Source organism: Sciurus vulgaris (assembly GCF_902686455.1).
Source record: "Sciurus vulgaris genome assembly, chromosome: X".
NCBI classification, from domain to species: Eukaryota; Metazoa; Chordata; class Mammalia; order Rodentia; family Sciuridae; genus Sciurus; species Sciurus vulgaris.
This window is the reverse complement of record NC_136471.1, coordinates 102,985,042-103,126,091: the sequence shown is the minus strand read 5'-3', so window position 1 is coordinate 103,126,091 and position 141,050 is coordinate 102,985,042. Positions and strand designations below refer to the sequence as shown.

Below are 141,050 nucleotides of genomic sequence, written 5' to 3'. Positions count from 1 at the left end.
TTGTTTTTGTTTTTGTTTTTTTGTGCCAGGGATTGAACCCAGGGGCACTCAACCATTGAGTCACATCCCCACCCTGTTCTGTATTTTATTTAGAGACAGGGTCTCACTGAGTTGCTTAGGGCCTCGCTAAATTGCTGAGGCTGGCCTTGAACTTTGGATCCTCCTGCCTCGGCCTCCAGAGCCACTGGGATTACAGGGGTACGCCACCACACCCCGCATTCAGGACAGTAAACTCTGAGAAGCTTACCAAAGTCTCTTCAAGGTTTTAATGGCATGAACTGCAACTGTTTAACAACGGACTCTGCAGGAAAAAAACAAGAATAAAAGCCTGTTTGTAGTGTTGGCTGATTTCTATGGTGTAGACCCTCTTGCTGGCCAGGCATGGTGGCGCACGCCTGTCATCCCAGCAGCTCGGGACGCTGAGGCAGGAGGATCGTGAGTCCAAAGCCAGCCTCGGCAAAAGTGAGGCCCTAAGCAACTCAGTGAGACCCTGTCTTTAAAGAGAATCTAAAAAATGGATGGAGATGTGGCTCAGTGGTTAAGTGCCCCTGGGTTCAATCCCTGGTACCAAAGAAAAAGAAGAAGCATTCCTGCTGGCCAGATTTCAAGCTACCAGCTTCATGGCACCCGTACCAACTGCAGAGAGGGGAAGAGATGGGTGGAATCAGTTGTCTTCAGTTCACAGGCGCCAGGAGCCCAGGCAGCCACCTTCTGAAATTAGCCTGGAACCAATACCTTGGCAAACACGTGGGAGGCACTGTGGGAACGGGCGCCTGGGCTGTCGGGTGACGTCCCTCTGCCTTGGACGTGTTGACTCCGAGGGGTAGTAACATGCCTTGATCCTCCCTGGCATCCGTTCCAACGAGAAGCAGCCACGGAACCACTGGAACTTCCAGCGAAGTCTCAGCAATTTCCCCCACTTTCGGGAACATTCTGGCTTCTCTCTCCTTGCTTTCAAAGGACCCAAACAGTAGCCACCAGGGAGAATAGACTCTACACTCTAGAAACTTAATTGTGATTTCGTTGCAAAGCCCAGACCTTCTTCCCCGCTAAAAATGAACAGTGGAATGACAGACAGAGAAATCACTGAGGTGGAAAAATTGATTTGCAATATCCACAGCAATGTCCTTACCAGCACCTGGATGAGCCCCGTGCTTCTGCCAGAGACTGGATGTTTCTAGAACAGTGTGCACTTTTACTCTGACCAGTTTGCAATGCCAGCCACAAAAGCTACGTGGCAGCTTGTGATACCAACACCCACCCCATCCCGCTGCTCCCTCTCACTGAGGACCTGGTGACAGCATTACTGGGCCCTTCTTCCCTCTGGATCTCATTCTGTGCCGTAAGCAGATGGGTTCCGCACCCTCTGGCATCAGGCCATGGGGGATGAACCCTTAAAATTTTTTTTGGTACCAGGGATTGAACCCAGGGTTGCTTAACCACTGAGCCACATCCCCATCCTTTTTTTTTTTTTTTTTTTTTTTTGTATTTTTCATTTTGAGACAGGGTCTTGCTAGATTGCTTAGGGTCTCGCTAAATTGCTGAGGCTGGCCTTCAACTTGTGATCCTCCAACCCCAGCCTCCTACACTGGGATTATAGGCATGCACTAACATGCCCAGCTTCATTTTTTATTGTGAGACATGGTCTTTGTAGGTTGCTGAGGAGCTCACTAAGTGAATGAGGCTAGCCTTCAACTTGGGATCCTCCTGCCTCAGCCTCCTCAGTCCCTGGGATTACAGGCATGCGCCCCCACACTGAAATTGCACCCTAACCTTTGCGCTCGTGCTGCATGCACTATGGCAGACATGGATTTCCAGCAAATGTTCACTCCAGCTCCCTGCTCCAGCCCCTCCATGGGACAGAGCAGCAAGAGGTACCGGTCAGCCAGGTGACGGTTTGATCAGTGGAACAAGAAGCATGTGCTGGGCTGGGGAGGTAGCTCAGTCGGTAGAGTGCTCGCTCTCGCAAGCGCAAGGCCCTGGGTTCGATCCCCAGCACCGTGGGGGAAAAAAAAAAAAAAGAAGCATGTGCTACCCAATGGTATTGCAGGCAATGGTGTATGCATGCATGACAGTGCTCCCAAGAGAGCAGAACGGACGTGAAAACTTCCAACTGCCCGGTGACACAGTGGCTGTCATGGTGCAATGCTCTACTCCTGTTGGTGGTGATGCTGGTGTAAACGAACCTGCTATGCTGTTGGCATATAAAATTATAGCACTAGCTATCCCAGTGGCTCCGGAGGCTGAGGCAGGAGGATCGTGAGTTCAAAGCCAGCCTCAGCAACTTAGCGAGGCCCTAAGCGACTCGGCAAGACCCTGTCTCTAAATAAAATATAAAAAGGGCTGGGGATGTGGCTCAGTGGTTAAGCACCCCTGGGTTCAATCCCTGGTACAAAAAAAAAAAAAAAAAAAAAGGTCCCATCAAGTGACTGACCTATGGAAGTGGGTGTAAGTACTCCCAGTGATGCTCACGTAATGAGGGACTTGCTAAGAATGCAGGTGTCAGAACATATTCCCGTCGTTAGGTCACACCCGTCGTTAGGTCACACATGATGGCAAGATCGAAAGTCACCTGGGGAGAGGTTTTAGATGCATGCGCCTACTTCATGTGTCCTGCTGCCATCCGCCCAGAGGGGACCCTGGAATGAGAGGTGGGCGGAGCTGAGCTGAGTCAGTGCTCCCAGCGACAAAGGGATTCAGTGGCCATTTGTCATGCTGGGTTGGAAGGTAGTTATTACATACACGCATGCTATGTTGAAATACAGAGTTTCTACCAACTTGTATCTACAGAATACTTGGCTTCTCACCAAGAGAATGTCAGAGACCCTCCTGCCAATCACCTCCCAAGTAAGCACCCAAATACTTAAAGGATGGATTCGTCCCCTTGGCCACCAGTTCCACACAGGCATGCCCATCTAAGTTAGCAACGGCACTTGGTTTCTTCTTTGTCTCTAAAAAGTAGACGATATACTAGACTGTCCACAGTTACACGTGGGCACACAAGAACATACACAGGATAACATTTAAAAACTCAAGTAAGCCAGGCATGGTGGCGCATGCCTATAATCCCAGCGACTCTGGAGGCTGAGGCAGGAGGATCGCAAGTTGGAGGCTAGCCTCAGCCATTTAGCAAGGCCCTAGGCAACTTAGCAAGATCCTGTCTCAAAATAAAAAATAATAATAAAGTAAAATAAAAAGGCTAGGGGTGTGGCTCAGTGGTTGAACACCCCTGGGTTCACACCCAGACAAAAGAAGAAAAAAAAAGAAAGCCCAAGTGAATGATACACAGCAATGGGTCCCGATGTGATCGCAGAAGGTTTAAGGGGCACAGTGCAGAGCAGACCAGTTAGGAAGACAGTAAACCCAGCCAGCTCACGGGGCTTTCAATGTCAAAAGACTATTCTGTGGGCAGAAGCACCATTAGCAATTTTCAAGCAGGACAAAGCAGGCTTCATATATTTTGGATGAGTCCAGGGTAAGATGTAAAATTTTGAAGGTGGAACAGACCTGGAAGTCAGGAAACTAGATGACAGTCTGAGATGATGAGGTCCAAACACAAGGTTAGAGACAATAGAAAAATACAGGAAGCTACACTTCAAAAATCACAATCGTTATAAAAAACCTTCTAGACTGGGTGTGGTGACGCACACCTATGATTCTACCGGCTGGGGAGGCCGAGGAAGGAGGATCACAAGTTCAAGGCCAGCCTCAGCAACTTAGTAGGGCTGGGGATGTAACTGTCATAAAGCACTTGCCTAACATGTGTGAGGCCCTTGGTTTAATCCGCAGTACTGGAAAAAAAATTATTTTAAATGTGGCAAGTAACAGAAATCCTGACAAATAATGTCTCAGAGGAGGAAGAAGTTCTTTTTGTCATGTAATGAGAGTCCAGAAGAACCTGTAGAATCCAGTGCTCATATATCTGCTCAAGTTAGTAAGGACCCGTCCGTCTCCTATCTTCCCCCTCCATCATTCACAGCATGTGATTTTCATACTTATGGTCCCAAAATGGCTGCTGCACCTCCAGACATAACATTCACATTCCAGGCAGGAAGAAGGATTCAAGGTTTTGCCTTATTTGGGAAGGAAAACTCTTCCCAAAGATTCTGCTTACCTCTCATTGAGCAGCATTGAGTCACAAGGCCACCACTAGCTCTAAAGGAATCCAGGAACTTGAAAATTTCACTATCTATTCTCTAAGATAAGAGAAAGAGAAGGTAGAAGGGAATTTGAATAGGTGTGAGTGAGACTAACTAGAGTATTTGCTTGATCCCAGCATCTCTTATCTCCTGATCCAGGGCTCTCCGTAGTTTACATTGTGACAAGACCGACTGCAGGGGAAGAGAGAGGAGAGGGGATCACACATTAATCTAGGACAGAGCCAGAGAAAATGGCCACCTCTTCCTCAGATTTTTTTTTTTTTTTTTTTTGGTACCAGGGATTGAACCCAGGGGCACTTAACCACGGAGCCACATCTCCAGCCCTTTCTATATTTTATTTAGAGACAGGGTCTCACTGAGTTGCTTAGGGCCTCGCTAAATTGCTGAGGCTGGCCTCGAACCCTCAATCCTCCTGCCTCAGCCTCCCAAGCCGCTGGGATTATAAGCGTGCACCCACCATGCCCAGCTCTTTCTTAGATATTGATAAGGCATCAGGAAAGACTTGGGGCATTACAAACTAGTCAAAAGAAGGGAGACAAAGTGTTAACAATATGTGGTAGGGAAGAGGAAAGGAAGCAATGTAATTCACGCCACAAAATACTAACAAAGACCAGCCACTAGCCCCAGCCCGGGGAAGTGTCTATAAAGTAGAATAGAAAAGATCACATTAAGGGAATGGATAGGAATCAAGAAAATGTCCTTGGAAAGAGGGCAAGAAAACAAAACAGAAAAGCAAAGAATAGAAGTTAATCTTGGGAAGACAGCGGAGGGAAGGGCATGAGAGCCAAGCGTGAAGTCCTGAAGAGGTTCCAAAAGCCAGGATGAAGATAGACCGCGCCGCTAAACTCACTTCCGGGCGGGTCCTTTGGAAAGATGCAAAGGCACCAGAAGAAGAAAAGTGAAATGATGAAGCTCCTTGGTCACGCACGACGGCCGAAGAAGAAAGCTGGGTTCCTATCTTGGTTCCATACTGCCTGGATTGAACTTCTGCAAACTTATCTGGGGATGGTGACCTCTGTATTTTCCTGAAGAGGCAAATAAATCATGATCCTGTCACCTGCAAGTGACAGAAAACCCAGGCCAAAGGGACTTAAACAAAGAAAGGAAATTTATTGGTACAGGGAACTGAAACACCCAGGGACGGGCTGGTTTCAGGTTCAGCTGGATCCAGGAGCACAAGCAATGAAGATACCATCACCTGGCTCTGCTCCGTCTTTGTTGGTTTCATCCTCAAGCTGCCAATCAGCCCGGGGTTATAGCCTATCTTTGTAGCAATTCCAGTAGAAGGTGTGAGTCTCTCTTCTCCACTAGCAACAGCAAGTTCTGAAATTTTTCTGGGATTTCTGAACCAAACACCATGGCCAGTGGCAGGTGAAGCAGCAGGTTCGAAGACTCCACTCATCCCACTTTTTCATCCAGAAGAGGGAATCAGTCCCCTCCCCACAAAGCACAGGGACTGAGGGTCAGAGAGCAGTGGCTCCCCCAAAGGGTGGGGTCTGCATCTAGAACAGGGGCCAAACGTTGGCAAAGCCAACAGGCAAAGCCAAAACTGTCTATCACAGTGTTTCTAAGGAGCGGCCAAAAGAGCCACAAATACACACACCTCCCAATCAATCAAAAGCTGCCTTTTGCAAGCATCCAGCTACACCCAGGCTTGGGGATCACAACCCTAGCTCCTTCCAGCCAGATGTGGGAGCTGAAAGGCGCTGGAAGCCCGCCCCTTCCTCAACTCCCCAAGGCGCAAGGCCCAGAGCCGGAGGGGTGCAGACCCGCGTCAGCCAGCAGAAGCGCGCTGTCGCTTCCACCTGCAGCCTCCCCGGGAGTGGTTTACAGAGGACTAAACAGAGCACTGGATAGTGTCGCCAGAAAGGGAAAGAGGGTCTGGCCAGTCCACTGAGAGCTCAGTGATGAATTTCTTTGGGGAACAGAACTCCTCTCGGACTGACGCTGAACAAGGCACGCCATGGCCAGGACCCCTCCAGCCTGGGTCAGGGTCAGGGGTTAGGGATGAAGCATTTTTCCATGAAAGATAAATCTGGGTGGAGGAGGGCAGGGCCAGGGCCAAAGGACCCCCTCAGGGACATCGCAAAACACACACCAAAGAGCAAATTGTCCCAAGGGGCTCAGAGACACCACACCTTCTTCTGGATGCCAACAGCCCTGGCACCTTATCAGCCTGCGACTCTGACCTGGCCCCACAAAGAGCTGCTTCTGGCTGGCTCCCCAAGGAAGCCACGTGTGTCCCTGTTTTCAGCAGAAGGGAAAATACAGTCCCTCACCTGGCTTCTCTTTGATCTTTCCCGTCCTGGCTACCATCCAGAAACTTGGGGACACACTTAGGAAGTGCACCTGGGCAACGGACCCCACGTCGGGGAGGCAGGTTTTCAGGGAGACGTGTTGTAACGCTTTCCATGAGAGTCCACTTTTTCCTCTTGTCTTTTCCTTTTCTTTCTTTTTTTTTTTCTCGTCTTTTCTCACAGGGAACACCAAAATGCCGGGACCCTAAGGAATTTGAAAGGATTATCATGATGACTTAAGCAGGAGTTTTCTGAAACTCCCAGGCGAGTGGGAAAGCGAGGAAAAGCGAATGAACCTTCTAAAGTCATAACCCTGCAGAGATTGGCCAGATAAGTGTGGGGCCTGAGCAAACACACAAACCGGGCCCAGCCACTCTCTCCTTAACTCTTTCAAAGCCTGGGAAACACACTTGAAGGCCTGCCACTGTCCCTCTGGACCCTGGGACTCTATAATTTACCAAGCCAAGCCTTCATGCCTTAAATAAAAGTTCATGAACCAATTCTTTGTTCATTTGCTTTTTACCTCTCCTGCCGGGTCCTCCGAGGAGATACAGCTTCGTCCTTGGCAAGCGATCTCATTTGATCAGGCAGAAAGCTGTCCCCTCGGGAGGCGACTTTCCCCAGGGATTAGGGTGGGCTTCCGAGCACCCAAGCCGGCAGTCAGTCTGTACTTCAGCCTCTCAGGAGGGTCCAGCCGGGCCTTGGTCCCTTCTCTCTGCTGCTGTCCAAAAAGCCTCCTAACTGGTGGTCACAAGAAGCATCCATGCTGCGGGGCCCCTGGCAGCAGAACCAGATGGAAGGCTTGGCCTGGTGGCCAATCTGGTCTGATCACCCAGCAGGGCATCCCATGATGCCCCCAGGGTCTGAGGAGCACCCAAGACACCTCAAGGCACCTACACCACCAGGAGCTTCGGCTGGACAAAGAACTGCAGGAGACAGACCTCTCTGTCTCCAGATATGGCCACCGGACAGGACTGAGGGGAGGGGTGGCTGCTGGGCGGCCCCAGTGTGCTGTACAGGGCAGGGAGCCCCAGGTCAAGGCAGAAGGGCCCCGAATCTCTGCTTTCAATCTCCCCTAGAGTTTGCAAAGGGAAAAAAAAAAAAAAAAAAAAAAAATCCATAAAGAGCCCGGGCCTGGGTCTGGGGGACTCTGGCTGTCTCAAGGGACAGGTTTTACCTGTCACTGAGGGCAGACCCAACCCTACAGGCTTGTGCAAATGAAGGAAAATGGGTAAGAAGAGACAACTTAAAAAAAAAAAAAAAAAAAGTTAGGTGGCTTTGAATTCTACAATGCAGGACAGCACCAGGACAGGAAGGGGTAGTCCGTTCTCCAGGAATTCACAACCCCTGTGGGCCTCGCCAATCCTGGACCCAGGTAAGGCCAAAGTGGGGTGGGGTCTTCATCTGTCCCTCCGCGGGCTTTCTTGGAAGGGGCCCACCCAAAGCCAGCCCTCCACCGCCCCAGACGGCACCCCGGCCTCCTTCCTACCCCGAAAGGGCTGCCAGGGGCCTCTGCCTGGAACCCCACAGCCCACCCCGCCCCCACGCCATTTCCAGTCGTCTGGGCGAGGGGGGGTCACTGTCGTTCAAGTAATTTCTCTGCGAACACAAGATGGCAGCCTTAAATAAATGCAACCCTGCGCAGCTTTTAATCTTACACATCATTAAATTCCTAATTTACACATTATGTTTTCGTGGGCCAACCCATAACTCATTAGTGCTGAACTCACGAGGTATAAAGACCAACGCACGACGGGCGCCGGGCGCCGTCACCTGCCTGGGTTAACAGCCGCCGCGGGGGCAGGGAGGCAGGCGGAGCGCGGCCCCGGGTGCCTGGCCCGGTGTCGCTCGCTGCACCCGCGGAGCTGCCGCGGGCCAAGTGCCGGGGCGGGTTCGATCCTCCGCTCCCGGGTCTCGCGGGCGCGCGCGCGCACGCCCCGCACACGCCCTGCACACGCACACGCGGGTGGCCGCAGACATCTTCCTGTGGCAGGCTTTCAAACGAGCCGCGAAAGCCAGAAACTACACGGGTTACAAACTTCGGAGTCCCTGGCCGGGCCCGGGCCTCGTCCCCACCTTCGGAGCCAGGAGCCCACCAAAGGGCAAAGCGCACACGCCCAGGGCGCTGGGCGATCCGGGCCGCAGAGACTGCCCCCCGAGTCCGGTCTCCCTTCTAGCCCCAGGACCTGCCGTGGGGTCCAGGGCCAACCCAAGCGCGCAGGCTTTGGGGCCCTTCCAGGCCGGAGATGGGGTGGAAGGTCACGAAGGCCACCAGACACTCCAAGCTGGCCATCGCGGCCCCTCAACGCCACTCTCCAGGGAAGGGAGCGGCAGGGTCACCCGGGCGCAGCGGACAGCCTCAGGCCCCCCGCCAAGGCGCACCCTAAAGAAGAGCAAGGTGCACGCCTGTCATCCCAGCGGCGCGGGAGGCTGAAGCAGGAGGGTCGCGAGGTCAAAGGCAGCCTCAGCAACTGAGCGAAGCCCTAAACAACTCAGCGGGACTCTGTCTCTGAATAAAATATTAAAATGCTGGGGAGGTGGCTCAGGGAATAGGCACCCTGGGTTGTTCAGTCCCCGATGCCGAGAAAGAAAAAAGAAAGAAAAAGAAAATAAAAAATAAAAAAGAAGTGGAGACTGCTGGGCTGCTGCCTTAACGGGCCTGCGGCTAAGCAAGTGGCCCGCGCGCAGGAGGAAGGCCCCAGGCGGGAGCGCGGGGGACAGCTGTCCAGGCGGCGAACGCCACGGCTGGCCTCGCCCTCCGCCGCGCCGGCTAGGCCCACGAGGTGCACGGCGCCTTCTCCGCCGAAAGCCAGCTCCGCGCCGCCGGCGGAGTGGGAGGGAGGAGGCTGGGCGAGCGCCCCGCCCTCGCCGCCCGCGGTCACAGGGGCAATTACACTCCTCGCTGCAGACGGTTACCAGCTCGCCCGCGCATCCCGCTCCCGCTCCCCTCCCCTCCTCCGCCCAACTGCCAGCTCCATCTTAGCGAGGGCGCGGGGACCCTCGCTGCGCAGCCCCCGGGATCGCCCTGAAGCACATCCCACGAGCCCCACAGCCTTGGCAGCCACTTTCCCAGTCGCGAAAGGGCGGCAGGACCCTCCACCGCGCGCTGCCAGACCCCAGCAGCCGTGCTGCGCCCTGCAACCCTGCCCCCAGCCAACGCAGCCGGCTTCGCCGTCCCAGCCCCAGGCGTGCTGTTTTCCGGGTCTCTCCCGCGACCCCCCCCCCCCCCTTCTGGCGTGCCTTCCTGTTCTCAACTGGACGCCTAGATCTCTTCCCTGAAACCTTGACTCTGCCAGGCGGCTTCTGCTGCAAGTCAACAGTCCTCCTCCCTCCCCCTGTGGTTTATGCTACTCCGGAAGGTGTCTTAGAAACTGTGAAGGGAAACTCGGGCTTTGGATTAAGGGCTTCATCTTCAACTAGTTGCGTGATTTGTGGCAAGTTTCTTAACTCAGTTTCTTTATCTGCAAAATGGAGCAAACGATGCCCACAGAAGTGTGGCCGCTTGGTTTAAGGAGATATATGTACGAATCTGTGACATGCTTGGCACAGTGTCCTGATGCTTGGCAGCATGATCACCACGTGGCCTGAACACTGTAGCGACAGGAAGGAGAGATGGCCTCCCCCCCAACCCCGCAACAGGAGTACACCCTGCAGAGTTCTGGGACCTATCTCACAAAACCAGGTGATCTCAAGCAACAGGACAGGCCTGAAGGGAGGACAGAGGGCAGCCCACCCAGCCTCACGCCTTTGCAAACGAATAGGACTCTGTCTAGGCTTCCGGCCATTCCAACGCCAGGTCTGAAACTCCTAAGGTTTAAACCCGGTGTGATGTCAAAGTAAAGGCAGCGTCTCTTAAGGGGTGAGGACGACTCGTCCCAGGAAGGAAAGGGAACAGGGTTAGGAATGTAGCTCAGTGGTGGAGCCTTGCCTAGCACGCCCAAGGCCCTGGTTCCATCACCAGAACAGAAAGAAAGACTCGTCTCTAGGAAGAGGCATCCGGGAGAGGAACATTCAGGGCTTCTGGTAGACCAGTGACAAAAAGCAGTCGGACTCAAAAGAAGCCTCCCCAGAAATTGGGCCACCGTGGGAGCTGTGCGAGACAGACTTCCCATCTGGGAAGGGCTGCCTATGGGTAATTGGGTTTGCTCGAGTTGCCTCTATAATTAATAAGTGATTTGACTTGGAGATTGGAAATAGTCATTGAAAGGAAGCCGCCGGCGTAGGGGTATGAGGCCCGGGAGCCTCCCTCCGAAATGGAATGACCACGGAGGAGGACGGTTTAAAGAACACGACGAAAGTGATAATATTGGCATCTAACCTTCTAGTGTTTGAGTAATTCGTTGCTTAGCTACTTTGGATAGGCCATTATTTTGCAAACTGGAAACATTTGCAAGCGGTGATATTTTGCTCCTGCCTGACGCAGGGGCTGCAAACCTACCCCGGCTCTGCTGAACTCTTCGAAATATATATGCATAAATTGTTCCTAATGAGACCATCTGTTTTTTATGGCCCCTCTGGAAGCAGGAGGAACCCGAAGACTGCTCTGTCTTGCAGAAATCTGTGGCCAGGCAGGCCTGGGAAATAAATAGGGGAGATTAGAACAGTGTGCGTGATTTAACAATACGCAGGCAGCGGTCCGTGGTCGAGAGGTGTGCTTGGCTTCCCAGAGGTGCGGGTCATTTGGGGTGACTCCAGTCGGTGGGCCTCCTAAAAGGCCCAAGGGCTGTGCTGGGGCTTCAAAGCACACAGGAACCTCGCTATTTCCATATCTGGAACATCGCCAGAGCCACGCAAAGCCCTGAGCTTGCCTCTTGCCCCAGGGGCCCTGGACATGTCCCCAGCTGTGGGTGGCCTCAGGCATCGCCCACTGGCCAGAGCCTCCCCCTACGAAGGTGAAAGGAGCCGGCCTGAGCCTCAGAAGCTGACAACGGGCCTCACTCGACTCCACGCCCGGATCGGAGCCCAGCGCTCACCCGGGCCTGGTCCCAAAGGCTGAGCTTTCAATGCCTCGCGCGTCTGGCAGGCCCAGTGGCCGGGCCTGAGCCCGCGCCCAGGGTGGCAGGGCAAACACTTTTTACATTACCGGGTGGCTGTTAATTGGGGCAGTGCAAAAGACGCCGCGCCTACCCCTCTGCGGCGGGGGAGGGGGCGTCAGGAGTGGCCAGTGGGGTCTGCTTAATAATAGAGGGGCTGCCCTGGGGAGCCTCGGGTATCGGTAACCCCCATGATTAATTCATAACTCTCCACTGCGCCTGGCACCGTCTCGGGTCTTTAATCGGTTCTGAATGTCAGCGAGGCTTCCCCGACAGCCTGAGCGCTGCCTTTTGAATGTGTTGAAAGTCGCTGCGCGCACACCAGGAGACAAAGTTGCCATCTGCTCCGGGGACCACGGCAACTGGGCGCTGGGAGGGGCCTTCCTCCCGCTGCTCCTGCTGCCCAGAGCGGCCTCCTCTTCTCGGCCTGCCCCAAAGCCGACACTGTCCCCCGAAACGCCTCCCGCCCCGACCCGGGGGCATGCACGGTAGAAACTCCAGCTTGCTGCGAAGCGGAGCTCCGTGCCGGGGCGCGCAGGGAGCTTCGCGGTCACCCAGACCCAGGCCTATGCTAATGAGATTATAAGCTCGGGTTGTTTGTGTGCGCGGACGCGGGGGGGGGGGGCGCAGATAGAGTGCGGAGACGGGAATGACTTAGAGGGGGGAGGGGGAAGCCCCGGGAGAACAAAGCTCCTGGCCGTCGGCCTCCAAAGAGTCGCAGAAGTGACCGCCGCTGCCAGTACGCAGGAGGAAGCGGGGGTGACGGGCCGGGGGTGGGGGGAGGCCAGGCCTTTGAGAGAAAGCCGAAGGGGCACGGGGGTGGGGAAAGCCTCAACCCGGAGCTAAGCATTTGGCCTTCGGGCTTTTTTTTTTTTTTTTTAAGGAACTGGATCTCGGGGCGGGGGGCACCGCACCCCGGAATGGTAGACAGACTCCACTCGCCTTTCCCGGAGGAACCCTGTCCTTTTCCCCCTCCCCCGTCCCAGCCTGCAGAATTGTGCGCTGAGCGACCTCTTGGCTCCCTATCGGGAGGAGGACAGAGCGGCAGGGGGCGGCCGGGGGTCTCCCTGCCTCCGGCCTGCGCTTCCGCACCCCGGGGCTGGGTGCGTCGCCTCTCTCGGCAGCGCCTTGCCACCAGACTGTAATTCCACACTCCCGCGAGCGCTGGGGCTGCGGAACGGTTTGAGAGTTGGAACCGCAGCCGATGAGCACGCGGGGAGGTGAGATCGGGTAGGAAATAGCCAAAACTTTTGAGTTTTGTGCTGGCCCACCACCCCCACACACCCACACACACATAATTTACCCTCCCTCTTCCCAGCCGCCACCTCCCCCACCCTCTCGATTCTTCAGGATTTGCAGCCAGTGCTGTCATATGGTTTTGTTTCTGAGCTGCTGCTTTTTTTCAGACACGAAAATTGGACACGTGGAGAATTAGCCCGGCTGGAGAAGCGCTGGATGCAGACTCGAACAATGGTTTCCAGCCCCGAGGCTGGCGGGGCACCTTCCCCACCCAAGCCCCGAAGGGCAGCTGCCTCTGTGTACTGTGGCCGCACCCCTTGACTTGCCTCCTCCCCGAGCCCTTTCCCCAGAAGCAAACCCCCTTAGAGCTGTCGCTCTAAGGTCACTGTGCCTTGGGTCTCCAGAGACTTCCAAGTAAAGAGCTTGCAGTTTTTCCAGGGGAAGGGCCTGTCTCGAAGATGCCACCCCAAGCTCCAGGCACTGTCCTTCAGCAATTCCGCCCTTCTTAGGCTGTACTTCCTCAAGCTGCGTGGGGCCTCCCCCGTCCCCCATCCGATGAGGGTCTCCAGGTGGCAGCTCCTCTTCTGAGTAGCTTCCTCTAGCCCGTCTTCTCACACTGCAGCCCCAACCTCCCCCCAAGCCTCCGAGCCCCCTCCCCCCAGCCCGGTAGTTCCCCCAGGCCGTTTCTCTAGCTCAGAACGGCCTGCGCGTCTTGCTGGGGCACACACGCACACCGCCACCGAAGCTCCCTCGCCTCCCCGAGCTGGTTTCCTTTTCCAGGCTCCCTTCGAGCTGCTGGGGCTGTGGCAACGCCTGCGGCTCCCTGTGCAGCTCTGGGTCTCCCTGCAGCGCTGCGGGCTGTGAATCTGCCTTCCCTTCCCTTCCCTTCCTGCAAAGGTCAAGCTGCCTCCTCTCCAATGGCCACACTTCAGTTCCGGCCTGCAGAGCTCACACGCTGCAGCCTGAATAAGGGAATGGAGTGAGCTTGCATGTGAGGGGGAAGTCACCCCCAAGCCCCGGGCGGGGACCAAGGGGTGTGGGGTTCAGGGAGGGAAACACTGCAAACCCCAGACAGTTCAGGATTGGCTGCCAGAGACTCAAGAGGAGACAAAACCAGGAAACGCTGCTGGAGCTGAAGCCTTTCTCCCTCACGGGCTATCCTAGGGGCAGGCCAGGAGCTAGGCCTCGGATCTTGGTGGCATTGTGTCCCGGGCAGTTCCTAGAGTACTTGCAACTTGGGGAGGGCCACAGTTCATCTCAAGCAGGGATCAGAAGCAAACTAACAACTCAGGCGTGCAATTCATCAGCCACTTGATATCAAGTCAGCTGCAGCCCCATCAAAGAGGGACCCCCAGAGAGATCTTTGTGCCACCCCAGCCCCAGAGACGACTGGGCAGAACGATGTGGAGAAAAATGAGAGGAAACGCCATTAAACTTGCTTCCTCTATAGAGCCACTACCCCCAGTCTTCTCTGAACTGTCCCTAAAAAGTCAGGAGAGAGAACTCATTAACTTTTGTTTGGTTTAACACTGCCAGCTTCAAGTCAACCATAGGCCCCCGAAGGTTTTGTAAAATATTTAATCTAGCTGAGACAATTTCCTGCAGTCCCTAACCGGACCACCCCACTTACTGAGCTGCTGCCAAAAAGCAGAGGCCTTCCAGCAGCCTGCCTGGCTGCTGGTGAGCTCCACAGGAGGAGCCACCCCAGGACCCTGCGCAGAACCCAGAGAGGTCCAGACCTGGGGAACCCTGGAGGAGCCAACCAGTGGGGAAGCAGCCCGGGAAGTGGAAGTAAAGACCCTTTTCGCACTAAACTGATGGTTGTCCCTGTGACCTTCTGGGGCCCTCATCCTCTGAACTCTGTAACCTACTCTGGGCTCTGGGATGGTGTCTCACCTCCCTCCAGGTGTGCAAGAGTAGGCTCTATGGGGGGGGGGGGTGTTGGCCAGCTGTGTGTCCCTGGCGCCCTCCTGTTGGGTTCCATTCTCTGTTTTCGTCGACTTAATCTTACTAGAGAATCCGGCCAGCGGGCGTGGAATCCTTCGACTCCGCTGAGCCTCAACCCCTTCCAAACGTGAGGCTCACGGGGAGAACGCTCTGCCCAGTTTCCATTCCCGCCTCCAGAAGAACGAGCCGAAAACATGTGTACTGTAAATAAAGCCTGTCTAAATACAGCACTCGGGTAAAGGCTGCCGAGAAAACACTCGGCACCGCTCTGCTCCGAGTGAGTCAGCTTCCCAGCCCCGGCCCCCGGGGAACAATGGGGACCTTCTGTCGAGCCCCGACGACCCCCAGGCCCGTCTAGGTGGCGGGGGCGCCGGCACCCTGGGACCTTCGGCCCCGAGGTTTCGGTGGGGGCGGGGGGGCGCTCCCGGCGGCAGAAGTGGGGGTCCAGCCCCAGGATCAGCGCCGCCCGGAGTCCCTCTGCCCGCAGCTGCAGCCGCGGGGCGGAGGGTTAAACAAACACCAGGCGGAGACGCGAGCCTGCGGGGCTGCGGCCGGCCCCGCGCGGGGAAGGGAGGGGACCGGGCGCAGGCCTCGGGGCCTCCCGACGGGAAGACGCCCCCTCCGCACCTCGGGCGCCCACTCTCGCCCACCCGATGGGACGCCTCTCCTCCGCGGCCTCTACGGGCTCAGCGGAAGGCCCGTAGCAGCTGCCAGAGTCGCCTTCCTCCTTCGACTGTCCCCATAGGCCCGTCCACGTGCACTCGCCCCCCACACCCACACACGTGAGTGTGCTGGCGACTCCAGGAAGCCTGGCCTCGGGCTGCCAGTGTGGGCACCCGTACTGAGCGAAGCGGCGCCTCTTTGGTAGAGGGCACAGCGGTGGGGCTTGTGGTGGCCTCCGGCGCTACGTCTTCTGTCGCGACCTCTGAGTTTCCTTGGGAAACTGCACACCCCGGCGAGTGGGGCCACGTGGAGACCCGAGGTTCTGTGCCCACTGGTGCCGGCCTCTGCTCTGGCGTGGGCCGGCGGTTTCCCCGCGCCCGATGACCTTGAGGGTCAGGGATCCACCCGACAGGCCCGCGGTTTCCGGAGCCGCGCAGCCAGCCCTTCCTCTCGGCCTCTCCCGCTGAGGCCTCCCCCAGCCGCCGAGCCTCGTCGCGCTCGCCCAGCTGGCTCCCCGCCCGGAAAGGGGGCGCAGGGGCGAAAGCACCCAGGGCCTCACCCACGCCCTGAGCACACGCGCCCTGCCGAGAGGCCGGGCCGGCGCCCGAGCACCCGAAACTGCCGAATGGTCGCGGGGCAGGTTGGGGGTGAGGCTCTGGGAAGCGGGCTTGAGCAGAAGAGGAGGAAAACAAGTGAAACGGGAGGGGCGGGCTGGGGTGACGGCTCATAAATCACCCCGCCCCACCCTCGGGCCTCGCGCACAGGCGCCCGAGCCCCGCGGGGGAGAGGAGGGTCACTCGGCCACTCCTGGCCGACCTCTGAGCTCTCCCGAAGCCGCCGCCCCACCCTGGACTCAGGCCGCGCTAGGACCAGCTCCCGGCCCAGATCGTAAACCGCCCGCCGGATTCGGCGGGAAGCCGCCCTTGGACGCAGCGCGCATCCGCCCAAGGGGAAGTTTATTTATAGCTTGTAAACGTAAAGGAAACCAGACCGCGCTAGCTCGCCGAGCCCGGGCTCCGGCGCTCCCCACCTGCCCACCAGGAGGGCGCAGCAGGGGCAGGGGCCGGCCCGGCTCTCCTCCCCACGTCGCTCGGCACCCAGGGGAGAACGGGGTGCCCAGACGTTGGCAAGCCTTCATTTCCTCCCGATGTGCCCGTGCGGTGCCGTGAACGCCAGAGAGGGCGGAGGCCAGGGCTCGGGCACCGCGTGGTGAAGGTGGGGGCGACCGAGTTGGCCCACTTGGCACGCAGCCGCGGGCAGGCCAGGCAGCGTGGCGCGGGATTCCGCGCATCCCGCTCCAGGCCGGGGAAGTCCTGGAGTGCCAGAGAGCTGGGGAGGGGGCGCTCCGGGAGCCTCTCGTTGGAAAGCGGGATGCTCTCCCCGTTTCTCCTGCGCACGTGTCCTCGGCAGAGCAGGCAAGGGCTGCGTGCCTGGAGCTGTGATCCGCGGGTGACAGCGGCTGAGATCGCGCCCTCTCCGCTCCCCACCCCCGCCGTCGCCGCCTCCCCCAGGGAGCTCCAGGCTCCGGGGCGCGCTAGGGGCAGGCCCGAGGAGCCAGAGGCACGGAAAAGTGCCAGGGAGGAGATCAGGAAAAGAAGACATTCAAAAAGCCCAGCCGCCGAGCTGAAAAAGACGCCGGCAGCCCCCCTCCCCCGGCCACCCTCGGCACGGGCGGCCCCTCCCAGTCCCAGCGGAGCGCACCCACCCCCTGCCTGGGTCGGGGCGAATTCCTCTGTGTGGCCGTGTGCGCGCGCGCGCGCCCGAGCCCGACCGCCGGGAGGGCAGTTGCGAAACGGGCTGTTGGCTGCAGCGCGGCATAATGGAGGTGGCTGGAACAATGCGCGCTTTGTGCGCGCGGGGAGTTGTTTTCCACCCGCCTCGCCCCCCTCGCTGGGGCCGTATGGCACTTTAATCCCCGCCACGGCTCGGCACAAATGCACTTGTGTCCTGCGGGTCACCGGGGGCCGCGCGACCGGAGCCGCCCTGAGCCCTCCCCCGCGGACCCCATCGCCGGCCGCTCCATCTTCCTTCCTGCGCACCCCCCGCCACCACCTCGATTCCCGGCGTGGGCCGGTGAGCCGGCTTGGAAGCTTCCGGACCCGCCGGCCACTTTTATTTTCCGCGAAGACAGCCCCTCCCCCCTCCGCGCGCGCGCGCGCGCGCGCGCGCACACACACACACACACACACACACACACACACACACACACACACGCGGAGCGCAGGCCCCACACTCGCCGCCCTCCCTCGCCTCGCCTCGGTCCGCCCGCCCCCGCCCCGCGCTCTGGACTCCTGCGAACAATAGTAAATGTCAACAGATTCCGCGCGGCGAGTGTCTGACTCGGCCGAGATAAGGGTGCGCGGTTGGCCCTGCGCTCCGCGACGCCGCGGGGGGAGCCCACCCTGACCCCAGCTGGAAAGAACCGGCTGTGATGAAACCCAGGCCTGGGAGTGGAGGGCAGGAGGGGAGAGCACCAGCCCCAGCCCGGGGGGAGCCTCGTCGGGCCACCAGGCCTTGCCCCGCCCCCACCCCGCTGAACCCGGCGCTAATGGGGGGCCGATGGGCACCGGGAAAGCGCCGGGTAGACGTGGCGCTTGGGCCTGCTTTCAGCTCACGTCTCCGATCCCCAGCGGAGGCCGGAAAAACGCTGATCCGGGTGAAGACGCGAGCAGTTTTCGACCTACTGGGAGCCAGCACCTGAAAGACGCCAAGGACTCGAGTGCTGGTCTCCGGAAACGCACCAAAATACTGTTGGAAGCGCGCACACACTCGCGGGTCCTTCTCGGTTGTCCGCAACCCACCACCCAACCGAATTCGAATTCGCAAATTGATTCCCACGCGTTCGTATTAATGGGTTGTTCCTCTTAAATTGTTGCCAACTTTGCTAATGGATTATTATTTAAATGATTTCTTTTTCATAAAGTACGTGTTGTTTTATAGATGCGTATTTACTTAAAGAAATCAACTGCATCTATTAACATATTAAAGAGCGAATAAAGCATCAGGGCCGGTGTAATGTACTGTTCAGCCTTACTTTGGGTGCTGCGAAGATAGGAGAATCTTATTTGTTTAATAATAAGTCACTCATGAATATGCAAATGACATCGGTGCAGTACCTCACTTCTGTCACTATTAATGAGTTGCAAATTAATGTGACAACAAAAGGAAAATCTATTTAGTGGAGGAACTCCGGTTCCTACCTGGGGAGATCACAAGCAGGCCTGAAACTTGGGTCCCAGGGAAGGAGAGGACGAGGCTGGACACCTCTTCATCCGGCCTCTTCCTGGATGAAGTCCCTCTTCTTGGGACTCAGGGGCCTGCTTTGTCAGGAGCCCCTTAAAATTCCTGCTCCAGGCCAAAGAAAGGCATCTCCAGGGTAATTAGGGCCAAGTGTGATTAATGGAAATCAGCCCACAGTTTGAAGTAAAGCAATTGGCGAAGCACATTTTTGGGGGGTCTCCTCCCTCCCCTGGTTTAAAGATTCCCCAAAGCCTTTTTGGCCTCTGTTGCTTTGGACAAGGTTTAGGACTGTAAATAGCAAGTTAGGCCTCACAGGCCTGATCACAGGAATTAAGACAGCACCCTACGCACTTGCGTTTTACGAGGTGACTTTGCTGATGGGAGATTTAAGAGCAGATCAGCTCATTTTCCTGCCAACCTACTTCCCAGAGATTACAGACCGAAGTCTGCTTGTCTTCCATTTGAGCTTTCACTCTTTGCTGGCCTACGCAGCTGAGCCTGTTTTGAGTTCATTGGTGGATGCTGAAGAGAGTGTCTTTAATTCAGTTAAGTTTGGAAACATCACTGAGAAAAAAATAACTAAGCTGCCCAGGGCCAGGGACTCATAATTGAGGTGTCTGGGTAGTATTTCCAGAGCTGTTTGACCAGGGAATCTTCAGGGAGCATGCAAATCTTCTCTATCTCATGGTTAATGGTTACATGGCTTTATACATATGTAAAAGTTCGTCAGGCCTCGCTCTACCCCAGCTAAGTCATACCTTGTTTGGGTGACCTATAACTGCATACAGCTACCCCAAAGCTTACTGGAATAAAACAACAATCATCATTTATTTTTGCCAAGAAGCTGCAATCTGCAGCAGTCAGGGCCAGGGGAGGACAACTCACCTCTGTTCCGTGCTCTGTCACATGCAGGGCTGGCAAGTCAGCCCTGGCTGTGTTTCTCCTCCACGTGGGCCTCTCCACAGGGTGGCTTGGGCTTCCTCATAGCAGGATGGCTGGAAGCCAAGAGAGAGGAAACAGAAGCTGCCAGTTACTTAAGGCCTAAGCCCGGAAGCAGATTTTGGTGGGTCACCTCTTCCCAGCTTAAAGATTCCCCCAAACCTTTCAGCCTCTTGCTTTGGACAGGGTTTAGGTCTATAAATACCAAGGTAGGCCTCGTGGACCTGATCACCTGTATGAAGATAGTACTCTCTGCGCCTTAGGACAGTGTGACTTTGCCATGATCTACTGGTCAAGCAGTCACAGAGGCCAGACATAGACCTCTCCTTCCCACTTCTCAAATGGGAACCGTGTCAGGGCTTTGGCGGTTCTGCTTTGAAAACTACTGTATGTGTAATTTTAGAGGAAAATAGAATATATGACTTCATTTTAAGCCTCATGTCCTACCCCTACCCTTTTCTTTTTTCAGAGTGCTGGGGATTGAGCCCAAGAAGAGGCACATGCCAAAGAAGCACTCTACCACCGAGCTACCCCCAAGCCCGCAAGTCCAATTTTAATTCCTTTTACCTTAAAATTGCAAATCTAAGCTGTGCACGATGGCACACACCCGTAATCCCAGCCGCTCTGGAGGCTGAGGCAGGAGGATTGCGAGTTCAAGGCCAGCCTCAGCAATTTAGTGAGGCCCTAAGCAACTCAGTGAGACCCTCTCTGTAAATAATAATAATAATAATAAAAAAAAAGGGCTGGGATGTGGCTCAGTGATTAAGCACCCCTGGGTTCTTAAGCATCCCCAGTACCAAAAAAATTGTTTTAAAAATCACAAGTCTGAAGTCTATTACCAATTTTAAGTTGGACTCAGAAGAGTAACCTGTCAGATTCTTTAATACGCTCAAGTTTTCATATACACTAGGAATTAAATCACTTACGGATTGTTCCTGAACCTAACACCATAATACCACTACAGTATATTTGATTCATTTCTTCTTCACCATCTTCGATTCTCAATCTTCCCAAGGTCAAAAGGACACCCTCTGACGAACACATTTTGCCATGTCAAGGGAGTTAAAGTTTCTTGATCTAAGAAAAAATTTAAGGCTTTGGAATAAGCCCAGGACGGGAACATCTCTACACTGACAGTACGGCTCTGTAAGTGTAGGTAGCCATGTGAATACCCCTGTCTCTGAGGGACCCCCCCCCCCACACTGCATCCATTTGCAAATTAATTTCAACATTCCTGATGTATAAATATGTCTGTTCTTGGCATTCTCCTTTATTGGGGGTGGGGGTGCAGGGATTGAACCCAGGGGTGCTTAACCATAAGCCACACCCCCAGCCCTTCTTATATTTTATTTAGAGACAGGGTCTCATTGAGTTGCTAAGGGCCTTGCTAAGTGGCTGAGGCTGGCTTTGAACTCGCGATTCTCCTGCCTCAGGGTCCCAAGCGGCTGGGATGACAGGCGTGCACCACCACTCCTTTGAATCACTTGTAATATCTTCACCATCCCCTTGTTTAATTAATGCAGGCAGTGAAACTTATTTTTTTCTTGTTGGGGTACTGGGGGTTGAACCCCGAGCCTCGGGCATACTAGGCAAACACTGCCACTGAGCTCCGTCCCGATTTTGCCTTCTCTTGGAAATTAGCCTTTAACACTGGTCAACAGCTCATCCTTCTGAGTGGATCGTATCTGTGGCCAGCTAGCAATTGGAAACCAGGAAGCAGGATACAGGACCTGCAGATGTCTAGGAGGAATTCACTTACGCCCCAAACCAACCAGCATAGCCTTTTAATCCTGTTTATTCTTTGTCTATTTTGTTTTTGTTTTTCTAGGGTCACTGGGATTGAATCACCCAGAGCCTCTTGCATGCAAAGCACGCTCTACCACTGAGCTACCCCCACCATCCTGATCCTATTTATAATTGCTATGACAACGGAAGATCCAAGGCCATACCCTTCAGGTGGAATTTTTTTTTCTCAATCTCAAGTTCCCAGTTCAAGGTAAATCCTCACCTGATTCTTTTTTTTTTTTTTTTTTTTTTTTTTTTGCAATGCTGGGGATTGAACCCAGGGCCTTGTGCTTGCAAGGCAAGCACTCTACCCACTGAGCTACATGCCCAGCCCACCTGATTCATTTGTAACTTCCTCTGCTTCAGCTCTGTCATCGATGGGAGGAAAGGAAAATGTGTAGCTGCCATTCATGTTGCTGAAACACTTGATTGGATTCAATTAACCTATTTACCGCCTGTGGTGGTTTTAAAATATGTCCACAAATTCTTTGATTCTCCTCCCTTCAAAAGGTGGAGCTTAATTTTCCTCCCCTGAGTTGTGGACTGTAATTAGTGACTTGCTTCTAATGAATAGAATGTGACAGAAGTGACTGTATGCGACATCCAGTATTAGGATATAACAGGCGCTATGGCTTCCTCTTTGCTCTCTGGGGGAATCCAGCTGCCAGGTCATAGGGACATTTAAGCAGCCCATGGAATAAACCATGTGTGGAAGAACTGAGGCCTCCTGCCCACAGCCTTGTGAGGGAGCCATCTTGGAAGCAACCTCAGTCGAGCCTTCAAATGACTCCAGCCCCAGCTGACATCTTGACAGCAATCTCATAAGAGACGCCGAACCAGACCTGTTCAGCTAAACTCTCCCCAAATTCCTGACCGCAGGAACTCTGAGATAATAAATGTTTGCTTTTTCAAGCCATTGAGTTGTGGGGTGATTTGTGACGCAACAGTAGACAAATAATTCACAAGTCAATCTTGCGTTGGGACACAGCTTTAAGCCATCCTAACAACACTAAACACGGTTCTGCTTTGCTCGGGAGGTAGATGTCCCTCTTTCACCCTCCAACGCAAGACATTCACCTATTTACTCCCAATCTTGAAAACTATTTTCTGAGAGTCCCAGGGAATAACCTAAATCACATTACAGAGAGTGAGAGAAAAGAGGGAACATATATAGCAAAATAAAGTTTCCGGCATAAAAGTGATAATAAACTAGCAGAAGCAGTAAAACAGTTTTAAATAGTTCTTTTGATCACTTTGCAGTTGAAAGTCGGATCTTTGTAAGAATTCATTAGCATTTTAACTTACAGAGAGGAACCATTCTTGAGGGTAGAGTTAAAACGAAACAAAACACACAGTCATACCCTGTAAGAAGCCACCAAAAGTGTGAAAAGAAAAACCAGGATGATTAAGTTGTAGAGGAGTGAATCTCCTATAGGTATGCCCCGAAGTGCTACTTAGAGATAAAACAACTTCCTTTCTATCTGCACTGGTATTTTTTCGGCAACTGAAATGATAAAACATTTGAAGCATGACCTAAATGACTCAGGTTGCTTCCTGTCCCAAAAGCAGGGACATTAGAGGGTAGCTAAGACTCTCCTTCATTAGAGTAGGAGGTCCATCCCATATTCCTACTCCTTTCTAGGTGCTTACATGGGACATAGGAAAGTGTGTGTGTGTGCGTGTTCGTTCCCACATTCTCCACTAATAATTTGAGTAAATGTATAATTAAAATGCAATTAATTGATTTTTTAAAAAAGTATAAGCAATAAAAAAACAAGCCGGGTGTGGGCGCGCACGCTGCAATCCCAGCAGCTCGGGAGGCTGAGGCAGGAGGATCGTGAGTTCCAAGCCAGCCTCAGCAACTTATTAGCAAGACCCATCTGAAAATAAAAAATAAATAAATAAAAAGGGCTGGGGATGGGGCTCAATGGTTAAGTGCCCCTGGGTTCAATCCCTGGTACCAACAATTAAAAATAAAAGAATAAACATAAAAACCAGAACTGGAGAATTTGTTTTTCTTGTGGTACTGCGGATGGAACCCGGGCCTTGTGCATGCTAGGCAAGGCTCCACCACTGAGCTGTATCTCCAGCCTCAGGGAGAATTTAGCTACTAGAAAATGAGGAGATAATATGAAGGCCATAGGAGGAATAATTTTTTCCCTAGCAATTTGTGAACATTCAATATTCATTCATTTGAACAATATTTATCGAGGCCAGGTGCAGTGGCGCATTCCTATAATCTCAGCCACTTGGGAGTTTGAGGCAGGAGGATTGCCAATTTGAGGTGAACTCCGGCAACTTGGGGAGACCCTAAAATAAAAGGGTCTGGGGTGTAGCTCAGTGGTAGAGCACCGCTGGATTCTGTTCCCAGTACGACACACACAGGAATTGTTGAGTAGCTATTATAAACTAGAAGACAATGATCCAAAAACATGTAAGACAAAACCCATTGTTAAAGACACTCCTAGTCTGGTAGAAGGAGACTGGGGCATAAATAGCAGTGACATGCAATAGAGTGTCATAACAGCTTCAATAAAAGTCTTTGTAGGTTACTAGGTATCTAGGCAACTGAGATTGTATATACATGTTCACCAGAAAGCATGGTTGACAACAGCGCTATGGTAATGGCCTCAGCAGGGCACGGTGGCGCATGCCCGTAATCCCAGCAGCTGGGAGGCTGAGGCAGGAGGATGGAAAGTTTGAGGCCAGCCTCTGCAGCTAAGTGAGACCCTAAGCAACTTGGTGAGACCCTGTGTCTAAATAAAATATAAAAAGGGCTAGGGATGTGGCTCAATGGTTAAGTGCCCCTGGGTTCAATCTTTGGCACCAAAAAAGTCAATAAAACAAAACCAGGCCAAACTGACTTATGCAGTTAGAAGTCAAGATAAGTTACCCTTCTGGGGGGGAAGGGGCATAATGATGGGAGGTGGCCCAAAGGGGCACCTCTGGGAGACAGGGAATGTTCTATTCCTTAATCTGGGTGCTGCTTATGTACAGAGGCGACAAGTCTCTTCCATTTATGAGAAATCACTGAGCCGTGTGACTTACACTTGCGCTTTCTGTACGTGAGCAGTACATCAATAAAACGTGTTAAAACACACACACACACACACACACCACACGCACACACACACATCCCACAGAAGTCCTCCCTTGGGAACGGTGGGTGGACCAATGAGGAGCGACAGGGCAGGGCAGGGGATTTCAGGAGAACTTCCTGGAAGAGGCGCTGCAGGTGTGGCATTCACAGGGAGGTCCAGTCCAGCCTCGGCATGAGGAGGGGACATGTGCAGGCATGGGAAGCAGCCCCGGCCCTGGAGCCCGGAGCCGGGAAAGTGGGTCTGATTGCTGGCACGCTTTGATCAGAGAAGCTCCGTGGCTCCTGGCTCACCCGTGTCTCTTGGGAGCAGGATCTGCAGAGGGCGGATGACATTTGGGTTCTAGGACCTCGCTCGGACAGCCAGCCCAGCGGTGGGTGCCGGCGACAAGCAGGATAGAAGGCTGAGAGGACCTTCCAAAATATGGTCCAAGCGGGGCCGGGCCGGGGTGCGCTGGGAGGAGGGGAATCTAAGAGACAGGAAGAGGAGCTCCAGGGACTGCGCGAACCCCGGAGCAAGGCGGGGGATGAAAGGACAGGTATTTTTAAAGCTTCCGGTTACACGTATAAAAATACAGTCTGTTCAGCTTTCTATAGAGACAGCTTCCCTGAATTCTTAAGGAGGCCAGAATTGGTCATCAAAGGGATGCCCCGATTTCTCTCTAAAATAGGGCTTCTTAACTTGGCATCCGCACATGGAATTCAGGGGACTTGTGATCTTGGATGGCGGGCGCTTCTCCTTTTTCTGTTCATTAACCTTGAATTGGCTGGGCGCCAGGGGCGCACCGCTGTCATCCCAGCAGCTCAGGAGGCTGAGGCAGGAGGATCACGAGTTCAAAGCCAGCCTCAGCAACTTAGCGAGGCCCTAAGCAACTCAGTGAGACCCTGCCTCTAAATAAAATATACAAAAGGGCTGGGGAGGTGGCTCAGGGGTTATGAGCCCCCAGGTTCAATCCCCAGCACCAAAAAAAAAAATCTTGAATTTCAATTTAACATTTCCTTTGGTCATCCGTGTACAAAACAATTACCACAGTGTTAGCAGCCCCTGCGACTTCAGCACCAATCAAAGTCACAGATATTTTCATATCAGATTACAATTGATTCAGGTATCTCAATATATTGATTGCACTCATTGCTAACTCAAAATTATGATATTTGTTAGGCCTGTTGCTGGATCTTATTATTTAATTCAAAATTAAATACTCTTTCTACATTCATTAATGTTAGTTATCTATACTGTGTAACAAATTACCCCCCAAATTTAATGGTTAAAACAGCAATGATCATAACAATAACAATCATTTATTTTGCTTTTTTGGTGGGGGGCTACTGGGGATTGAACTCAGGGGCAATTTACCACTGACTCACATCCCCAGCCCTTTTTATTTTTTATTTAGAGACAAGGTCTCACTAACTTGCTTAGGACCTCTCTAAGTTGCTGAGGCTGGCCTCAAATTTTCAATCCTCCTGCCTCAGCCTCCCAGGCTGCTAGGATTACAGGCATGCGCCACAACGCCGGGCATTTCTTTTGCTCTTGAATCTGCATTTTGAACAGAGGATGGCAGAATGTTTTATCTCTTTCTGCTCCAGGGAAAGTCAGAAGTCTCAGGTGGGATGACCCAAGTGACTGGTGGCTTCTTGGGCATCCCTGCCTCTCTGACCCGACCTCTACCTCCGTGCCCCACACCCCCTCTTGCAGTGCTAGGAATTGAACCCAGGCCCTCATGGAGGGGTTCCTAGGCAGGTGTTCCACCACTCAGCTACACCCCCAGTTTATTTTATTTTGAGGTGGGTTCTCACTAGGTAGCCGAGGTTGGCCTCCAAGTTGCCATTCTCCTACCTCAGCCTCCTGAATCGTGGGGATCATAAGCATGCGCCGCTATACCTGGCCACAGCTGAGCTTCTTACATGATAGCTCACAGTCCCCAAAAGAGTGTCACAGTGTGCAGGGTGGAATCTGGCAGACTTCCTCTGCACTAGCTTTTGAAGTTCCAGAATGTTGCTTCTGCTATGTTCTCTTGGTCAAACAAATCTCTTACTAAGGTCAATCCTACACGTAAGAGGAAGGGTCGTAAACCCCACCTCTCGGTGGGGGAAGTGTCACAGATTTGTGGTCACTGAGCATGGTGGTGTAATCCCAGCGACTGGGAGGAGACTGAGGCAGGAGGATCGCAAGTTTGAGGCCAGCCTCAGCAATTTGGCAAGACCCTGTCTCAATGTATTTGTTTATTTCTGAAGTACTGGGGTTGGAACTCAGGGTCTCACATATGCCAAGAAGTGCTTACCCCTGAGCTATACCTCCAGCCTGCTGGATACTCGCTCTCAAAATAATAAATTTTAAAAAGAACTGGAGCCATAGCTTTGTGGCAGAGGGCTTGCCTAGCATGTGTGAAATCCTGGGTTCTATCCCTAGCATGGAAAAAAAACAAAAACGAATTTTCGCCCACAATGGCTATATCACATGGGTTTTTAGTATTTTCATAACCATATTTCAATACACAGAGTGAATCTCCATTATCCAAAATAGTTGGGGCCAGAAGTGTTTCAGATTTTGGATGTTTTGGATGTTGGAATTTGTACACATGCATAATGAGATCTCTTGCAGAAGAAACCCACGTCTAAAGACAAAATTCACTTTTCATAGGGAACTCTTCTGCACACAGCCTGAACATAAATGTGTGTGATACTTTTTAGTCTGCCTGTATTTTGACTGCAGCCTTTCACATGAGGTCAAGTGTAGAATTTCCCACTTCTGGCATGACGTCAGTTTTCAAACAGTTTCGAATTTTGGAGCATTTCAGATTTCAAATTTTTGGATTAGGGATGGTCAACCTCTAATGGATTACCTTTGTAATCTTATTATTGTATTGGGGTTTTTGTCTTCTTTCTTTTTGTACCTGGGATTCAACCCAGGGGGGTTTAACCACAGAGCCACATCCCCTGCCCACCCCCCTTTTTTAAATTGAGGCAGGGTCATACCAAGTTGCGTAGGGCCTCGTTAAATTGCTGAGGCTGGCCTCAAACTTGACATCCTCCTACCTTAGCCTCCAGAGTTGCTGGGATTACAGGCATGCGCCACTGCACCCGGCACATTCTATGCATTTTAAAACATAATTCTTAGAAGGGCTCATAAGCTTTATCAGACAGGCCAAAGAGTCCATGATGGAGAATCTCTGCTCCAAAATGTCCCTCTCATTATAAGCATTCTCTTGTCCACTCCCGGTAGCCTTAGCCCTACAGCGGTGGCGGTATAGCGGTGGAGTCCCATGGTGTTTGAATTCCCTAGGGGCCCTCTCTGCATGTCTCAAGCAGCTGACGAAATTCAGAATTTGCTTTGCCCCGGGGCCTGTCCGCCTCACTCCTGAACAGCACAGTGCTAAGGCAGGGGCTTGGGTCCTCCGGCATATAGTGACCTTTGCCTGCTACACCATCATTCACAAACATCTGTGACTTTGGCAGGGTCACAGAATTTTCCAGAGCCCTAGAAGTTAAGCTATGTTTGAGGTAGTACTGTGACTTGGCCATATTTTCCTTACTTTTAATAATAATAATAGTAATAATAACAACAACAATAATAGAATCAACACCCTCCAATGAGAGAGAAGTAGTGCATGTCTAGGATTTTGATTTTTTTATTTTTATTTTTATTTTTGGTAGAGGAGCACCCAAAAAGAGCCAGGGGTACTTACCACTGAGCCACATCCCCAGCCCTTTTTATATTTTATTGAGAGACAGGGGCTCGCTGAGTTGCTTAGGGCCTTGATAAGTTGCCGAGGCTGGTCCTCAACTTGCCATCCTCCTGCCTCAGCCTCCCAAGCCGCTGGGATTACAAATCTGGGCCACTGAGCAAAAGTGGATTTTTCATTCTTATTTGTTATTCATTTATTTGGTGCTAGAGATTGCACCCTTGATTATTTTATTTTATTTTATTTTTAGTTGCAGATGAACACGATACTTTTATGTATTTTACATGGTGCTGAGGATAGAGCCCAGTGCCTCACGCATACAAGGCAAGCGCTCTGCCACTGAGCTACACCCGCAGCCCTAGTTTATGTTTTTTATTTATTTATTTTTTTCTGATACAGAGGATTGAACCCAGGGGTGTCCTATCACGGAGCCACATCCCCAGCCCCTTTTATTTTTTATTTAGAGGCCGGGTCTCGCTACATTGCTTAGAGCCTTGCTACATTGCGGAGGCTGGCTTGGAACTTGGCGATCCTCCTGCCTCAGCCTCCCATGTCGCTGGGGTCTAAGACATGCATCACCCAGGCTCTGGATTGTTTTCAAACCAAACAATACAATCCAAGAAAATCTTTTTTTTTTTTTTTTTTTTTTCTTGCTTTCAAGAAATGATCTGTCTGCTTTACAGATTGCCCAATTAAAATGATAGGAAACAGGGACAGGAAAAAACCCAGGGGACATGGGGCCAGGCAGGAAAGATGTCAGTGTGAGGGAGAGTGGCCCAGAACAGCTGTAGAAGGGAAATGGAACTTTCTAGGCGTTGATGAGCTGGGAAGTGTAACATAGGCTTCTTCGGGGTTTATTTTGTTGTTTTCTTGGATTTTCCCCCCGATGGGGTTCTGTGTTGTCCAGGCTGGCTTCCAACTCCTGGCTCAAGCGATCCTCCCATCTCAGCCTCTAAATAGCCGGAGCAGCATAAGGTTTCTAAGGTCAAAGTCACGGCTGCCCGAATTCTGAAATTCTGCAGGGCTTCTTATTTCCCGAAAGAGGCTGGATAGTTTCATTAACTCGGAAACAAATAAACAAACAGAATAAAGCAGCGGCCTTTCTGCTCTGGGCCTCCGGGAGGGAACAGTGGCTTCGTTGTGGTGGCACATGGAACCCCGGCCTTCCCTGAGCCCAGCCTGGTACAAGTGCTGAGAGAACACAAAGAAAACTCTCTTCAGCTTCCAAGATCTTGCAATTTAGTGACAGACAATACAAATTCCTCCAGGTAGGTTGCCTGGGATACAAATTGGCCAGTGTATAGTGACCCAGGCCGAAGACATGGGATTGCTTTCCTCCTTGAAACTGGTAATTAAGGAACCCAGGCCAAGGCTCTCTACACCCTTGCTGGGGAGCCATTGTGTGCAGACGACTGAGGAGACCTTGGTCCTTATCTTCAGGGAACTTAGGACACCCAGGGCGGAAATGTAGTGCGCCTGTCAGGGAAAGAAATGAGCTGAGACCCAGTTTCTTCTGCCCAGGATTGAACCCAGGGCTGCTTAACCACTGAGCCACACCCCCAGCCCTTTTTTGTATTTTATTTCTAGACAGGGTCTTGCTGAGTTGCTGAGGCTGGACTTGAACTTGAGATCCTCCTGCCTCAGCCTCCCAGCCGCTGGGATCACAGGCCTGTGCCACCGTGCTGCTGTTTTTACTTCTTGCAAAAGAGCTAAAAGAGGCAGGTTTGGGGGCGAAGCCACAGCTCTGGGGGAGGGAAGATTTGGAAAGATTCCCACAGAATTGGTGGCAGGCGCCTGACAGAGGTCATTCCAATGGGGCGTGTGGAAGCTTTGGCAGGAGGGAGAGAGGGTGGGGGAGCTGGGTTACCTGAAGACCTCACAGCAGGGCCCAGGTTGGTCTCCGTTTCTGCTCCGCTGACGCTTCAACCTGGGAGCGGAAGAGGAAGGCAGTTCTGAGGATGGTTTGGCCAAAAACACAAGGAAGGGCTCTGGAAGGGAGGGGACAAGTGGAACAGGTGACTTGCAAGAAGTGGAAGGACACCTGATTGGGGACTTCAGATAACAGGGTATCTTGTCATACAGGCCACAGTCAGGGAGAGGCTGGAGTTGAAAATGTCAGAGTGGGTGGAGACAAGGCCTAGTATGTGGAAAATGGCAATCTTCCAGAAAGTTCTGCTCAGAACAGAACATCTCTCCCCACCCACATCCACGCCCTCTTAAGGTAAGGCCACGCCCACACACACCATCCTCCCAGCCATATCCCCTCTGCCTGCCCTTGGACACACCTTTTCTTTTCCAGGTGCCAAGGCCTTGCAGTCTGACTTTAAGTTAGGGACACACAGTGAGCAAGAATCAGGCTAATCAGTAAAAGTAAGCCCAGTGAAAGTCTAGAAGCAAAGTCAAGAGGTCAGGACAAGTTGGTGGAGACTGGTGGAGAGGAGAGGGTTTGTACAGGGCAGGGGCAGAGGCCAAGGGAAGTGACAAGAAGGGAGGAATTTAAGGGAAAGCAGAAGTTTCTAGAAGTCCTGGTTGTTGTACCAGATCCCCAGAAGTCTAGGAGCCTAATGTGAGGCAATGTTTTAGTCAAGACAGTGAGAGCTTTGGAGGTCTTGTGAGATTTGGGGCCTAACCATATGTCTGACCCTCCTGATGAGCCACCATGAAAGGTGTCAGGGGGTGACTGGGGATAGGATCCAGGACTCAGGAGATTGACATCCTTTTTTTTCCTTTTCCTTTTCTTTTTTTTTTTTCTTTTTTTTTTTTTGGTGCCAGGGATTGAACCCGGGGGTGCTTAAGCACTGAGCCACATCCCCAGCCCTTGTTATATTTTATTTAGAGACAGGGTCTGGGTCTGGCTTTGAACTTTCTATCCTCCTGCCTCAGCCTCCTGAGCCAGCTGGGCTTATAGGGGTGCAGCACAGCACCTGGCTGACATTCTCGTTATACACGAGAAGGGGGATCCTACAGTGAGCCATTTGTCCCGAGAATGTTCCTCATGGGAGGTTTGCTGATTGCATCCCCCAGGGTGATGCTTAATAGAGTTCTCTGACTCCTACTCCGTCGTAAGCTGGTATAGAAAATGAAAGACTTGATTGGATCTGGATTTTAGTTTTCTTTGGAGCAAGACTACGCCATAGAAGTTATGTTCCACCAAGAACTTGCTTCTCAGCCAGGTGCAGTGGTGCACGCTTGTAATCCCAGCAACTTGGGAGGCTGAGGCAGGAGGATCACAATTGAGGCCGGCCTCAGCACAGTCCTGTCTCTAAATAAAAAAAAATGAAAGGGGCTGGGGATGTAATTCAGTGATTAAGAGCCCCTGGATTCAATCCCCGGTACAGAAAGAAGAAAGAAAGTAAAAAAAGAAAGGAAGGAAGGAAGAAAGGAAGGAAGGAAGGAAGGAAGGAAGGAAGGAAGGAAGGAAGGGAGGAGGGGAAGTTGCTTCCAAAGATGTTCATGGCTTTTAAAATTTTTTTTTAATTTTTAAATTTTATTTGTTCTAATGACAATAGAATGCATTTATACATTTTGATAGGTCATATCCTATCGATGCTCTCTACTCCTAGTTCATAAGGAGCTGCCAAATGGTGATATTCTTCCCCTTCTCCATATATCACCTAGGGTAGATCTGTGAAGTAAAATATCCCCTCATCAACTTTTCCCTTTGATTGGTTATCCCAAAGAAAGGAAGATAAATGCTTGATTTTCTTCTTTTTATTAACCAGTCTTCAAAATGATGATTTTGCTCCCAGGTATCCTGCAAATGTGCAAATGGACTCATGCACTTGCACTTGTGTGTTCTCTCTCTCTCTCTCTCTCTCTCTCTCTCTCTCTCTCTCTCTCTAATCATGACCTGTGAAATTGAACACAAGTAACGTGTTTCAGTTCCCCATCGTAGTTATGCTTATCTTGAACTTTTATTTATTTATTTTTTTCATATGGAGTCTTCCTAAGTTGCTGAGGCTGGCCTCCAACTTGCAGTCCTCCTGCCTCAGCCTCCCAAGGGGCTGGGATCACAGGCACGTGCCACTTGCCATTCTTCAGTTATTCCTATTGATGTTTAAATTATTCTATCCTTAGCCAGTGGAAACCCCGTCAAGTTGGCTTCTGGGTTTTAACATAACCCCAAGGCAAACTTTGAAAGGTCCCTTGTTTTCTAGTATAAAGTGTTCCAGGTTTAGTTTATACTTTTCAGTTCAGTTCTTTAAAAGGCACTGGTTCCTTTCAGTGGAAAAGGACATTCACAGACAACAATGTTGTTCCACCAGGACTTCTTTCTTTTTTTCTCTTTCTTTCTTGGTACGGGGGATTGAACCCAGGGGCACTTAACCACTGAGCCACATCCCTAGCCTTTTTATATTTAATTACAGACAGGGTCTCAGTGAGTTGCTTATGGCCTTGATTAATTCCTGAGGCTGGCTTTGAACTCGCCATCCTCCTGCCTCAGCCTCCCGAGTCGCTGGGATTACAGGCGTGCGCCACCATGCTGGGCTTGAATCTCTTATTAAGGATTTTTGTGAGGGGGAAAAACTCTCCACCACTTGACACCAGAGTTTGTAATCTGGTGGTCCTTGCTCCAAGTCTAGTTTGGAGATGGTCCTGTCACGAAACAATGAGAGTTCACAGAAAAATCCAGATTACACCAAAGTAATTTTAAAATAAGCCAGGTGTGGCCATACACGCCCGTAATCCCAGCTACTCAGAAGGCTGAGGCAGGAAGATCGAAAGTTCAAGGCCAGCCTGGGCAACTTAACGTGACCCTGTTTCAAAATAATTTTTTTAAATTTAAATCTTCTCTAGTTGTAGATGGACACATCCCTTTATTTATTTATTTATTTATTTTCATGTGGTGCAGAGAATTGAACCCAGGGCCTCACATGTGCTAGGCAAGGACCCGACCACTGAGCCACAACCCCAGCCCCGCAAAATAAAAATTTTAAAAAGGCCAGGGTATGTAATTTCATGGTAAAGCACTTGCTTAGCTTGGTATGTGTGAGGCTCTGGGTTCAATCTCCAGTGCCCGGGGAAAATTTTTTTTAATCAAACAAATTAAAAGAAGAAAAAATATTGCAAGAAAAAAAAATTGTAAATCACTGGCTTCTCTTCTGATAAAGCTGAAGATCTACAGCGCCATTGCCGTAAGATGGACCTAGGTAAGTGTCATACCCAACCTACTTATTTCCACTGCTTTGCCGTGTCCTAAAGGCATTTCAGTTGAGTCCCTGGGTTTCTATACACTGCAGGTTTCCCTTTGTAAGGATTCTGAGCGCATGGGGTGGGGGCAGGGTAAGGGAGTATGCCAGGCTTTTACAAAGGGACCTGCCCACTCGCCAACGTGGCCCATGACAAGTAGGGTCTAATCGTTGCTTCTTGAATATAGTCTGGTCTTAGTTACTGGCTTCTAACAGAAGAAAATGACATGTGTGACATTCATCTGTTACGTCAGAAAAGGAAACAGAGCTTCTGAGTGGCCCCCATCTCCTCTGGGGATGCTCACCCTTGTAACCAAAGTGCCAAGGAGGGAAGAGACCTGGGCCTCCTGCACAGCGAAGGTTCCAGCTAGCAAACAGTTCCAGCTGGGATTCTGGCTCACAACCAGCTTGTATCACTACTCACAGGACCGAAGGAGCTTCCAGAAGATTCCAGCCCCAGTCCGTGTGGCACACCAGCTGACTCCAGTGGAGCATAGGTGAACTATCCCAAGGAAGACCTGCGCAAATGGAGATTCATGAGCAAACTACATGTTCTTGCTTTGAGACATGAAGTTCCTTTTAAAAATCTTTATTGAGATATAATTTTCATGCCATAAAATTCACTCATTTAAAATGTACAATTAAATGGCATTAGGATAGTCACAGAGTTGTGCAACCATCGCCACGATTTGAGAACATTTTCATCACACCCCCCCGCAGCCCCAGAAAAGGGCCCAGGATCTCCATTACTGCTACCCTCTCCCCAGTCCCTGGAAATCACTACTGAACTTCCTGTCTGTGTGGATTTGCTTATTCTGGATATTTCTTTTTCTTTTTCTTTTCTTTTCTTTTCTTTTCTTTTCTTTTCTTTTCTTTTCTTTTCTTCCCTCCCTCCCTCCCTCCCTTCCTTCCTTCCTTTCTTTCTTCCTTCCTTCCTTCCTTCCTTCCTTCCTTTTCTCTCTTTCTCTCTCTCTCTCTCTCTCTCTCTCTCTCTCTCTCTCTCTCTCTCTCTCTCTCTCTCTCTCTTTTGGTACAGGGAATTGAACCCAGGAGTTCTTAATCAGACAGCTACATCCCCAGCCCTTTTTTGTATTTTATTTAGAGACAAGGTCTCACTGAGTTGCTTAAAGTGTTACTGAGATTGACCTCCAATTTGCGATCCTCCTGCCTCAGCCTCCCAAGCCGCTGGGATTACAGGCGTGTGCACTACGCTCCCGACTACCTAAATTCTTATCTCTAGAAATGCCCAAGCCAAGGGCAGTGGCTCCTTCCAGTTATCTCACGGGGGCTGAGGAAGAAGGGTCACAAGTTCGAGGCCAGCCTCTGCAATTTGGCAAAACCCTATCTTGGGATAAAATAAAAAGGGCTGGGGATGTAGCTCAGTGGTAGAGCACCCCTGGGTTCAATCCCCAGGACCAAAACATAGAAAAGAAGAAGAAACCCACATTGCACCTGCATTAAGCAGCCGTCTTTTGGCCACAGGGTGACGGTTGCTCCTTTATGGACAACTGAAATCAAGTGGCAGAAGAGAACGAGGAGGTGAACTGTGAAAGGCTTCTGGCCAACCCTGTTTCCAGAATCCCTGAGCTGGGACCCAGCTCAGTTAGGCGTGGGGTTGTAGAGGCAGGTGTTAACACTGGGCTAGTCAGACAGCCTCTTCTTGGCCTTCTAAACCTGGAAGCCATTCTCCCACCCGCTAGCAAGGGAAGGAAGCAGTCAGAGAAGGAATAATTGCCAACTGTTATCACTTTCCTTCTAGAATCCTACACACAGGATGTGTTTGGAGACCAAAGACTCTGTTTACTTCTGTTATTTTAAGTACCACACAAGCTTCAGTCAAAGAAACTTCTGACTCCAAAGTTCACACCCTTGGCATTTCCCACTTTCTCTTCCTTTCTCTTTCTCTCTCTCCTTCCTGTATCCTTCCCTCCTTCTTTCCCTCCCTTCCCCTCCTCCCTTTCCAGCCCATTTCCTCCTGCTGCTTCTGCGAACTCTCCTCAGGCCTCTGCTCGCCCACCCAGAGGTGACTACTAGTCCAAACAACGGTATTTATTTACTTTTATGTGGTGCTGAGAATCGAACCTAGTACCTCACGTGTGCCAGGCAAGCGCTCCACCACTGAGCCACAGACCCAGCCCTCGACTACTGTTCTGGATTTGGAATGGCTCTTTCCTTTATTAACTAGTTAGAACCCCATTAAGTATAGCATGTTTCGTTTTTGGGGGGTACCGGGGTTTGAACCCAGGACTCTTAACAACTGAGCCACATCCCCAGCCCTTTTTGTATTTTATTTAGAGACAGGGTCTTGCAGAGTTGCTTAGGGCCTCCCTAAATTGCTGAGGCTGGCTTCAAACTTGTGATCCTCCTGCATCAACCTCCAGGGTTTCTGGGATAACAGGCGGGCGCCACCGCACCTGGCTATAACATGGTATTTTGCCAATTTTTAAACTTTATATGTGTGTCCCATTATACATATTCTTCTGCAATTTGCCCTCTATTTTTGGTGGATCCTATGCTTTGGCATTTATCTGTGTTCGTTGGTGCAAGTGGAGTACATATCCCATTGTCGATCTCCATGTTCTGTTCAAAAGTCACCTCCCCAGCATATCCTTCCCTGATCTGACCACCTAGCTAAAACATCTTTTTCTTTCTTTCTTTCTCTCCCTCTTCCTCCTCTCCTTTCTTTCTTCCATTCGTTCCTTCCTTTTTTCTTTCCTTTTCCTTGAGACAAGGACTTGGTGTGTTGTTCAGGCTGCTTTTTGAACTCCTGGGTTCAAGCCCTTCTCCTGCCTCAGCTTCCTGAGCAGATGGGACTACAAGTGCGTGACACGGTGCCTGCTCCCTCCCTCATTCCATTTTTATTTTATTTTTTCAGCCCTGGGGGTTGAACCCAGGGGTGCTCTGTCATGGAGAAGCCACATTCCCAGTCCTTTTCATTTTTTATTTAAAGACAGGGTCTCACTGAATTGCTTAGGGCCTCGCTAAGTTGCTGAGGCTGGCTTTGAACTCGCATCCTCCTGCCTCAGCCTCCCGAGCTGCTGGGATTACAGGCCTGTGCCACAGGGCTGCCAGCCCTTTTTATTTTGAGACAGACTCTTGCTAGGTTGCCAAGGCTGGTCTCAAACTTGAGATTATCCTGTCCCAAATGAGACCTGTCTCATAAACTGAAAGATTTTAAGAAGGGCTGGGAACGTAGTGCAGTGTAGCAGAGAACTCCTGGTTCAATCCCTAGTACAGAAAGAAAGGAGGGAAGGGCAGAAGGGAGGAAGGGAGGGAGGAAGAAAGAAAGAAAGAAATCCTTAACTTTGTCTTCATTAAGATCTCTGGGGCTGGAGGTAGCATGCTTGCCTAGCACGTGTGAGACCCTGGGTTCCATCCTCAGCCCCCATTAAACAAATAAAAGAAAAGTATTATGTCCACCTACAACCAAAATGTATATCTGTATCTATCTATCTCTATATAAAATTTGTGTATATATAAAAGGGCTCTGGAAGGAGGGTGACCTCAGAGTGAGGAAAAGCAACCCTTCCACCAAAACCAGACCCAAGTCCAAGTCTGAGATGGTGAATCGTTGATCACTTGGTTGCAGGGCCACCCATGAGGTCAGAGGCCACATGATCCAAAAGCCCCACCTCTGGACATGGTTGAATCGGAGAATGAGCCGTCAACACAGGACCCTTTGCGGGGAACATTCCAGACCGAACCCACAACAAATCTTTACCACTGCAGATCTCAGATAGAAGTGACCATCTTTTCTCCCTTGATTTATTCCTATGTTTCTTTGGTACTGGGGATTGAACTGAGTGTGCTTAACCACGGAGCCACATCCCTAGCCCTTTTTATATATATCTTATTTAGAAACCTTTACCCCTGAGCTATATTCCCAGTCTTTTTATTTTAATTTGTTTATTCATTGGTACCAGGGATTGAACCCAGCGGTGCTTAACCACTGAGCCACATCCCAGTTCTTTTTTTATGTATTTTCTTTAAAGACAGAGTGTCACTAAGTTGCTCAGGGCCTCACTAAGTTGCTGAAGCTGGCCTCAAACTTGCCATCCTCCTGCCTCAGCCTCCTGAGCAGCTGGGATTACAGGTGCATGCCACCATGCCCGGCTGCATTTATTATTTTGAAAAATCCCAAACATATAGAAAAGTTGCCAGAATGGTTCAAGTTACACTTTGCTTAGATCCCTCCATTATTATTTTGCCATGGTTTGTTATCTATGTGTATACTTCTTTTGCTAAGTAAAATTGACCTCTTGTGGACGTCAATTACAGATACCACGATAATTCAGTCCTAAACACCCCAGCATCCATGTCCAAGGATAAGAACATTCTCTCACATGACTATGATGCCCTTCTCAGTCCTAAGAAAATTAACATTTATTCAATAATACCCTCTGATTCAAAGTCTTTATTTGAATTTCTACTATAGTTGCCTGGGGCAGAGGAGGTGTTGACTGTCAAGCTTTAGGAAGAGGGACCCCTGGACTGTGAGGGAGGTTTCTCTGGAGCCCAGGGTTTGCACATGTTAGGCTAGAGCTCTACCACTAAGTCACATCCCCAGCCCTTTTTGAGACAGAGTCCCTGTTAGTTGCTGAGGCTGGCCTCAAACTTGTGATCCTCCTGCCCTAGCCTCCCTAGTAGCTGAGATTACAAGTGTAAACCACAGCATGTGGCTTATGGGGAGAATTTTCCTTTCTTTTTTCTTTTTTCCATTTTCTAATGGAAATGTTAGATTCTTCACTGGGGGGGATGGTTCCATGAGTGTAGAATCACCAAAGCTGAGAACTAGACACCTGGTGTCTTTCATTATATATATATTATATCTCAATAATATTGATTCTTTAAAAGTGTTCCTAGTAGTCCTAAAGTGGCTTCTGGGTATTTCCTTCCACCCCTAATCTAGGATTCTATCATGGTTCATGTATCACATTTGGTTGTCCTGTCTCTTCAATCATCTCTGATCTAGAACATTCCCTCTTCCTTAATTTTTCTTCTTCAATTTTTTGGTTGTGGGTACTGGGGATTAAACCTACGGGTGCTTAACCACTGAGCTACACCCCCAGCTCCTTTTATTATTATTATTTTTTTAATTTTAAGATAGGGTCTTGCTCAATTGCTTGGGGTCTCCCTAAACTGCTAAGGTTAGCCTCAAACTTGAGATCCTCCTGCCTCAGCCTCCCAAGCCACATATTACAGGCATGCGCCACCGAGCCCAGAATGACATTAATTTTTTAAAAATAGTTTTAGTTGTAGATTGACACAATACATTGATTTTACTTATTTTTATGTGGTGCTGAGGATTTAACCCAGTGCCTCACGCATGCTACGTAAGTGCTCTACTACTGAGCTACAACCCCTGCCCCCATATTGATTTTTGAAAAAGGGAAGAGTCAAGCTCGTTATCTTACAGAATGTCCCACGTTCTGGGTTTATCTGTTTTCTCATGCCTGGATTTGGGTCACATATTTTTTACAAGCCTGCTGCAGAGAGATGCTGGGTCCCTCTTATTTGTCACTTTGGGAGGCATGTGGAGCCTGTCTGTCCCACTACTGGCCAGGTGTGCCTTCTGTGATTCTTGCTACAGACTCCAGGTCAGCTGTTCAAGTGGTCCCTCATTCTTATCTGTGGAGAATGGTATTTAGAAACCAAAAACGTGTTGTTAAATGTGCTCATTGCTACTGGGCTGTCAGTGTTTCTTATGCCCTTTTATTGAACAGAACTGGGAAATGCACATTTTGTTGGCTTAAATCTTAATTTGACAATTCATAGCCAACATCTTAAGGTACTTTCTCCCTTCCCTACATTTTAATATGGTTAGCATGTCCCTCTCACACATTGGTTCCCATTATATTTAGCATTTGTTCTACCTTACAATGTATAAAACAGATTTCAAAATTATAATACAAGAAGCCAGGTTTGGTAGTATGCTTGTAATGCCAGTGACTTGGGAGGCTGAGGCAGGAGGATCAGAAATTCGAGGCCAGCTTCAGCAACTTAGTGAGAGCTTATCTCTAAATTAAAAAAAAAAAATTAAGGAAATTATCATACAAATACTATCACAAGAGACCTATTGAGTGAAGTTCAAGATATTGTGCCCTTATTTTGTCTTGAGAATTTATTCCATGGAGGATTTATACTGGAATACTATGCTCAAAAATCAAAGACCCAACATTGGTTTTCTCTGATATGTGGATGCTGATTCACAATAAGCCGGGGGGGGGGGGGGATAGGGAAGAATAGGGTTACTTTAGATTAGGCAGAGGGAGTGAAGGGAGGGGAAGGGGTATGGGGGAAGGAAGGACAGTAGAGTGAAACAGACATAACTACCTCATGTACATGTATGACTGCATGACCAATGTGATCCTGCAATATGTACAGTCAGAAAAATGAGAGATTACCTCCATTTATGAATGATCTATTAAAATGTATAAATGCATTCTACTGTCATGTACAAACTAATTAGAACAAATAAAATTTAAAAATTTAAAACTTACTTAGGCTAATTCTTTGTGTGGCCATGTTTATCCATGTTATGAACTTTCATTTGTTCCTTTCTTATTTATATTCAAATTCGGTATTTGCCTTTATTCATCTATATTTAAAAATGTGTAGTCATTTACGTGGTTCAGAAGTAGAAACCGTATAAAGAAGCATACGTAGAGAAGTCTGAGGGCTGGGCTGGGGTCAGGGGCAGTGTACCGGGTCCCATCCTCAGGATGGTGACAAATCAAAACAAACAAACAAAAGCGCCCCAAACCCACAACTCTGGTTTTCAGGAATGCGCAAATCGCCTGAGACGGGGCCTCATTATATTGCCCAGGTTGGTGCTACACTCCTGGGCTTAGGGGATCCTCTGGCCTCAGCCTCCCCAGTAGCTAGAACTACAGTGTAGCGCTGTGCAAGGTTCTAGTTTATTTCACAGTCTGGAAATGAAACCCAGGCTGTCCCATATGCTAGACAAGCACCCTACCACTGAACTACACCCTAGCTTTTTCACTTTTTTTTTGGTACCAGGGATTGAACCCAGGGGTGCTTAACCACTGATTCACATCCCCAGCCTTTTTATTTTTAATTTTGACGTGGAGCTTGTTACGTTGCTTAGGGCCTCCCTAAGTTGCTGAGGCTGGCCTCAAACTCCCGATCCTCCTGCCTCAGCCTCCAGTGCCACTGGGATTACAGGCGTGCATTACCATGCCCAGCATCTTTTCATTCTCAAATGAAGCTACTAGAAAAATTTTAATTCCACGTGTGGCTGACATTGTATTTCTGTTGGACAGCACTGCTATTAAGGCTTGATCAGTTTCAAGGTCAAGTTTTTGGTCATTCCATCGAGTCTTCTTGACTGGAATACTTCGTAAAGACAAACATTTCTTTTCATATAGGAAAGGCAGGACCAATGCAATTTTGCCTTTATTTCGGTTTCAAGAGGTGAGGTAGGGGCTGGGGAGGTAGCTCAGTTGGTAGAGTGCTAGCCTTATAAGCACAAGGCCCTGGGTTCAATCCTTGGCACCCCCCCCCCAAAAAAAAAAGAGGTGAGGTGCTCCCATATATTCTCCAAAGGGGCTCAAGGAGTCTGCTATTTTGTGTACCATTCTGACCTCATGGAATTAAACATACATGTTTATAGTCACTGCCATTATCCACATTGATTTGCCCAGTGACCTATATTGCCCCAGTGGGTTTTTCAAAGTTGACTACCAAGATTTTTGACTACGATCCCACTGGTTTATTGTACATACCTACACTTCCATTTCTCCTCTGACCCAAAGTAGAATCAACCAATTCCCAGGGATCTGCTGGTTTTAGTGGGAAAGGGGATTTAGAAGCCACAGTCTGGGAAGGAGTGGTGCTCATTTCTATCAGTCGCTGCTTTTAGGCTTTTTCAGAGCAAACAAACTTTTCTAAGAAAAAGTGTATCACAGGTGGGCACGGGGGTGCACTCCTATAATCCCAGGGGCTGGGGAGGCTGAGGCAGGAGGATCACAAGTTCAAAGCCAGTCTCAGCAACTTAGTGAGGCCCTGAGCAACTCAGTGACACCCTGTCTCTAAATAACATATAACAAGGACTGGGGATGTGGCACAGGGGTTAAGTGCCCCTGGGTTCAATCCCCAGTACCAAAAAAAAAAAAGAAAGAAAAGAAACCAGAAAAGAAAAAATGTCTATCACAAATTCAGTATTTTTCTTTTTCTTTCTTTTTTTGGTGTTTGTGTGGTGCTGGGGATGGAACCTAGGGCCTCATACATGCTGGGCAAGTATTCTACCACCGAGCTACACCCCCAGGCCTCATAATATTTCTAATTTCAACTAGAAGACACCATAATTTTTGACCTTATCAATCCTGCATTTTCGTCTCTTCTCTCCCATGTTGAAAATTCCAGTTGTCAGTACCAACATTTCTTTTTTTTTTTTTTCAGTGCTGGGGATCAAACCCAGGGCCTTGTGCTTCCAAGGCAAGTACTCTACCAACTGAGCTATCTCCCCAGCCCCAGTGCCTACATTTCTTTATGCTTTATCTCACAACAGGACAGACTCAGAATAACAATATCGACACCACCATCAGGGACAGGATTACTGAAAAGACTTTAAAATGTTTTATACTTCTTTCTGTCCTTAGGGTTAATCCACAAGGGATTATATAATCGATTTATGTTTGTTAAAGTCACTTAAAATAGCCTTCTCTTTGTGATTGTGCTACCAACTGGATACATACATTTATTCTTATTTTGCTTTATTTTAATTAATTAATTAATTGTTTTGTACTGGAGGCTGAACCCAGGGGCACTTAAGCACTGAGCTACACCCCCAGCCCATTTTATATTTAGAAACAAATTCTTGCTTAGTTGCTCAGGGCCTCACCAAGTTGCTGAGGTTGATGTTGAACTTGGGATCCTCCGGCCTCAGCCTCCCCAGTTGCTGGGATTCCAGGCATGAAGCACCTTGCCTGGCTATCACATGGTATTTTGCCCTTGTTATTGTATTTTTTTGTGTGTGGGACTCAGGATTGATCCCAGAGTCTCACTCGTGCTAGGCAGGTACTCTATCACTGAGCTACAGACCTAGCCCATTTTGCTTTTTGACTTTTGGAATTGCTTCTGATTTATAATTACGTAAACGCTAAAGTCAAATCTATGCTCCGGGAACATTCAGAGAAACAGAGCTTCCATCGCTGTCCCTTCTTCCCCAGGAGTGACAGCTTTTTGAAAGTCTTTGCTAACACTGTCATTTTTTTGAAGTACAGCAGACAGGTGTAGATGCTTTAACTTAAAGTGCATCTTTCTTTCTTTTTTTTTTTTTTCACTTAATGATAATATGCTGCAGATCACTGTACAGCAATTTAGAGGCCTAAACCCTCAATTCTTTTCACAGTTGCACAGAACCCTCCTTGATAATTCAACCAGTGCTATTACAACTATTAGACCAATTTTGACAAAACAGGAAAACAAGGCTGAGAGGGTAAGCAGTTTGTCCAAGTTCACACAGATGGGAAGCATGTTAATTAGATTTGATTTGGCTGGAGTAGGAGAAAAAACACAAAAGAAGAGTGGTTTCAATATAGTCCTTTATTTTTCTAGAACAGAAAAGGCAGGCAGGGTGGATACAGTGGCTCTGGCTCAGGGACCTGGTGTTCGTCACATTTCTTGTTCTGGAGAGTTTGATGCCGTAACTTCATGGCCCAAGGTGGATGCTTCAGCTGGAGCCATCACAACAGCTTTCTAGACAGGAGAGAGAACAAGACAAAGGGTGTATCCTTGACCTTCGGGAACTCCTGCAGAAATTGAAAGGACCCTTCTCTCTAGCCCTGGGGAGCTCCCTTGCACCCTCGTTGTTGAACTCCATGGGAATATTTATACAGATCGGGATGGGGAGTTCCTTTGTACCCAAAGGGGGGTCCTCCACACAGAGGGCATGCTCTGCTCTGTACCTCTTCTGCTTTGGGTTCTGCTATGCTAGCCTTCGCCCCCACACCCATGGTGAGCTCCCTTCCGCCCAGGGTGAGGTGTACGCCGTGGGTCAACTTTCCCGCATGGCTTCACGACAGAGCACTTTAACATCTCAAGTGATCTCAGCCAAGTGCCACCCCAAGATCTGGTCCGTATCTGTGACCCCTGTACTCCCATGAAGAGCCCTTCCTGCTACCCCCAGACTTTGCTCGGCCTGATGATTTCGTCTAAGGACCCACTGGTTCTTCCGCAGTCGTGTTTCTGAGCACCGCGCAGGTTCGGGTAGCAAGTGTCCCACGGCGCGGCACAGCCTGGGCGCCGCCTCTACTGAGAGCTCATGCTCGCCCATGCCCCAAGCCTGGGCTCCCAGCTGTCCTCTGGGCTTAACAGAATGGCATCCATCCAAGATGGAAAGCCCAGTGGCCTAGAGATTCTTCTTCCTTTGCCTCCAGCTGAATGCCACAGAGTTTTTACTAGTTTACCAACTTTACCCCCTACAGCCCCTTGTTGCCCCTAGTTAGTTCAGGCTCACCGGGTCCTCTTTGGCTTCGGTCTTTTCTGCAGGTTTGCTTTGCTGGTCTGGGTATCTGGTTTGGGAGGTGGTTTCCTAGGAAATAAAAAAAATCCAGCCAACTATTAACAGTGGTTGACTGCGGTGGGGGAAGGGCGCTTGCATTTTCTTTCTTTTCTTTTCTCCTTTTGGACAGGATACCTTTATTTATTTTTATTTGTTTAGTTTTATGTGGTGCTGAGCTCACGTGCTAGGCAAGTGAGCTACCACTGAGTCACAGCCCCAGCCCTGCATTTTCTTTATACAATGAAAGTGTGTTGCATGAATCTTCAGAAAAACGAATAAATCCAAAAAGTCTTATTTGCTCTTCCTTTGTCTTGTGTTCAGCGGACATTCTAAATTTCATTTGGTACCATGTCTTCCAAAAAATGTGTGTGGGGGGGGAGGGGGTCTGTCTTTCTCCAGGGAGTTATCTGACCACCCTGGACTTATCCCCAACCATAGCTCACATTTCTTTGCTTGCAGGGTCACTGCACCTGCTGTCCCCTTCGTGGCCGTCCCCCTCTCCCCATATTCTTCGAGACTCCACTCATACAGTGTGCCCATGGGCTCTTCTGTGACCCAGCTGCTGTCCCATTCTGCCTCGGAGGTCTCTGGGTCCCGAGCAGGATGGGAAAGCATTTAGGACATTTGGAACACAAATGTGACATGACCACTCAGAGGTTTATTAGGCTTTAGGAGGGGCTAATAGAACCAGTCAAGGAAATCTCTGGAATCCTAGTGCTCAAGAATCTACTAAGGCAGAGTCGCCACCACTGCAACCAGTACATCTTACCACCCACAACGCCGAAGGCCACATGGAGAACACTGGTGTCGTCATCAGCAGGCAGGTCTCCCCACCCAGGGCTTCCCGCTAAATGCATAACCCAGCCCCAACCTGGCAGCCACTGACACAGGAGGCCTCCACATCATGCAGGGGACTCTCCCAAGAGGGCGCACACTTGGGAACCTAGCTGCAAGGGAACAGAGTAGTTTCAGCCTTCAGGCCTGAGTGACCAAGGACAGGTGTGGGGATGAAATAAAGTGCCAGCTGACAGGACCCGAAGCAGACAGTTCAGGAAGAAAAGGAAGAGCAGCAGAGTGGAAGGTGTGGGGGCGTCACTATCAGGCCAGGCAAGCGACAGGCCACAGAACAAAAGGAAGCCCGAGGGGAACTGACCCGCAACTATGGCGGCTCAGGAGAAAGCGCCCCGAGGATTGAGGGCTGGCTGCTGGTTCAGTCGGCTTTTTTGCTGCTGGGACGACGAGAACAATTTTAGGAAGGAAGTTTAGTTGGGGGCTCACAGTTTCAGAGGTCTCAGTCCATAGAAGGCTGGCTCCATTCCTCGGGGCTCAAGGTGAGGCGGAACATCATGGCGGAAGAGTGTGACAGAGGGAAGCAGCTCACATGGTGGTCAGGAGGCCGAGACGCCACTCTCCAGATGCAAATATACACCCCAATTCCCACCTCCTCCAGCCACACCCACCACACCAGTCAAGACTCGGTTAATCCCATCAGGGGCCAACCCACTGATCGGATTAAGGCTCTCGCAGCCCAATCATTTCACCTCTGAATGCTCTTGCATTGTCTCACATGTGAGCTTTTAGGGGGCATGATGGCCATGATATGGGACTGCTGCAGGTCAAGGTCAAATGTAATGCAAAAGCCTGCCAGGGCATCCAAGGAGATGAATGGGGAAGAGAAGAACCAAAGACAAAGATTTATGTTCAAGAACTGGGTTCCTGAAACAGGACTCCATATTTGGAGGGTAATTCCTCTGAAATCTTCCAGTCCACTTTTTTGTATTTTATTTAGAGACAGGGTCTCAGGGTCTCAGCTGAGGCTGGCTTTGAACTTGTGATCCTCCTGCCTCAGCCTCCCGAGCCACTAGGATTACAGGCATGTGCAGCTTCCATTTTGGTTTATAGACTGTAAGTTATTGATGGGGACACGATCATCAACCCCCTTTTTGAAAAAAGTAGTGACAATAATAACCCTTTAGCAATACACAGGACACAGGTACTGCCATTTTCTCCTTTCCTCAACAGTTTTATTGCCTTTTAAGAAAATTTTTGTAAAATATAAATACAAAGGCAGAGAATTTACTTACAAAGTTAAAACACAGATTTCAAACATAAACACACAATTCAGAAAATTTTAGTTTTATATACATCTTCAAGCAACCTCAACATATTATGTTAGTTTTCAATATTTTACAGAGTACAGAAAAAAATAGCTCAAAGTCTTCTTTAAATAAGAGCATAAAATGTTTAAACATATAAACAATCCGGTTTGATGCGTGAAAACTAATTTCACAGCTTTTAAATTAGGATATAAAAGTTTCTTACAATTAGTTGTCGTGTGTGGATATGGTTTGAATTTATATTACACACTACTGGATTACATCCAATAGCATTTACCTGGCCCGAGCAGGTACTCTGTAAACAAAACATAAAGGTACAATATCACCAAGTGCCTTCACCAAATTCGCGCCTGCAAACCAACCACACGTGACACGGTTACCGCCTCTGTCACCAGAGTTCTGTGTGAAATTAAGTCAAAGTGTGGAGTTCCTTTTCGTTTGTTTTGTTTTGTTTTGTTTTGTTTCTCCTTAAAAAAAGAACAGAAAACAAACAAATGTTCCAAGTAAAAACAGACATATCTCAAAGCACGGAAAAGTAAAGAAAACATTATAACAACTTCGTAAAAACCGACTGAAAAGATTAAAAAGAAAAGAACGGATTTTCTAAGTCCTTCTGCCTGGTAATTTCTCTTATATAAAGAAGAGATATTTTCATATGTAATAGCGTCCTTTCTTTACAGAAATAGCCGTACTATGACACATATGCACAAGGTTAACACTATGCACACTGTACACGGGTGCCCGCCGGCTCACCAGTAGTCTTCTGACACCATGTCGCTGGGGTGCAGCCACTCCACGGACGAGCCCAGCAGCGCCTGGAGCTCGCTGGTGAACTCCACCAGATCTAACAGCTCCTTGCTTTCGGGGTTGAAGGCTTCCAGGTCTTTGGAGCAAGAGAACAAGAGGCTTGCAGAAACCTGCCGGTAAAACTCTGCCTCTGCAAGGGTGACGATTTCCACGTTGGGAAAATTGCAGCGGAATATGCGGGAGGACATTTTCAATTTCTTGAGCACATCGGAGAGCAGTAGCCAGTTTCGTGGCCTAGGCGAGAGAGAGACCAGCGGCGTGAGAAAGCACTCCCGGCTATTAACTGCGACAACCCGCTTCTTGCCACCACACCTACTCTGACCACCGTCCCTGTCTAAGGCGAAGGACAGTATCTGCTTCTAGTGGGAGAATCTCCGGACTCCTCTGGGTTAGGAAAGAGAACATCTAGCTAGGTGTGCTGGAGCACACCTGTAGTCCCAGTAACTGGGGAGGCTGGGGCAGGAGGATCGCAAGTTTGAGGCCAGACTTAGCAACTCAGGGAGACCCTGTGTCTACGTAAAATATAAAAAAGGGCTGGGTATGTGGCTCAGTGGTTAAGTGCTCCTGGGTTCAACCCCCAGTATGGGCGGGGGCAACCATGAAAAGAAACATCTACTAGAGAGGACCATTTAAAGAAGCCCGGGGCCTCCACTGCGGAGGGATATTAACAGGGCGAGCCCTGCTCACAGCTCCAAGGCATGCTACTGGGGGCAGCCAGCCTGCGTCCCAACCTCTTTGACCTCGCCTCTCCCCAGACCCTCAGCAACAGCGCGTGATGAACATGGAAGGCCTGTTCTCCTTTCCTGTGTTCCACTACCTATCCCTCAATCTTTCTGGAGTGACACTTTTAAGAAGCTGTTCCGTTCCTTATGTGCACCCCGCCACACTTTACGATTTGTCACTGTTTGTAATGGCATACATGTTTATAGCTTCTGAGGAGGACATTACTCATTAGTCACCTTCGTTAACACCTAGGCAGAGCAGTCTCTTGACACGTACACCCCAAGGGACCGGCTGCCAGGGTGTGGTGCTCTGATCGCAGGGGCAAGACTGGATCTAACCAAATCTGAGGATCAAGATCCCAAGTGTCATGTATAATGACCGTCCTGTTCTTAGGTGAGGAGGTAGTAGTCAGTGTAGTTCATCACACCTCAAATGCCCAGGAAGGCCCTACGGTGGCCTGTTGGAGTCCAAACGAGGTGGTGCCTACTAAGAACCCCTTTCCAAAGTGTTTAGTAACTTAAGTATCCAAAATGCTGACTCTTCCATGATAGTCTAGCCACTGACTACAGTGCCCCTTTGGTCTCCTGAGGGTGGCTTGGACCTTCTTCAGGTGACAGCCGTCGACATACTACACTGTCCCTTGCCCTGATCACTCTGAGCACAATGAAGCTGACGTGCACCCTTTCTGGGAGAGGTCTACTGCGTTATTTGAGGTTCATGGCCATTTGAGAATTCACCCACCCACCCCTGCCTGCTTAAAGGGGGCTTCCTAACTCCCGCCAGCCCACGGGTAGCCCCACACGATGGCCGCACGCTCACCCCTGAGCAACGGACACTTGGATGTTGTAACACGGCAAGAGCGGGCTTTCAGAAAACTCGAATTCAAACACATCGCTGTACGAATCTCCCTCATCATCCTGGTCTTCCGGACCCGGAGGGTTTGCTAGAACATCATATCCACTTTCATCATCTGGTTCTGATGTGCGACAAAGAAGAGACCGGGGACATTGGTCAGCTGGAACAGGGGGGCTGGAGAACAGGACTCTTTCCCAGCCGGGTCCTGCTCCCCGGCTGCCCTTGCCCACAGGCCACACGAGCACAAAGCTGCTTACCACACACAGAGCTGCCGTAGAACTCCCAAGTGCCACTGGAGTCGTCATCACTGCGACCCTGGAGGTCATTTAAATAATCTGCAGAGAACGGGGAAAAAACAAGACAAAACACACGGGTGAGAACAGCATGCTGACCGTGGCGGGGCGGGCTGCATGTCGGCTCCTGTCTTCCCCTTTCGTCACCGAGACGGTAATCCGCAGCCCTGTTCTCCGTGGTTTCTGACCGAAATCTGTTCACCTGTCTCCCCAAGGCACAGACCACCCTGGCCCCCGAGACCAGACCGAGGCTGGTGAGGCAAGATGCGTTCCAGCCTCCCTACCCCCAAATAGAGCAGCCTTTCCTGCGTGGATCCTTTCTTTGATACGCAGAGCAACCCAAGGTAAATAAGGGTGGGTCACCAGGGAGAGGGAGTTGTGGCGTTCCTTGGCACTAAGTGTCTGACACGGAATTTAACTGCAGGTGCCTGGTGATGCCCGGGGCTTAGAACGTGGGTTATCCTAAGACCACACACCACAAACGATCCAAGTAACTTCACTCACACTCGTGATGTAAACCCCAAGAGCCAAACTTCAGTGAAAAATGCACTTGAAGAAAATGCAAATAGCTTTAGGAAATATTTTAGAACCTTAAGGCAAAGAGATCAATGGCTTTCACTAGCATACGGTGACCTCACACCAAAGACCCAACGCCCAGCTGTTTGTCATAAAAGCTTTAAAACCCCAGCCTTTGAGGGGTCCGCCTAGTCACATCCAAATCTCAAAGTAGCTTGTTACCATCGAACTTGCGACAGCCCCCCTCCCCACCACCCAATTTTTCTTTGCTATCTTAGTGCTGGGGATGGAACCCAGGGCCTCGCCTGTGTTAGGCAAGAGCTGTACCACTAAGCGACACCCGCGGCCCCCAGGCTAACTTTTGGATAAGAACAGTGCTTGGACTTTGTCATACCTGTTAAAAACTTTTCCATAAGTTCGCTGTGGGTCATTTTCATGATGGTTCTACCTGAGTATGTGGCCAGAGTAGGGTCAGCACCATAGGAAAGAAGCAATCGCACAATTTCCAAGTGATCGTTCTCCACGGCATCGTGCAGAGGCCTGGGAAGAGAGGCGCTGCGTCAGACGGTGCGCTTGACGTTCCTCCCCTGCACTCTCATTTAGCAACCGCAAACCCAGGAGGTGGGTAACGTCATTGCTACTACACAGACAGGGAAACCGAGGCACAGGGACTGGCCCAAGGTCAGGCAAGTGATGACTGTTATTTTGACATTTGACCCCAGGGCAGGTGAAGGGACTTCTTCAGGCCTCATTCTCAAATGCAAATCGACCAGATTCCTAGGCCTTCTCAATGAACTGAAGCAGCAATCAACCATGCAGAGGTAACTTACTGGGATTAAAAAATAAATCTGATCACTATGGAGGCCAAAGCAGTGAGCAATCACTACAGCATTCCGTGGGGGAGGGGAGGGGACCCACGTTCAGTGCAAAGACTGGCGACGAATGGAGGCTGTCCTGAAAGTCTGGCCCAGGGTTTGTTTTGGTGCTGGTAGGTCCTGCGGAACCAGCGGAGGGAGGGCCAGTCGGTCCTCTGTGCTCGTAGCGCTTTGGGCTCGCAGATATTTTTAAGTAGTGACTTCACAGAGGGTGATGAACAGCCCAGGGTCTTCAGAGGCAACACCCGTGACCATTCGCACACATCTTGCCACTTCCAGAGGCTTTGGTCCACGGGAGGACTGCGGGCCAGGCAGGGACTGGGAGATTTAATTCAAACTGGCCAGAAAGGCCTGTGGGATTCAATTCTAGAATGCGATTCACTCTCTGTCCTTCTTTCCCGAGTTTCCACATACCCCGAGAGCTGCTGCCCAGGCCCCGCTAGGCCAGGGTGAGGGCAGGACATATGACTGACCTGGTTCCATCCTGGGCACTGCAGTTGACATCAGCGCCATATTCGAGGAGGTGTCGGACGATGTTGAGCCACCCCCGAGCACAAGCTTCGTGCAAGGCACAGTAGCCTGCGTTGTCACGATGATTCACATCGCAAATCTTGTTCTCCAGGCAGTATAAGACCACTTCCTGTGGGGAGGGGGCGGAAGACACCCCGGGTCACCACACAGTGACCTCGCGGGGAGACTTCTTTGCAGTATTCTAAGACATACACCCTGGGGCCCCAGAACCCACTGTGGCTTGGACACTCAGTCCCGGGATGGTGTCAGCTAGGACTGTGCAGGCCAGTGACATTGAGACCTGGCTCTGAGCCAATGATGCTTCAACTTCTTCAGTCTCCATTTCCTCCTCTGAAGGAGCCCACCCCAGGGCGGGTGAGGGGGTGTAGGGAGAGGCATAAAAATCCTCAGCGCAAGCGAGGCCTGGGTTTCTAGAGCCGTGCACATCACCCCCCCCCCTTTTTTTCTTAAACAAAGCATTAACAAGTACAAAGGCACTCTCGTTTCTCACATCACAATAGGCAGGAGCAGAGGACACAAGTCTACATAAAAAGTGGGACGAGCTGGGTGAGGTGGCACACACCTGTAATCCCAGTGGCTTGGGAGGCTGAGGCAAGAGGATCATAGGTTAGAGGTCAGCCTCAGCAATTTAGGGAGACTCCCCCTCAAAATAAACAAACAAAAACCAACAATAACAAAACAAACCCCCAAACCCAGGATGACGGAGGCAGAAAACCACCCCGCAACACAAGAGGTTAGCCAGGGCAGAGAGGCCTGTTTATAGGTTCAATACACGGCAGAGCGCGTGCCTAGCAAGCTCAAAGCCTTGGGTTCCATCCCTAGGACCATGAAAACCAGAACAAATTAAAACAAACCAGATAAAACAAGGAAAGAAATGACATCAAGGCTTCGCATAGCCCCACCCTCTGTGGTCCTTCACTCCCCACCCCACTCGGGGCTGAATCAATACAGTATTTTCTTATTTACTTAAGCTAATGACAGGAATCTGATGGGCCACGTACTGCAACCTCCACATTTCAAGAATGAAATAAAACGAGCCTACCCTTCCCCCTTTGCAGAACGTGTTCTGTGTCAACAGTTGCATGAGAGTCACTGGTATTAATCTTACTTCTTTGGCGTGTTAAAAAATTAATATGAACCGCTCCCAGTAAGCCGAGCGGTAATTTATGCAATGCTTTATTACCTTGATTAAGAAAGTTTTCAAACACACAGAACAGTATCTGCTACCAGAAAACAGGTTTCACTATTTCTCAACGCGGTCATGCCCGGCAGAGAGCTGACAGGGTCTGGGGGGGCGGGGAGGCTGTGCACCGGGTGGCCTGACAGTCCGGGGGGGGGGGGGGCGGGACAGATGCACGGGTCCCAGCGGGCCTCTCTGTGGAAACTCTTAGGAAACTCATGTGTTAGACCTGCGACAGGGCTCCTCCGGGCCACCCAGAGACCAGGAAAACCTTTTATGCCCTTTTCTAAGATAAGTCAGTCAAAGGCGAGTTGCTTGCTTGGGTGCTAAGCAGAATGTTCCAGAACACCTCCCCCCAGGAAGCTAAGGCTGCACGCACACTGGTAAACTTGGCCATCTGTGCCCTGTTGCTTCAGGTCACCGCAACAGCTCCCTTCCAAAACAAGAGGAGGAAGAGAGAAGGCATGCCCACGGAAGCGTTTCTTCCCTCACGTCCTAACCTGCCAGAAAGCCCACAATCCTCTGGGCTCCCAGGCCACCTGCCCTCAGTGCTGGTATCCAGGATACCGCATGAAGCCGCTGCTCTTTTAGCAGGCCCTCACTAGCCGGCCTTGAGTGGATGACTGCAAGCTAATGAGTTGTGTGCCCCAGCCAGGGAGAGGCCCTGTCAGGTGACTCTGGGATCAGCTCTGAGCGCCACCGACTGCTGTGCGCAGATCAATTTACGTGGATCCCGGCGGCCTGCCTGGTGTCCTCTCAAGCCAAGGTTTATTTGCTCTGACAATTACGGCCTTCACCTGGAAACCTTCGTCGCTACCAGGGCTGAGAGGTGGGAACCCAGAAGAGAAAGAACACGGAGGCGGAAGGGCAAGCCGACTCCCTGGGGGAAGGCAAGAACGGCCTGTCCCCACTGCTGACCACAGCATGGCTCACCTCCCCACAGGAGTGTGCCCTGTGTCCCCACAGTGACCTCGGGGTTATCAGGAAGGGGTGGGGGAGGGTTCTCACGCAACACTCGGGGAAACTGAGGTTAAGTTCAAGTTCAATGGACATGCAGTACCACTAGATCTGTCACCCAGGCCTCTGGGTACCTGGTCTGCTGCGGAGATTCAAAAGGCCCAGTCAAGGGCCCAGGATAGAGGGCCGGGGTCCAGCTGTGACCAGCATCCCTCGAACCCCCGCTGGTGGGGGCAAGAGGGCTAACGGCCCATTTCTAGCTGACCTCTTAAAGATGGCGACTGCTGTCACCAACAGGAAGAATGGCGGAGACGCGGGACAAGGATGCCCACCCACCACATTTCTTGGCTTCCTTTCTACGCTAGCAACAGGAATGCTGGAAGGGCAGCCCTCCCGTTCCCAAACAAAATCAAAATGTTTTTGTTGGACAATTCTGTTAAGCAGCTACGAGCCGAATGCCATTAACCGCAAAATGTAACCATAAAGGCCATAAACCCGACATTGTTAATTAATTAAATGCCTCATTAACTTTTTTAAAAACATGATTTATTCAATTCATAGAAAATTTAACCATCACCACTAAATGCACAAGCAAGTGGTTACACAGGGGCATTTTAGCCCCAGAACCAGGCCTCCTTAGCAGGAGGGAGAGGTCCCAGGGTGTCCGGTGAGACAGATCGGCAGGGAGCGGATGTTTCTAGAGAGCCAGGCGAATGGGTGAGCTAGTCGGGCAACCTTGAGACTCCTCAGATATCTTCAGGCAAAGTGGCGAACAATAAGACTTCTGGGAAACCTCTGCCAAAGCTCCGGATTCCAAAGGCACCTCACCCTTGAAAAGATTCATTTAAATTGCCCATCATCCCAACATTTTCAATTCTGCCTCACAAATCCCAGCAAGTTGGGACTCCCCAGAAAAGCTTTATCTAGTACTTAAAACAATCAAGCAAAGAAAGGTGACCGGTGACATTTGCATACTCCAATTTACATTTGAAGCGGGCGGGGAGTTGTCCTCATGCAAACATTCCCAAGGCCATCATTAGCCTCAAACCCAGTCACTGTCCCTAGAGGACACAGAAGAGGTGAAACTGGTAGAAATGAAGCCAAGATCAAAGGTCAGGCCAGGACCCCCCCCCCCCCCCCCCGCCTTTCATTGCTTGCTGGAAGTGTAAGTCACAGTCAGCGATGGGTGGCTTTGCTCCCTAGAGGGAATGCCCGCCACCTGCCCTGTTCTCCAAGGTGCTGCTGCTCTCAGCTTGTGGGTAACCGACTGGCTGCCACTGGAATTTAATCCACAAGTAACTGAACTAATTACCTAGTCCTTCCAGAGAGAGTTCTTGCCAAGATAATCCAGACATTCCAAAAGAGACAAGAGATACACACAACCCAAAGCACTCTGCTGGCACTTCACAGGACTGTCCTAGAGGTGACAACCAACCTCCAAGTTCCTACCCTTATGGCCATGCCTCAGGGGTCGGCTCTAGGCCAAGTGGTGACTCGTGGCTTTGGTGATCCCCAAGAAGGGCTCAAAAGGCAGGCATGGTAGCGCACACCTATAATCCAGCAGCTGGGGAGGCTGAGGCAGGAGTCTTACAGGTTCGAGGCCAGCCTCAGCAACTTAGTGAGGCCCTAAGCAACGCAGTGAGATCCTGTCTCTAAATAAGATATAAAGAGGGCTGGGGAGGTGGCTCAGTGGTTAAGTGTCCCTGGGCTCGATACCCAGTGCCAAAAAAAGGAGAGGAAAAAAAAAAAAAAAAAAAAGGAGTCAAGACACCCTAGACAGCAGCAGGGTCCAGGGTCTAGGTATGGGAGCCAGATTCCTGCCAAATCCTGAGCCCCAGCCCAGCGGGCCAGAGCATCCTGCCACCTCGGCTCCTTCACACCTCCGCACGGGGCTTGCTGAGCTGCAGTTTCTATTGCCCCTCCAACTCCCAGAGGGCTGATGCCAGCATAAAAAGTGCCTGTGCCCTGTGGCGACTACATCACAACTCCACCTGACAAGCGCGGGGGGGCGCACAGGGCAGCGGGCGCACGCCTGGAATCCCAGTGGCTCCGGAGGCTGAGGCAGGAGGATCGGGAGGCTCCCAAGTTCAAAGCCAGCCTCAGCAAATGCGAGGCCCTAAGCAACTCAGCGAGATCCTGTCTCTAAATAAAACACGAAATAGGGCTGGGGAGGTGGCTCAGAGGTTAAGCACCCCTGGGTTCAATCCCCGGTAACCTCCCCCCACCCCCGCCAAAAAAGAGGCCATTCCAATGTGAGCCGGCCCTGGACTGGAGCAGGTCTAGGGCTTAGGGAAAGGCAGCGTCCTTCTGCTGATTATTATCTCTCCGCGTCCTTGAGCCCTCTGGAGCTCTGTTTCCTCATCTGCTCTCGGGGATACTAGCAGTCACACAAAGGTGAGCTACTCGGGATCACGGGGGCTTAGGAAGAGCGCACAGCGAACGGGATCCCGGGCAAGCCAAGCCACACGGAACCCATGGGACAGGTGGTGGGAAGGAACCGTGAGCCCGGGCAAAGCCGTGGAGCTACTCATTAAGAGACCACACAGGTAGGCCCTGCCCTTTCCCCACCTCAGTGGGCCAGTGCCCCAACCCTGCACAGCCAGGGGCTGGTCCCCGCAAGGCCACCCCTCCGCCAGCAACAGCACAAGCAGCTCCGAGTGGAGCCCTCCTCTCCTCTCCCCTGCAAACCAGAATCCAAAGGGCGCATGCAAACTCCACCAGCCGCCAAGGCCTGGGTTATGTCAGACTTTCTATCAGATGAGAGGGCGAGACTGGATGAGGCCGCGCCGACCTGCCCCAACACGAACTCAACATCAGAAAGGCCTTTCTTTTTGTACCGCAACTGAACAAGCCACCAAAGAAAGAGACAGCAGCCAGCGCCTCAGAGCCTCAGAGGCTGGCTGACACAACATCCCGCTGGGAGGTGGCCCAGCCCCAAATCCCCAGGCCCCAGCCAGGGCCCCCAACCTAAAGCTGCCGCCGCCTCTGCTGGGTGCTTGGGAACCCAGAACACCCGCTGGGACACTCACCTCATAGCCAAGTCTGGCCGCCCGCTGCAGAAGGGTCTCCCCAGCGTTCTTATTGACAATAAGCCTCCGTGCCTCTGGTGGCATTGGGCGCGACTGGGTGGTCTCTTGTGGGGAACTTGAACGTGGCAGCTGCGTGGACTGGGGGGCTGGTAGCAATTGCTGCAAGCGGTCGAAGGGCTTTGGCTCCTGCTTGCCTGGTGACAGATCATAGTCCGAAGTGGGATCAGGCCGCTTTCGGAATCTCCGGACAGTCACCTGTTGCGAAATCAGGTAGTGCACACTTGAGTCTGTGTCCCTTCCAACACCGGCCCCGGCCACTTCCCCTTCTCCCCTCAGAGTGCAGGACACATTTATTTATTTATATTTTTGCTTTTTATTTGGGGGCGGGGAGGCATCTATCAAAGAAGGGTTGTGGGAAGGGGTTGAAACGTTGCTGCCACCCAGAAGTCACGCCCCTCCAGGACAAGAGTGACATGTGGGGGGGCGGTCTGGGGAAAAGGAGCGCTTGGGCAGAGGAGAGGCGGAGGTACCTTGCCGTCGGAGTTGTCCACGTAGTAGTCCGCCGTCAGCGACAAGCTGCGCCTGGGCTCCTGAGGTATCAAGTGCTTGGTCTTGCACAGTCTCTTCCCCGACGGCTTCTCGCTGCTGTCGGGGCATCTCTGCAGCAGGGCGGCAGCCGGGCAGTCCTCGTCTGTGCACAGCACATCTGTCTTCTGGCTTTCTTTAATTTTCTGCTGTTTGGCAGGCGGCCTCGAGGCTGGCGTGCAGCTTGGCTGAGTCTGCTTTTTGCTGCTCGCATTGCCGGATGAAAGGCTCTTCATGGGCGGAGAGCCGGGGAACACGGGCAAGCCTGGAGACAGGGGGCGGGCGGCGGGACGGGGACGGGGACGGAGAGGAGGCAGGCGTTACACGGTGGTAGCCGGCGCGCAAAGAAAAGCCCATTGTGAGCCCTGATCACTGGAGCGGCTTCAGTTTTTAAAGATATACCAATTATGTTTTCAAAGCATTAATATTTTAATTATCCCACATTCGAATGGCAAATAGGTTAACCCACGAGATGCCAAATGGCAAGTTTCTCCACAGGGCCAGAGCAAGAGGACAGAAGCCAGCTCTCCCTGCTCGGCCACCCCTACCTACAGGGCTCAGGGGGCACCTGGTGACTGCAGAAGGCCCGAGGCTGGCAAGGCCCCGGGGCCACCCAGAGTTCCCTTCCTGCCCAGGAAGGAAGTGGGGAGGGCACAGGAACGGGCTGGTGCACAGGGACAGCGTGACAACTCTGCCTGCCACATCCTAGTCACATTCAACTTCTGGGGCGTACGTCCCCGCCACAAGTCCTTCCCACAGCACAAGACCTGCCCTCCAGGCCGGGCGGGTGGTCAAGAGGTGTGCTCTGTGTACCTTGCTCGTTGTCACTGGACTTGAGGGACTCTTCCGACCAGCCTCTGTTGCCCTTGGCCTCTGCCCTTTTCCTGGCGGGTTTCTCTTCAGTGATGTTATTCCCCTGGGCTGTGGCCTCAGGCTGAGTCGCCTGGGCCACTTCCTTCCTGCTTTGGCGGCCAGGTTTGCTCTCTGCTGCTGACACCTGCTCCCACCGTTCTCTAAGGTGCAGCAGGTGGCGTTGCTTTTTAGGATGGAGCCCTGTTAATTCAATGCACACCTTCAGGTTGGTCAGCTCACTATAATGTGGGTCTTCTAAGTGGTTAGAGGAACTGTTTGTCATTTCCCTCTCAGGCCAGTCATCTAATGGAGAAATAACTACAAATTAATCAAAAAGCCCCTGGGGGAGGACAAACTGTCTTACACATCACTAATGGGGGAGGGGAGGGATGCGGTCAGTGTCAGCTTGAGCAGGAGGGTCCCCATGTTGTCTTTGGCCGTGGGGGGGGCGGGGGAGGGGAGGGGCGGCGGCTTCCCCAGGGCCCAGGGCGGGGGTCTCGGGAGGTGGTGTGGGAATGGCCATGCTCACTGCCGTGCCCCGTGGCTCCCCTCACAGATTCTGTCTAGGGGGCCAGCGCGCCACGCGTCCGCATCTCCAGGCCATCCGCCGCGGCCACATGCACAGGCCTTCGGAGCAGGCGGCCGAGCTCACCTTTGGAGACTCGCCTTCGCTTGGCCTTCAGCAGAGGGTCCTCCGGCAGCTCTTCCGTAGTGGTCTCAGCGTGGCTGCTGTCACCTGAGACTTTGCGCTTCCTGTCCAGCCGGAGGGTGGGGCTGTTGGGCACATCGGCAGCGCCCTGCTCGGAGGAGGGTGGCTCGCTCACAGGCGGCCTGTCTACCAAGTACTTCTCCACGGGAAGGTCTTTGTCCTCGGGGGCTTCAAAGGGGTCGTGTTTGTTTCCAGCACTATACTCACCTACAGGGAGGGAAGACAGAAATGAAGGGAGGCGGTCCCCACAAGATGGCAGGACCTGAAGAGCAGGGGGCGCCACCATGGCCAGGCTAATCTGCTACCCTTCCTGCGGGAGCGGGTCCTCATGCATTAAAGCACAAAACCCTTCGAACTAAACTCTCAAAGGAAGGAGATGGGAGTCAATCACCAAGTACAGCAGGAAGCGAGGCCTGGGCGCCATACCCCCGCTTTCTCTTTCTACCTTTCTGCCTAAGGGGCATGAGGGGACCAAGAAGGGAGAGGATGTGCTGCCACTTTGAAAGCGCTCTGAGGCCTCTCCCAGCAAGATCCAACCAAGCTGGGTGGGCTGTAAAAGCTCTACGGAAACCTTTGTTGAGGTCACTGTTTTGAAATACACAAAAGGCTGATGTCATAAAGAGACTAAATATCCCCCAAATGTCACCTATGGGACGGGCACCACCAATGCTCACTCGGGTCAACGTGAGAGATGATCAAGAAGTAGGGATGGGAGGTGGGATGCCGAAAGAGAGCCTGGACCCTGGCCATCAGGAGGAGGTGGGGGACCTGGCAGGCCCAGCCAAGGCCAAGGCCGAACAGGGCACGCACAACACGCTCAGAGACAACTTCAAAGGGCGCAATCTCAGAGCTGACCCAGAAATGACTGCCGCTGAACCAAGGGGCTGCTTCCAGTTCCTGTCCAAGACAGGGGAATCCCCGTGGGGACTCTGGTCACCCCACCTGATACATTTTTTTTGAGGTGCCGGGCATTGAACCCAGGGCCTTGTGCTTGCAAGGCAAGCACTCTACCCACTGAGCTACCTCCCCAGCCCCCGGTACTCTTCTTCACATGCAAGCATCTACAGATGAGACCCCGTCCCCTTCAGGGTTGCTTGTGTCTTTTCCGGCCTGGCCAGGCCAGCAGCTTGCAAAACGGCCCATTCGGGCTCCTGTGGGCCACGTCTGCTTCCTGGACTTGGCCTAGCAATGGGGCGGTGCGGGAGGTGCGGGCTTCCTCCGATCAGTCCAACATCAACATCCCCTTCTACTTTTACTCCGGTCTGAGACGTAAGTATCGACTGCTCTGGTGTCGCATTTCCCCCCCAACATACAATAAAACAAACAACAAATAAGGTCAAGGTGTTCACCTTTGCCCGTGAAAACGATCCCACGCATTCCCGAGGGTGGGAGTCTGCAGTCTTGGTAGCACCAAGCGGACCCACAAAAGTCAATCTCAGACGAAATGCTAAGCACGCACCGACTAAGGTGGCCTTGTCCCTGCTTGCCTCAGCCCTGCTCAGGGCCTCAGCAGTTTCTCTGGGGCATTACCAGTGTTTAGAGGCAGTGAGCTGCACAGAAAACCTGCAACTCCACCTTGGCCTTGACCAGCCTGTACTGCAGCTGCTGCTTCCTTGTTTTCTTTTCGGTACTGGGAATTGAACTCAGGGGGAATTTACCGCTAAGCCACATTCCCAGCCTCTTTTTATGCATTTTCTTGTATTTTGAGACAAGGTCTTGCTAAGTTGCTGAGGCTGGCCTTGAACCTGTGATCCCCCCTGCCTCCAGCTCCCGAGTTGCTGGGGTTACAGGCATGCGCCATGGGGCCTGGCTAACCTGTGTTTTCAATGGCAGAAAGGCCCCCACGGGCCTGTGCCTGCTGTCACCGAGGAATGGCTGCACCGCCCCCAACACTCTCTCCCGGTTGATGCATCGTGTGGACAGGGAGAGCGGAGTCTGGGACTCAGCAGCCAGGTTTCCTCCAGGGAATAGCATGGCAGGACTCTGTAGGTATATGTGACCCAAGGATATGGCCTCCATCATGGCAGAGTCCGTGACAAAGCTCGGCAGCAGCCAGAGAAGACACTCAGGTGGCCTCAACCTCCTGTCTAAGCGTACATGGATGCAGCCAGGATGACCGCCACCCTGAGCTTGGCAGGGGACACGGAGAGGGCGGGCTGCAGGGCCCCCCGTCCTGCTCTGGGACTCGCTTAAGCACTCTGGCAGTAACAGGGCCACTTTACAGCTCGCCCCCTTTGGCTGTAAAGTGGGAATATCACGGCACGTGGCCTCCCTGGGGATGGGCTTCATCAACTCACTGCGTCCGGCAGAGAGAAATTACTCAGGCAGGATGTTAAGATCCCGTTGGGTGGTGGCACATGCCTGTAATCCCAAAGGCTCGGAATGAGGCAGGAGGATCAAGGGTTCAAAGCCAGCCTCAGCAGCTTAGAGACCCTGTCTCTAAATAAAATCTAAAAAGGGCTGGGGATGTGGCTCAGTGGTTAAGCGCCCCTGGGTTCAATCCAAACCAAAAACAATTCAATACCAAAAACAAACAAACAAATAAACAAAACATGGCTAAGATCCCCTCTCTGACCAGCCCAAAATCAGCTCCGCTATTTTAAACTTTTAAAGTATACTCCCTCCCCTCTCCCTTTCACAGAGAAGATGGTCCACACCGAGTGGCTAGAAAGGAGAGGTGACGAGGTAGTATCCCAAGCTCAGTATCAGACAGCAGCTTAGCCAGCCTGGAGTCCTACCCAGAATGCACTGCCCTGCCCTGAACTCTCTGCCACCAGACACCCCTCCCCCAGTCAGCAAGGCTCTCACAGTCCCGAGTGTTTCGGTTCCCACGTTCTCGTCCCACTGTACTCCTGGGTTCTAACTCTCTTGCCCTTGACCAAAGGACCTTTCTCTGGGAGGTCTTCCAGCCTCACCGCCAACTCCCTGAACTGCGAAATGAGGGACCACGCCCACCCGACCTGTCGTGAAAGCTGCCAGTCTATCTTCTACCCACAAGAAAACCACCTGGAAGGCTTGCAATCACTTATTTCACAGGCTGGTGTGCGCGGGTGGTGACCAAGAGGACCTGTCTCCTGCTTGCTGAATAGGAGTGCCCCTGTGAGGTGAGTGGCCTTGCCGTCTGTCCCTTCTGGGGTCTCCCATCTGGGAAAAGCTGCCCACCGTGGGGGCAGGTGTGGGGGAGAGGGTGGGAGTCCTTGTGGAATCACTGCACACATCTCAGGATGGTGCTCCTGTTCCCGGCAGGCCATGGCTCCCCATGTGGCCAGTCCCCTCCTGCCTTGTCCCAAGGGGCCAGTGCCTGGGGTTCCCTATCCCAAATCACTGCCAAATCTGGGGATCGCTGAAACAGCACCTGCCCTTCCCCCCGCCATAGCAGGGCTGCTCTCTCCTCCATTCTCAAGGTCCCTTCCCAAGCTGGGTCTATCCTCCCCGGTCCCCGAAGTCTCTGGGGACAAAGATTCCAATTCCACTGAGTGAGGCTGGAGACCTAGCTCACTGGCAGGGCACTTGCCTAGCATGTGGGAGGCCGTGGGTTCCATTTCCAGCACCACCAAATTAAAACTCCCTTCAGAGAAGGCCCCCCAAGACCTTGTTAGGCTCACCTTCCATGAGCCGATAATAATCCTACAGAACATCCGCGCAACTGTCCAAGATACACATGGCCACAGCCGTGGGGAGGGCGCCATGTCACAGTCCTGCGCACCTTGTCTTGGACCTCCTCCAAGGGGCTCTCCAGCCACTACCCACGGGTTACCCTCGAGGGCACCGGCAGGGGGACAGACAGGGGTCCCAACCAGTGGGCTGTCACTGCTACACTATGCCCTTGGCCCTTCCAAATGCTGGAAGCCATGCCCCTGTGGTCACGTGATGGAGGCAAATGTGGACGTGACTGTCGTTCACGGTTTAACACTTGCTCCCTGCAGCACTGTCATATGACTTGCAGCACATACATCCCATAATTTATCATGGTTGTGCCATAGCAGTACCTCTCAGAAGCATCACCATGGCAACATTTACAAGTCACCGTGGCAACACAGCGACTTCACCACTGTTGCAGCCATGCCCAGCGAGCCCTAAACAACATGCGAGAGTTTGAGACTTTCGAGGGTCGCCCAGGTCAATTCCCTGTGCAGACCGCCCTGTCATCTGCAGCACAGGCCGACCTTGCTGCCAAGGCACCGGCCCCTCTGCTCCCAACTCAACGCAGTTCACAAGACGTGCTGGCGCTCTGCCGAAGGGGAGAAGGGTCCCAAGCCAGGGAGTCCCGTGCAGCCCCCGCCTCAGGGGCACAGAAGGTCACCCACGTTCAGGAAAGGAGTCAAACAGCTCCTTGTCCCTTCCATCTTCAAAATGCCACTGATGCTTCCTACCAATGCATTTGACCGTGAGGAGCCTCCTTGCTCAGGACTCAGCCACCCCTGCCACCAAAAAGAACAAATGAAGGGGAAAGTCTGGGGGAGGTGTCCCATGCCCTATGGGTGATCAACACCCACCCTAAACCCCCACCCTGTCTCCCATATGCACACAGCTTGGCTCTTGCCCACAGTGACACCACGGAAGAGACCCGCGCAGAGTAGGGCTTATGCCCTCCGGGCCGTGCTGGCCAAAAAGGCCCAGTTCATTTGTAGCTGAATGGATCCAGCAAGTGCTGTCCCTGGATGAGGTGGCAGCAGCAGTATTAAGGACAATGACTCCTTTAAGGTATTCCTCTTGGGCAACCACAAATGCCAAGTCCCTAGAGGGTCTGGGGAGGATGATCCACCTCCTCCTTCAAAACTGAGCCCCTTACCTTCCCAACCCTCCTGCGCTCTCTGTCACGGCCTATCACCTAAGAAGCGCTCGGTGGCGATCCCTGGCTCCCCTGGCCCGCTGGGCCTTGTCCCTTGCAAACAGCTTGGATGGGCTCAGGGGAGAGGGTGGGAGTCCTTGTGGAATCACGCAGGCACGAAGCCCTGCTGCCCACCAACACCCCACGTCATGCCTGTAGGTTCAGCGGGAGATGGGAAGCAGGCAGCGGGGGGCGGTGAGACACACTCAGATTTGCCTCTGAGGGCAATCGTCACCTTGGGTCTGGCCATGTTACTGGAAAATCAGACAAAGGGCCAGAAGACAATGCTGGCCAAGCTCCCACCCCTTCCTCCAGAATCCTTTGCCATCCGCTCAGAACACAAAGGGGGTTGGTCCTCTCTTGTGGGCAGATTGCCCTTCTAGAAACTCCTTCCCTTCAAGTCCATCTTGACCACTTCTCTGAGAAACCTTCCCAAGAAGAGCCAGTGCTTCCCATCAACTTCAGAGGGCGGTGTCATGTCTGCCCCAGGTATCAGAGAGCAGGAAGGCTTTCTTTGCCACTTCACCCAACAGTGACTTGGCCCCTCCAATGCCCCGTATCTACCCTGTGAGGTGGAGCGCCGGGAAGCTTCAGGTCCACTAGGCGTTTGCGACACCTGTGTAAGGCCACCACTTGCTAGCAGCAAAAATGAACTTCCTCAGGACTAACTCCCCACAGATCAGCCTCACCCTGGAGGCCGGCCAGTGGCCTTTGTGGGGCTGAGGGCGTGAAGCGGGTGGGGGCGGAAAGGTGCGCTCTGGCCCCCATCCCTGACCACGAATCTCCCAACTCCGTCAGGCTGACCACCAAACCCACGACGACTCAAAGGCGTCCGATGTGTGGCCAACCTGTCTAGGGAGGGTGTTGCCCCCACTCTCCTCCACAGTCACCCAGACACCCGAATTCACCCTGGTGCGAAGCGTCTGAGGTCTGCAGCAGGCTGCGGGCCCCGAGCACGCGCGTTCACACGCACGTCTAAGAACAAAGAGAACCTTCTCCAATGGATGCCAACACATTACATCTCCTGGGAGGTCTCGTGAGCCACTCCCGAAGTCAACCCCAGTGCCTGTTGCGACCAGAGTGTCCTGAGGAAGGCACTCCTTTCGGTCCGCGTTTCCCCTCCGGGACAGAGGCCCCCCTTCTGGTGCACAGAGCCACCTCAGGTGCACCGCGTTCGCTTGGATTCTGCTGCCCGCAAATGAAGCAGACAGTAACTAACCGAGCTCATCTTCATGGCGGGTTTCATCAGCCTTCATCCCGTTTCCAACAAGACCTCTACCTCTGGAGGGAGGAAGCAGGCACTCTCCATTCCTAGCAGGCTGGTCCCCCATGGGGACAGGAAGTGCCGTTCCACCTCTACCAGATGAAACTGACCCCTTCCAAGAGTTTCCCGGGGCCTGCAGCGTACTGGAATGTCACTAACTATGGGACCGGTATGTCTTTGAAAAAGATGGGTGCCAGGAAAGAATCTTTCACAGACGCCCCATTCCGATCCGCCATGACATTCAACAAGACAGACCATCGGCCCTAGCCCTTCCTTCCACGGGTGGCAAAGCAGCCTACCTCCCCAGGTAACCACCCGCTGGGCCTCGGGCCATCATCACGAGGGGCTTCCTCCTGCCTCCCTGGGTGCTGGAAGCAGGGTGGCCCCACTCTCTCTCACCCCTGGGGCAACACGAGCCAGCCGCTCGGTTTAACTTACATCTCTCGCTGTCGTTCTGGTCGGCAATGGCCTCCTCCAGGGTCACCGACTTTGGCTTTTTGTCCTGATTTCCTTTCAACCTTTCCCAGTCGGCTGGGCTGAACTTGCACACCTCGGAATCTTTGGTTGCTGGGTGGCCACCTTCTCTCTCTTTCATCTCCAACTCTGAGAAGCGCATCATTGCACGCTAGAGAGAGAACGGAGATGGGAAAAAAAGAAAACACACACCTTACCATGAGAGCTAGTTCGCGTGCCTTACACTAAAGGAAAGTACTTTCAGAGAAAAGTTTGCCCAAAACCAACCACAATTTATGAGATACAACTCAGATATTTTAAAGTTTAACAGATAAAATTTAAGAGTATCTCTAGGAGAGTAGCCACACATTCTTTATCCATAAAGTCGTATGTGTATAGATATAGATGCGGTGTGTATGTATATCCACACATACACTGTTGCATAGACAGACATTCTCTTTGGAAGGTAAATAAAACAAAACAAAAACACAACGCAAAGAAAACAAAAGAAAAAACACAACAGAAAAGAAACAAAATGCACAATGAATAAAGACGACCATGGCCCACAAACTTCCCTTTGTATATTTGGAAATGAAATTTAACTCAAAAGGTTTATGGAAGATTCTAGTAATAAAAATTTGAAGAACTGACCTCACAGTAAGCAGCAGGTAGACATAAAATACTGTCCTCTTGTAATCCTTCCATCTATGTAATTAAAATGGGCACTCAATGGATCATTTAGATAACTTCATCCATTTTTATAAGCATAAACCAATCTTTTTCTTAACATTGCAAAACAATTTGGCTTTATTCATCTTTTAATTAAAAGTAAAATATCTTAAGGAAATTCCTACACAACATCTATCATAATTCACTAGCAAATTAAGTACATACTCTATCCCTTTAAGCGAGCTTGCTTTTTCTCTTTCTTTTTGGTGAAAAAAAACTGCAAGATTCCCATAGACATGCGGCTGCTACACATCTCCAGCAAGTATCAAGTAAGACATTCTAGGCAGCGTTTCTAGATATATTTGTTATCTCACAGGCAGAGAAATCAAAGCAATTGATAGGTAAACGTCATGCAGTCTTTAGACATCCTTCATAATAATTAAAACTTATCAGCATTCCAGTGGAGTTCTCTTATAATCTACAGAATAATTTAAAAGTATCCAGACACACGAAGCTCCTACGAGCTGAGCTACCACTCACTCACTCACTGAGCAACATTGCATACACTCAAATTACCATAAGCTTCATTAACCAAATCTGCCTGGAGCCCTGCCCTACTCCCCCATCCTCTTTCCACATTACAAAACTGACAACCGATACAGGTACTGAAATGCGGGTGGGGGGCTCACCTGCAATGCCCGCTGCTCCCGGCTGAGCTGACTGGAATCTGCATACAGTTCGGTAGTGACACACTTGAATCGGTCCCCCACGTAACCCGCCGAGTTCGCGATTCTCTTGGCCAGCTTGGATGGCTTCGGTTTCAGAACTTTGCCATCGTTGGATTCGGCCTCGTCAGCTCCATCTTTGGTATAGGTGGGGGTGGCGTCCACACTCGGGGGGGCGCCACCCATGCAAAATGGTTTGGGATCCTCTTGGCTTTTACCAAAAGTCACAGTGGGGCCATCGCTCCCCAGAGTCGGCTCCAGGAACGGGGTGGCGACAGGCATTCCTAGGCTCTCTTTGTTGGCTCCTGCTGGGACACTGTCCTTGCCGACGCTGAAGACGGGCTGGCCGGGAGCCTGTTTGAAAGCGTAGGCCTCGTGGAAGTCGCCGATGCGCCCCAGCTCCTCTCTCAGGGCGATGAAGTCTCGGTGCTGCTGCAGGCCCGGGTCAGCCGGGGGCTTGGCGGGCTCTGTGCTCTGGCCCACGCTCTCGGCTGCGAAGCCGGCTTTGGACCCGTTGGCCTCGGTCTTAGCCTCTGATTCTTCTCGGAGGAGGTCTACGTAGACGAGCTTGTCACTCTTGACCACCGTCTTCCCTTGAGTCCAGCTCGGGTTGGGCTTCGGGGCCTTGTCGGCGGGGGCCTCCGGGTGTAACTTGCTGCCGCTGGCTTCCAAGATCTCCGAGAAGCGGCTGCGGAGGGTGGGGTCCTCGTAGCGGGCTCTCTCGTGGGACCGGGACCTCCGCTCTGGTTTCTCCTCCTTAGTGATCTCGATGGGGGTGTGCGGTATCAACATGGGATGCACCATGCCCAACCCCAGGGCGTCCTGGTAGGTCACGAACTCTGGCCGGCCCGTGGGCAGCCCGTAGGGCAGGCCAGGCTTCGGGGCAAGGTGCCCAGGAAACAGACTGCCGTTGGGTAACAAAACAGGGTGAGGGTACACGGGTCCTTTGCCGTGTAAAGAGAGGGGGCTTATAGCGATGCCCTCAGGGGCCGGGTAAGGGAGGTAACTCCTGGGGTAGGGAATCGGTGGGGACCTGAATGCCTCGTTTGGAGACAGAAATATGGAGTTTGGCGGGAGCCCGTTCTCGCTTGCTTTGAAAGTCGGTTCTGGGTTGCTGGCTTTGGCGCCCTTGCTGCTGGTGCTGCCGCCGTGCTTGGCAGGCGTGGTTGGGGGCTGGCCCACGTGCTGAATGACGGATGGTGTGGTGTCCACAGAGCTCCTGCTGGTCTTGGTGCCATCTGCGTTGGCATTGGGGGCTGGCGACGCAGAGGCCGGGCGGCCCGCGCTCGACACTGACCCCGAAACGTTAGTGATCACAGCGTCTGTGCCACCCATGCGGGGGCACGACGAACTCCGCTGCTGTGGAATGGCCCAGTCCAACGCCTTGTTTTTCAGCGACATGCTTTTGCCATTGGTCTCCTCGCTAGGACTCGGCCCAGGCACCACCCAGGAAGAGGGAGCAGTGCTAATGATTTCAGATCTATAGATAGCACAGCCGCTTCCTGGGGGAGATAAGGTCTCTTTTGGAATCTCACTTCCGGAGAGCACCAGGCCACTCCCAGCCCTGCTGTGGACCAGCACCGTGGGAGCCATCTTCTTCATGTGCTCGGCTTTGGAAGCGTCCACGTCCACCACTTTAGAAGACAAGTCAAGGGGCTTGTCGGTGACATCTTTGGTAACGGTCTGCTTCTCCAGCAGAGGCGGCGAGCCCCCGTCTTTCCTGTCTTGAACCGCGGTCTTCCGGGTGTGCCCGGGCACCGGCTGGCCGCTCTCCGCCCCCTCGGAAGCTTTGGAGTACTTGCCATTGGAAAGCCTGCTCATGGGGAACTCGCTACTGACCGTCATGTATGGCTTGGACAGGGTGACCGAGGGAGAGGTGGAGAGCCTGGCGTAGTGCTTGTGGAACTCGGAGTAGGTGTCTGCGGCGGGCTGGGAGGGCAGGTGGACGCGGGGCGAGGGCCGCGGGGAGGGGGGCAGCAGGAGCGCCGTGTCCCCTGGCAGGCCGCTGGTGACCGCCTTGGCAGAGGGCACCCTGGGCTGCTTGCTGTTCTGGATGTGGGGGTAGGCATGGGAATCGACGGGGTTCCCGGGGCTGACACCCATCTTCCAGGGGAGGCTCTTGTCTGTGCAGTGGACCAGAGGCGGGATGGCCGGGGAGGCCGAAGGCGTGGACAGCCTCATGGGGGAGGCCAGGGACGACGGGATGTGGGGGCTGACGTAGTGAGGCGGCGGCAGGTAGAGGAAGCGCTCCCCGTTGGTGCAGACGGGGGAGTACAGCGGCTGCGCCAGGCCGTAGGGCTGCTGAGGTAGCAAGGCCTTGTACATGTTCAGTGGATACTTATTTGGCGAGTCGAGGAAAGGGTAGATGGCTGGTGAGGCCCCCTCCATGTAAGGGTTGACCCAGGGCAGCCGCAGGTAACTAGCACCGTTGACGTTGAGAGGGCTCTGCTTGTCGCTGGCAGGCCTGTCCAAGCCCAGGCTCTCTGCGCTGGCTACAGCACTTTTTTGTATTCCAGGCGGTGTTTTGTATATAGCACTGAAGCCGTTGGGGGCTTTTCCGGACACGGAGGAGGCCTCCACCGTGTCGGGCGGATTCGGTTTGAACTGCATCTCTGGATTTCTCTCGGAAGAAAACCCAAGGCCTCCGAGAGTGCTGGCGGCGGCCTCCCGCCCCTTCTCTGAGCCCAGGCCACACAAGCTGGAGTAGACAATGTTTCCAGGAACCCGGAGCCCTTCCCGGATGAGGCTGCTGCGGTCCATGCTCAGCGCGGCCAGGCCATCGATCCGATGGGCCGTGCTCGCATCCACCTTTGCGGAGAAACGACACGCGCGTTACTTGGGACACTCGTCAGAGTAGTCAGAGTAGCAGCACCTGCCCCGAAGAGGCAGCCCCAGCTAGGTCACATGACATCCGCCTTAACAGCGGAGCAGAATAGGTTGAAGACAGGGCTCCTGGGGTGCACTGCCCCTCCCCCGTCCCACCCAGGACCCTGAAAGCACCAAGTCTCCTCCCTTTGGACCAGAGGCCCACACATTGACTGAGCCATCGATGACCTCGGGACAATTCACCCTTCCAGCAAGGATTCTTGACTGCCACCGAGAAGACATCAACTGCAGTCCTCTCTGCACCCTCTCATGGAACCCAGGGCTCACCGGCCCCTCCAGAGGGAGGAGGGAATGTGCACTTTGCTCTGATGGCAAAGGAAGGCATCATTTAACAGGACGAGAAAACAGGAATGGGCGACTTTGGCTGTCTGATTTCTAAATCAATAAAGAGGCCAGGGGTCAAACTGTGGTTGCGTCTTTTGACTTCCTCTCCCTGATGCCCACAGAGACAGTCTTGTTTCACATTTCACTGGAAAGGTGCACCGAGGTGGCACACGTCCCACCAGGGACAGAACGATGGGGGCCTAGGGGGTGGAGCATGTTAAAAGGACACAGTGGGAGAGGGCGCTAGCTCTGGGGTAGAGGGCTTGCCTGGCAAGTAGGAAGCTCTGGCTTCTATCCCCAGCACCAGGGGAGAAAAGCAAAACCAAAAAACAAAAAAAAAAAAACACAAAAAAAAAACAAAAAACAAAAAACGGGTGCATTGCCAAGTGGGCAAGGCAGAAGAGCTTGGCTGGGGCCCTGCCCTGAGCAGAGGCTTCCTGCGTGGCCTTGCCTGGAAGCCCCCCTCCCCAGGCCCCTTAATGTCATGCAAATGAATGCACGATTGATTACAGATCACTGATATTCAGATAGCACATCAACAGAAGCCACTCATCTCTTACCACGTTGTGGTTCAAGGGATTCTCTTCTCTCAGTTCCAGTCTGGCTTTTGAAGCATCACCATCATTTACAGGAATTTTCCTATTTAAAAGGACACACACTTCATGAAAACATTCCTTGCGGAATCCTTCTTTCCCAGATCTCCCAAGACCAGACCAGTTGCCACTAATCCATACCCTTGATCGTCCTTAGCCCCCACATGACCCATTTCGCAAGTTGCCTCCAAACAGCGATTCAACTGGGAGGCTGGGGGGAGACGAGAAAGGCACAGTAGTGGAGGACGCCAATCAAATATGTCCCCGAGGTGGGCGAGTCAGAAACTTCAGCACAGTCATTTCTCTCAAGCCATCTTTTTCTCCAGAGAGGCCAAGTGGTGTCCTAGCCAATCCCTATTAGCTGTCCTGGACGGCAGACGGTAAGTAAGATGGCCAGAGACCCAGCAGGGGCACCGGAAGTCTGGATTCTGCCAGCTGGCCCCATCGCCACTTCTGTGCTGACCACGAGGGCAGGCTTTCAAAACTTTTCCCCAAACAAAGTTAGGGACCATGTCCTAGGAAAACGGGTTTCCATGGTGACGATGAAGTCATATTTGACTGTCTTTATCAAATTGATGGGGGGTACACACTACTATCACACAAATGTCAGCTGCTCTAGGCTGAAGAGGAAGCTGCACATCTGTGCCAGGCTGCTGCGGCTGCCCTGGGACTTGTTATCAGAGCGCATCGATAAAGAAAGCGCTCGATGCCAACTTCCAAATCCCCAGGATAAAATCGCTGACAAGCAGCAAGAAGTTTCATCATCACCCCAAACAGCAGCCTGAACCGTCTACTGTTTAGCTGGCTGCCTCTCCCCCGTTCCCCAAATTATTGATCAGGAAGCATAACACAGCTGTTGGGCAACCGAAAACGGGCCAATGGCCTCGCCAAACCGGTAGCAGAGGGCAACCCCAAGCCCCAGGCTCCAACAGAGGCAAGGGTGGCGATCTCCCTGTTTATTACTGAGCAAACTATTTGTTTTAAAAGCGCACGGAATGCCGATGCACCTGGGCCCACACTCCTGACATTTCGAGTTAAAGCAGCATATAGGCTGGGATTAATTCTCCTTCATAAATATGAAATAATAAATTAAGGACGAAAGTGCACGGAAAGGCCGCTTTAGGGGCTAATCTTTTAAAGGGCGGCAATGCTTCGCTGAGCCGGGTTGCCTGTTCAAACTGTAAATCAGGAGCTGCCAGCCAGGCAGGAGATCTCCCCCCCGCCCCCCAGCCCTTTTGGGCCCCCTCTGGCTGGGAGGTGCAGGGGGCTCCAGTTGGGGTCTGCTCAGGAGCGCAGGGGAGCAGGCAAGCTCTCCCTCCCCAGGCCCAGCCCGGGCATGCGCATTCACCTGTCTTCGCTAGTCCCACACATGCGGACCCTCTCGCTGTTCATCCAGCTGTGAACGTTCCCATACAGGGGGGTTGCTGAAAGCATGTCGTCCTCTTGGATGGCAGCTTGGCTTCAAGCGTCTAGTCTGTTTCAAAAAAAGAGAGAAAAAACAAAATCCCAGGAGGTTGAGGAAAGGCGAAGTAGAGAAGGCCTCTCTTCAGAGGCAATCCATTCAGGATGCAGACTGCGCTTGATGGTCTACAGATGTCCAAGAGCGCAGGACCCACCTGACCCCAACATCCATCGGAGGGGGATGAGGCTGCCCTGGCAGGAGGCAGTGGGGGAGGGGAGCAGATTAAAGGGAAACATGCAGCCAGTCCCCAGCCAGGCACAGCCCAGGACACTGTGCCTGCCCTCCCCCTTTCCCAACCTTTCCAAGTGGACGGTGGTCAAGAAAAAAAATCATCCATTCTTGTGGCTTGCCATCGAAGGAAACCTTTATCCGAGGGGGGCCTGGGGCAAGAGCTACTCGGACCAGTGGCGTGGGTGCCAGATCACTGGCAAGCGAGCGCAAAGCCTCCCTGGGGCCGATGGTTGGAGGCACCAGGGAGAGGTGCTGGTGGCAGGTCCAGGGCTCAAACTATGCTGTTTCCAGGGCTTCGGCTCCCAGGCTGCTGCGTGTGCAACTTAGAGGTGGGGGCGCAGCCAGGTCGGTGGGCTGCTGAGCTGCCCCACCAGAGCCCTAGCTTCGATTAAGCACCTAACCCGGGTGGTTTTGCCTGGGTGGTTTTGCCTGGGAGCTGCAGAGGGAGGAGGCTGAGTAATTCAATGACGCCTGCTCGCTGGGGACAAGAAATCATTAGCGAGCGCAGAAGTCTTTGCAGCCCAGGCTGATGGGCTCGGAGCCGCTGGCACATGGGGGAGCCGGCCAAAGCCACCCATTGCCCACCTCCGGGGAAGGGGTAGGCTGCCCAGGCAGAGGAGCCCAGGCCACCTCCCCCGCTTACCTTCTCTGCCCACCCCCCCCACCCACATCACATTCTAGTTTGCTGCATGAGTGAAGGGTCAGGACAAGCTGCATTTTATTAACAGGATTATCACGGCGCGTGATTTATCCTCGTGCAGGATTTTAATTGCTCTTTGGAGGTTGAGCCGTTTCTTTTGACTGCGCTTCAGCCCATATCCTGCTGTTAAATGCTGGGTTAATAAGTAGGGGAGCCTTTAATGCCTGGGACCGATGGCCCTCGGCAATTCCCGGCTCACAAACACGTCTCAGTTTCCCTTGTCCGGGACCGGCCGCGGCATTTTTCCACGGGACTAAATAAAACCTGAGTGTGAAATAATTGGTGTGCAGATCATCAGGGGAACTTTTCTCTCTCCTCCCTCACACACCCACCCACACAGTTTCCGAAAGCCCAAATGTTCCCTAAGTCGACACATTTCCTTTGTTAGCAGGAGAAAATATGCAAATGCTTGCTTTTACACTTTAGCACGCGGAGGAGCAGACTGCCAGGTCGGCTGGCTGGAGGAACCAGGTCCAGGGACTCTTCTGCCACAGTCACGGGGAGTGGGGTCGGGGGAGCGCCCAGGAGGGCAGGCTCCCAAAGCCAGGCTAGCCGGCTTCATTTCTTTGTCCTAACTAGGTCTTTTGTCCACCAGCATCCCTCCCCCACCGGCCCCCGTCCATGGAACGTCTGCTAATCACAATCCACACGCACCGCCACACCACGCACAGCACACTTAGAGCGCCACAATGAATCGGGAAGGAAGGAAGGCAGGAAGGAAGGGCCGAGGAACAGGCCGAGATCTGCAGAGGCGCCGGCACGGTGGGCTGCTGAGAAGCCGTCTCCCTAGAAAGGGTCTTTCCTTCAGACAGACGAGGGCACTTCCGGGGGGCTAGCCACGGCGCCCCAAGGGACTGACTCAGGTGTCAGGGAAGGGGGCGGGGGAGCTCGTGGGCTTTTCTCCCACCCTCTAAATAAATAAACAAAGCAAGCAGGGCAGGCCCGCACCCCCAGTGCTTGGCAGACCCCAAGGCACACCCCACCAAGGGTCCCCTTCCTAGTCTCCGCTGCCCCTTTTAACAAAAGGGAAGACCTTCTGGGTGGTCTCATAAGGGAGCGCAGCATCATTCCTTGGTGTGTCCTGGTGGTTGGGCAGTGACGGTGGGACCATGCTATGCCACCCCCTTCCTGTGCGTGGATGAAATGCAGATATTCCACCAGGAGCAAAAGGCTTGTCCAATCAAGTCCCCAAGAGAAGGATGAGAGAAGCAGCATATGCCTAAGAAAACCCAATCTTGCGGCACCCCGGTTCTTAAAAGTTGGCCTTCCCTTGAAATAAGCTGCCCCCTCTGCGCCTCCCTGAGTAGTCACCTTGGTAAAAGAAGGACCTCGAGGCACCCCAGAGAGCAACAGAAGAGTCCCACTAAGTGCCTGACCCCCCCACAAACGGCTTGTAGCCTGTTTCCCCGGAGAGGGCTTTATTCAGAGAGGGCCACCAGGAACTCCGCGAAGCTCACGAAACTTCACCCGTTCTCCAGCGCTCCTCCTTTGGGGCTTTCAATATTAACGCTGCACAGATAAATGACAGCCACCATCAGAACTAGGTGTTTACACCAAGGTGAGGTGGCACAGACTCGGGAGGCTGAGGCAGGAGGATCCCGAGTTCAAGGCCAGCCTCAGCAACTTATCAAGACCCTCTCTCCCTCGAAAGAAAATTAAACCAGAAAGGGCTGGGGGTGTAGCCCAGGGGCGAGGCACTAACTGCATGAGTGAGGCCCTGGGTTCCACCCCCAGCACCACCAAAACCAAAACCAAAACCAAAAAAGTGTTCTGACCCACACCGGGTCAGATGGAAGGCCGAGGCCAGGAGTGCAGTTTCAGTATCCTGTGTGTGTGTGTGTGTGTGTGTGTGTGTGTGTGTGTGTGTGTGTGTGTGTTTGCGGGGAGCTGGCAGGGAACATAAAGAAGCAGAAATGCGGTGGCACTGTTGGATCCTGCTGGGGACTACACACATCCACATCCACACAATCTGTAGCTGCCCCATGAACTTTTTGTGAACTGTTTAAAAGTGGAGGTCTGTTGAACAAACAGCGGCGCCACTGCCAGCCATAATTTCATTGCAACAAGCTAAAGACTTTTAACTCTTCGGGTGCCTGGCCAAAGACGGAGCAGAGCCGTGAGCGCCCATGAACAGTGGCCCTGCCTGGCAGGAGGCCGACAGTCAAGAGCAGCCCAAGCTCCCAGCAGCAAGAACAGATACCGCAAAGGCCATCCTGCCTAGCGGAGCCACCGTCCAAGAGGATCCCCATTGCCCACAGCCACGCCATGGGCTTCCCTGGGATACAGGCCACTGGGGTAAGAAAAAGAGGGAGAGGTACCCTCATCTCGACCCACTTCCAGAAGCTGCTGCTGAAACAGATGCCCCCCGCCCCCCACCACTCTAAGGCAGTGTGCTTCAAAGCCGACCATGCTGACCCCTGGCTGCGGGATATGGCGGCGGAGGGCAAAAGATCCGATTCCGATGACAAACAGCACCTCAAGGCACTTTCCTGCTCTGTTTAAGAGGCTGGTTTGCCCTTACTTTTCAACGCCTCCCCCCGCCCCATGCAGACTATGCTTCTAGAAGTGCCGAGACGTGTTAAGTCACTCATGAAAAGCACTTTACAAGCACCAACCTGTTCGCAGTGGGAGCTGCTAAGCCGCACCTTGGCTCTGGGTTTTAACCCTTTTTTTTCAGTAGCAGAGAGAAGGGGGCGAGGAGGGGGATGGGAAGGAGGAGGAAAGATGGTCGAGAGGAGAGACCAGCCAGGAAAGGGTGTGCGGTTCCTCAAGAGTGGCCTGGTCCGCTGGCACACCCAGTTCCAGGGACGCTGGCTTGCAGATCGCAGCCCGCAAAGCGCGGTCTATGAGGGCAATGGCAGCTGCAAGCCTGGGTCACCTGGATGTACTTGGAGCAGTCACTTGCTAAAAGGCCAAGGGCTGTGTTGGAGGACCCGCACACAGGGCCTGGGCAATGGAGAGGAGGGCCTGACTGGCAGAAGGGGGCTCAGAGGGACCAAGGTTTTAGGAATGCTCACCCCAACCTTGGCATCCCCGAGAAGGGGCACTGCGCCCTCGGTGAACAGAAGCAAGGGGGACCCACAGGCCCCGCACAGCACCCACTGAGTGTTTAGCTGAGTTCTGCCAAGAAGACACCATTATGGACTGAGGAGACGGACAGGACGCTTATCTTTAGAGAGCGAAAAGACAGCGCCAGGCCCCTCCTGGCCTCTCCCTTCTCTCCACCTGGGCTCCTACTGCACCAGGCCACTTGCCACTGCTCTGCCCTTGAGGTGGCTGTCACCGCACAGACTGCACCCTTCTCTAAGTTTCCTCACTAGGCTCCTCTGCCCCCCCCCCCCGAAGGCAATCAGCCAGCCAGTGGCCAAACAGGCACCCGCGTTCCCAGCCAGTGCCTGGGGTCCTCCTCAGGTACGGGGTCTCACCCAGTGCACAGCTGGTCCTGTGTGTAGAACATTCAGGAAGAACACAGTCAGCAGTCTCCCAGCTCCCACCGTCACGTAAAGCGTGTCTCTGGGCAGGTGGCCGAACCTCTCCAACCTTGGTCCCCTCTGTAAATATTTGGCACTGTGTTTTCCAGAGGATGAACCTGCACTATGGACTTGGGTTTTGCCGGGCCGTAGCTGATACTGGCCACATTTAACCCCCCCTGAGCAGCATCCGGCTCCACCATGCACACTGTCTAGCCAGCCCTAGATGGCTGCTCGGTCTCTTTGTGGCAGTACCACCCCATTCTGCGGAGGGGAGGCGGAGGCAGTGAGGGGTGGCCTTCAGCTGAGCTGTGTGGATTTCGACGAAGCCCAGAACTAGCGCCAGCGCTTCCTGGGGCTGCTCCAAACCCAGACTGACTCACAGCAGCAGCAGGCTCCTGGTGTCAAGGGAAGGAGGGGTGAAGAAGTTCCTATTTTCGGATGTTGGGGGGAGGGCCTGTGTGGGGGTGGGAGATGAGAAGAAAAAGCTTGTAGGGATGTACGTGTGGGGCGGGTCCTCCTGGGCTGCTTTCCCTGGCATTCTGTAGCTCTGGAGTAGGGGGCCCACGAGCTGTTCCCAGGTCCCAGGCCACCCTCTCAACCCCGGTGGGGTGGAGTAGGGTGGGGTGGGGGTTCGGGGGCCTGAAAAAGCCCACTAGGTTCTGTTTCTTGGCACATTCCTAGCACTGGCCATGGTCTCACCTCCAGGCCCCCCCCCACCCCCAAGTTTTGTGTCGGTGACAGATTCAGCCAGGAAGCAAGAGGGGTGGAATGGGTGGGGGGGGGGGTGCAGAGCCCTGACCTTTCCAGCACCTAGAACCTCCTCAGCCTCCTCCCAGAGCGCATGGGTTGGAGCAAGAGCCACCTGGGTGGAGAGTGAACTTGGCCCTTGGTGGCAATGGCGAGGGAGAAGGGGGAGGGGCGCCCCCTCTCTGCGCCTCCGCGGAGCGCGATCGGTCTGCAACAAAGGGATTTTCTCTCCCACCACACACACCCGTGCTGCTCAGGGCTCGCCCGCCCCTCCTCCACCAAGGTCCCGGAGCGGGGCGACACGGCGCACACTCACGCCCTCGAGACGCGACCCCGCTGGGCCTGGCCTTCCAAGAACTCCCAACAGTCTCTCCCGGAGGCAACCCGACCTCCCCAGTCCCCGACCCCAGTTAACCCCTCGGACCCTGCCGCCCCGCGCGCCTCCAGCCCCGCTTCCCTAGCCGCCACCGCACCTTCGGTCCCCGCTGTTCAATCTCCGACAAAAAGAAACTTTGGGTGGGCTCTGGGGGGAACCCGAGACCTCACGGGAAAGGCCGCCAAGCCCATCGGGGAGCCGGCACCAAGACCCCTCCCGCCGTCGTTCCGGGCTCCCTTCCGATCAGACTGGGGGACTGCTCCTCTGGACGCCTCCCTCCCCTAGAGAGATGTAAGCCAAGTGCAGCCAACTGTAAAGGGGGAGGGGTGCGGGGCCCGGTTCCGGGGAGGGGAGGCCCTAGCAGGGATCGACCCAGAGAGTCGCTGCCAAATCCGGGTTATTGGCCATGCAACCTCCGCCCCCAGGCAGGGCCAAGACCGGGAGTGGGATCAGGTACTGCGGCTCTCCTAGCTCAGGGACCAGGGACAGATACACTTGCCCCTTGCCCTGGATGGCCTGTCCTGGTCCCGCACCGCTTGGTGTGTTCCTTTCACTTTCCTTCACGGTCATGGCAGAACAGAAGTCAGGGAAGTCGGTGTGTGTTCAAGAGGGCCGGAGGGAGCGAACTTGGAAACAGGTGTCCCTCAACAGGAGGCCACCCAGCATCGGACGCCGGAGACAAAAGCCGGGAACCCTCCTCCCACCGGCCCCCTCACACTCACACAAGCACCTCTGCTCTAGTTCCTCACTGGACGGTGTACCAACCTGGGCGAACCCCGAACACACGCTCCTCGCCAAGCAACCCGAGGCCACGTCTGCGCCTGCCGTCTCCATCACGGGCTTTGTAGGAATAAAATGCACTTAGTACCACCCCCTCCCAACAGAAAGGAACGAGGACACCATGAGGCTAATAACAGCTATCATCAGTATCCACGCAGGAAGCACAAAGGAACTTTTAAGGCATAAAAGATACTTAAAACACAGGGATCCTGCGATCTGCATGCAGGTTCCTTGCTGACGGTGCATAGCCTGGGCATCCTGGGAAGGCTGAGAGTGAGGGTCAGCAGGAGAGGGACACCCACTTTCTTTACAAGGAACAATAGGAACCCCATGTGTGCTACTCGGTATCTGAACTCCAAGCACCCCAAAACAAAGCCGAGGAACTACACTGTAGATGGGGGCCCACGAATTTTTGTAGCTGTTCAGAGTTTAATTACTCCTCCTTGATCCGTAGGACTAGACGACACGACACTGCCAAGGTTAAAATGCCCCGAACAGCGCCGAGCAGATGTGAGCGAGCTGGCAGACGCGCAGATGAGGCCTGCCTCGCTCGGAGCACGATAACAAGTGACTAATACATTGCATATCGTTGAAAGAAAATTATTTTTCTCTAATTTGCATTTGCTTGGGGGGAAAAAAAAAAAGCCAATCCAGAGTCCCTCCTCACAAGCATGAGTCTAATCCTGGAAATACAGCCCGGCTGCTTTAAGAGAGCTGGAAGGAGGAAAGACTGCCAGTGTTTTGGCGTTGCAGGCTTGTTTATCTTTCCGCCTTTCCTCCAAGGCGAAACTCGTTTTGCAAGCAACATTCCTACAGAAAATGGCACACGTCATAAAAAGAGACCAATTTATAGAACTGGCACCGAAGTTCATGTATCACTCCAGAAGCATCTCCCAGCTCCCCATAAGGGAACCCAACTAGACGCAGAAGTAAGGCCACGTTAAAACTCAAATGGAAGACCGGGGGGGGGGGGGGGGGGGGGGGGGGGGAGAGACAAGATCTGCAGATATTCTGTAGGCTGTACATCCATCCAGGGACGAGCCACACAGAGGGCCAGCATATACAATTAAACCAGCCCTGAGTAGTGATCCTCCAAACCCCAGGGACAGCCAGGGGCCCAGGCCTGGAAGGCTCCAACCTAGGGATTCCTGGGGGGTTGGGATGATGCTTTACAGCCGGTGTATCCCAGGCCAGCCCAGAGGCAGGCCCACGTTCCTGGCCGGCCATCCATGCCATCTCTAAGACTGGCCTTAGGTGATGGCTGCCACCAATTGCTCTCCCTCCCACCTGGCTGCTCCCTGCAGGGCCTGGCAGGGGACCAGGAACTCAGAAGCCTGTGGCTGTGGGCATCAAGCTGATGCCCACGGAGCGGGGTGGCGCCGTGTACAGGCCTCGGGACTGCCCCTTTGCCCCCAGAGGATGGCAAGGTTAAGGGATGTGAGTCATCGAGAGCCAACTTGCACCCCTTCCCCTGAAATCCACCCGCCTTGGGGTCCACCCCGGGAACCAGGGCTCAGTGCCCAGAACGCAGCACCTGCCTTCTCTAACTGAATCCCGGGCCACTGCAGAGGGACACGGGCCTTCAGAGCCTCTGCGATCTCCAGAGAGCCCTCGGTGAACCCACTCTTCCCAACGCACTTACTTAGGGCTGAAAGTTAATTGTCCCCAATCTTACAAACTCTGTCGCAAGCTGCTGAGGACCCAGGGCATGGATCCTGGCCAAAACCCCCCAGACAGGGGACACTCCTGACCTGGCGGGCCTTCTCCTGCCACCTCTGCCCTTAGAGCTCCCTAAACCACAACATAAAAACCATCTGGCCTCCCCGCCCCTCTCCTGGGAAGTCGTAAAGGTGTGTGCTGGCAAGGGGGGAGGGGCGTGCTGCTTGCTGAGCTCTCTCGTCTGAGGACACGCTGGCCAGCAAGTGGCGGCCACCTCTGCAGCTCCTCCGCAGGCCTGCATAGTGCGCGCTTTGTGTAAGTGCTGAGGAGGCGCAGCGCTGCTCGCGCGCCAACAGCTGTCACATTATTTGCACTCGCTGTAAACAGCCTTCACATTCCCCCTTACCACATAGTTAAAGCCAGACTAACAATCCACAGTTAGAGATCAAACCAACAACAGCAGCATTGTGTCTGCCTCCGCCTTCGCACCGAGCCCAGCAGCTGGCAGGTTTCTCCGGAACAAGGGACCCCCGCCCCCCCCACCCCTCCGGGCTCCAGCCAAGGCCAGCCGAGGAAGCACGCGTTTGTCAGTGCTGTTTGTTAAAGCCAAAGAGCACCGCCATTTCGCAGAGATTGCTCTGTGGTTTGTCAACCCTCTCCCAGAGTTTGTGCCTTCTGGTCGCCCGGAGAAGCACCAGGAGGAGGGAGGTTGCTGTGACTCTGGGGACACTGGGCCAAGTGAGGGCGGGCCTGAGCTGGCCAGGCTGGGGTCGGGGCAGGGAGGCCTGCGGCTCTCCAGGCGCTGTCACAGAGGCCAGGCAGGTCTGGGCTTTGTGCAGCCCTGCAGAGGACCCGCCTCTGGTCCTTCAGAAATTGCCCAACTCACTGAATACTTACTGGCCGCCCCACTGATCAAAATGTCTCCTTTATGATTTTTGGTTAAGTTGAACATTTCCATAATCGTCATTATTAGCGCAAATTACACGCCTAATCGGTCCTTAAATAGATTTTAATTAAATAATCATACAAGGCTCATTTTATGACTTAAGAAAGGCATTACTTTTCGTTATAAACTTTCCACCAGGATATGAAATGACGACAGCAAGACAAATACTTATTCTTTGAAAATCACCAATAACCAATGGGCAGAGTAGCTGGAAATGGGCCCTGTTTCAGTCCCCCTCTAGGATGCAAGACCAGACACCCAGGGACACAACTTTCCTCCTGGGTGGGAGAGGGGATCTCTTCCTCTCCTCGCAGGCAGCGCTTTTGTCTTCTCTGTGGCGGGGAGAAACAAACCCCCTTACCACCAGGAGAGGTTCCTCCAGCTAGTGGCTTGAGAGACCACACTCCTCCCCACCCCCATCCATTTTCCAGCCCGGTCTGCTCAGGCCGTGCTTGTTAAATGCTGTGTAAAATGCTGTTAATAAAATAATACAAAGGACGGAGGCTGCTGGGTCCACGGGTGTTTTGACTGGAAATGCCTTGGCACTTGCCATGTGTTTATGGGAGGGCAGACAACTCTAGGATTTACATACTTTGGACATTTCTGTACTTCATTTATTCTTTCCTACATGACGTAGGCCTCGAGCTATTTCAAGTTTGCATTTGTACAGAACTGTGAAATGCCTAGGAGTTTCTCCAATTAAACCAAGTTTTAAATCAGCCCCAAAGCTGGAACCTACTCGCTCGCTTGCGCGACTCCACCCTCAGCCTCTCTGGCTGGAGAAAACAAACAGACCCTCGAGAACAATCCTCAGTCCTCGAGCTCCCCACCTTCCCCCCCCTCCTGGAGGGCCCCCAGGGCAAAGGTTAAGGCGTCTTCAGATTCCAGGCCCGGCCAGGCTACAGGCTGTGGCGATCCTCGCAGCTAGGCGCATCCTGTCCGGCCGCTACCTCTAAAATAGTGAGCTAAAGTGGGGGGCAAACCTGCTGGCCTGGTAAAAGCCACTGCTCACACACAACAATGTCAGCAAAGGCTGCAAGGCATTCTTTAGAGGGACCAGGGATTCGTGCCTACTGAAGCTCTTTCAGCACAAAGGCTTTTAGGGGAAGAAGGGAAAAAGAGGGAGGGGGGAGAGGAGAGAGAAAGGGAGGGAGGGCTCCTGTTTCAGAGCAGGCATCCCCTGAGAGTCAAGAACCAAGTGTAGCTTCAATCAAACGCTGACTTCCCCTCTGGGAGTCGAGTCGGAAACCCGATCACAGTAGCTTACTACCGGCCTGGATCCATACAGGTCTGGTTTTCTTCTCATGCTAGTCATTTTTTTAAATACATATCGATATAAAAGAAGCAATCCCTGGCAGACTTTATTGAAAACCACACCGAGCCCTCATAACATCCGGACTTAATCCCTATCAAACAAACCACAGCACCTCGGGCCTCAGCAGCGGGCCACCCCCCTCTCACCTCTTCCAACCAGGTCTCTCCCCTCCAGACGCCCCGGTCCCCTCCCCCGAAATAAAGACAGGAAGACTTGCCCAAAGCACCTAGACACCGGTTCTGGAATCAATTCTTAACCATATAATGATCCCACTGGGGGGGGGGGGGGGGGAGGCAAGTCTTTTCATATGGAATCCTTTGAAAGGCAGGATGCAAAGACCTGGAACGAAGGCGAAAGGAACCCACAGAGGCAGATCCAGAATACCCTGGGAGGGGGCCCTTGAACCTGCATGCTTGGTCCCGGGACACTGGCCTAGCAGGTCTCCGAGGGCATCGGTGGTACCAGGGAATCGCAGCGCAACCTACAGGAACATGACCAGTTATTCAAAGCAATTATTAATCCTCGGGGCCTACTATGTGCCAAGTATTCTTCTTTGATCCTAAAGGTGGATAATTATTCCCAGTCTTACAAATGAAGAAACTTAGTGAGGCTCAGAGGCCATAAATAACTTGCCCCCAAGGTCACACAGCTAGTAAAAATGGGCCACGGTCAAACTCAGTCCTGGAGTTTCGGAGAGGAGCCAATTATGGGTGTGATTGTACCATTCAGAATCCGAATCTTCACATACTGTCCCCTCAGAGAAGTTTGGAGGGCTTCTTAGGCCTTGTGTGCCCACGTGCAGAGTTAAAAAACAAAACAAAACAAACAAAAAAAAACCCCACAAACTTAGCACCTAAGTAACTGGGTCCTCTATGAGCCCCAAGCCCAGTTGCTCTTACACCCAGTCATCTCCGGGTCCACTTGAAGTCTTTCACAATTTCCTCCTACATCCTGCAAGTCTCCAGGTGTGAGGCCAAGGAACCCAGCAAGGCCCACTTTCCCTTCCTAGCAGCCCACAAGGGGCAGGGGAGGTGGGTTGCGACTCTCAGGCCTCCAGGGAAGTGCCAACTCCCAGCACAGGGAACTTAGGCTTGCCACCCTAAGTTTTGTCACATAAAGCAATAAATCACATTATCTAGCTAGGGCTAAAGCCCTCTGGAAGGAGCTCCTACACCTACCGCTCCCGGGGTTTAAAGGAAAACCCCCAGAGACCAAAGTGGGTGGGAGAGGGGATTACCAGCCAAGCGGCTTGCACCACGCAGGCCCTACTGGACCCCAGCGCTGCCAGCGAAGGCCAAAGCCGGAGGCGAGCTGGGGGTAGGGTGCCCTTCCATTTCCCAACTTCCCTCCCCAAATCGCTGGGCGCCAAACCTCAGGGCCCAACTTACCCCACCTACCCTGCCCCCGTCTCTAGGTCTGCCCGGGCTTTCAGACGCTCCAGGGAAACTACCTACGTCGGACGCCGCCGCCCACGACCAGCTCCAGCTCGGGTCAGCGGGGACCAACGGGGCACCGGACGCACGGCTGCCCCTGCGAGCTTCCCGGCCCGGGACCACTCGCTCCTAACAACGCCGAAGCTCCGGATGTGCGAAATGGCCCCGCGGCGCAGCTAGGAGGGTAAGGGCCTCGGCGGCGGGAGGGATCGAGGGGCAGCGGCGGCGCCGGGCACTCGCCCCGCTTGCGGGCGGAGCACGCCCCCGCGGCCCGGCGGCCTCTGGCTCGGGGCCAGCCCTCCGCAAGTGGCTTTCTTTCTCTTTTTTAAACTTTCCAGCCTTGGCGAGCGGACCAAGTTTCCAGCCCTCCCTTCCACCCAGCCCGAGGAGGGCCTCCCAACCCCTCCGGGGAGGCGACCTCGCGCCCCGGGCACTGCTAGACGGCGGCCGGGACAGACGCCTTTCCCCCACCCACCGCACCGCACCCCACCCCACCCCCGCCTACTTGGGCCACCTGGAACCGGAGGCTTCCCGGAGCGATCGCCGTCCAGCCAAGCCTGCGGCCACGGCGTCCAGAGAGAAACTCCCCCGCACCTCCAACGGTGCGGCCTGGCCGCGCGCGCGTGCAGTGCGCCCCACACATTGGCGCTCTCCCGGAATGGTCTCACGCCTCGGAAGGGGGATGGGGGAGAGCGAGGCGGGAAGGGGGAAGGGCTGCCCTTTTTTTTTTTTTTTTTTTTTTTTTAACTCTTCAGAGGCAAGACTTTTTGGTGTCCCTAGCACGACTGCGAATGTCCCGGCAGAACAATAGAAACGGGGGGTGGGGAGTGCCGGAAATGGTGCTGGGGAAGATCCCTATAACCTTATAAACCTCCTCTTCCCTGCGCAGTTACTATTAGCACTGCAGGACCCCAGTGCCTGCACTGCAATAGTGCCTTTTAAATAACTTTTTCCCTAAACGCGTCCCCCTCCCCACATTATGAAATCACAAGGGCTAAGATCGCTCCCCAAAGTTGTGACCTCCCGAAGCTGGAGCCTCTCACCTGCTCCGCCCCAGGCACCCTGACCTGACTCACCCCCCTCCCCCAACAGTTCCCCTGGTTTGCACCTAGACAATAAATTTAGTTTAATTTAGCTTCCGGTCTTTAATTTTAGCAGGTCTCCTTTTTGCATGCAAATCAATATGGCAATTACCATCTAAAAGCTCGCCCAGCCCCGGGTCAATGTAAATTGATCATTGTCCGCCTTCCACAAAATAACACCGGGAGTCTGTGGTGCATAATGAGATTATACTGGAAACTGTCTTTTAGATCACAAATTATATTTTATGCTGTCAGGATCTTCTCCGAGTGGACTTTTTTGCCCAGTCCGTGGGTACTGGTTGGGGAGACACGGCTCTACAAGAAAACCAACTGAGGATCCACGTTTGTGAGACCCTCACTGAGAACACGCGGGACGTGAGCTTGCGCCCCGAAAGGGGCCTTCTCAGGAGAGCACCGTTCATGAAGTTCCACCCACCAAAAAGTCAGATATCCCTTCCCGGGGAACACGCTGGGGCAACCAGAGAAAGCCGTCGGTGTACGGCTAGAGATCAGTGCACGCCCCTGGCCAAGTGCTCGCGTCGAACGCGACCGGGTCACCACCCGGGAGGACACTGGAGGCCCAACGCTCCTGGCAGGGCGGATTCTCCGGGCTTCACTACCTAGGCCTCGGCCGCACAGCCGCCTTTGCAAACGGAATCCCGTCGGCCATAAACCCTGGCAAAGAACCGGGGCGGGCCGTGGTCTCCCTACTCCAGTCTGGGCGAGCCCCCACCAGGCCCGATCCACGAGACTGGCGGCCCCGGATCCGAGGCCAGGAAACGGACCTCTCTGGCCCCGAGCACTGCTCTCCCGCCCCTCAGCGGCCCCCGGGGCACGGGTGTGACCCCGAGGCCTAACAAAGGGCCTTCAGAGCTCCTCTCGGCCTCAGGCTGGCGGGGGAGGGGTGGGGCACCGCGGGCGAGGCGGACCCACGCGGCCCCCCGCGCCGCGGCGCCCGATGGGGCTGCTGGGCCTGGCGCCCTCGAGGAAACCAGCAGAGTGGCATTGTCAGGGGCCGGCGGGCGCGCCCGAGGACCATCCTGGGGTTGAGGCGGCACTTTGGCCTCACGAGACTGCAAGTCTCTCGCCCGGCCCGAGGCCCAGCCCTGCCCCGCCCGGCCGGGGCTCCACCCAAGTGCGGTCTTCCCAATAAAAGCTGGAATTCCCGGCAGGGCTTAGACAAAGAGGGACCGCGGCAAATCGACGCCGCGGGCAAACCAAACCCTAGCCGGAGTTTACATGCGCGTCTGGGGTCACCGAGGCGCCTGCTAATCCACCCTACACTGGCCAGCCTGGCATGGTCCCCAGCATAAAAACTAAATAAATAAATAAATAAACAAATAAATAAATAAAAGCATGCCTTCCTTCCCTTTAATTCCTCCCAGGGGCCACACTTTTTTCGATTGGTCTTTCCCAGCCTGCCAGGCTCTGCCCCACCTGTGCCACATCCATTCCTGGAGGCCACAGTGGCAAGCTGTCCCTCTTCCCTCCACCATCCAGCCATTCAAGGTGCAAAACTCCAAATCTCTTCAGAATCCCTCCTACCTGCTCCGCACACACCCACGCCCCCTCTTGTAGGAAGCAGAAACTATAACCAGAAGTAGTCCTAGTTGACCCGGGACCATCCACCCACCCTTTGGGAGGTGCTTTGCCCCTGGCTCCTGCTGCCCAAAGACACTATCTCCTTGTGAATGTGCGTGTGAATGTGGTTGTGTGGCCTACACTTCTGTACCCACATTGGTCTCACTGGGCAGGAAAGTCTGCATCAGGCATTGAGGAGGCTTGGTCATTCAGCCTGTGCATCTAAGCATGGATGTATGCATATGAATGCTTTTGTGTTTCCAAGTGACCCTCTTCACACCTTTAAATGGACCTTTTGTTTCTGGAACCCACTTAACTGAAATTCTGCCCCAGTTTCCAGCTCGACCAAGTTGGATTTTTCTTAGAATATCACCATACATCTTTGCATTTGCATACCCTTGTTTACATTTCTCTTGGCCAGTTCTTTATCTCTTATGTATCTCTTGTTCCATTTGGACACTGGAGCCCAAGTGTCTTGATTTGTGTCAGCACCTGTCATTCAGGCACACGTCTTAATCTGAGCATTCCAGTCCAACACCCATCTCCCTACACTAAGTATATTCTACCTTTGCCCATAATGTGGCTCATTCCCAGGACAGACCAGTATGGGTTTACCATTCAAAAGTAAACAGAGGGGGCTGGGGTGGCGGCTCAGTAGTAGAAGGCTTGCCTGGCATGTGTGAGGCGCTGGGTTCCATTCTCAGCACCACATATGAATAAATGAATAAAATAAAGGTCTATCAACACCTGAAAACATTTTAAAAAAATAAAAGTAAGTAGAGGATCCCTTAGGCCACAAACCCTTCAAAGAAAAGGAGGAGAGGCGGGGAGAGGAACTGGGATGTCAGTAACAAGTTCTTTTTGTCACCCACCTACCAATTTCGGGCTCTGGTAGGAACTAGACTAATGTGTGCACAGTTGGATTACATTTTCAGACCAATTCACTATTAGCACCGTATGTGTATAGAAATGATGAATCTCCTAACAACATCAGTGTCCAGACCAACTCTTATTTGGAGTCCGTCTCTCTGCGCATATGTGATTCTAACTGCCCCACGAGTTCAGGGGCTAGAAGTGTCCATTTATACAGACAACTCACAGACCCCACTGCTCTCTCCAGTGCATACCTGTACATTCTGGCCTGGCATTTCAGCTCAGGTCCTTAGGCTGCAACAATCACAGTCAAGAGGCCCCACCCCACCAGCGCTGTGTGCAGACCTTCCCTCACTCCAATGCTGGCAAAAATCCTCTCTGGGAACACTGAAGTACACACATCTGCATCTCCCAAACTCAGTTCCTTAAGTGAGGGTTCCCATTGTGTGTGTTCACAGCTCCACCACTGACAAGTACCGGTCAAGCTAGATCCTTGAGCAGCTGCATTTGGTTTGTATTAAGAATCGAGTCCGATGCACCAGGATGTGTCCATGCACACACAGAAGAGAAAGGAAAGCCCTAGGCCTAGATTCCCGACTCCCTTCCCCTGGGGGGCTACTCTGCCTCCGAGAATTTCTACTAGACTCTTTGCACCCCTTCCCCATGGCGCCACCTCTACCCACCTTAAAGGGTTAAGGCAAGCCCCCCCGCAGCCTGCCTTCCACCCTGCTCCACGGGCCCGCAGGCTAGCTCACTCACTCGCTGCTCGCGGGAGTCTGCTGCCGTCTCCGCGCCCCCCCTCCCGTCCTTCAGCCGGGAGGGAGCCTGCATGCCTGTCTAGACCGATCTATCACCGGCACACCAACAACACCCGCGAGAGCGCGGAGACCCTGCCCAGGTCCCCCGGCCCGCACGGTTCACGGCGGACCGAGTCCGGGGAGCGTGACGGTGCCTGCGGGGTGGGGGTGGGGGCTACAGGCGCTGTCCGCCCAGAGCGCCCGGCGGGTGCTCCCCAGCTCCTGCCCCCCGCGCTCCCACCAGCCCGGCTGCCGGGGCACAGTCACAGCTCTGCGCGCTGGGCAGTCCTATTTTTATCTTGTCTAATCCCAAACTGGGCGGGGAGCACAGGCGTCGTGCTTAGAGAACAAGAGATAGGCGAGGGAGGCGGGGAGGAGCAGCCAGGCAGCGACGCGAGCGGGAGCGAGTTAAAGACACAGTGGAGGCGACCGTGAGCAGGAAGAAAGAGCGGGCTGCGCGGGCCTCGCGGCGCCGCACGCAACGCGCCGCCCGGCGAAGTTACACTCGCCTCCCTGCGGTCCCTAGCTGCCCGCCCCTCCCCACTTCCCAGCGGCGCTCTCCGCAGCCAGGACCGCGGGGCCCCGGCCTGTGTGGGAGGCGGAGGCCAGGCCGGCCCTGCAAAGGGCTGGAGAGAATCGCTAATGAGCTGTGCGGCCCATTGATCCAGAGAACACTTCCTAATTAACTCTCAGTCACCTACTGGTGACAGCGCCTCAAAGGACAGCGTTGGGGCCGGCCAAACCCCAGCCCCGACCTGCCGGCGGAGCGCCCAGCGCCCGAACCCCGCGCGCTCCCCTAATCACCCTGGGCAATTCGCGTGCGTGGCGGTGTACACCAGCACGCCGAAGGCCAGGTTCGGATCAAACCTGGACGGCATATTAATCATAGCTTACCCCCCACTTCCTCTACGCGGCGAGATCGTGCCCAAAATAAACACGAGAACCTACACTGCAAAGCCTAGACCAGATAACAGGTCGGGGGCGGAGAGGGAAGGGTCGAAAAGAGAGCATACTCCCCAAGTGTCCACGTACAGGAGTCTGGGGCTGACAATTAAAATGCCTTCCACACAAGCGAGTCTGTTGGCAAAACCGAATCCAACACCTCGGAAGGGTTGATTTCGGTCCGCGGTGTCCGTTTCCAGTGCCACAGGAAGTGTCAGATGGCTAGAAATACCCAAGTCTGTCTGCGCTCACCACCCACCACCTTCTGGGGTGGGCCGTTTCCTCCTCATTTTTACTCCCCAGGCCTTTTAAAGGATCTTTCTACAAGGGGCTACCCCTGGAACCAAACGCCAGTACCCCTTTCTTCTCCCCTAGTCCCCTCTCAAGGAGGCGGGGGGGACAGCAGCCACAATGCTAAACCCGGAGCTGTCTAGTCTAGACGCAGTGAGGCTGTGCGAATACCTATTTGAAGCGCGTTGGTTTCTTTTTAAGGTTTGTTTTTAAATACACATAACCCTCCTCCTTCCTCAGTCGCTCTTCCATCCCCCCAACCCCCACACTCTAGACGCCGGCGGCGCGCGTCACCGTGCGCGGGCACTCACAGTCTCTAGCTGGAGATCGCGGACTTTCTGGAAAAGATTCATTAACAGCAAATTAAGCTTCACCCGGCCTCGGCCTGCACGCGGCCAGGCACGGCAGTCTCCGGGACCCGGGTACGTGCCCCCCGAGCGTTCGGGCGACGGGAAGCCCGCCGGGACTACGCGTGCCTCGAGCCGACCTAGTCCGCACACGGCGCCCCAAGGCTCGTTTCGTAAACAGCAGGCGCTCGCCGCCGCCGCCCCGAGCCCCCGAGTTGGCTGAGGCTCTGCGGCGCAGCCTCCCGCCCGCTCCAAGCGCGGGCCCCGCGGCGCCTCGCCCTCCCCGCCTCAGCCGAGGATCGCACCCTGGTGCGCAAGTTCCTCTTCGCGCTGAGCCTCCGCGCCGCACGCCCTCCGAGTGGGACCAACTTCCTCCGGCAGCAGACTTTCACACGCCCATCAGCGCTTCCCACCAGACTCCCCACTGCCCAGCGGAGGGCCAGGTCTCCCCGCCCCCCGCCCGCACACAAGCACAGTCTACACCCACCCCTGGGGGCTCATAACTTAAAACCTACCCCACGACGTCTCGGGGAGGGTGGAGGCGGGAGAGGGCCGTGCACTGCAATTTTAAAAGAACATTTACAAAACAAAGCGTCTGACCTGGCGGGCCGACCGGCCGAGTCGGAACCCCTGGCTCTGCACAATTTCCTAGTAGTTTTTTTTTTTTTTTTTTTAAATCCACGTGATCCGCGCTTTGGGGCAAGCCAAGAAAAAACCCGGGACTCCCCTCCCGAGTTGCGCGGCGGCGACAGGTCGAGCTCGACTCGGCCGGAGGCGCCCGCCACACACCCTTGCGCACGCACACGCCGTCGTTCCACTTGGAAGAACGATCGGCCCCCGGAGAGGCGAGACGAGGCGGCGGAGGCTGGGGGTTTTTACAGTTCTTTCCCGAGTCGAAAAAGAAAGCAGACGGGAACCCGCCGCCCTCCCCTTCCTGCTCTCGAGCTAACGCCGAGCCGAGCTGCCCAGCTTCCAGCCCAGCTCCCCCCCTCCACCCGACAAGCGGCGCTCAGCGGCGACCGCGCTCCCGCGCAGACACACACAGGCTGCAAACTTCCACTCCGCGAACTCCCCGCTCTCCTCCCAGCCCCCCGGGAGGCGGCAGGCCCCCTGCTGCGCCCTCCCTCCCTCCCTGGTGCCTCCGCGGGGCCGCTTAGGTTGGCTGCATTTCTAATAACTTGCAGCTATGAAATAAAAGCGAAAGCGAGCAATGAAGCTGAAGGAAAGCGCGAGGCAAAAGGTTCGCGGGGTACGCGAGAGTCGGAGGAGAAACCCGCGAGCGGCGGGGGCCCCAGGGGAGGGGGCCGACTGCAGCCCGCGGCGCGCCAGCCCGCCCGCGGCCTCCCTGGGGAAAGGTGTTCCGGGCACTGACCTGAAATCCCCAGTCGGGGAGTAGGCAGGGAGCCTGCGATCCGGCGCTTTGAAGTTTTCCCCGGAGCAGAGTCGAGGCGGCGAGGAGGAGCGAGGGGCGGCTGGCTGGGTGGGAAGTGGTGTGCGGGGTCGGGGGCAGGCGACGCTAAGGAGCGGAGAAGGAGCCGGGCCGGGGAAGCGCAGCGAGCAGCAAAGTTTGCCGTCCCCGGCTGCCCGCAGCCCGCTCAGGGCGCCGCGCTCCCTCTCCTCCCTCGCCGTCTGCTGCCAGCCGGCTGCCCTCGGGGTCGGCCCCGCCGAGGGGTGGGCTCTCAGCCGCGTGGGGGTGGGGCGGGGCGGGGCGGGCTCGGAGCCTCAGGGCAGGTGGCGACAGCCCCGCGCGAACCTCCGGGCTCCCGCAGCTGGACTGGACTCCGCCTGGCTCAGTAGCTCCCGCGCCGCCGCTGCCGCCCGCGCTCGGGCAAGAGCCCCAGCGCCATGTTGACGGTTCGCCGCGAGCGCCCGCTCGGGCTGGGTGTGTGTGTGTGTGTGTGAGAGAGAGTGTGTTGGCCAAGTCGTCCCTGCGCGGCGACAGCGCGGCTTGGGCTCTCCGCCCGGCGGCTCGCGGGCTCCCCCTCCGCCGCCGCCCGCCTAGCTCCCGCTCTCGGTCGCGGTCTGGGCTCCGGCGCGTCTCCCCCGCAGCCGCCGAGCTCCGCCCGCGTTCAGCGAGGAGCGCAGCTCTGCCTCACCTTGCCGCTGGGAGCCCGGGCTCCGTCTGCAGCCGCACGCCGCGATCCCAACGCGTCCCCCCTCCCTGGTTCCCTCCTCTTCCTCCTCCCCCTCCCTCCGCCCGCCCTCCCTCCCTCCCTCCCAGCAGCCGCCTCCCCTCCCCCCGCAGGCGCAGCGCTCGGGCGACAGCCGCCGCCTCCAGCTCTCGCAAGTTTGAGCTCCCCCAGTCTCCGCTCACCCTCCGTTGCGGCGCCTCCGCGGTGGGGTTTCGGGAGGGGTGATTCCCCAGGAAAGGTTTGCTCGAGTTTTCCCGGCCCTCATCGATTCCCAGCCCGGTGCGTCTGGGCCGGACCACCTGGGTGGCACCCCCCGAGTCCCTTGCCGTCCCCTCCCCAGCTCGGGCCGACTTGGCTGCGCACACCCGGCCAGGACGCACGTCCTGGGCGAGCCGGAGACCGACTTGGGCGGCGGCGGAGGCGGCGGCGAGGGCGGCCCGCAGAGCCCGAGCCGAGGGGATGGGGGCCGCGGGGGCAGCTCTCCCAGGCGCGCGCCGAGACTCCCCTCGCTACCCAGAAGGCCAGTGGAGGACCGCAATTACCATAAAGCGCCTCGCACTCCGCTCAGCCAAAGCTGTCAAACCCCAGCGGCAGCCGCCACTGCCGCCTCTCGCCACCAGCGCTGCGCTCTCGGCCTCGCGTCCCCGCCGAAACCCGGCAGAGCCTAGCAGTGCGCGTCTGCGCCCACCCCCACCCCAGATCGCCCCTTCTTCCCGGAGGAGCTCGTTCCCATTTCGGTGTCTAGAGCTACCTGAAAACAGCACCCCGGGCAACAGTGGCTGTTCCGCCCTAACTCCGCGGCTGAGTTCCCCGGACGTTTCAATTGTGTGGGAATTGTTAGGAGGCGTGGGGGGGGGGGCGGGGGGAGGCGCAGGGAGCAGCTCTTGGGGACACGAGGAGGCGGGGGAGGGATAGGGGAGCGGAGATCCGCCTGAATCTTTCCCGGTTTTTCGGCACGTCACGGTCTACACCTCAGATGGTTGGAGGGTCTGCCCTGGCCCCTCACCCTGGCTTCGGGAGATTATCTCCCGCGTTTTATTTTCCTTGGCAGGGAGCAACTTTTGGCTTACACCCTTCGCCCCATAAATTTCCACTCGGTAACGTCGTGCTGATCGGTGCTCGGCGGCGGCGTACAGCCTGCACCCGCAGCAGTTCAATTCAATTGACACGTATTGAGCTTCTCCAGCGCACCCGGCGCGGCGCTGAGCGCGGGTGGGGGGGGGCGGGGGCAGGCAGGCGGGAGGGGAAGCGGAGAGGCAAGGTTCCGGCCTCCTGCGAGCGCAGAACCTCAAGGGCGAGCGAGAGCCCCAGTTCACAGAGCTGGCGGGAAGGGGTGAGAGTGGGGGAGGGGTGTTCCGGCCTAACTGCTCCCAGACTGGGGGCTCGGACATGGAGGCCAAAGGTGACCCCACTGGGCTGCTCGCAAGGGTCTTTTTATGTGGGAAGGGGGTGGGGTGTCTGTTCTGCCTAAGGACAAGATGGTGCAGGCTTGATGAGAACATAAATCCGAAATGGAGGTGGCTTGTAAATCCACACGGAAAGTTTTAAAATATCCTGGAGTGTCCCCATGCCAAAAATAATCAAAAGCATCTCAAGTTGATTACTAAGTCAAGGTCAAGGCCCAAATCAGCTCTAGCTAGCAGATATTTTCCCCTTTAAAAATGAGACTACTGAGTGGGACTGATATGGGGTGCAATTTTATTCATTCTGTTTTAGTTCTCAGCACATAGTTATAAAAACAGCCATTCTCAAAGCAGAAGTGAAACATCTCTACCGTTTGAAACCCGAAACTTCGGGCAGAATTAAATCTTCATGCTCCAGAGCTGCTTGTAACAACTGATGCAAAAGACAGGCAGGGAAGGGCCCCTGCCAGCAGTGCCCAGTCGGGCTGGGCCGCCAACGCTTCCAGGACCCGCGCCTGCAGAATGGAATGCACGTCCTTTTCTTCCTGGTCTTTCTGGGGTGGATATCTTTGCAAGCTAACCCACACATTTTTTTAATCTCCGGTAACAAGCAGAAAGACACCTGGACTATTATGCTGTAAAGCTATTTTTTATAAAGACATTTTAGGGCCAGACATTAAAAGTTATTAGACTGAACGCATGCGAGTTACAGACACAGCTGGAGAAAAGGCCGCTGGTTGTGTGTTGTCGCAACATTTCTTTTTGAAGCGACTTCTTTTATTCAAAACAAGTCTAAAATAACTGGGAAGGCTGGCGTTGGGTATTTGTGGGGAAACTCTGTGCATGCGGTTCCAGGCGAAAAGGCCGCTGTGGGCTGGGCGGGAGAGCTGGCCTGGGCGAGTGCGGAGCGGTGCCAGGCTCTTCCGGCTCGGTTAGGCCGCACCGCAGAGGCCCTGGCCCAGTGCCCGGCCACCTTCTCTCCCCTCCCCTCATCTCCCCAACTCCCCCCCACCCCACCCCCAGGCACAGGCTTTTCCCGGAGTTCCTAGTGGCATATAACTGTCCAGAACTTTTGGAAAATCCAGGAGCTGACCACGGAGCTTGCTGCTTCTTGGACTCCTGTGGCCTCCCGGGGCTGCTGACAAAGGGGCCTGTTTGTCTAACTTTAAGTCCTAGAGTTAAAATGAATAGAGGGGGGTGCTGTAAATGCAAAGGGGCCCGTGGTGAGGGCTGACTGCAGGAGAAATTTGATGCTGGAGACAAACAGGCCAGTAAATTCGCCTTTGACTTAATTTGCTGCGTTCACCACCACCCCACCCACCCCCCTTTCCCAGGGCCTCCCCTCTGCGGCCCTGCAGGATGGGCTGGTGGGATTGAAGGGTTTCTCCTCCATCTCTGAGGGAGGCATTTTCCAACTCCGTGGGATTTTAAAAATATCTTATTAAGGGAGTCCTAAGAGGCCTGAGTGGGGGGATTGACTCACTGGGAATTAAAATGTTGGATTTTCCCGAGGCGCCCTAAGGCGAAGGAAGAGGGAGGGCAGGATTACACCTATTGGCCTGGTTAGTTGAATTGTTCTGGGAAATAGAGGCAGCGAGCTGTCAGAAGGCAGTCCGCTCTTGTGGCCGCTCTCAGGAGGGGGTTCCAGGAGCTGGGGACTCTAGGCCTGCAGTGTGTGCGGGCTGTCTGGCCCTTCCCCTGCCCCCTCCTCCTCTGCCCTCCCACGAGCCCCTCGGGAGCTGACCTGGGGGTCAGGCGGCTATACCAGGCACTCGGCGAGGGGAGGATTTCAATAAAAGCAGAGGAGGCGGCGGAGAGGGAGCCAGTGCAAGGGAGGGGAGGCCGTGTAGCCAGTGGAGAAATAAAGAAATAGGCGCTCAAATGAGAGGTTCTCGAGGTGGAGAGGGGCTGCCCCTCCTCGACCATCCCCCTCCCCATGAAAGGGTCCTGTGGTTATAACATGTGGCTGGACCTCAGGCCCCCGAAGTCCAAGCTCTGCTGCTGCAGATTCCAACCAGGTTCTGTAACTGGGCAAGCGACTTGGAGCTTCTGGGTTCAGGCCTGGTTGCCCTTTGCAGGTCAGGCTGACTGTGCAAGACCTGCCAGGGCCTCTTTCACACCTTTGGCCATGCCCAGGCCTAGGGGAAAGGTCACAAATCCTGTGTTGAGGTCCCGACCTGTGTTGGGGGGAACCCTGGGCTCCCAACATGGTGTGTGTGGGGAGGTATTATTAACAAAGTAGAATGGAAATCCTAAAAGCTCTATAGGCCTCTGACGGCCCTCCTCTGAGGCTGTTCTCAGGCCCCATGACACTCAACATTGGCGTAATCAGGACTCAGGGTGGCATCTGAATGGGTACAGCCGATGTATTTTCACTTTACATAATGTGAGGTAGTCTTTTACTGTTCACCATCTTTAAAGATACCCGCACACCCACACCTACAGTCCAGTCCAGTCGTCTGGTCATTCTGTAAAAGAACTCCGGGCTTACCCAATGGCATTCTAAAAATAAAGACACACTGGCTCACCCTTCCAAGAGGACGCATGGCTTCTGCTTCCCTTTCCAAACTCATATGGGGTCAAGATGGGAGGCCTCTCCTTGTCCCAGAGATTTCACTAATCCAGAATCATCTAAAGGTAGCGGCCTCCAGGGCAGAACACTGCCGAACTTGGGGTTCACCATGTTGGAAGATGGCTGCTCTTTCTTCTGCCTGGTCTTTGGAGGGTCATTGAGTATTTGGGGGAAGAAGGACCAAGGAGCAGGACGGACATGGTTCCCAGGAACAGTCTGGATTGGATTTGTGTCAGGACCTGAGCTCCTGGGACAGTGGGGCCTGCAGGATGGTTGGGTGCCAAGTGGATGGGCACACATACAGGAGGCTTCTGGGTGTCTCCTGCACCGCCTGTCCGAAGTTTGAGTGCCTTCGAAGCGAAGCCGCCGCGCAGGCCGGATGCTCCTACAGATAAACCCGGACGCCACGTCCCGCGCGGGTGCTTACTTAGCAAGGCGCCTCCTGCGCATATTTTACGCGGCTGGGGGCAGTGAGTGGGAACCGCAGGGAGAGGGGGCGGGGAACCGTCAACTACTCGCCCTGGACTCAGCTTGCCCGCCTCTGGCCCCAGCCATTTTGTATCCAGCTTCCCTCCTCCACTTCCGCGGGGACCCCGCGGAGACTCACCACCCCGAGCCCTTCCCGGGCACTGCCCAGGGACTGGAGGGCTTTGGAGGCTCCGTCTGCCCCTCGCCTACTGCAGGAGGGGAGGGGAGGGGAAGGCCTGCAGATGGAAACGCGGCGCTGATCTGTTTCTAAACACCTCTGAGCCCACCCGCCCCCCTCCAAAGTCGGGCACAGAGGTGAGTGGCGCAGGGTGGTTGCCTTGGGAAGGTCGCAGCCAGGAGCAGACCTCTGGGCTCGTGCAGAGCTGGGGATTCCAAACGACTTAATCTGCAGCACATTTTAGCCGCTCCCAGTCCACCTCCCGGGCCACTCAGCTCTGCCTCCGCCCCCCGTGCCTCCCCATCCCTGCTTCTCCAGCGCGTTAGCAGCGGTGGGGCTGCAGGGTGGTTTGTGTTGCGAGGCCTGACAGAACCTTCTGTGTGCGGCGGAGGGAGGCGGCTAATGCATAATGCACAGCGCCTGGAAGCCCGGCCATTAGCGGCCTGTCGGTGACACAGACAAACGACTGAGAGGGAGGAGATCCAGCTCGCTCTGGAGTTTAAATATACCAGCGTGGAGGGGAAACGCCATGATTTAAAAGTGTGTGTTTGCAGACACTCGCATATATTTTAATGATTTCCAGCAGGCTGTGCGCCCCAGCCTCGCATCCCCCCTCCCCAAAAGGGGAATGCGTATAGAGGAGGGGGGTGGAGGCAGGGAGACCTCAACCCGAGACCCTCCGCCAGCTTTCGAGAGGTTGGTAAACGCAGTGCTGAGAAAGCCAGGCCTGGAGAAGCCGCTGGAACCAAGGCCATCCTGGATTTTTTTTCCTTCTTTTGCTTTTTTTTTTTTTTTTTTTTTAATCTGGCCATGGGGCCTTCCAGCCTCGACTGGACCCTCTGTGCTGTTCTAGAAAGCCCTGGAGAAAAGAATAAACCCTGCCATCCTCCCTTCCCCCAGGAACCCACATTTTTGAATCTTCCTTTTCTACTGACAATCCAGAGACCTCCTTCCTGCCCGTTTAACACACCAGTGTTTTTTAGCAATTAAGGCGAGAAGGGGGTGGGGATAAAGATAAGCCAATTTTTTTTTCCGCCATGCAAGTGTGAAAGATAAGATAAGGCTAAGCTGGGGCAAAGCGGCTGCTTACAACCTCCCCTCAGCGATTTTGATCGGTCACTTCTTATCTCGCAAAAATGCTCCTTTTCGAAAACTGCATCAAAAAAAAGAAAAAGGCTGAAGGAAAGCATTTTCATTTGGAAGTGACATTTAAAACCCACCTCCCCTCCACCAGCAACCCCCGCCCCACTGGCGAGGCTCCCCAGGAAAAGTCGCACCTCTACTGCAGGGTTTCGGGCTTTCTCGTGGGGGGCAGGATTACTAGTGTAATTAGGCTGAATAAAACCAGGGATGCGTGATGAGGATTTATCCTGCATCCAACCCAAGCCCGCAGCCGCGTTGTCCTCCTCTTAGTTACTGGTCGATGTTTGTTTCGCCATCGCGATTCTGTGTTGAAACTGAGTAGGTAGTTCTATTTGGGAGGGTCATGTAACTATGTCAACAGGAGGTGGTTGTTAATGCGAAATAAGAAGAAACTCTGCTGATTTTTACAGGCCCCTGTCCAGGGAGGAAAAGGCATCACCCGCCCCAGAATCCGAGAACTCTAGCCGAACCGGACTCTCCGGGAGTTTGAAGAAATCCTTTCTCCCCTCGCACAGGAATCTCACCGAGGGATTTCCGGAGGACTTCGTATTTGTTGAGGAAGGTTTCGGTGCCGGACTGCAGGCCCGCAGGGCGGCCTGCGAATTCCCCCGGGCCAGCTGCTGGCCCCAGATCACAGACATCAAGAAGGGCCTGCCCCCAACCAAGCTGAGCGAGCCCCTGCCCACCTTCGGCTCCTGCCCCCTCAGTCCCCGTGCCCCGTGCCATTCCTGGAGCCCGGCGTGCGCGAGCCTGCTCCCTCCTGCCAGGCTGCCAGACCCGAAGCCCCGGGCCGGCCACAGACGGACTGTCCCCGGGGAGCCGAAACCGCCGGGCGGGGAAACCCCTCCTCTCGCCCTTCCCCGAAGAGCCTGGCCGCGGCGTCAGCGCCGAGCGAGCGGGCACCCGCTTGACAGCCGGGCCTCACGTAAGGCCCACACGCGTCCCATTAGTCAGCCCGAGTTCCCCTCGGGCAAGCCGTCTGGCGCGGCCCCAAGGCCGGGCGCGGGCGGGAGGGGTGCGGGCCGCGACAGGCAGGGGGCAGGGGCGCGGGCTGTGCGGGGCCGGGCCAGGCGCGGTTCCGCGTTCCTGGACCCGCGGGTAAGCTGAGCCGGCGGGGCAGGCCGCTCCCTGGCTGGCGCCGGGGCGCCGAGCTGCGCTTCACGTGCCCGCCATATCAGCGGCGGCGGCGGTGGCGGTGGCGGGGAGGGGGGCTGGGAGGCGCGCGGCCGCTCCCGCGGTGTCCCCGGCCCCCGCCTCCCTGCTGGGGGCTGGGCCGGGACCACCCCGCGGCCACCATCCCCGCGCAAGCCGACAGCCGCCTAGCCAGACACCCAGAGGCTCCTCGGGCGCCGCTCCGAGAGCTGTGCGGCGGCGGCAGCCGGGGGAGGGTGCTCCTCGCGGCCGCCCCGGGAACTTCCCGGCCGCCCCACCGCCGCCGCCGCCGTCGTCACGGGGGCCGGAAGCCCTCGCGCCGCCCTGAGAGGCCTCCGCTGGCCCCCAGGGCTGCTCCAGACGAGGGCTGGCCGCACGTCACCCCTGCTCCCTCCTCGCCACAGGCACACTGTCCGCGCCCTGGGTGTCCCCCGTTTAAGCCAGAGGACCCTGCTCGCGGTCCGGCGAGAGGTCCCTCAGCGACCGCCAGAAGCACGCCCCCTCCCCCTCCCAGCCCCGCAGCTGGGACCGGAGGGGCGCGGAGCCGCCACTCCGGCCGGGCAGGAACACCTGCTCCCGGGCCCTGCAGCTGGGCGCGTGGTGCTGGGAGAGGCTGCCTACTGTTGTGTGCGGAGATCGCGGAGGAGAAAATGGGGCTCCGAGGCTCCGGGCCGGGAGCAGCCGGCCCTCGGCCACCCCGCCTCCCACCCCCCGTGGACGATCAAGCCCAAAGCCAGGAGGCCTGCCAAGGACCCGGTCTCCTCTCCAGGTCGAAGGGCCACCACCCTGGGCTCCAGCTTCTGGCCTTAAGAGGTCGTTCGCAAGACAGATGGGGTAAAACCTGTTTTGGGAGCCTTCCCAGTGTCCGCCCCCGCGCTCCGAACCAGACACTCATCTGCCCCTCGGCCCCACTCTAGCCCCGGGCGGGGAACGCGAGTAGGTCAAGGCGGCACCAGCACCTCCCCCCTTCCCCACAGGGACCCACAGTCTGGTCCTGGGCTTCGACTTGGCCACCGCGCGTGGAGGAGGGCGGGTGACCCCCATCTCCTCTGTGCCCGGAGGAGATCGGGCGGCCCAGCTAACCTGCGCGGCTGGCCCTGCCTCACCTCCCCCCGTGCCGCCCTCCCCGACTCTCCTGGCCCAGGGCCCGGCCGGGGAAGGCGTTGTTTTGCCAGCGGGAGTCGAGCGAGTGCGCAGAGAAAAGCCTCCCTGCTCTAATGAGAGTGCACACAGCGCTGCAGCGAGGAGGATGATTACCCGGCGGGCGGGGGGCGCGGGCCCGGGCCGCGGGCGGCGTGTGCGGTGGCCCCGCGGGCCCGGAGTCCCCGCCTGTCTGGCTGCTAATCGCACGCTCTCTGCTGTTACGGAGGCAGGCGGGAGCCGGCGGCCGAGCCCAGCGCCGGCGACTCGGCGGGTGACACGGAAACATGGCGCAGCGCCCCTCCCCCGCCCGCCCTCCCCGCTCTCCCGCCTCCCGCCTCGCACTTCCTCCCGCCCGCGCGGCTTTTGCAGTTCTAATGCTCTGCTTTCGGCCTGGCACCATTACGCTAGCAGCCGCTTCTCTGCGGCCCCGCGCGTCTCTTTCCCCTTTGTTTTCGGGGTCTATAGAAAACGTTTGCTTTTGTCCTGAGCTCTCGTTAAACCAAACTTGTGGTGGCAACGGAAGGCGGCGAGGGCGGGGAGGGGCCCGGGGATTTTGGCAGCGGCGGACCAGAGCGTGGTGGAAACTTCTCTCGCTGGGTTCCCCACCACCCCGCCTTCCTCCCCCTCCGCCCCCCCAGAGCAGCCGGGCCGCCGACGCTTCTCCCGGGAGAGGCCCCAGCACTCCAGGAGGGAGGTCTGGGACGCAGGGACTGTGCGCGTGGGTGAAGGGCCCACGGTGCGTGCCTGTGAGCCCCGCGTTGGGGGCACTCGGTGACCTCGCTCCTGGCAGCCTTCACGGCCTGCCTCTCCTTCCCTCTGGTCATTCGGGCTTTGTGTCTCAGCCGGTGGAGAAGGAAGAGGAGGGGAGAGAAAGTGTTTCTCGTGTGTGGTTTTTATTTTAAGGGTTTATTGGAATCCCTCACCCCCAACTGCACAGCCTCCTCCTTCAGAGGATCTAGGGCGAGGAGGGGGAAACGTGGAGTCCACCGGCAAAGGATCGAAAACCTAGCCCTGGAGGCTGGGTCGTACTCTGCTGGCCAGCTCAGCCACACTCAAATCGGGCGGGGCGACCCTGCAGGGTGGGGGACGCGAGGGTCAGGTCCCTAGATCCGGAGGCGCCAAGCCTCCCTCCCTTGGGAGCGAGCAGGAGCCCCACCACCGCCACCCCCTCCACACCCACGGCGCGCTCCCTAGACCGTCGCGCACGCCGTGGCTCTCCGCACCGGAGCTGCTCAGGCGGCAATTTTTTAAGCCTGCAATTAAGCGAGGCGTCGCCGTGTCCTCTGCTAGTGTCGATCCTGTCAGTCGCACATGGCCTTGGTGCTCCGGTCCGAGGCCCCGCGATTAGTCACAGGCTCGCTTCGCTCCTTCCCTAATCCGCCTCTGCAGGCAGCCTGGGGACGCGGCCGACTTGGCGGCGCTGGCAGGGAGCCACCGCACGCGGGGCGGGCCGCCTGGCCAGTGCCAGCCCCACTGTGCCCTAGCCGGCGCGGGCCCCAAGGTGCGGGCTTGGAGCCCCCTCCTCCCTTACCGCCCCCTGAATGGGGCGGCGGCGCCCCTCCTCCTCCCGCCCCTCTCCCGGGCCTGCGAGATCTATTTGTGTGGTGTCATTTGCATAAAAATAGGACAAGTGTTTCAGTGCGTTCGAACGCGGGAGGCGAAATCCTTATTGATGTGTCTGTGTGGAGCCTTCGGTTGTCGGAGCGGTTTGATTTAGGGTGTTTGTGTTGCCTTCTACGAGAAATGAGAGGAAATCCTGCGCAACGCCTTCGGCGGCCAGGGCCCCCCGGAGCACCCCCCTGTGCGCTGCTGGGAACCGTGCACCGCTTGGGCCCTGGCGCGCCGGGTCCACAACGAGCAGGTTGAGGGCCAGGCGGGCGGCCCATTATGACTCATAAAACCGGGCGGCCTAATCACCAGCTGCCAACCCATTTACATGTGGCGCTTCCCAATGCTTCCTTCGCCCAGGCCCGGCCTCCCGCGGGTTCGCCCCGGACACGACTAGAGCTGCCCAGTGGGAGCTAATCAAGTGGCCGCTCCTTCCCGTCGGCAGCCTGGCTTCCCTTCCTAGGAGTCAGTCTCTCTCTCTCTCTCGCTCTCTCTCTCGCTCTCGGCCTCTGCGCTATTCGCCAGCAACTCCTCAGCTTGGACAAATAGCTGGGAGGGCGCCGGCCTCGCGGAGCCAGTAAATCAATCATTAACTCCCTGGCGAGGCCAGGCCAAGGGAGGGAGCGGTGGCCAGAGCCGAGTCTGCAGGGCGAGCGCAAGGCCCCCACCCGGGGTTGGGAGGCATCCACGTGCTAGCCGACAGGGTGCGTGAAGGCAGGTCCCGCCAGGACCTCCCGGTCCCTTCCAGAAGCCTCCGCCCGCAGGGCCTTTCAAGCCCGCACCTTGCCTCGCCGGGCAGGTCGGGTTACTGCGCGGCCCTTGGGCGGGCTTGAACATTAACGAGCCGCCTCGGGCCTCGCGGCCTGCTCTCCCCAGGAGAGCGTGCTGCGCTTGGGCAAGCTCCTCGGATCCGACCGGGCTCCTCCAGGCTCCGGCTCGCCAAGCCAAACTGATCGCGCCCGGTGTGGACCAGTCTCCCTGCGGCACCCTCTCCCCGGAGCCCACGGCGGGGCCGGCATTCAAGGGGTTAAAAGCCCCAGTTCGCCCCGGCTCCTCGGCAGCGTGGAGGAAACGCTGATCAAAGTGCCTACAGGGAAGGAAACACATGCACGCTAGCGCCCGGGTCGAAGCAGGCCGACTGGAGACCGCTCCAGAGCCGCCCGACTCGACCCGCTTCCCACACTCCCGGGAGCACGGTCGCGGCAGCGGCGCTGGCCCGCGCGATTCACCCGGCGGCGCTCTGCGCGCCGAGGCCGGGGAGGAGGAGGGCCAAGGGGGCGGGAGGCGAGCCCGGGCTGCGCGCCAAGAGGCCCGGAGCCGCAGATTAGTCACCCCTCGGCTCGGCGCTCACGGGTGCGCCCGGGAACCGGGAGGGCAGGCGTCGGCCCCGCTCAGCCGGGCTCCCGGGGCCTCGGCGCCGGTGCCCCCGCCCCCACCCCCGCGCGCGCCTGGCGCGGCCGGCCTGACTCTCAGGAACTCGCGCAGCCGAGATCCACTTGTCAGTTCAAGGGCAGGACAGAAACTCTGCAAGCCGAGTCTTGCGAACAGGAAATTTCTCATTGGCAAGGTGCTGCCCATCCCCCACGCCGGCTTCAAAACAAAACAAAACCCCAGCGCGAGCGGCCAGCGCGCCCAGCCTCTGCCCGCCGGGCCCGCGCCCCTGCGCCGCCTCGGCGACCCCCGCCTCTGCGTCCCCCGGCCCGGGGTCGAGAGCTCGCCGAGCCCCGGGGCCCGAGAGCAGGCAGCGCCGGCGGCGGCGAACACACAGGCTCAGCGGACGGGCTCGGCTCGGGCCCCGCCGAGGGTGATCGGCTGCCACCCTCCGGGGCCGCGGCCGGGGCGGGCGGGGGCGCGGGGCCGGGAGGCCCGCGCCTTCTCGGGCCGCGATCCCCGCCGAGCGGTTCTGCGGAGCTGCCGGGGTCGGCGGGTCAGCGGCTCCCTGGAGGGGTGGGGGCGGGGAGGCCGCGCGGCGCCGCCGACTCGGCGAATCCCGCTGCGGGAACCCGGGAGGGCTGCGAGCTCGGCCTGGCAAAGTTCCTGTGGAAACTCCATGTTTTGAAACTCCAGCGGCGTGGCGGAAGGAGGGGGCCCGGGGAGCGCGCGGGGGCGGCCGGCACCCGCTTCTCGCTCCCGGGGAGCCGGGAGGGCGGGGAGGCCCGGCTCCCCGAGCCCGATCTTTTGTGTGCCCTCTTCTTCCTCCTCACTCTCAGGGAAATTTAGGAACCCGTCTTATTTACTGAATTCAGCCGGGAGAGGAAGGCTGCCTTTTGGGGGACCCCGATGTTCAGGGTAATTTCGTATTTGACACATGTAAATACTAGTGCTCTCAGGTAAGGTCAAATTATTTATCATCTTAATTTATATTTCAATAGGCCTACAATTTAGAGGCGCGAAATGCCTCCTTATGAATCATTATGGTCTATTAGGGGAAGTAATGTATAAACAGCACTGTTTGGAGGGAATCACTTATGTTGACATTTAAATGGCTCCTCAATAGTTAAAAAAAAAGACATTCGAGTGCCTTTGATTAAATGTACAATTTACAAAACCATCAGCAAAGCCATCAGGAATATAAATTCTTCTTGGGATTTTTATTTCTTTCCAATTTTTAGAAAGGCTTCCAGGACGTGTCATTTTAATCCCTATGAGGAAAATGTACAAATTTCAGGCAAAATATCATTCTCTGCCCCAGCTAATGTCTTCTTGGGGAACCTCGGGGACTCTGAACAAACTGAGCAAACTCCACCAGCAGCTGCCCCCAAGGGGGTGGGGAGTTTCTAGGTGGCTGCACTTCAGGCGACACAATCAACCACTTTCCAACAATATTCCAGAAACAGCCAGTAGCTTCCCTGCTGGTGTCCAACGTTTCTGAAGGCCTGTGTCCAACCATCCATCCTGGTGTCCCCACAGCACCCAGAGCAGGGCCTCCCCCAGTTTTAAGTCATCTCGCACCCGCTATGTCACCTTCTCAGAGGCTCTTCCTGGCTGCTGCTACCCTCGGCCCCTGTCCTTTGGGGGGAGGGGGTGGCATCCATAACGCAGGGCTTCTCCATGCCAGTAGCTGGGATTACAGGCACGCACCACCCTTGCCTGGTCTATGTGCTACTTGCTGAGGGACCCTGTTGTATTCATTTGCTTGAAACATCTCCCATCTTTAGAATGTCCTTCCTTTACCCCACATCTTCCCTGGCTCGCTACCTATTTGTTTCCCTGTACAGCTGGACTTTAGATTTTTTTATTCTATCTATCTATTAATCAGTCATACTGGGGATTGAAGCCAGGGGCACTACACCACTGAGCTGCGGCCCCAGCCCTTTTTTATTTTATTTTGAGACGGGGTCTCACCATGTTACCTAGGCTGGCCTTGAACTTGCAATCTTCCTGTCTCAGGCTGGGATTACAGGCTTGTGCCAGGCACCAAGTCAGGCTCCAACTGCACTTTTTGAAAAAAATGTGTCTATGTCCATGTGGCCATTTGCACTTCCATACTGGTGTTCATTCTAAAAATTAGCTTATTTGAAAGTTATTCTAAGATATTGGCTAAATACAGCTTTGTTTACAAGAGCACAGATTAGAAACAACCTAAATGTCCAGCAAGGACACGATGCCACCGGTGGGTGCCACAGGCACACAATGGGAACTTCTGTAGCTATTCACAAAGTCCAGATCTGCTCTGTGTGCTGGTATAGAAAGACCCCAGGGCATATGACTAAGGAAAACACATAGTTATGTTACCATTTGTATAAAAACAATGTGGGGAATACAGGCTCATGTTTGTGTGTACATTAAAGACCTGCAGGCTTCTGGCCGGCCCCCCCACTCAGTTCTTTGCATAGTACATACCACACAAGCTGTTCTGTGCTTCACCTAGGAAACTTATTGCTACATCTTGCAGTTGGATCTCTGTGTGTTTGTTTTGAGACGGGGTCTTGACCTGTGTCCAGGCTGGCCTGGAATTCCTGGACTCCAGCAATCCTCCTGCCTGAGCCTCCTACTCAGCATCCCAGAGACTACAGGTGCGGCCAGCCTGCAGATCCTTTTCCATCAGGCATGGAGAGGGGCCTGGTCTGTATCAGAGCTTGTGGAATTTCACTGCACAGATACATTATTCGCCACACTCTGACCCACACCCCCTGATCATTCTGCAGAAAGTCCTCAGGGCCACCAGTCACTTCCCTGTTGCTAGGAGTGGGGAGGCTTCATTCCTTGCCTGCCTTGGCCTCTCGCAGGCATTTGGTGCCCCGTTTGAACTGGTCCCTCTTGGTGGCTCTCAGATGCCATGGTCTTCATCCTGGCTGCAAACCTATTTCCTTCTGGAAATACCACTCACTTGTTGATGACTCTTAAGTTTGCTTTGTTCCTAGTTCCAGGCCCCCCATAACAAACTGCAGACCTGATATCTCAACTTGGCATCCACACTCAGCTTGGTAAAACTAGCTAACATTTTCATAGCGCTTGTTAGGTGAGCACTTTATATAAGCTGATTCTGAATTCTTACAACTCTCCTACAGGGTAGGTGGAGTCACTATCCACATTTTACAGATGAGGAAATGGAGACAGAGAGGTTATAGAACATTCCTGGGAAATGGCAGCGCTGGCGTTCGATCCAGGCAGCCCTCTCTCCAGAGTCAATGTTCTTACCCCAGTCTCCCGGATGGAGGGTCAAACCCAGCGGGGCTCTACCACTGAGCTACATCCCCGGTCTTTTTAAATTTAATTCTGAGACAGGGTCTTGCCACGTTCCCCAAAATGGCCTAAACATGTGATCCTCCCACTTCAGTCTCCAGAGTATCTGGGATGACCGGCATTTGCCACTGTGCCCGGCTCAGAGTCCACACTCGGGCTGGGTTGTGGCTCAGTGGTAGAGCACTTGCCTAGCATGCATGAAGCCCTGGGTTTGATCCTCAGCACCACATAAAAATAAAATAAAGGTATTGTGTCCACCTACAACTAAAATACACACACACACACCTCTCTTTGCCAGATGTGGTGGTGCATGCCTGTAATCTCAGCGACTTGGGAGGCTGAGGTAGGAGGATCCCAAGTTGAAGGCCAGCCTCAGCAACTTAGCAAGGTCCTAAGCAACTTAGCAAGACCCTGTCTCTAAATAAAAAGTAAAAAGGGCTGGGGATGCGGCTCAGTGGTTAAGTGCCCCTGGGTTCAATCCCTGATGCCCCCCCCCCCCAAAAAAAAATGACCTCTCCTTCATCTCCCGCCTCCCCTCCTTCCATTCCACGGCAGGGCTGACCGTCCTTCCAGGCATTCGACCCAGTAAACATACTTGTACATCCACCTCAGGCCAGGCCACCACCTTCTCTCCTCTGGATTATTATCCAGGATCCTTATTCCAACGGGTCTCCGTGGCACCATTACCACTCTCCTGCCATCTATCTTCCACATGGCAGCTAGAAAGTTCTTTCAAAAATATGTCACGTGTCACCACCCCACTTGGAAGGAAACCCAAACTCTTTCACAAGGCCACTCCTTCCCCTGCCACTGTCTGTCTTACCCTCTGAGAGCCAGATACACAGGACCATTGTCAACTCCCAAATAGGGTCTTGGGTTCTCCCCTGGTCAGTTAGGTCCCCAAGAAGACTGAGTGCTCCATATGGGCAGGGCGTGTCATCGCCATGTCCTAAGCTTGCATCAACTTCCAGCAGTGAAACCGGATACACAGAATGTTTCCAGAGTACTGTTTCCGGCTACATCCCCACCCCCAGGGCCCAGCGTGGTAGCTGCAATGGAGGTGCTAAGAGCAGACCTGATCAACGATAAACTGTCACGCGTTCAAGACATTTATGTTCTGTATAATGGGCAGAGAAGAAACCAAGTTCAAGAGCGCACAACAGTTGTGAAGCTGGGAAAATGGGCAGGGGAGGGTCTGGACTTGCAGCCAGAGACTGAGACAGTTAAGCAGGAGGCTGGAGTAGCCGTTACCTTCGGGGCCTATGGGAATCGGGGAGCATATGCACAGGTCCTTCTCTGTCACAGGGACCCAGGTAGTCGGATCTTTACTAAGTGCTGCAGAATATCATGCCCAGAAGATCAAAGAGGGTCCCTCCTTATCAAAGAGCAAGACGAAGTCCCCCCTAGAGTACCTTGCCTATTGCCAACCACTTGGTCCTTACTTCATGACAGAAGATTGGGTCTGCCTTTCTCCTTGAGACCCTCAGGAACCCAAAGTGTGGGCTCTGGTCCCAGCTGACCTCGGGCAATTGAGTTATCCCAATTCCATGTCGTTTGATCTCATGACAGTAACTGTGTCACTACGCTGCATTTCATGGTGAGGTAAGTCTTTTTCAACAATGAATAATTCTTACAGGGTAAAAATAGCTACTGCTTTTTTTTTTTTTTTTTTGAACCAGGGATTGAACCCAGGGGTGCTCAACCACCGGGCCATAGCCACAGCCTTCTTATTTCTTATTTTGAGACAGGGTCTTGCTAAGTTGCCTAGGGTCTCACTAAATTGCCAAGGCTGGCCCCCAACTTGCGATCCTCCTGCCTCAGCCTCCCGAGTTGCTGGGATTACAGGTGTGCGCCACCACACCCCACACACCCGTCCTTATTGAGGATGTTTTCTTCAGTTACCTTATTAGGCACATTTCCAAGTTATCTCACTTTCACCCCAAAATAATCCCATGGCCAATCTAGCAGGAAGTAGCTACAAGGGTTCCGCCCGAGTCCAAACTCAGTTCTTTCCTATAAAGTACACGGTTTGCCTCCCATGCACATGAACTGTCCCCCCAAATGTTAAACTCCTTCTGGGATCAAGTCCTACACAGCTTCTCCAACCAGGTCCTTCTGGGGTCAACCTGGCTACTTGCCAACTGTGGTAAATATCATAAAGGAATTTCTTTCTTTCCGGGATCAGCAGGTCTCAGCTGATCGGTCTTGTTCCCCAGGATTTATCATCTGAATAAAGGGTTGCCTTCCTCCCTGGGAGGCCTTGGAGAATGAGCAGAATCTGTAGCTGTGTTTGGAAAGTGTCCCAAAGTGTGGCTCAGTGTTGGGAGAGAGTCACTTCCGCTCTTGTCACGGGGAGGAACACGGGCAAGAAGAGACTCCACCTGCAGCTCTCAGAAGAGCAACAGTGAGACGGATCGGGCCTTTTGATCTGCCCAGCGCAGTTCTAAGCACTTTGCAAACACCGCTCCTCTCTATAATCCAGCTAGTCTTTCATCCCCACTTCGCAGATGAGGAAACCGAGGCTTAGACGCACCTGCTCACCTGGAAACTCATCGTCCTATTCCCAAAGCCCCAGTTTGTATCCAAGTTGTCACGGGCCCTGCCATCATGGTGTGACACTGGTGACTGAATTCCAGACTTGCTAGGCACCTTGGTTTTCTCTCCATTTCGAAGGGCTGACCCGCAGGCAGGATGGTCATGCCCTGTTCCTGGACAAAGCACGTGGGGCAGCCCGGCGGACGCCCTTGTGGCTTCGGTGCCAGTAGCTGCGACAGGACCTTTCTGGCCTGCTGGCCGGCACAGGGAGCTGCGAGGAGAGAAGATCAATCTGGAAGATAATTTCGTCCGTCTTCCCTCAGACCAGCCATTGTCCTCTGCTCCCGGTCTGCAGGCTGTGATTCATGCACCGCCTCTTCTCTGCAGCGTCTTCCTTTGCTTTTGGGCTCGATTTTCCAGCAGTTGCCAGTTTCTCCTCGGCAGAGAGTAAATACTCCCAGGCTGGAGCACAGTCTTTGGAGCTGCTCTGACAGTAGGTGATGTTACTGTTTAGAGTTCAAAGCTAACCCGCCACCTCCACCAATTGAGGCCTAATCCTTTAATTATTCTCAAAAGACCAAAAATAAAGATTGCAATTAATAGGATCACGCAGTCTATTCCTCATTTATAATTATATATTATTATTTTTCTCCCTACTTTGTTCCAATAATGATTTAAGGCTGCTTCCAAAGATACACAAAACCCGGCAAAGATAAATAGAAGAAGTAGGACATGAATTATAATGTCACGCCTGCTGGCGACATCTTTGCCCCATTCCACATAATAGCACTGAATTCATAGCGCCTTTCAAAAATGAGGTAATTCAGCTCTTTGGGTGGCAACACTAAGCTCTTTGTAAAGTGAGAGGGTGGTACACAGTCACAGAAAGAACCGTGAAGGGGACAGGAGGTCCAGTTTCCAATGCTGGCTCCTTCAGTGCATGACCTTGGGAAAGTCACTCAGTCTTGGTTCACTTTGTGTTGCTGTAACAAAGTAGCTGAGGTGGAGTGTTGTATAAAGTAAAGAGGTTTCTTTGGCACCCGATTCTCGTAGCTGGAAGGTCCAAAGAGCATGGCACTGGTGTTCTGGTGCGGGCTGCCCGGAGGCATCACAGCATGGCAGAGAAGCAGGAAGGCAAACAGCCTCAGGCAGGGGGGCCAAGAGGAAGGTAGTGGCTTGGCTGTGAGCAGCACATTCTCATCCACTCCGGAGACCTGCATCGATCCCTTCTCAAGGGCTTTCAGGACCCAATCACCTGGCCACCTCTCCAGGCCCTACCGCCTCGCCACTGCCATAGCAGGACCAAGCTTCCAGCACCTGAATCCTCGGGGGACACACGACTTCCCAACCCTAACCTTCACCCTCTCTGGACTGAGGGTGCTACACTTCTCAAAGGTCTCTGCCAATCCCTGAGCCCCTCTGCCCTTCCAGCCTCTCTCTCGTCCAAGGGCATCATCCTGGGGGAAGAGGCCAGTGCTGTTCGCCTAGCCAGAGGCCCCTCAGGAACTACCGCCAGAGGTGTGCTTGCTGAGGAGGGTCCGAGTGTCTCCCCCCTCCCTCTCTCTCTCTCTCCCTCTCTCTCCCTCTCCCTCCCTCCCTCCCTCCCTCTCTCCTTTCCTCTCCCTCCCTCCCCTTTTCTCCCCCTCCCTCCCCCTCCCTCTCCCTCCCCCCCTCCCTCTCTCTCTCTCTCTCTCCCTCTCTCTCTCTCTCTCCTTCCCTCTCTCCCTCTCTCTCACAACCTTCCTGGATGACTTGAGAGGACAGAACTCGTCTTCTCTTTCTCCAAGGCAAGGACTCCCCTTCCAGTCTTCAGAGAGTTTTCCAGAAGAGTGACTTGGGTAGCAGAGGCCGTCCTTGGGGGAGGCAGGGAGTCCCACCCTGCCAGCCTTCCCAGCACTTTCTCCCTCCCTCCTTCCTTGGGCTGTGTGCTGCTTTCTTTCCTCACCTTGCCATTTAAGACACTAAAGGCCCAGCGAGGTGGCGCATGCCTGTAAATCCCTGGGGCTCCGGAGGCTGAGGCAGGAGCACCCCGGGCTCAATCCCTGGTTGTCTCCCCCCACCCCCCAAAAAAAAGATACAACCTGGCTGACTCTTATCTCCCCTGAAGGACATCTTCCACTTCTGTATCTCCTGCTGCACCTAACGCAATGTTATCATTCGCTTAAAACACCCATATTGTCCTCTGAGCCACACAGAGATGCTATTGACTCCCCCGCCCCCACTGTCTCTACTAGGGCTCCTCTGAGCTTTTCCTGAAGTATTTATTCCACAGACCAGAGGGAATTCCAGGGGCCCATCCTGGATCACTTGCCTCATTTGAGAGGCTGCTTCTTTTGGAAACTGCAAGCACACAAGGGAAAAGTTACACAAAGGAAATCAGCTTCAAACACTGTGCAGGACAGCTGCTTGGGAGGCTGAGGCAGGAGGATCACAAATGGAGGCCAGCCTCAACAACTTAGCAAGATCCTGTCCTAAAAGAGACTAAAAAGGGCTGGGGGTGCAGCTCAGTGGCAGAGGGCCCCTGAGTTCAATACCCAGTACTCCCCCTCACCCCCGCCAAACAAAACTGCAGGAGGATTCCATTTTCCAAATTGAAAAATGGGCAGACATTAATCTAAGGTGTGAGAAGTTCGACCAAGAGTTACCCTTGGAGTGGGGAGCACAGTGGGGGATTCTCGGGGGCTGGGAGTGTTTTGCGTGTTGATCAGGATGCTGGTCACATGGGTGTGCTCGACTTGCTGAAATTCATCAGACTTAGGGTTTATACACTTTTCCGTGTGCTATACTTCAATAAAATGGTAACAAATCAAGAATCCAATAAATTATTAAAAGTAAACAAATGGAAGAGAATAAGGCTTAAATTTACATGCCTGCTCTGGGCACAAGATCTCACAGCAGGAATGTGTAGATCCTCTGATTGGGGTGCTGAGAGGGGACAGTACAGTTGTCCTACGGGCAGTAAGGAAGCAAATGTTAAAATCACATGAACCCTACCAGGGAACGGTGGCACACGCCTGTAATACCAGTGACTCTGGAGGCTGAGGCAGGTGGATCACACGTTTGAGGCCAGCCTCAGCAAATGTGTGAGGCCCTAAGCAACTCAGTGAGACCCTGTCTCTAAATGAAATACAAAAAGGGCTGGGGATGTGGCCCAGTGGCAAAGCACCTCTGGGTTCAGTCGCCAGGACCAAACAAACCAACCCACAGGTGGAGGAAAGCAAAGGATCTTTCTCTTTTGGCGGCAGTGCTGGGGTGGAACCCAGGGCCTCCTGGGAGGCAAGTGCTCTACCCCTGAGCCACATCCCAGCCCCGCAAGCAAACTTTCTGCTCCACTGTGCAGCTCAGTCATTGCGAGTCTTTCCTGTCATCTCCCTGCCTTCTCTGCGGGCACACCCACTCCAGCGCAAACCAATGCTCCGGGTGGTCTGAAGGTGTCCCCCAAAGTTCGTGTGTTTGAAACGCAATCCCCAAAGTCATGCGCGGATGGTGTTTGAAGGTGGGGCCTTTGGAGGTGATTAGGGTTATACGAGGTCATCAGGGCGGGGCTCAAGATGGCTTTAGCTTTGCATTTGGGTTGTTTTTGTTTTTTGGTACCAGGGACTGAACCCAGGGGTGCTTAGCCACTAAGCCACATCCCCAGTCTTTCTTTTACATATTTTATTTCAAGACAGAGAGGAGACTCAGAAAGTTGCTTAGGGCCTCGCTACGTGGCTGAGGCTGGCCTCCAACTTGCCATCCTCATGCCTCGGCCTCTTGAGTAGCGGGAATTTCAGATGTGCGCCTGATTCTGGCTTTTAGGAACAAAGACCTGAGCGAGTACCCTTGCTCTGTCTCAGCATGCGATGGCCCTGCCACGTCAAGATACAGCACTAAGGCCCACACCAGATGCCAGCAACATTCTCTGGGAATTCCCAGCCTCTAGAACCCTGAGCCAAGAAAACTTTCCTCTGTTCCCCCTAGTTTTTTTTTTTTTTTTTTTTTTTTTTTTTAAACCCAAGGCCTGAGCTACACCCCAGCCCCTAAATTTCTATTCTTTATAAACTACCTGGTCTTGGTGCACACCTATAATCCCAGCGACTCGGGAGGCTGAGGCAGGAGGATTGCATGTTAGAGGCCAGCCTCAGCAACTTAGGGAGACCCTGTCTCAAAATAAAAAGTAAAAAAGGGATAGGAGTGTAGATCAGTGGTAGAATACCCCTGGGTTCAATCCCCAGTACCAAAAAAGAAATTAAAATTAAAACAAAACAAAACAAAAAAATCTACCTCATCTCGGGAATGTTGTGTAACAGAAAATGGCCCAAGCCATTGGAGTTGTCACTGTCCCCTGCACTGTGGCCCATGCATGCTTCTCTCCAGGAACATCCCTTTCCCTTCCACCCCTAAAACTGCTGCTTCTCCCTGGTCCCCACCAACCAACTGGTTACACAGGCCAGGACCCCTTGACCTTGCCAGTCCTCCCTGCCAGCCTCCACCTGACCCCTCACCAAAGCCTGTTTTCCTTCCTCTCTGCAGCTCCAGGAGTCGCCCATTGCCTCAGCATCCGGGGCTCTGCCAGCCCAGCACAACCTAGGTCCCCTTTACCTGCTCCTGCCCCTCCGCCATTCCCTTCCTGAACAAGCAGCCTGCAGACCATGCTACACAAAGGGTGGGCTACTAGGGCTGGAGGCCGTTCTAGGAACGTGACACACCCTGGGAACAAACCAGACGTTCGTCCTCGAGGCACAGATATCCCAGCAAGACAGAGAGGGTCCAAAAAACGATCAAGGTTGTTTAACAGGTCAGGAAATGACCTAGGATGATGGATGGTGGGCACCTGTAATCTCAGCGGCTCTGGAGGCTGAGGCAGGAAGATCATGAGTTCAAAGCCAGCCTCAGCAACTTAGTGAGGCCCTGAGCAACTCAGTGAGACCCTGTCTCTAAATAAAACAGAAAAAGGGCTGGGTTCAATCCCTAGCACTTAAAAAAAATGGGATCAGGTAAGGGGCTTCCTTGATGTGTGCAAAGACTCAAAGGAGGGGAGGGAATGAGCCAAGTGGATTTTCGTGCAAAGGTCCTGTGGCAGGAGCGTGCCTGCCGTGCGTAAGGAAACACCAGGATTCCAAAGTGGCCAGATTGCAAGGTAGTAGGAGGATGGTTGGAGGAGTAAAGTCAGAGTGATGGAGCTCCAGCAGTTGTCTATGGAGATCAAGACAAAAACCTGAGCAAGCCCACCAGGCCCTGTGCGGGCCCATCAGAGACCTTCGCTCTGCTTTCTATTTCCAGCCCCTTCACACATTGATCAGGGCCTCCCCGGGAGCTGGCCTGTGTCCAGATTCCCTCCACCTCCTGTCCCAGTCACTCAGAGACCTGTTCAGACAGTCCTTCCTGCCGTACCCCAGACTCTGGTCCAGACCAGGTTGTCCCCTGCTTCGCCCCTCCCCCACCCTTCCCTCCACCACAGCCTGAGTGCACAGCCATCTGGCACCAAGTCTACGCGGGCTTCTTTCGGCTCATGGGCTATTTGATGGTTGTTTCCTCTGTGCCATGGGCTGTCCTGAGTGCCAAGGTCCCTACCCTCTGGGAAATGACAGTACACAAAAAAAAAAAGCAAGTGAAGAAAGCAACTTCCCACAAGTTCCACAAAGATGACACGGCAGTGTGGCCGGGAGTGGAGGGAGGGAAGGTAACTAGGATGGCCTGGGAATCCTACCTAAGAAATGACTTGGTAGCCAGGCTTGGTGGCGCATGCCTGATATCCCAGCAACTCAGGAGGCTAAGGTAGGAGGACTGAAAGTTGGAGGCCAGCCTCAGCAACGTAGCGAAGCCCTGTCTCAAAATAAAAAATAAAAAGCCTCAGGGATGTGGCTCAGTGGTTCAGGGCCCCTGAGTTCAACACCCAGTACCAAAAAAAAAAAAAAAAAAAAAGAAAAGAAAAAGAAAAAAGAAAGAAAGAAAGAAAAGCAAAGCAAAAAGAAATGATCTGGAGCCAAGAAGGCACCAGCTGGATGAGTTGGGGGAAAGATAGTTCCAGAAAGGCCAATGGCCGTGCACAGGCCCTGAAGAGACAGACCCTGGAGTCTGTGAGGAAGACAGAACAGTCCCTAAGGCTGAAGCAGAGCGGGACAGGAGTTCCACGTGCCCGCACCTTTGTGAATTGTGTGTGGTATAATCTAGAAGCTGACCTTCTGCCTTTGCTGAATGAAGGGGTACATATTTCTCTCTCTCTGTCTCTCTCTCTCTCTTTCTCTTTTGACTGGAGATGGAACTTAGGGCCTCACACATGCTAAACCTGCTCTCCCACTGAATCCCCTCCCCAGCCCCTGAAGGAGGAGACATTTCTTCTCAGTCTACCCTCGAGTCTGTCTCCATGATCTCCTGTAGGCCTCTGCAGCCCTGCAGGAAACCCTCCCTGAAACCCCAACTTGGCTCCCTTTACCCGAGGTCCCTTTTTGTGGCACTGGAGACTGAATCCAGTGGTGCTTCCCCACAGGGTCTCACGAAGTTGCTGAGGTTGGCCTCCAATTTGAGATCCTTCTGCCTCAGCCTCAAGTCACTGGAATTGTAGGCATTTGCCACCGTGCCCAGCTCACTTGAGGTCCTTGGATGGTCTACTTGCAGCCAGCAACCCACTGAAATGGTGTCAACATGGAGGTCCCAGAAGGCATAGGCCACAAATGTTTTTGAAATGGTAATCCATACCCTTCGCTTTGCAGATGAAGAAGCCGAGGCCTGTGGATTAGAACACGTCCCCGGCATGCCTGGCTTCCCCGTCGGGCTCTGGGCTGCTAGGACACAAGATCCATGCCATCTGGCTGCAAGAAGCCAGGACAGGACCTCTTGCTGGCATTTGCTGTCCTGAAGCTGCTGGACCCTTCATAGCACCCTGTGGAAGGTCAATGTCTTCTCGGATTATCTATTCCTTGAATGCAGGATCGCACGGCTGATGTTTGTTTTGCTTTACCAGGGATTGAACCCAGGGGTGCTTAACCACTGAGCCACCTCCCCAGCCCTTTTTGTATTTAATTTAGAGACAGGGTCTCACTGAGTTGCTCAGGGCCTTGCTAAATTGCTGAGGCCAGCCTCAAACTTGCGATCCTCCTGCCTCAGCCTCCTGAGCTGCTGGGATTACAGGCGTGCGCCCCGGTGCACGGCTGGGGTAGCTACCTTTTCATGTTCCTTTACTCTTTGCGGCCATGCCTGTACACCTCCAGTTGAGGGACTCCACAGCTCTGGCCGCCCAGTGAGCTGCTTCCTCCTGTGCCGGAAGGACCACGGACGCCGCCACGCGGGGTGTTAACTGGCTTGTGGTCAGGCCTGTGGCTGGATATTCTTAGCAGCCTTCAGTCGCTCTTCCCGAGAATTCAAACTCCCCTGTCACTAGGGCTTAGATCTCTCACCGCCGGGGCAAAGAGGTTTTCTATTTCCAGGCCAGGCAGGCAAGTCACAGTACAAAGTGTCGCAGTGCTTGCTTAAAAGGCCCAAGCTTTGGGGCACGGCCCAGCGACACACTTAGCCTGTTGCTACCCACCACCGCCCTGGGCCTGACTGACCGGCCAGACTGTTTGGAAAACATGTTCTGGTTTAGCAGCGCTGCTTGGTATGGCGGGAGCTTTGGCTGCAGCACAGCAGTCACCACGTCTGACCTCATTCCTGGGGCCTGAGGCAACTCTGGCAGTCCGCGCTTACTCATCTTTTTTTGTTTTGATGCCCGGGATTGAACCCAGGGCACTTGACCCCTGAGCCACCTCCCCAGCCCTATTTTGTATTTTATTTCGAGGCAGGGTCTCACTGAGTTGCTGAGGGCCTCGCTAAGTTGCTGAGGCTGGTTTTGGACTCACAATCCTCCTGCCTCAGCCTCCAGAGTCGCTGGGATGACAGGCGTGTGCCACCATGCCCGGGTGGACACTTAGTGACCTTCCTTTAAAGACATCCGTGGGGATCAAGCAGCAATTTAAACCAGAGCTGTGGGTGAGTAATTCCCATCCAGGTCTTTCCCCTCCATCCCTGGGTGAATCCTCCTTTGGGATAAACTTGCATCCCCCATTTTCAGGGGGATAGCAAGCTGGGGGGCGGAAAGGGGTGGGGACAGTGGTTGAGAAAGTGTCCAGGGGACCTTCTAAAGAGCACCGGGGGACGGCTGGGTGTCCAGTCAGCTGAGCGCGTAGCTGCCATCGACGTGTGGCAGTGAGCACAGGGCAGCAGTCGGGCTACCCCGCGGGACCCCGGCTCGCGTGGCAGGCGCTGGCTTTTGTTACGCCGCCACCAGCTCTGCTTGCTGGGCCCTGAGCACATCAGAGTTGTGAACCATGTGAGCTCTCCTGGCTGCCTTTTCTCGTTTCCTTCCACACTCTCTCATTTCCCTTGGGGGTGGCGATGTCTGCGGCTGTGTCTTCCTTCGGTTTACCTGGCTCTGGAGTGCTGGGGACACAGCCCGGGAGGGACACGCAGGATGGGGAGCCGAAAGCTCCTGTGCTGTGTGTTGGGGTGCTGGTGAGGGAGGAGGTGCAGGGCAAGTAGAGGTGCTAACACTCTCCCAGGACCACGCTGGCACCCACCCACAGCCTGCGAGCCAAGTTCAAGGTCAAAATCCCACTTCTTCCAGGGTGTGATGAGGCAGCTGTGGAATAGCTTCAGGGGGAGGGACAGGGGCCTTGGAGGGTAGGAATAAGCCCCAGAGAAGCTGTGATAAAATCAATTCTATTTCACAAGTGCTTCTTAAACAGTCCCAAGATGGTCAGGCTGGTGGCGCACACTGGCAATCCCAGCAACTCAGGAGGCAGAGGCAGGAGGATGGCAAGGTGGAGGCTGGCCTCAACCACTTAGCAAGACCCTGTCTCAAAATAAAAAATAAAAGGGCTGGGGGTGTAGGTGAGCGGCAGAGCACCCAAGTTCCATCCCCAGCGCCTCGAAAACAAGAAAACCAAAACCAAAAGCCCTAGGTGTGAATCTAGTGCAACTAGTAGGACGCCCTGTGCACGGCCTGCCAGGCGTCTTAGTGAAACATCTGGTCGGGCGGGAGCTGCGGGGCTATGCCTGGGTGGCAAAGGCGGGCGTGGCCAGCCAGGCTTGTCCTATTCTGAATCTCCACCCACCCAGTCCACTTGAGAGCACATGAATGAGTGGGAAGAGACAGGGCGAATGAAGGCAGGTGAGGTGGCCCCCAGCAGCTACCTGGAAAAGGGGTCTGACTGCAGGGGACACTGAGTCTGGAGGACACAAGGGCCTATAGCTGCAGCTTTTCCTCACAAACCTCAAAATGGGCAAATAAGAGTGCAGAGACAGCACAGGGTCACCTCAAGAAGTCCTTAAACATGGCCACAAATTCTGTTTTTTGTTTTTTTTTTTTTGATAACAGGATTGATCCCAGGGGCGCTTATCCACTGAGCCACATCCTCAGCCCTTTTTATTTTTTACTTAGAGACAGGGTCTCACCAAGTTGCTTAGGACCTCGCTAAGTGGCTGAGGCTGGCCTCCAATTTGGGATCCTCCTGCCTCAGCCTCCCAGAGTATCTGGGATTACAGGCATAGCCGGCTGGCCACAAACACTTGAATTTTTTTTTTTTTTTTTTTTTTTTGGTGGTGCTGGGGATTTGAACCCAGGGCCTCATGCTTGCAAGGCAAGCGCTCTATACCAACTGAGCTACATCCCCAACCCTGAACTCTTGATAACACTTCCCACCAAGGCGTGTGTGTTATGAGCTGAAGTCTTAAGCCCCGGGACCTCAGAATGTGATGTTATTTGAGAATATGGTCCTTCCAGAGTTAATTAAGTGAAAATGGGGTCAGGAGGGTGGACCCTAATCCACTGTAACACGTGTCCTCATAAGAAGAGGAGGTGAGGGCTGGGGAGATAGCTCAGTTGGTAGAGTGCTTGCCTAGCAAGCATGAGGCCCTGGGTTCAATCCCCAGCACCGCAAAAAAAAAAAAAAAAAGAGGTTAGCACAGGCCTAGAGCACAGAGGGAAGACTATGTGAACACGGGGGACAAGAGTGGCCATCTATGAGCCAACAAGAGTGGCCTCAGAAGGAACCAGGCGTGTCTACTCGGGCCTTCCCAGCAGATGGTGGGGTCCCTGGGGCGTACCCCTCCGGTCCCCGCCCTTCCCTGAGTCCCGGACAAAGGTTAAAGAAGCTGGGCACTTTCCCTGGGTACGAACACCGACATTGGAGAGCAAATACATCTCCATGGGTTAGGCCTCCCAGGCGGAGGTACTTTGGTGACACCTATGCCCCCTTCCCTGGAATCCGGGCTGGCCTAGTGACTTGTTCGGACCCAGGGAATGAACAAAAGTGCTACCGTGGGACTTCTGCAATGAAGCCTTCTGCGGCCTTGCAGCTTCTGGCTTTGTCCTCTGGGACACTTCCGCGCCGGCCACATAAGGAAGCCAGTCTCACGTACTGGAGGACTTGAGACCACAGGAAGAGAGCTGCAGTTCATCACAGCTGACGTCTGGTACCAGCTGCCATCCTGGACCTCCCCACAGCTGTCTCCTTGCCGATTCCAGCTGTGAGTTAGCCCACTGTGTCCAGCACAGCCACTGCCCCGCCAAGTACCCAACTGCAAGGGAGAGAAATTGCTGTTGCTTTTAGCCACTATGGTGTAGGATGTGTCTCAGCCCGTTTTCTGTTGCTATAACAAAACTCCTGACAACAGGTCATTTATGAAGAATAGGAGTATATTGGGCTCACCGTTCTGGAGGCCAGGAAGTTCAAGAGCATGGCACCAGCATCTGCTTGAAATCCGGCGAGGGGCATCACAGAGAACAGCAAGCACGCTAGAGCTAGCTCTGCCTTCCCTCCCCCACTTTTTTTGTACTGGGGATTGAATTTAGGGGTACTTTACCACTGAGCTACACCCCCAGTCCTTTTTATTTTTACTTTCAGACAGGGTCTCCCTAAGTGGCTGAGGCTGGCCTTGAACTTGTGATCCTCCTCCTCAGCTTCCTGAGTCACTAGGATTATCAGCATGCACCACTGCACCCAACTTCTTCCTCTTATAAAGTCACCAGTCCCATTGTGGGAATCCCACCTTGGAGGCCTTATCTAATCCTAATTATCTCCCAAAGGCCTCACCTCTAATCAACAGGAATTTTGGAATTAAGTTTCCAACACATGAAATGTGAGCACCATATTCAGACCATAACAGGCTGGTTTGTTACACAGCTATAGCAAACTGTTACCTCTCATGGAAACATACTGTTGAGAAGTTTCCATCCAGAAGTTTGAGAAGCAAGCATGTTTTTGTGAATATTGGGGAAGATCTTCAATGGAATGAGAAGAATTTTTATCTAAACCATTTCTTTCCTAAGGGTGTCCCCGCTCCCCCCACCCCCCAGTCTCCCACTGCATTTGCTCCCACTGTTTTCAATTCCAGGGTGCAGAAGAAAAGTAATTCTCAGGAGAGGAAGGGAAGGGGGGAATGCCTCCCTCAGTCATCACCACAAAGAACAACAATAAAACACCTGGATATACAGCCATAGAATCACTCCGGAAGTAACTACCACTTATTAAGCACCTACTAAGGCGCATACTTAATGCATCCCCTAATTTAAACCTTAAGGAAGTAATGTCTACCTATGGCATTAGTCACAAGTATGAGCCTATTTTACAGATGATAAAATCAAGACTCAGAGATGTTAAGTAACTCTCCTAAGGTCACAGAGCTAGTTACCCTGGGCTCCCCATCCATCTTTCCTTTCTCCCATGGTATGATGCTTAAGGAGGCGACTTAAGGAGGACAGGGATTTGTGTCCTAGTGAGCAGAAGTAAATAGAATCAGGCCATAAAATGGGGGCCAGGCTTCAGCAGTGGGCCAGGTTCACGCCAGGTATAGAAGGGAGGGAGCCGGGTGCAGTGGCACAGGCTGAGATTCCAGCGGCTCAGGAGGCTGAGGCAGGAGGATCGTGAGTTCAGACCCAGCCTCAGCAACTTAGTGAGGACCTAAGCAACTCAGCGAGACTCTGTCTCTAAATAAAATACAAAAAAGGGCTAGGGGTGTGGCTCAGTGGTAAAAGGGACCTTGGGCTCAAAACCCAGCATAAAAAAGAACAAAAAGTTAAAAAAATGAAACAAACAAACAAACAGTGTGAGCAAGAGAAGGCAAGGTCCCTTCACCAATGCCAGCAAATCGCCAAGGGCCCAAAATGGCCTTTCCATGTGTTGTCCTGCCTGTCCTGTACCCGTTGGGCAAATCCTACCCATTCTGGCGCTGAAGAGACCCAGCCTCCTCCTCAGGCCCCTCCATCCTGAGGTACCTGGGATGCAGCCTGGAGCCCCAGAACACAAGGAAGGAAGCCACCGTCCTTGCCCCCGGGAGCCCAGGAGCTGGCCCCAGGCATCTCTGTCTGAGCTACCCTCAGCTCCCAGCTGTCTCTGGTCCTAGACTGAAGAAAACGAGGTCAGGGAAGGGACCCACTCATGACCACGGGCCAGGAGAACCAAGGCTCCGAAAGCTACTCTCCACACGGGCGGGCCCCCTGGGGCCCCGAGCAGGGTGTCTAGCCCGGACACAGCCTGTGTTCCCATCCGGAGTCCAAGGAGCTGCTGGTTGAGACCAGGGCCATGGGCAAGGTTGACATGAGGGTCACAGGGACCACGGGAGACCCTGCGGATCTGACTGCCTCTATACCCCAGAACTCTTTGGGGAGCTGAGTTGGTTCAGAGGGGCCCTGCAGTTAACCACCCAGAGGGATGAGAAATGTCTAGAAATGAAGACAGATTATCCCTCTGCCCACCCCTACGGCCCAGTGCACACGAACCAGCACAGCTGGGAAGGTGGCATCGGGCTCCAGCCTTGCCCTGTGAACTTCCGGAGCCTCCCCGTAGAAGAAGGGACACTCACGTTTGTCCACATGCCATCACACTGAATGCTCATGACCTCACAAGACATTGTGGTAGTTTTTTGTTTTGTTTGTTTGTTTGTCAGGGGTACCAGGGATTGAACCCAGGGGTGCTTAACCCCTGAGCCACATCCCCAGCCCTTCTGTATATTTTATTTAGAGACAGGGTCTCATTAAGTTGCTTAGGGCCTCGTCATTGCGGAGGCTGGCTTTGAACTCGCAATCCTCCTGCCTCAGCCTCCCAAGCTGCTGGGATGACAGGCCTGCGCCACAACGCCCAGCACTGTGGCAGTTTTGAACACATCTGCAAGCAATTTGAAACTCTTCCCACCTGAACACCTAGGTGCGCTTGGGACTGTTTTCAACGCAACAGAAGTGACTCATGCGACTCGTAGGGCCAAGTCAGAAAAGGCCATGTGCTTCCTTCCCAGCTCTCTTGGGGCACCCACTCTAGAGATATCAGCATTAAGTCAGCCGCCACAGCACAAAGTCACATCCTGATGTTCCATCGGACAGCTCAGCAGAGCTCCCAGCCAACAGCCAGCCTTCAGATGGCCCGTTGTATCTGACTACACACAAGACACCCATTTGAGAAGTACCCAGCAGAGCCCTTCCCAGAATTCCCGACCCACAGAAATGTGAACCGAGCAGAGCAGTTGTTTTAAGGGGCAAAGTTCCGGAGCCGTTTCTTTGCACGGTTCTAGTCATAGGAAGAGATTCTTGGGGTTGTTCCCAATTCACAGAAGGGGAAACTGAGGCTCCGAGGATGGAAGCATTTGCCCCTGGCCACACACCTGGCAACTGTCAGAGAGGAGACTAAAACCTGGTCTGAAATCAAATCACATCCCCTCCTCACCGCGCTGCTCCCTGACATTTTGTCACTTCCAAGGACAGAACATTCTTTTCAGACTCAACGAGTTTCCAAACCTGGCTGTGCGTCAACGTCAGCTGTGGTGAGTGAGAAAGACAGAGATTGCCAGGGCCTACCAAGTCCGAATTTTCAGCCACCGAGCTCAGTCAGGTTATTATAAAACAATGAGGAGGGACCAGGAAGACTTTCTGCCACAAGGGTGTCCCATTCCTGATATGTGCTCATGGGATTAAATTGAGACCTTTTCAAACAACGTTTTTGGTACTGGGCATGGAACTCAGGGGCCTTAACCACTGAGCCACACCCCCAGCCCTTGTTCTGGTTTATTTGGAGACAAGGTCTCACCAAGTTGCTTAGGGCCTCGCTACATTGCTGAAGCTGGGCTCCAACTTGCGATCCTCCTGCCTCAGCCTCCCGAGCTGCTGGGATTACAGGCGTGTGCCCCCGTGTCCGGCCCCTTCTTTATTATTTATCTATTTTTTTAAATATTTGTATTAGTTGTTGATGAACCTTTATTTATATGTGGTGCCTCACACATGCTAGTGCTAGAGAAGGGACCAAGGGCTTCACACATGCTAGGCAGGTGCTTTGCCACTGAGCCACATCCCGCCCCAATGTTTAGACGGTCTTGACCTTAACAGCTCTGTGGCCCCTGCCTCTAAGAACTTACAGCTGAGCCGAGGAGATAAGATATGAAGTCCTTTCACAACAATTGAAAGATAAGTCTGCGGCTATCACAGTAAGCACAGAGACAATGGGGCAGAATTGGACTTAATCGTGGCCGCTAGCTTGGGACGGCTCCGTGGAAGAGGTGGCAGCCTGGAGCTATGAGTCAGGCTGAGCGGCAAGGCGGACTGCAGGTGGCCCAGGGCTAGAGGCGACAGCAGGGCGTCGTGGGGTGGGGGAGCCTGGCCCACCCTGCAGTGTGAGCTATGGAACCAGAGGCATGCCAGGAGCAGATTAGGGAGGGGCCTAGGGACCTAAAACTTGCTCCAAATTTTGATTTTTCTCAGTTTCCAAAAGCTACTGTCATTAAGGATCAAGTAGTACATTTTCGATTTTACTGAAAATTCAAAGAAAACCAGACTTCTCTTTCCCAGGGCATTTTTCTTATGACAGTTTTATTGAAGACATTGGGAGAATGTGAAAGGAAGAAAAAAAAAAAAAAAAACCCAACCTTTGTTTCTGCCCTTGAGGGACTTAAAATCTAATAGGGTACACCAGAATGCCTAAAAGGACAAAGAAAATTCCAAGTGCTGTCAAGGACTCGCGGACTTGGCTGAATGCAGGAGAAATCGACACAATCGCTTTAAGGAACTTCGAGGGTCTCTATGAAAGCTGAAATTCGGGCTGGGGCTGCAGGTGAGGGGGAGAGCACTTGCTTGGCATGCAGGAGGCCCTGGGCTCCATCCCAGCATAGCATTAAAAAGAAAGAAAGGAGTCAGGTGCACGGGTGCACACCTGTAATCTCAGCGACTCCAGAGGCTGAGGCAGGAGGATCACAAGTTCAAAGCCAGCCTCAGCATCTTAGCAAGACCCTCAGCAACTCAGTAAGACCCTGTCTCAAAATTAAAAATTAAAAAAACAGCTGGGCACAGTGGTGCACGTCTGTAATCCCAGCAGCTCAGGAGGCTGAGGCAGGAGGAACACAGGTTCGAAGTCAGCCTCAGTAACTTAGGGAGGCTGTAAGCAGCCTAGTGAGACCCTGTCTCTTAAAAAAAAAGGGACTGGGATGTGGCTTGATGGTTAAGTGTCCTTGTGTTCAACCACCAGTACACACACACACAAAAAAAAAAAAAAAGGAGGAGGAGAAACCGCAGCCTCTGAACATCTACATAACCTATGGCCCAGCAAATCAATTCCTGGGTATGCAAAGTAACCCGGCAGATATGCGGATGCCAAAATGCATGTGCACAAATGTTAACATTGGCATTATTAGTAGGAGCCCTAAAGCAAAACTGCCCAAATGCCCCACTGACAGTAAAATCGTAGATAAATAAAATGTGTATTCATGCAGTGAAATACTACACGGGAAAGCGAATGAATGAATCGCACCGCATGCAGTACGGATGGATCTCCTGAGTACAATGCACGGCCGAAGAAGCCAAGTCCACAGTGAAGTGCATTCTGTAGACTCCCTTTCTGTAAAGAACCCAATCAGGCAGTGCTAATTGATGCCATTAGAAGTTAGGACAGGGCTGGGGCTGTGTGACAGAGCTTCACTAGCATATATGAGGATCCTCAGCATGAGGGGTGGGGAACGGTTCCTTTCGGGGCTCTAGTACCTGGAAGGAGGCCTGAGATTTCTGGGGTCCTGGGGATGCTTCGTTTCCTGAGCTGGGTGCTGGTTACAGGGTATGTTTTGTTTCACTAAAAAGTAAACCATCATCATCATCATCATCGCCTCACAGAGAATGGAGGCTAAAAGCACAAGCAGGTCTCTGGGTCACAGTTGCAAAGAGATTTTCACTGAGTGACAAACCAATGAACCTGGGAGAGATTCGAATGTGCATAATTTCAAGATGGTGCCATGGCGCACGCCTGTAATCCCAGCGGCTCAGGAGGCTGAGGCAGGAGGATCGAAAGTTTGAGGCCAGCCTCAGCAACTTATGGAGGCCCTAAGCAACTAAAATGAGCTGGGGATGTGGCTCAGTGGTTAAGCGCCCTTGGGTTCAATCCCCAGGAAAGAGAAAAGAAAAGGAGAAAGAAAAGAGAAGAGAAGAGAAGAGAAGAGAAGAGAAGAGAAGAGAAGAGAAGAGAAGAGAAGAGAAGAGAAGAGAAGAGAAGAGAAGAGAAAGAAGGACCCAGTAAGATTAAGGGAAGTTGCCAGTGAGATCAGAGACCAGGTGGCAGTTTCAGGAATATCTAACACTCCCTCCATGTTGACAGCTGGTCTAAAGGCGGTCCCTGTTCCAGCTGTAGGCTAGGATTACTCCCAGAAAATAGATCACTGCCCAGCTTTAGAGATAGCCAAAATTCTCCCAAGAAAATGATGGTCTGAATCTCCATGGGACCCCACAGAAAACATCTTTCCCCATGCCCTGGTCCCTCTGCTTACAAGATGTCAACACGGATGCCGCCACCTTGAATTTTCACCCAGTGGATTCCTGTGATTGGAATCACTCTGGGCAATGGTGATTAGATTCCATTAACTGTCGGAATCAATTGAATAGCGAGCTCTCCTTCCTAAAAGGGCCAGGTTCCAGGACTTGGCTGATTGCTGAGCCCTGAAGGAATTCATTGAAGGGAGGCCGGAATTAGAAATCACTTCTGAAGAGACGTTTAGGGATCCCTCTCGCATTACTCCAAGATGGCCAGAGAAAGGAAGGGCACGACTGGATAACCAGTGAGACTAGTTAAATGGCTAGTTAGCAGAAGACTGACATTTTCTGGGCCCCACACCGTATTTGTGCCACCCCCTGACGTGCTCAGAGGTTAGCAAAGAAACGTGCTGGATCTGGAGTCTTCCCTGTAGGAGAAGCCTGGGCAGGAAGAAAGGTCTCCATCAAGACCAGCTTCGCGGGGCTGGGGATGTGGCTCAGTGGGTAGAGCGCTCGCCTCCCAAGCACAAGGCCCTGGGTTCAATCCCCAGCACTGAAGGAAAAAAAAAAAAAAAAAAGACCATCTCATGTCTCAGCACTGGAATGTGCTGCATCTTCACAGGTTACCTGAGGTGGGTGGCAATGACCCAGAGGCCTCTGGTGCCCTAACAAACAACCTCAGGGATGCTAATGTGTAATTACTGCATGGATTTATTTAAATTCAATCTAAAACAGAATATTCCAACGAAGGCAGTCTTATCATTTGATATATGTATTTGTATATATAAATGTCACAGCGAGAGATACATAGTTTTGGTTGGAACCATCTGTTTCAGATTGCGTTACTCTTCCCAACTCTCCCCCGCCCGGATCCACGGATTCTGTCTGGTGACTTGGCAGATCATCCCACTAGAGGCGGAGCACACCTCCCCATCCCATTGGTGGACGCCACACAACGTCCTCCAGCCAATGGGATTTAGGCAGAAGTAACAGTGTCAAGTTCTAAGTCAAGGACTTTCGAATCATTGTGTTTGCACTTTTCTCGTCAACATGAGAAGACTATGACCCAGGTAACCTGCTAGTTCATGGAGGATGAGGGACATATGGAACAGATCTGCACACAACTCACACTCAGAACCAAACCTTGTTTGAGCACAGTCTAGATCAGCCAACCCCAAGTGACCCACAGGCATGTACATAAGAAATCAATGTTCATTGATGTTTGGGGGTGATTTGTTATACAGCATCATTGTAGCAGGAGCTGACTGATACACCACCACCTGAGCACAATTCTGTCAAAGCGAGACTCATATTATACTACCTACCATCCAAAACAAAATCCCAACTTTCTCTATTCTCTCCCCCACCCCCCCATCTCTCTCTTGGTATTAGGGATTGAACCCAGGGGTGCTTTACTACTGAGTTACATCCCAGCCCTTTTTTATTTTGAATTTTGGGACAGGGTCTCCTAAGTTGCTTAATGACTTTCTAAGTTATTGTGGCTGGCCTTAAACTTGAGATCCTCCTGTCTCAGCCTCCCAAGTCACTGGGATTAAAGGTGTGTGCCAGAGTGCCTGGCCATTCCCTTATACTTCATTATTATTATTATTTATTATTATTTTTGGTGGGAGAGGGTACCTGGCACTAGACCACTGAGCCACATCCCCAGCCCTGTTTTGTATTTTATTGAGAGACAGGGTCTCGCTGAGTTGCTTAGGGCCTCACTAAGTTGCTGAGGCTGGCTTTGGACTGGTGATCCTCCTGCCTCAGCCTCCCAAACTGCTGGGATTACAGGTGTGCGCCACCGCACCCAGCTACTTCTTAATTCTTCATGACATTATCACAATCTAAAATATTCTCCCTCTCTTTCTCCCCCACTCTCTCTCTCAACACATTTACTAATTCTCTTTCTCTCTGCAGTAAAATGTAGTTTTATGCTGTCCAAGATACCATTCACTGTCAAAAGCATTGGTAAGTGTGTGTTAAATAATTATGTGCAGAATGGACACATAGTCCTTTTTCTCTTTAGTTAATAGGCCCCTTATCTAATTTACGTTCCTGTATGCAGCTCAATGACTTTGTGAAAGGCAAAGTTGAGGAAGAAGAAAACAATATTTTTAAAAAAAGAGATAGGGGCTTGCCAGACACTGTGGCACACACCCGTAATCCCAGACTCGGGAGGCGGAGGCAGGAGGACTGCAAGTTTGAGGCCAGCCTCAGCAACTTAGCAAGGTACTAACCAACTGAGAGAGACTGTCTCAAAACTTAAAAAATAGGGCTGGGGAGATAGCTCAGTTGGTAGAGTGCTTGCCTTGCAAGCGTGAGGCCTGGGTTCAATCCCCAGCACCACAAAAAAAAAAAAAAAAAAACTTAAAAAATAAAAAGGGGCCAGGCATGGTGGGGCACACCTGTAATCCCAGCAGCTCTGGAGGCTGAGGCAGGAGGATTGTGAGTTCAAGGCCAGCCTCAGCAAAAGTGAGGCGCTAAGCAACTCAGTGAGACCCTGTCTCTAAATAAAATACAAAATAGGGCTGGAGATGTGGCTCAGTGGTTGAGGGTCCCTGAGTTCAATCTCCATACCCAAAAATAAAATAAAATTAAAAATAAATAAATAAAAAGGGAAGGGGATGTGGCTCAGGGGTAAAGCACCCCTGGGTTGAATCCCCAGTAACAAAAGGGAAAAAAAAAAAGAAAGAGACAGAGAGATGGGGTCTCACCCCAGTGACGTAGGAGGCCAAGGCAGGCCAATCACCAGTTCAAGGTCAGCCTGGGCAACTTAGCAAGACGTGGTCTCAAAATAAAAAATAAAAAGAGCTGCGGATATAGCTCAGTGGTTGAGTGCCCCTGGGTTCAACCCCAGTAATGCTCACCAAAAAGGACACAGGACTTCCCCACGTTCCCCAGGTTGGCTCCCAGTCCTGAGCTCAAGCCGTCCTCTTCAGCCACCAACTAGGAGGGCCACCTCACCCCGGCTAGCAGAAACCACTTCATGGAAAAAGCTCTACAGTTGGGAGCCAGGGCATGTCGCATCTCATTGAGGATGACTTCTTCTTCCCCAAGGAGCCACTCATGGTTGGGGGCCCTCAGAAACCACAGTAGGTCTCCCAAACGGTGACGAAACCAGTCACTGCCATCCAGCACAACCATGCTAGCTACAGCTGAACTGTAACAGTATCAGGGGGGCTGTCCTCAACCTTAGGAGGTCTCCGTGTGTCAGTGCACTGTGGGGGGAGGTGTCTTCAAGGGGACTTAGGTGGCTTCCAAGAACTGTCAGGATGTTTGACTCTTTGGCATTGTGCTGGCATCGCACGTTAATTAAATTATATGGCGGAAACACCACAATGTCAAGGTCAGATATTACACCGTCAAAGCCTAACATTAGGTGCAGTATTTTATAGCATGCAGCAAAGTATACCTTTAAACAAATTCCTTTATCTTCCCTAGGCCTTTTAAGATATCTGACAATTCCTACGGGAAGTGCGTCCTGAGCAACTTGCACAAGACCTTCTCTGGCTGGCTTGACAATGGGAAGCCGCATCCCCAGCCCAATTTTGTATTTTATTTAGAGACAGGGTCTTGCTGGGTTGCCTAGGGCCTCACTAAGTTGCTGAGGCTGCTTTGAACTTGCGATCCTCCTGCCTCAGCCTCCTGAGCCACTGGGATGACAGGTGTGCACAACCACGCCCGAAGATTGGGAGGTTCTTGAGGTCACACCTGCTTGCTCTGTCTGACCCCTGACTTTTGTGACCTTGGGCCTTTGTGGGCCTGGGCTTCACTCTGAGGGACAACCTTCTTCCCAGGTCTGTGTGCCAAGCAGCTGTCTTCTAGGATGCTAGCCAGGCTGGAAAATGGGCGGGGGAACCTTCACCTCCAGATGTTTTCTCTTTTTGCAGCGCTCCGCCTAGAACTCAGGGCCCGTGCATGTTGAGCATACTCTCTGTCACTGAACTACATCTCCAGCCCCATCCAAATGCTGGAAATAATCACAGAGCACAGCTCGGGCTGCGTTCTAGCCCCAGCACTGCGGGTTCAGGGCAGGGCGTGAAAGCACAACCAGAAAATCCAGAAGCGTGTGGAAACAGTTCCCAGAATCCCCTGCCACTTACATGCTGCACAGGGGCAAGCCACGCTGCCTGGGTTTGTCTGGCTCCAAAGCCATGAACTCAACACCAAAGGACCCTCCCTGTGCAATTGCCAAGGCGAGGGTGATACCAAACACGTTGCAGTCTCAAGTCTCCCCAACTCCTAATACACACTTTCTGTATGCCAGGTACTATTTTAAGTACTTGATATCTTCCAACTAAGTTAATCTTCCCAAAATTCATAAAAGGGGCTGCATTTTGGGGGGGGGGGAGTGCCAGGGATTGAACCCAGGGGTGCTTAGCAACTAAGCCACATCCCCAGACCTTTTTATTTTTTATTTTGAGACAAGGTCTTGCTAAGTTGCTTAAGGCCTGGCTAAATTGCTGAGGCTGGCCTTGAACTTTCAATCCTCCTGTCTCAGCCTCCCCAGCTGCTGGGACCACAGGTGTGAGTCACCACACTCAGGTGGGGTTGCATCATTACTGCCACACCAGATGGCAAAACAGGAGGCTGAGAGTAACTGCCTAGGGTCACACAGCTAGTCAAGTGGCAGAGGTAGGTTTTGAACCCAGGCAGTCTGATTCCTCACACTAAATACCATGTAGTCCGCTACTGAATCCTGCAAACTTCTGCTGAATGCCTGCTACACACAAAGCACACAGATATAAAGTGCTGGGGACCGGGAGGGAGGGTGACAAACAGCAAGCACCGTATCTGTGAGGGCAAAGTAGTCCTAAGTAACATTTTAAGATAAAGTTAAACTAATTCAGATCTTTGAGGGGGTTTTGAATCCTTTCCAAGGGTAGGCGTGTCAAATAAATATAGCGCTTTTGAAAATCTGCCTTCGAATATGGGTGTTCATTATACTGTTCTTCAACTTTTCTGTGGGCTTGGGTGTTTTCAAGATAAAAATTGAAAAAAAAAAAAATTAAAGAATCAACCTTAGCTGGGTGTGGTGGCGCTCGCCCATAATCCCAGTCGCTGGGGGGGGGCTGAGGCAGGAGGATCGCGAGTCAAAGCCAGCCTCAGCAACTTAGCGAGGCCCTCAGCAACTCAGTGAGAACCTGTTGCTGAATAAAATACAAAATAGGACTGGGGATGTGGCTCAGTGGTCGAGTGCCCCTGAGTTCAATCCCAGTAACAACAACAAGGGGGAAAAAAAAGAATGAACCTTAGTAGACTATCTTGGGCAGGGTAAGCAAGTCACTCAGAGCAGTGGTTGCTTGCAGAGGGACAAATGGAGTAACAGGAGAGGCCTACTCTTCTTCCCTAGCACGCTTTGATATCCTTAGGATTTTCTGCCTCTCGCAGGTGTTACCTGTAACAGCTGCCATCAGCGTGCCTTAGTCATCTGGCTCCTTGGGAAGGAAAGGCCCGCCCCCGAGTCCCCAGTCAGCAGGTCAGGCTACTGCTTGCTGCGAGTTTGAGGGAGTTTTTGGTGATCCTGTCTTAAGAGGCACGTGGGTAGAAACACACCACTAGACCTTTTGGCTTTAAAAATACAATCCTAGGGCTGGGGATGGAGCTCGGTGGTGGAGCGCTTGCCTGTCATCTAGAAGGCCCTGGGTTCATCCACAACATCAGGGATGCACAAATAATAATAAATGCAGATTCTTAGCTGGGCACAGTGGCTTGCTCCTGAAGTCCCAGCTCCTTGGGAGGCTGAGGTACGAGGACTGTTAGATCCCGGGAGTTTGAAGGCAGTCTGGGCACACAAGGAAACCTTGTCTCACACACACACACACACACACACACACACTCATGCCTGAGGAATAAAAACCAAGGCCCGACTTTGGCCTTAGCATGAGCATGCTGAGGTTTTCAGTTCTGTGGGATCTCTCTCTCTCTCTCTCTCTCTCTCTCCAGGAACACTGCAACATTCTCTAAGGAACAGCCTGGATCCTGGTAATCCAGGGTCTCCTCCAGGTACCCCCAGCAGCTGCGGCACAGTGCAGAACAGACAAGAGGCAGCTGACCCAAAGCTTTCTGAATGGATGACTGAGCCATGCCAACCATCCATGAAGATCCACGGGGCCTATTTGTAGGCGTCAGTGGCTTTGTGGGCATGGATGGCTTATGATAAGTGAGTGGCACTTCCCAGCCTCCACACGCAGAATGTGATCATAGTTTCATGGTGCACCAACATAGTGCCAGACATGTGGTGCACGCCTGTCATCCCCACAACTTGGGAGGCTGAGGCAGGAGGATTGAGAGTTCAAATCCAGCCTCAGCAACTTAGCGAGGCCCTAAGCAACTCAGTGAGTCCCTGTCTCTAAATAAAATACAAAATAGGGCTGGGGAGGTGGCTCAGTGGCCCAGTACCCCTGAGTTCCATCCCTGCCCCCCCAAAATAAAATAAAAAAGGGCTAAGGATGTGGCTCACGGATAACCACCCCAGGTTTCAATCCCTGGTACCCCCAAATTAAAAGTAAAATAAATAAATCAAGGGCTGGGGCTGCACGTCAGTGGCACAGTGCTCGCCTGGCGTGGGAAAGGCCCTGGGTTCCATCCCCGTTGCTGCCAAAAAGAAAAAAAGTGACTCAGTATTCATAATCACCCAATATGGCTGTTCAAGTCCCACGCCCACCAGACCACTGAGGAGCTGAGGGGAATCCCCTCAGCCTGGTGGCAGCTCGGAAGCTCCGGGCGAAGGGATCTGGAAGATCATTCGTGGGCTCTCAGCACTAAGGATTCACCTGAACTTGACCAGGGAGGGGTGGTCTGAGAGGACCGCGGAGGGGCGGCAGGGCTTCCGGGGCCTTGGGCTAGCTGGTGGGGGGTGTGCCCAGGTTTGGGGGGCGATGGGGCCCGAGCAGTGGGCTGGAGAGGGCACGCTGCCAGCAGCGGCTGGCCCAGAGCCAGGAAGTCTGACTGAACTTGGGCCAGCCCTGTTGGCCCACAGACTGCGTAAGCTGAACGGCTGCAGCCCTCCTTGGCCTCTTTGTTTCCCGTTAATGTTTAGGAATGTGCTTTGAAGGTTCCAGCGTGTTTCGCCTCTGCTCAGGGAGACCAAGAGCACAGGCTGGGCTCGGGCCAGATGGCTTGAGGGAGGGCACCTGTGATCACACTGAGCGCGCGCCCCGTGGGGCAGGTGGAATCCGGGGGCGCAGAGCGGGGGGCGCGTTAGCCAGCCCGCCTTCTCTGCTGGGAGACTGGCTGGCAGTGCTGAGCCTTGGAGACTCTCAGGTTTGTTTTGTTAAGGGAAGCAGTATTCCCTCACCAGCTTCCCCAGAGAGCCTGCATCTGCCCGGGAGCTCCGGGGCTAAGCTCCACATTTCTGTTTGTCCAGGGCAAGACAGAACTGCAGTGTGTATTCTGGCTAGAAGTTGCCTCCTTAATTTGCATCAGAATAATCTTCCTGGCCTGCCTTGGAAAACAGAGTCAGGCCTTCCAAAGCGAGAGGGAAGGAAGGACCCTAGCCCAGATGGCCTCTCCCACCATCCTGGGAGACTCATCTCCAAGGTCCAGGCACGTGGCCCAAGCCTGGACCCTGCAGCAGGGTCCCCGGCTGCAGGCTGCCTCCTGTAAACCCAGCTCTCGGCTGCGGGTGAAAGTGGAGCCCTGGAGTGGTTGGCTTCTTGCTCCCCATCCCCAGTCTTCTTGTCCACTGTCCTTTAGGGCCTTTGTTACCAGGCACATAAAAGGACAGTCTCCCTGCTCAGGTCTTGGAGGGTTCGTAGCACTTGTGACCCCATATTGCCCAACATCAGCATCAGACCTTGCAAGTGCTTAATAAATTCTAAATGACCAAACACCAGTCCTCTTAAGCCACCGAGGGCACCCTGAGTCTTTCTCGAGCCATAAGTCACTTTCCTCCTGACTGCTGAACTGCGTGCGCTCTGGATTCTGGTCTCACCTTGGCCGCTATCATACCACCCTGAGCCACAGCTCCCCGGCTCTGAACCAATTCCCTCCACTGGGCTAAAGGGGGCCTCAATCAGGACCCCAGTGTCTCTTCCATGACATGTACATGCTTCCATGTACATGCTCTTATTTGCCGGCTGTCACTGCCCCCAGGTAGGGTCATTTCAATCCTCGCCTGGGCCCATGTCCTAATGGGGACCCTGGTCTTCTGCCGGTTCTCTCCTGTGCCTCCACGGTCTGTTTAGCTTCACAACACACACCTAGTCCTTGGGCTCTTGACACATCTGTTCCTTTCTGTCCCCACAGCCATTTATACAGCTCGAGCTTCTGCGTGCGACGGGGCCATGGCACATGAGCAATAACTCCAATGCCACAAGGGCACCTGGGTCATTTTTCTGCAGCCAGCATTGTCTGTTTGGAGCAAGGATGGACCTCCCTCCTGTCCGGCAGTGACACAGGCCCCGTTTAGATATGTGTGGGCTATAGGTTGCTTTTTGTCCCCTGATTACCATTTCTCCTTGATTTCAGCACCAGCTTTGCAGTGCCCTCCAAGGCTCTGCTGAGGGGCAAAGAAGTGTGATCACAGGGACCCCTCCCTTCTCTCTTGCAGAAGTCACTTTCTCTGCCTAGGTAATGACTGCCTTTTCCTCCCAGGTTCCTCTCAGCCTACGTCTGCACGTGGCCCTGGATAGAGTTTAATTAGGCACCAGTGCACCCAGGGGCGAAAACCAACGACCCCTCTCGGGTTGAGCAAATGGGGCCCAGGCCCAACGTTGGAGCCTGGAGCCAGCCTCCCCCACCTGGTAAGTGACAGTAGAGGAGGTTGTCCCTTCTCAGCTAATGATCGCCTTAGGCGCCAAGTGATGGAAAATCCAGGCGGGCTGGCGAGCTGCAGGGCGCAGCCAGGGACAATTGTAAGGACCAGTTTAACACGGCTGCGGGAGGGATGGCAGAAGGAGCTGTGTGTGCGTGTGTGTACGTGCGTGTGAGGCTCCCTGCCACCTCTGCCTGGCTCTTCCTCTCTTTTGGTTTTCTGTTTCTAGCCCACGCGAGTTGAAATTAGAAAGGTCTTTGGATTCATTTATTTGTTTTAATAAAGGCAGCATTTGAAAGCAGCGCATTTGGCACAATTGAGTGTTGAACTAAACACCAAGCCAACTAAATGTGTTAGGGAAATGAAAAGTCAGTTTATAAGAAACATGTAATTAACGCGTTCTGTGACTTCCCTAAGCCTTTGTCTGTCGCAGGACAAGGCAGAAGAACCAGAGTCAACTTTAATAAAATGAAACATGGTATGGAGGCAAAGGGGAAGGAAAAAGTTTGAAGGGAGAGACAAAGGCCGAAGAGCGTGGATTCTTGGGTTATCATAAATACGTTAAAAATTAAATCTTTTGTTTCCTTAATGTTTAGTCAACAGCCATTTTCTCCTTCCCAACAGAAGGCTCTAGTCTGCACTGTACCTGTTAACAGCGACAGAAGCTGAGACCTGGAGGGGGAGGGGGAGGCGGTTCAAGGCACCCGCAGGAGATGCTCGGGAGTTTCAGGAGGCTGATAAATCCAGGCTAATGGAAATTACTATTGCACAACACAGGAGTCTTCGCGTGGCCTGACTTCCAATACACTGTTCCCCTCCTCACCCCTTGGAGAAAGTGAAATAAGACATTAGACTTTCAATAATCTCATATGGTGATGATCAATCAAAACCCAGAGGAGAAGGCCAATTTATAGAAATCGTATCTGCTTCACTGGGCGGCTGGAACCAGGAGGTGAAAAGAACACTGTGCTTGCCTTTGATGTGTGAAGTTGCCCCAAAATGACAAACGCAGAAACACACTGCCTCACACATGAGGTCTTTTCAAAGAGAAGAGGGTGCTCGGCAGGCCTGCGCTGGGCAGATCACTGTAGGGACCTGCCGAAAGGCGAGAGCACATGTTTAGGCCACATCAAAGCCATTTCTTTCTATTATCTGTTGGCTATTGAAAGTTGGAGATGCCATCTTTCTTATTTGTTTTATTACCAAGGAAGTTTATTGACTGAATTAACTTTTAATGGACCCTCTACTTTGTTCAGCAGAGTTGGCTCTTAAGACTCGGGCCTTTTTAGCCAGGACCCCCCCGAGCTTTGTGATCGGCCTGTCTTTGTGACACTCGCCCCCCAGGCACACACCCGCATCCCAGTCCTGTCTCTGTTAACTCCTTGCCTGCTGGTGTCTTTTTTCTGTAGCTACTAATCACCTCCTTTTGATCACTGCCAAGTTCTCAGGTTGAAAGAGGGAGAAAGGACCTCTTGACCATTCTGGCTGGCTTTCCACATGAGCCTGAAAATGTCGACAAATTTGAAACATCTGCCGGACTGCCTTGGCCTGATTGCTAAAATATGCCGACCTCGAGCCCCCTCCCCCCGCCCCTTTTAATCTGTTTCATATTCACAAATTAAGCATTTAGTCTGGGTAATAAATCAGGGCGGTTTACGAGGCTCACACGAGACAAACAAGCGAGAAGGGCGCAACACAAGCCCCTGGAAGCGGAGAGCACGGAGCTGCCAGGAGGCGGGAGCTCCACGCGCGGGAACGCGGAGAGCAGTCCTGGCGCGCCCCAACACGCAGTCGGCACCCACACTTTGGCCGGTCCGGGAGCCGGGCGGGTGGAGGGTGCCGAAGAGCCGCCGCAGCTTGAACCCACACCCCTCAAGCCTTCTGCGAGAACCCGCGGCACCCGGCCCGCCCCAGCTCTGGGCAACTCGGCGCCCCCGCCCCGCCTGGGAGCTGCCGCCGGCGAAGGCGACAACCCCACCCGGCACACACCCTGTGGTGGGCCCATTAAGCCTCTCCCTGCAGAGAAGGCTGGGTCCCCTCCCCCACCTCTCCCATCCGGCTGGGCTCAGCCTCAAAGATCCAAAGGCCCACACTCACCGGAGAAGCAAAAGATCCCCCTCCACATCCACGTGTGACCTCCACTAAGCCTGGGCGCTACCCTCTCCGCGCCCCAATCTCTCGGCGCTGCCTCCTCCCAGATTTCCGTCCCAGCAGCCACAATGCTACTTTCAGATTCAGACTGGGGGCGGGAGGCTCCTTTAGAGTGATCAGGGCTCACGACCGACTTGGGGAGAGGAGCGAAGGCACAATCAGGGCCAGGCCCCCGCTGCAGAAACCCCGGCCCAGGCTTTACTGCCCACCCAAACTCTGGGGGCTCCAATCTGTGCGTTTCCCGCCCTCCCCTGAGCATCGGAGAGAGGCGGACCTGGACCAGTGATCTCGGGCCAGTCCCGGCCCAGGCCCGTGGGAGCTCTCCGAGGGGAGGGTGGCTTTAGGGTCACCTCGACTGGGCCTCTGTCGCCCTGCTATGCTCAAGTTCCCTATCGACTGCTGTCCTCCACGCTATCGTGGGACGCGGCCGCGGCGAAGACCGGCGGGAAATCGGGAAGCTTGAACATGCAGCCTAACCCGGACGCAGGGGGAGGTGTAGGAACAATCCTCCAACCCGCAACACAGTGCACACGTCGTCCTTCCTCTTCCCCTAGCACACATTCCGACTGCGAAAGCCATTACCGCCGGCGCGCGAGAGACTTTTTAAATATTTACAGCCCGCTCTCCGCACGGTAGCCTGATCCATCTTGTGGGCGCGGAGGCGGGGCGCGGGGCTCCGCTCAGGCGGAGGCGCAGAGCCCGGGCGGGGGGGTGCCGGCCGCCACCCCCGCGGCCCCCGGGTCCTCCCGGAGCCCCCACCTCGTCCCCCCCAGGTGGGGAGGAGACCCGAGACTGCGCGCAGCGCGCCCGGGGCCCTGCCAGGGCCGGAGCGGGCGGGGGACAGAGTCCTGGAGGAGGGAGGGAGGGCCGGGAGGCTGATTTAAAGGTTCTCACCGGGAAGCGAGCGAGGCACAGACCTGAGAGCCGCTGCACGGTGAAATCCGAGGAGCTCTCTTGGCGAGGAGGGGCTGTCAGAGGCCATTTATCTCTCGCCAGAGTGGAGGCTCGGCTCCCACACCGCCCGCGAGTAACAATGGCAGCGAGCAGCAGCTCTGCACGCGCTTCAGTGCATGAATGGATTGCGGAAGATGCCTGCGCTCCGCTCCGCTCCGCGGCTCCCGGAGCGCCCCCTCCCCGCCCGCGCCCCCGCCCCCGCCCCGCGGCCTCCTCGGCCCTGGCGGCCGCCTCGCGCCTCGGGCTTCGCGAGCTGGGCCCCGCGGCGGGGTCCCTCTCCCCCGGGTCCCCCGCCGCCCCTCCCCCCGCCGCCGTTCCCAGGGCCTTGGCACCTCGCCATCGAGTGTCATTAGGGGCTGAAACTTGACACTAGCCTTCCCGGCCTCCCCGACGCAGACACCCCCGCCGGCCCGCTCCCTCCTTCGCTCCCCTCGCCCCTCGCGGCAAGTTTACTTTCAAGGAGTTGGACCGTGTTTCCGCCGCACAGGCCAAAGGCGTGCGGGCTCCGGGAAGGGGGCCGGCCGCGAAGGGTGCCTTTCTTCACCTGCCCGGCTGCCTCGGGTGTTCGCAGGTCCCCGCCAGCCCTCCGCCGGGGCACTCGAGGCCGGCGCCCCCTCCCTGTGGCGGCCGATCCACCGAGTCCCTGGGTTTGGCAGAGGCACACGCACTCCGGGCACTCCCACCCGGCCCACGGGTCCCGCCAACTTTCGGGTCGGCGGCGGAACCGCGTGCCCAAATTCTCCGGGGCGGCTGACAATCTCGAGACTTGACAGCGCCGCAGACCGCGAGGTCAGGCGAAGTGTGCCCCCTCAACTTACACAGGTTTCAGAAAGTCCCCTCCCGTCTCGGCCTAGGGCCGGGAGCAGTGGGGAGCGCAGTGAGATGTATCCCCGAGCCCTCTTGGGTTTGCTTTGTTGGACTTAAACCTGGGGGATGTTTCTGTCCCGGGGATCCCCGAGTCCCACAGGTATCAGCTGGGGGATGGGGAGCGCAAGAAGCGGACACCCGCAGCGACCCTAAGGCGATGTCAAGTAGACCCCGGGGAAGAGGCTCAGCCGAGCCCAGGTTGCGGGAAGAAGCCACACGTGCGCAAAGGCACACTCGGGGCGGCAGAGACAGAGCGCGACCCGCCGACCCGGCAGACTGGCGAGGACAGGCGAGAAGCTGGCAGCGAGACAAAGCGGGAGGAGAGAGCCAGGGAGGCTCAGCCGCAGACCCGGAAACGCAGGCAGCAGCGAGCCGCCCAAGTCCCGCGCGGAGGCGTGCGCAGCCAGGCCCTGCCTGGCACACCCCCATCCATCGCGCGCCTAGGGACATGGACAGGGGCTCTCCACACGGCCTGCTGCCAAAGCTGGTCTCGGTCGGGCCTGGGCGGACCAGACGTGTCTACTCGGGCCTTCCCAGCAGATGGCGGGGTCCCTGGGGCGGACCCCTCCGGTCCCCGCCCTTCCCTGAGTCCCGGACAAAGGTTAAAGAAGCTGGGCACTTTCTCTGGGTACGAACACCGCCCAGAGAGCTAGTGTCTCCACTCTTGAGGCCTCCGGCAAGTGCTTATCTCACTAGGCGACTGTAGAAGGCCACCACCCTCCACTGAATTTCCACTTGAGCTTCCCGATGGCAATACCCTTAGGGCCTCTACCTACTCCCTGACCTCGCCAGCCAGGAATCAAGCTTGACTTCTCGAAAGAACCAGAAGGGTAATAATGCGGGAAGGGCCCCCCAGACTCAGGTTCTGGGTGACTCCCCATACCACCTGTATACTGGGCCCATAGGTGCCCCGTCTCTGCTCCCTCCGCAGCCCCACTGCCCACTCTGCACCCCCAATGAAGCCAAGCATTTGCCTGGGGCCTTTGCACCCTTTGCCTGGCTTTGCACCCACACGGGCGCATTCTCGTGCAGACACTCGGTTGTTCTCACCCTTCCTGTCTTCCTGCTGAGTCCTCTAAACCTGACTGCCTAGCCCCAGTGCAGAGTGTTCAGGAGCACAGAGCCTGGCAGGACAAGCAGGTGACCAAGGGAGTGGAGGACTCGGCCCTCAGTGCAGAATGGGCTCCAGGCTGAGAGAGAAGGCAGTCTAGAGACAGCCTGCAGGAGAGAGGAGCATAAAGGGAAATCCAGCACTAATCCCTCGGCCTGCCTACGTGGGGCCTGACAGTTGACAAAAGCCTTTTCCCTGAATATTATCTCATGTGCACCAGCCTCACTGCCAAGCTGTGGGGGAGGTAGAGCAGATAGCATTACCCCCAAGGCAGAGGAGGGAAACAGGCCCAGAAAGGTTAAGAGAGGTCTATACTAAGGCTACACAGCTAAGCTGGTAAAGGAGGCCAGAGGCCTGGGGTTTCCTGCCCGAAGTTCACTTTCCTGTTCGGTACTCGTGTGTGTGCATGTCTGGGTGAGTATCTGCGTGGAGAGGAAGGGGGCCTGCCGGACAGGAATGGACAGTCCAGTTAGGGAAGTCCAGGAAGGAAGGACACAGCCCCACACCTCTTCCTCTTCCCGGGCCTCACGCAGCAGCCTGGGGCTGGCCCTGCTCCGCCTGTGGGGGGGGGGGTGCTGTGCGTGCTGCCTGTGCCTCGAGCAGTGGCTGTTCCAGAGGTCCTGTGTCCTCCTTGGGAGGCCCAGCTCTTCTCAGCCCTCCTCTCAGCCTGTCATCCCCGCCCCCCAGCCTGGGCTGCAGGATGCCTTGCGTCCAACTGTGGTTTCCGGGCAATAAAACAACTATTAAAGTCTCAGGCACGGCTGGTGATTTGCATCACATCCTCTCGTGCATGGATTCAATATTTAATACACAATATTGAATACGGATATTAAAAATCAATAGCTGGGGACCCCTGGGGAGGCGGCACAGTGCGCTCCTGCTTCAGGAACACAACCAGCTCCTCTAAAAAGACAGGAACGGCAAGTTCAGCCAAGCTGAGCCCGGCGCCAGGGGAAGTGAGGAGTAGTGGATGCATCTCAGCTTCCTGATATGCATAACGGCACCATTCCTGAGTGTAAAGGGAAGTCAAAGGAATAGTATGCCCTTGGGCTTTACTAGTTGCACGATGGGAGTGGGTAGGGATGTAGGGTTTGTTTCCAAGCCGGCTACCAGCCAGGTGCAGGGAGTTCGTTCTTTTGTTGCTGTTCACACTTTGGTTTGGTTCAGGTCTGGCTCGCATGCAGGCACCCAACTCTTCCCACCATGATGGCTCCTTCCCGGAGCCTCCCGCCGACATCTGTCACTGCAGCCTCATGGGGAGCCCTTGGCATAAGCTTTCGGGGGGACAGAGCAGGAATTCCAACGGCTCAGGATATTCTTTGCACGGTAAAAGCAATGTGAATCCCTGAGTCGCAGGGACTTGTGAGGCACCACCAACCTTCAGGACAGAAACCTTGGGACCCGGTGATGGCTGGGGGTGGGGTGACACAAGGAAGGGGTCCAGAAGGAGGCTGGGACATGGAAGCACTCCTGCTCCAGAGCCAGAATCCAGATTGTCTGTTAAACAGCCAGGAGATGAGCAAGCTCCCGGGATGCATAATTATCTTTTTTCAGGCCTGAAGAGGAACACAAATTACTCTTCATTATCAAAACACAGAAATATACTTTACCCTAAACAGAACAAGGCTTTTGCAGGGGTGAAGGAGGACAAACATCTTTCGGAGGAGTCTTTCTCTGCTACAGATAGAGAAATTGACAATAGGAGACACTCTTAGGTTATCTGATTGGAAGGGACTGGAGGACTTCAGATGCCGCCCAAACTAGGTGCACTTGACCTACTGAAGTGCCATCCTAGATACCAAGTTATATTCATTTTATAGATTTCCTTTTTAATCATAGCTTAAATCAATATGGATCGAGTGGGAAATCTTGCTCTGGTTATAAATAGATTGGAAGGACACCTCAGGAAAACCACATAGTAGTCATTTGGGTAAAAGAAGTGAATGAGATAGGTGTTGGGAAGCGACAGTTAATGAGCTGGTGGCCTCAGCTCTTTGTTCCCTAACAGTTGTCAGAGAACCATCAAAGGGAGGGAGGGATCAGGCACCCTTCTCAGAACTGGCTCAGGAAAAGCAGCCGCTCCCCGGCTGCAGCAGATCCCCTGCTGGTGGTTCATGTGTACCCAGCCCCCTGGGAGTTTGCCTGTGTGTATTTCAGTGCTTCCGGACTGGGGGTGCAGCTGCTTTTACAACACGGGCTCTGGGCCTGTGAAACCCACTGGCAAAAATTCTACACAGAGGGAAAGATGTTCTAAGGACAGGTTGGATAGAAGGCTACTGAACGGAAGCATCGCTGGCACCCTGTTCCCAAGAGTGTCAAACGGCTTCACTTCCCATCTCTGCCTTGAGGTCAAGTTTGGCCTCTTCTAGACCTATGCAGACTGGACAGTTGGCATCCCGAACAAGGAGTGGCTAAGGTAGGGGATGGCTAGTCCAGGGAGGAGGCTGGGGTGAGGGGAACCACTCCAAGTTGAGGGATGACCCAGCTTGGAGGGGGCTGTGCCTCCAGAGCCTCCTGAGGTTGACACATCTCCCCAGACACACCTGGTACTTCAACCAAGAAGGAAAACAGACTCCCTGAGTTTGGGTGGCCTAGACCCAAGGTAAAGGCGGGCTGTGCTCCTGGAGGGACCTACACACCAAGTCCCAACGGTCCAAGTGTGGACAGGGATAGGGGGCAGGGCAGGAGGGAGAGGGTGTCTTCCTGCCTCCCACCACCCCACCATTCTGCAATGTTTTCCTGGAAGGAACTTAAGTTGCTAGCAGAGTTGTTCTTGGAGCCCCTCCGGACTGTCACTATCTCCTGGCGCAAGACAGCAAAGACGTGGGCTTGCAGCCTGGAAGATCCC

General features: G+C 53.9%; 2 protein-coding genes across 10 annotated transcripts; one reads left to right on the top strand and one right to left on the bottom strand.

Annotated features, from left to right (window-relative positions):
- Positions 1-45,649: 45,649 nt before the first annotated feature.
- Positions 45,650-136,322, bottom strand: BCOR (BCL6 corepressor). Of its 9 annotated transcripts, none has more exons than XM_079122805.1 (15): positions 136,188-136,322; positions 70,923-71,048; positions 69,542-69,620; positions 65,736-68,579; positions 65,029-65,082; positions 64,363-64,549; positions 57,773-58,036; positions 57,082-57,423; positions 56,214-56,533; positions 55,684-55,938; positions 50,460-50,626; positions 49,506-49,651; positions 48,560-48,637; positions 48,267-48,423; positions 45,650-46,958 (listed from the first exon to the last, which is right to left on the bottom strand). In XM_079122805.1, the coding sequence occupies exons 2-15, from the start codon at positions 71,006-71,008 to the stop codon at positions 46,667-46,669; spliced, it is 5,271 nt and encodes a 1,756-aa protein (XP_078978931.1). In that variant the 5' UTR covers positions 71,009-71,048; positions 136,188-136,322; the 3' UTR covers positions 45,650-46,666. The 9 variants fall into 9 exon arrangements, with proteins under 9 accessions (XP_078978931.1, XP_078978930.1, XP_078978934.1 ...); XM_079122804.1 differs by having other exon boundaries at positions 136,165-136,292; XM_079122808.1 differs by lacking the exon at positions 136,188-136,322 and adding an exon at positions 90,924-91,101.
- LOC306651037 (uncharacterized protein) lies at positions 101,265-106,202 on the top strand. The gene is made up of 2 exons (XM_079123586.1): positions 101,265-104,424; positions 106,066-106,202. The coding sequence occupies exon 1, from the start codon at positions 101,514-101,516 to the stop codon at positions 102,465-102,467; it is 954 nt and encodes a 317-aa protein (XP_078979712.1). The 5' UTR covers positions 101,265-101,513; the 3' UTR covers positions 102,468-104,424; positions 106,066-106,202.
- Positions 136,323-141,050: the final 4,728 nt, after the last annotated feature.

What these genes read in the sequence shown, in the direction of transcription:
- BCOR (XM_079122805.1), bottom strand. Translation starts at nt 71,008, where the DNA reads ATGCTTTCAGCAACCCCCCTGTATGGGAACGTTCACAGCTGGATGAAC. An exon ending in TGGACAACTCCGACGGCAAG is followed by an intron (nt 55,939 to 56,213) that starts GTACCTCCGCCT and finishes ATTTCGCAACAG; the next exon opens with GTGACTGTCCGGAGATTCCG. An exon ending in AGTGCCCAGGATGGAACCAG is followed by an intron (nt 49,652 to 50,459) that starts GTCAGTCATATG and finishes CTCTCTTCCCAG; the next exon opens with GCCTCTGCACGATGCCGTGG.
- LOC306651037 (XM_079123586.1), top strand. Translation starts at nt 101,514, where the DNA reads ATGCACGCTAGCGCCCGGGTCGAAGCAGGCCGACTGGAGACCGCTCCA.